General features: G+C 37.0%; 1 protein-coding gene and 2 non-coding genes across 13 annotated transcripts; 1 reads left to right on the top strand and 2 right to left on the bottom strand.

Annotated features, from left to right (window-relative positions):
* Positions 1 to 2,411: 2,411 nt before the first annotated feature.
* LOC141391621 (U6 spliceosomal RNA) lies at positions 2,412 to 2,518 on the top strand. The gene has a single exon (XR_012409701.1). It is a non-coding gene; the product is annotated as a U6 spliceosomal RNA (small nuclear RNA).
* Positions 2,519 to 9,802: 7,284 nt separating this feature from the next.
* Positions 9,803 to 116,348, bottom strand: Esyt2 (extended synaptotagmin-like protein 2). Of its 11 annotated transcripts, none has more exons than XM_073980369.1 (10): positions 116,240 to 116,317; positions 115,876 to 116,102; positions 31,011 to 31,524; positions 30,398 to 30,949; positions 26,709 to 26,879; positions 26,187 to 26,272; positions 12,467 to 12,515; positions 11,784 to 12,395; positions 11,207 to 11,719; positions 9,803 to 10,331 (listed from the first exon to the last, which is right to left on the bottom strand). In XM_073980369.1, exons 3-10 carry the CDS (start codon positions 31,380 to 31,382, stop codon positions 10,245 to 10,247), a joined length of 2,442 nt encoding a protein of 813 aa, XP_073836470.1. In that variant the 5' UTR covers positions 31,383 to 31,524; positions 115,876 to 116,102; positions 116,240 to 116,317; the 3' UTR covers positions 9,803 to 10,244. The 11 variants fall into 11 exon arrangements, with proteins under 11 accessions (XP_073836470.1, XP_073836411.1, XP_073836427.1 ...); XM_073980310.1 differs by lacking the exons at positions 115,876 to 116,102; positions 116,240 to 116,317 and adding exons at positions 68,625 to 68,770; positions 69,859 to 70,069; XM_073980326.1 differs by lacking the exons at positions 26,187 to 26,272; positions 115,876 to 116,102; positions 116,240 to 116,317 and adding exons at positions 16,243 to 16,328; positions 68,625 to 68,770; positions 69,859 to 70,069.
* On the bottom strand, positions 37,055 to 37,127 carry TRNAA-AGC (transfer RNA alanine (anticodon AGC)). Its single transcript has one exon. It is a non-coding gene; the product is annotated as a tRNA-Ala (tRNA).
* Positions 116,349 to 131,491: the final 15,143 nt, after the last annotated feature.

Below are 131,491 nucleotides of genomic sequence, written 5' to 3'. Positions count from 1 at the left end.
CCGGGGATTCTTAGCACCCTCGATTGGCCGGAGACTGAGGGCCGTGTGTTATTTGTTGTATTCATTGCTTTTGTATGATTTTCTAGGGTTTTTACTTTAGTGGTTTCCCGTTGCCTTCTAAAGGGTTTATAGTTTTCCTTCTTCCATTCAGCCGCTCCTATGAAGTACAGACGCTGTTTGTAGCCGCCAATTCTTGGTCAGACGCTGCCTTCTCCATTTTTTGTTTGTTTGGTTCGCCCCGCATATTTTATTTTTGCGGTACCCTCCATATCTGACGAGCGTTCCCCTACCCACCACCTGGGGAGGCGTCCGATGGGAGAAAAAAAAGTGGAAAAAACAAGACCGCAAACAGTAAATTTTGGCTAATGAATGCATAAATTTGCATATATATATTTTTTTAATTCTAATATTATTACCATTTCTCAAACGAGTGCAAAAGACTTTTCTCAATTTTTCTTGTATTTTGTGTTAAAAAAAAAGGCTGAGACTTTTTTACTAATTTTATTTTTCTTTTACAAACCGACAACTATCAACAATTTTCACATTTTATACAAAAATACTTAAGTAGTCTTTCATTTTGTTGGTTTACGATAGGCAATTTAGCTACGAGTAATTTTTCGCAAATTTATGCTCAATAACTCGATAATTTTACTCGATAACGAATGTTGACATCCCAACTTTGAGTACTCGGTTCGAAACAACTCGATATCGAATCTCATAATTTGGCCCCTGGGTTTTGCCCTGTTAAAGCTTGTCAGGACCGTTGATTCGTATCTTTCATCCTCTAATTCTCCCAAAATTACACTTATTATTACTCAAAACAAAAAAAGGTATTTTGCAAATTTAAATTTCAAGTAATCCGAATGAACAATAGAAAATCAGAATACAACAAAAAATACACAATACAAATTTGAAAATCAAAACTACCTCAAAACAAGAACAACAAAAATATTACAATATTAAAAACAACAAATTACAATTAAAAAAACCAAAATACATTAAATAAATACAAAAAATAATGTTCACAATTTATAAAACAATAACAACAAATATTTTGTTTTGTAAATAATTAATTGTGATAATTTTGTTAATTTTATAAAAGAAGAAAAAATTAACAAAACAAAAACTGCAACTTTTAAAATAATTAAAAAAATGAACGAAATAAAATGGAACATGTCATCTGTGGAATAATGTTAAAATATTTATATGTATAAAAATATTTTTTATATGTCTAATAATTACAATACAATGAAAAATAATACTAATAAAAAAAAAAAAAAAACAAAACAATGGAAATTTCAAAGGAACAAGGAACCTTTATAGTTTAAGAAAACCTTACAAAAACAGAAACACTGTGTTGCAAAATTATAAATTTAAATATTTTTAAGAAGAAACAGAAAAATAAACCCCAAATACCTTATATACACACCCATACTTATATAACAAATTACAAATATTTTTATGAAGACTCTATGTAAGCTATGCATATAAATAAATATTCATATTTACATCAATCTAACATACATACAAATATACTACATTCAAAATATTAACACTCAAAATCAGTCCATTGTAATAAAATCCATAATAATTTTTTTTTTCAAAATAAAAAAAAAAGAATATATAACTGAAAATGGTTTACAAACTGGTAAATGTGTGAAGTTTTTTTATATTAATAATTGGAATGGGAGGGATATAAGTAAATAGTTAAGGTAAGTGGATGTATTTCAGTAGAACAATTCGAATGGCTTCTATACTTTCTTCTACTTTCATTCAATAGAACCTTCTTAAAGTTGGGTAGACATATATTTGGCAGATGGATGGCGGCCTTTCGGTCGGCTTTAGCAACATCAATATTTTGGGAATTTAATTTAATTTATTTGACAGATATTCTATGGAATTAACACATTAAATAACGCACACATTTTATAAAACACGTTATGCTAGGTTTACATTTACGAAATCCACACGATTTCAAGTGTCAATTTCATTGCTTAAACGCCAAATGAAATCCAATGGATTTCAGATGAGATTTTGTTTGACGTATGCGCAAAGGAATTGACATTTGAAATCCACTTCGTAAATCCATTTCGTAAATGTAAATGTATTTTAAGATGTAAATTGCGTTTTAACAATTTGCCCTTGTTGAAAATAAAAACCACCCCTTTATTTAACGTGTACTACATTTCACACATTTTATTAAGGTCGAACTGACATCTACCAGCCAAACACAACAACCCAACTTTCAAATAAAGAATACTGGTTGCAGTGTTGTATAATTTCGTACTTAACATTGACACAAACCACATAATTTTCATCTAATAAACACTTATTGATTTTAATGCTTATACTTCGCATTTACATTTTCTTTAAAATGTAAGTACAAATACAAAATAAAAACAGCATCACTCGTTCTTGCTTCGGCAGAACATATACTAAAATTGGAACGATACAGAGAAGATTAGCATGGCCCCTGCGCAAGGATGACACGCAAAATCGTGAAGCGTTCCACATTTTTTTGTGAACATTTTCTTTGATTCTGCAAAAATTGTTTTTTAATGATTAAATTAATTAAATTGAATTTCAATGAAAATGAGAATATTCACAGTCGACAATAAACATGGAGATGTGGAAAGGCGGAATTTTTAAAGATTTTTTTGGAGGACTCGAGGACGACAAAGATGACAATACGTGTGGTATTTGTAGAGATTTTAGTTGGACCCAAAGATGACAATAAATGTGGAATTTTTAAATATTTTTAGTGGAATTTTAATAGATTTCTAGGAGGACCCACAGATGACAAGAAATGTGGAATGTTTAGAGATTTCTAGGAGCACCCAAAGATGACAATAAATGTGGGATTTTTAAAGATTTCTAGGAGGATCCAAAGATAACAATAAATGTGGGATTTTTAGAGATTTCTTTGGGTCCTCAAAGATGACAATAAATGTGGGATTTTTAGAGATTTCTAGGAGGACCCAAAGATGGCAATAAATGTGGGATTTTTAGCGATTTTTAGGAGTACACAAAGGTGACAATAAATATAGGATTTTTAGAGATTTCTAGGAGGACCCACAGATAACAATTAATGTATGATTTTTAGAGATTTCTAGGATGAACCAAAGATGGCAATAAATGTGGGATTTTTAGAGATTTCTAAGAGGCCCCAAAGACGACAATAAATGAGGGATTTTTAGAGATTTCAAAGAGGATCCAAAGACTACAATAAATGTGGGATTTGCAAAAAATTCTGGGAGGACAAAAAGATGGCAATAAATGTTGGATTTTTAGAGACTATTATGGGGATTTTTAGAGATTTCTAGGAGGACCCAAAAACGACAATAAATGTGGGATTTTTAGAGATTTCTAGGAGAATTCAAAGATGACAATAAATGTGGGATTTTTGGAGGTTTCTAGAAGGACCCAAAGACAACAATTATGGTGGGATTTTATAAGATTTGTAGGAGGACCCAAAAACGACAATAAATGTTGGATTTTTCGAGATTTCTAGGAGGACCTAAAGATGCCAATAAATGTGGGTTTTTTAGAGATTTCTAGGAGAACCCAAAGATGACAATAAATGTGGGATTTTTAGAAATTTATAGGAGGACCCACAGATGACAATGAATGTGGAATTTTATGAGATTTGTAGGAGGATCCAAAAACAATAAATGTGGGATTTTTAGAGATTTCTAGGAGGACCCAAAGATGCCAATAAATGTGGGATTTTTAGAGATTTCTAGGAGAACCCAAAGATGACAATAAATGTGGGATTTTTAGAGATTTCTAGGAGGATCCAAAGATGACAATAAATGTGGGATTTTTAGCGATTTTTAGAAGTACCCAAAGGTGACAATAAATATAGGATTTTTAGAGATTTCTAGGATGAACCAAAGATGACAATAAATGTGGGATTTTTAAAGATTTCATGGAGGGATTTTTAGAGATTTCTAGGAGCACCCAAAGATGGCAATAAATGTGGGATTTTTAGACATTTCCAGGAGGACCCAAAAACGATAATAAATGTGGGATTTTTAGAGATTTCTAGGTGGACCCAAAGATGAAAATAAATGTGGGATTTTTAGAGATTTCTAGGAGGACCCCAAGACAACAAGTAACGTGGGATTTTTAGAGATTTCTAGGAGGACCCAAAGATGACAATAAATGTGGGATTTTTAGAGATTTCTAGGAGGACCCAAAGATGACAATAAATGTGGGATTTTTAGAGATTTCTAGGAGGACCCAACGATGACAATAAATGTGGGATTTTTAGAGATTTCTAGGAGGACCCAAAGATGACAATAAATGTGGGATTTTTAGAGATTTCTAGGAGGACCCAAAGATGACAATAAATGTGGGATTTTTAGAGATTTCTAGGAGGACCCAAAGATGACAATAAATGTGGGATTTTTAGAGATTTCTAGGAGGACCCAAAGATGACAATAAATGTGGGATTTTTAGAGATTTCTAGGAGGACCCAAAGATGACAATAAATGTGGGATTTTTAGAGATTTCTAGGAGGACCCAAAGATGACAATAAATGTGGGATTTTTAGAGATTTCTAGGAAGACCCAAAGATGACAATAAATGTGGGATTTTTAGAGATTTCTAGGAAGACCCAAAGATGACAATAAATGTGGCATTTCTAGAGATTTCTAGGAGGACCCAAAAACAACAATAAATGTGGGATTTTTAGAGATTTCTAGGAGGGCCCAAAAACAACAATAAATGTGGGATTTTTAGAGATTTCTAGGAGGACCCAAAGATGACAATAAATGTGGGATCTTAAGAGATTTCTAGGAGGACCCAAAGATGACAATAAATGTGGAATTTTTAGAGATTTCTAGGAGTACCCAAAGATGACAATAAATATGGGATTTTTAGAGATTTCAAAGAGGATCCAAAGACTACAATAAATGTGGGATTTGCAAAAAATTCTAGGAGGACCAAAAGATGGCAATAAATGTGGGATTTTTAGAGACTATTATGGGGATTTTTAGAGATTTCTAGGAGGACCCAAAAACGACAATAAATGTGGGATTTTTAGAGATTTCTTGGAGGACCCAAAGACAACAAGTAATGTGGGATTTTTAGAGATTTCTACGAGGACCCACAGATGACAACAAATGTGAAACTTTATGAGATTTCTAGGAGGACCCAAAGATGACAATAAATGTGGCATTTTTAGAGATTTCTAGGAGAAACTCGAGATGACAAGACGTGTGGTATTTTTAGAGATTTCTAGGAGGACCCAAAGACGACAATAAATGTGGAATTTTTAAAGATTTTTAGGAGGAGCCAAAGATGACAATAAATGTTGGATGTTTAGAGATTTCTAGAAGGACCTAAAGATGACAATAAATGTGGGATTTTTAGAGATTTCTAGGAGGACCTAAAGATGACAATAAATGTGGGATGTTTAGCGATTTCTAGGAGGGCCCAGTAATGACAAAAATTGTGGGATTTTTAGAGAGGGACCAAAGATGACAATAAGTGTGGGATTTTTAGAGATTTCTAGGAGGACCCAAAGATGGCAATAAATGTGGGATTTTTAGAGATTTCTAGGAGGACCCAAAGATGCCAATAAATGTGGGATTTTTAGAGATTTCTAGGATGACCCGAAAACGACAATAAATGTTGGGTTTTTAGAGATTTCTAGAAGGACCCAAAAATGACAATAAATATGGGATTTTCCGAGATTTCTTGGAGGAACCAAAGATGAAAATAAATGTGGAATTTTTAAAGATTTTTATGAGCACCCAAAGATGACAATAAATGTGGGATTTTTAGAGATTTCTAGGAGGACCCAAAGATGACAATAAATGTGGGATTTCTAGGAGGACCCAAAGATGACAATAAATGTGGGATTTTTAGAGATTTCAAGGAGGACCCAAAGATGACAATAAATGTGGGATTTTTAGAGATGTCTAGGAGGACCCCAAGATGACAATAAATGTGGGATTTTTGGAGATTTCTAGGAGGACCCAAAGATGACAATAAATGTGGGATTTTTAGAGATTTCTAGGAGGACCCAAAGATGACAATAAATGTGGGATTTTTAGAGATTTCTATGAGGACCCAAAGATGACAATAAATGTGGGATTTTTAGAGATTTCTAGGAGGACCCAGTGATGACAATAAATGTGGGATTTTTAGAGATTTCTAGGAGGACCCAAAGATGACAATAAATGTGGGATTTTTAGAGATTTCTAGGAGGACCCAAAGATGACAATAAATGTGGGATTTTTAGAGATTTCTAGGAGGACCCAAAGATGACAATAAATGTGGGATTTTTAGAGATTTCTAGGAGGACCCAAAGATGACAATAAATATGGGATTTTTAGAGATTTCTAGGAGGACCCAAAGATGACAATAAATGTGGGATTTTTAGAGATTTCTAGGAGGACCCAAAGATGACAATAAATGTGGGATTTTTAGAGATTTCTAGGAGGACCCAAAGATGACAATAAATGTGGGATTTTTCGAGATTTCTAGGAGGACCCAAAGATGACAATAAATGTGGGATTTTTAGAGATTTCTAGGAGGACCCAAAGATGACAATAAATGTGGGATTTTTAGAGATTTCTAGGAGGACCCAAAGATGACAATAAATGTGGGATTTTTGGAGATTTCTAGGAGGACCCAAAGATGACAATAAATGTGGGATTTTTAGAGATTTCTAGGAGGACCCAAAGATGACAATAAATGTGGGATTTTTAGAGATTTCTAGGAGGACCCAAAGATGACAATAAATGTGGGATTTTTAGAGATTTCTAGGAGGACCCAAAGATGACAATAAATGTGGGATTTTTCGAGATTTCTAGGAGGACCCAAAGATGACAATAAATGTGGGATTTTTAGAGATTTCTAGGAGGATCCAGTGATGACAATAAATGTGGGATTTTTAGAGATTTCTAGGAGGACCCAAAGATGACAATAAATGTGGGATTTTTAGAGATTTCTAGGAGGACCCAAAGATGACAATAAATGTGGGATTTTTAGAGATTTCTAGGAGGACCCAAAGATGACAATAAATGTGGGATTTTTAGAGATTTCTAGGAGGACCCAAAGATGACAATAAATGTGGGATTTTTCGAGATTTCTAGGAGGACCCAAAGATGACAATAAATGTGGATTTTTAGAGATTTCTAGGAGGACCCAAAGATGACAATAAATGTGGGATTTTTAGAGATTTCTAGGAGGACCCAAAGATGACAATAAATGTGGGATTATTAGAGATTTCTAGGAGGACCCAAAGATGACAATAAATGTGGGATTTTTAGAGATTTCTAGGAGGACCCAAAGATGACAATAAATGTGGGATTTTTAGAGATTTCTAGGAGGACCCAAAGATGACAATAAATGTGGAATTTTTAGAGATTTCTAGGAGGACCCAAAGATGACAATAAATGTGGGATTTTTCGAGATTTCTAGGAGGACCCAAAGATGACAATAAATGTGGGATTTTTAGAGATTTCTAGGAGGACCCAGTGATGACAATAAATGTGGGATTTTTAGAGATTTCTAGGAGGACCCAAAGATGACAATAAATGTGGGATTTTTAGAGATTTCTAGGAGGACCCAAAGATGACAATAAATGTGGGATTTTGTAGAGATTTCTAGGAGGACCCAAAGATGACAATAAATGTGGGATTTTTAGAGATTTCTAGGAGGACCCAAAGATGACAATAAATGTGGGATTTTTCGAGATTTCTAGGAGGACCCAAAGATGACAATAAATGTGGGATTTTTAGAGATTTCTAGGAGGACCCAAAGATGACAATAAATGTGGGATTTTTAGAGATTTCTAGGAGGACCCAAAGATGACAATAAATGTGGGATTTTTCGAGATTTCTAGGAGGACCCAAAGATGACAATAAATGTGGGATTTTTAGAGATTTCTAGGAGGATCCAGTGATGACAATAAATGTGGGATTTTTAGAGATTTCTAGGAGGACCCAAAGATGACAATAAATGTGGGATTTTTAGAGATTTCTAGGAGGACCCAAAGATGACAATAAATGTGGGATTTTTAGAGATTTCTAGGAGGACCCAAAGATGACAATAAATGTGGGATTTTTCGAGATTTCTAGGAGGACCCAAAGATGACAATAAATGTGGGATTTTTAGAGATTTCTAGGAGGACCCAAAGATGACAATAAATGTGGGATTTTTAGAGATTTCTAGGAGGACCCAAAGATGACAATAAATGTGGGATTTTTAGAGATTTCTAGGAGGACCCAAAGATGACAATAAATGTGGGATTTTTCGAGATTTCTAGGAGGACCCAAAGATGACAATAAATGTGGGATTTTTAGAGATTTCTAGGAGGATCCAGTGATGACAATAAATGTGGGATTTTTAGAGATTTCTAGGAGGACCCAAAGATGACAATAAATGTGGGATTTTTAGAGATTTCTAGGAGGACCCAAAGATGACAATAAATGTGGGATTTTTAGAGATTTCTAGGAGGACCCAAAGATGACAATAAATGTGGGATTTTTAGAGATTTCTAGGAGGACCCAAAGATGACAATAAATGTGGGATTTTTCGAGATTTCTAGGAGGACCCAAAGATGACAATAAATGTGGGGTTTTTAGAGATTTCTAGGAGGACCCAAAGATGACAATAAATGTGGGATTTTTAGAGATTTCTAGGAGGACCCAAAGATGACAATAAATGTGGGATTATTAGAGATTTCTAGGAGGACCCAAAGATGACAATAAATGTGGGATTTTTAGAGATTTCTAGGAGGACCCAAAGATGACAATAAATGTGGGATTTTTAGAGATTTCTAGGAGGACCCAAAGATGACAATAAATGTGGAATTTTTAGAGATTTCTAGGAGGACCCAAAGATGACAATAAATGTGGGATTTTTCGAGATTTCTAGGAGGACCCAAAGATGACAATAAATGTGGGATTTTTAGAGATTTCTAGGAGGACCCAGTGATGACAACAATTATGTGATTTTTAGAGATTTCTAGAAGGACCCAAAGATGACAATAAATGTGGGATTTTTAGAGATTTCTAGGAGGACCCAGTGATGACAACAATTATGTGATTTTTAGAGATTTCTAGAAGGACCCAAAGATGCCAATAAATATCGGATTTTTAGAGATTTCTAGGAGAACCCTAAGATGACAATAAATGTGGGATTTTTCGAGATTTCTAGGAGGACCCAAAGATGACAATAAATGTGGGATTTTTAGAAATTTCTAGGAGGACCCAAAGATGACAATAAATGTGGGATTTTTCGAGATTTCTAGGAGGACCCAAAGGTGGCGATAAATGTTGGATTTTTCGAGATTTCTAGGAGGACCCAAAGATGACAATATATGTGGGATTTTTAGAGATTTCTAGAAGCACCCAAAGATGAAAATAAATGTGGGATTTTTAGAGATTTCAAAGAGAATCCAAAGATTACAATTAATGTTGGATTTTTAGAGATTTCTAGGAGGACCCAAGGATGATAATAAATCTGGGATTTTTAGAGATTTCCAGAAATCTCTAAAGAGACAACAATCAGTGTGGTCTAAAAGGCTCTAGGAGGACGCAAAGATGACAATAAATGCGGGGTTTTTAGAGATTTCTTGGAGGACCCAAAGCTGACAATTAATATGGGATTTTTAGAGATTTCTAGGAGGACTCAAAGATGACAATAAATGTGGGATTTTTAGAGATTTCCAAAACGACAATAAATGTCGAATTTTTACAGATTTCTAGGAGTATCCCAAAGATGACAATAAATGTGGAATTTTTAGATTTTTGAAATACAAATTACCAAATGAAAATAAAGAATATTTCTTGGAATAAAATATTGATTTTTATTAGCTTGTTTTTTTAACATAATTAATAATTTTTAAAAATAACACATTTTATTATAATATTCAAATGTTTTGCACTTTTATTCATAAACATAGAGTTTTAAATATTTTCAATTATATTTTTATAAGTATATCAAAATCGTCGGTATTTTATGTTTTACAAACATAAAATAAAAAAAATTAAAAAATAGAGAGAATTTAAAGTGTTTACAAATTACAGAACTTAAAATGAAATGACTTTCTACAAAAAATAGAATTTTGTGCTTTTCAAAATAAAAAAAAACTATAGGTATAACTGGAGTATAAAAATTAAGAGATAGAGAGCTTTTTAACTTTTGTTCTTCTGCTTTGTTCGTTGATAAAATACTTTAAGTCAAGTTAAGTTAAAAAAAGAGATTCTGGTCTTCGAAGTGTGGATTTAGTCATGTTTGAATTCTGGCTGCAAATCAAACCAAGTATTGAGACCATTGCCCGAAACTTCAGGATCTGTTAGGGGGATTTTAAGCTGCAAAGAAAAGGTAAAATGATTGTTGATATTAAAGAGTTATTAAAAGATTAATATGGGAAGAACCGTTTTTATACGCTCGACTATGAAAAAATTAAAGGTTTTCTATCTATAGAATATTTTTGTAGAAGGTGTTCTGCATATAAACGACTCTTTGGGGAGGCTTTCAATCTCTAGAGGACTTCTATCTATAGAAGACCCGTTTGAGAAGTTTTCTATCTACGGACGATCCATTTGGAAAGTCCTCCCAAATCTATCTATACAAGACTCCTTTCGAAGGATTTCTATCTATAGACGACACCTTAGGGAGGTATTATATCCACTCCATTGAGAGGTCCTCTCTACAGAACAAACCCTCAGGAAGTCTCCTTTAGGAGGTATTCTATCCATGAATGAATTCTTCAGGAAGTTCTCCTGGGAGTCCCATGAGTCTCCTGTCCATCGATGACTCCTTTAGAAGGTCTTCTATCTATAAAAGACTCCTTCAGGAGGTCCTCTATCCATAGAAGACTTCTTCAGGAAGTCTTATATTCATTGAAGAATCCTTTAGAAGGTCTTCTATCTTAGATAGAAGTTCTTCTATCCATAGATAAAAGTTCCTTCAGGAACTCCTCTATCAATATACGACTCCTTTAGGAAGCCCTCTATCCATAGATGATTCCTTTAGGAGGACTTCTATCCGTAGAAGACTACCTTGGGAGGTCTTCTATCCATAGAGGATAGAAGACTCCTTTAGGATATATTTTGTCTATAGAAGCCTGCTGTAGGGGGTCTTTTATTCTTAGAAGGAAAGTCTTCGGTCTAAAGTACACCTTTAAGAATACTTCTATCTCCAAAAAAAAATCCTTTGTTGAGATTATGTTCCCCTGACTTACCATTCCAATAATGGGACTACCAAAGAATCCCTTCTGGGTGCAGACTGTAACCTCCAATTCACTTTGCAGCAGTTCCGCCGTCGACATCAAATACTCAAAGGTGGCATCATAGACAGGATTGCAGTTGTCCTTAATCACCACCGTTTTACGTTTCGATTCTTTGCTACGTCCCGGCAGTAGATATAGCTTAACATATGGATCGGGTATATTGGAGGGATCACGTATAGGAATATTCATAATTTTGTGAATGGTTACAAAGAGCTTTTGACGTTGAGCCAAATAGTGGATGGTGAGTAGGATGCGACCTAAGCCATGCTCACCCGGTGAGGCCGATAAATCGGGAACACGATGTGTCAACACCGATTCGCCGCCAACCAAGCTGGCTGAGAATGGATTTGGGCTGCGAGGTGGTGTTATTGATTGTAAATTCGTGGGACTAGAGACTTTCAAATTGGGTTCCTCTTCACTCAAAGGAGTTTCGGCGGAAATGCGACTAGTTTGGGATTGTAGGTCCTGGAAGGAAAACACCATTCTTTTCTAAATAATGTTTTTATGTGGACAATGTGTGTTGCCTTACCTTTGGCGTTGTGGGTTCCTGAATACTGGCTGTTTTGCTAATCGTCCTTTGCAATTTATTGTCCACAGGTGCGGGCGCCTCTGCACTGTCCACTTCCACAATTTCCTCAGCCTTTTTCAAAATACGCAATGACAATGACATAATGAGTTTTGATTCGGGGCCAGATTTTTGTATTTGGAAAGGCTGAGAGACAACATCCATATTCTGTTTGCGCAGCAGTGTGGCAATCACATATCCAAATTGTCCAATTTCACTGCCGGTCTTCTGATCGAAAATCTTAATTTGTAGGGTATCATTTTCGGGATTTCCCACCAGGAATGTAAAACCTTGCTCCCAAACGGGAGAGTTGTCACGCATAATCATGCCAGTTTGTTGTTTCTGTTTGCCAACACTGCATACCAAATAGGGATCGGGATTAGAGTTGATGCGAGCCTGTTTGAGATTCTTGGCGGAATCAATGAACACAATTAGAATGGCCGAACTCATGGAGGCCACACGCAGCAATTGAGTTTCAGCCAAAGCGGATTGTAAATCCAATGGGTTGGCGGTCAGTTTGTACCATTGCAAGCGGACATGGAGCATGCCATGTTTGGCGTTTTCCAAAGTGAGCCACTGAAAGGGAACGAAAGGAAAATGAGATTAGGGAGGTAACTGGGGGAAGATTGTTGTAGGGAAATACTTACAGTGTCCACGACGCCACGCTTTACAGCATTAATGATTTCAACGCTTGCCCTGAAAGATGTGCCAAAAGATAATCAGTTAGAATATTGAGGAGGATATGGATTCGGTTGTTAAAAAGTAGAATTGAAAAAAGAAACTATTAACTTTTTTCTAAGTTCTAAGGTTAGTACTAGATTAGAAGGAAATTTTGTTAGAGACATGGAGAACAATCGATTTTCAGGAAGAATTGTTATGAATTTAAAAGCCGACTCTAAAGAGTCTTAAAAGACTACAATAAAGTTATCTTAAAATATGACCCTAAAATCACCATAAATCGTCTTATAAGACGACTCTAAAGTCGTATTAGACGTTTTATAAAACGATTAAATGTAATTTTAAAATACGACCCTAAAGTCGTCTTAAAGGACGACCCCAAAGTCGTCTTAAAATACGACCCTAAAGTCGTCTTAAAAGACGACCCTAAAGTCGTCTTAAAAGACGACCCTAAAGTTGTCTTAAAAGACGACCCTAAAGTCGTCTTAAAAGACAACTCTAAAGTCGTCTTAAAAAAATACCCAAAAGTCGTCTTAAAGACGACCCCAAAGTCGTCATAAAAGACGATCCTAAAGTCGTCTTAAAATACGACCTTAACATCGTCTTAAAAGACGATCCTAAAGTCGTCATAAAAGACGATACTAATGTCGCCTTAAAAGGCGACCCTAAACGACTGAAAGTCGTCTTAAAAGACGACCCTAAAGTCGTCTTCAAGGACGACCCTAAAGTCGTCTTAGAAGACGATAATAAAGTCGTCTTAAAAGACGACCCTAAATTCGTTTTAAAAGATGACCCTAAAGTCGTCTTCAAGGCGATCCTAAAGTTGTCTTAAAACATGACCCTAATATCGTCTTAAAAGGCGATCCTTAAGTCCTCTTAAAAGACGACCTCTTATAAGACGACTCTAATGTCGTATAAGACGTTTTATAAAACGATTTTAAGGTCGTGTATGGAGACGGCGTTAAGGTCGTCTGTGGAGACGACTTTAAGGTTGTCTATGGAGACGACTTTAAGATCGTCTATGGAGTCTCTTTAAGGTTTTTATGTTGTCTATTAAAGCTTCTTTAAGGTCGTCTATGAGTACGACTTTAAGGTCATATATGAAAACCACTCTAATGTCGTCTATGGAGACAACTTTAAGGTCGTCTATGGAGAGTAACAATATGACCCGAAACCCGTCTTAAAAGGCGACCCTAAAGTCGTCTTTAAAGAAGATCCTAAAGTCGTCTTAAAAAGCGACCTTAAACGACTGAAAGTCGTCTTAAAAGACGACCCTAAAGTCGTCTTAAAAGGCGACCCTTAAGGACTGAAAGTCATCTTAAGAGACGACCCCAAAGTCGTCTTAGAAGACGATAATAAAGTCGTCTTAAAAGACCCTAAATTCGTTTTAAAAGACGACCCTAAAGTCGTCTTCAAGGCGATCCTAAAGTTGTCTTAAAACATGACCCTAATATCGTCTAAAAGGCGATCCTAAAGTCGTCTTAAAAGACGACCCTAAAGTCGTCTTTGAAGACGATCCTGAAGTCGTTTTAAAAGGCAACCCTAAAGGCTGAAAGTCGTCTTAAAAGACGACCCTAAAGTCGTCTTCAAAGACGTCTCTAAAGTCGTTTTAAAGACGATCCTAAAGTCTTCTTAAAAGACGACCCTGAATTCGTTTTAAAATACGACTCTAAAGTCGGCATAAACGACTACCTTAAAGTCGCCTTAAAAGACGATACTATAGTCGCATTAAATTCGTCATAACAGACGACCCTGAAGTCGCCTTAAATGACGATCCCAAAGTCGTCTTATAAGACGACTCTAAAGTCATATAAGACGCCATATTAAACGACTTTAAGGTCGTCTATGGTGACGACATTAAGGTCGTCTATTGAGACGACTTTAAGGTCGTCTACGGAGACGACTTTATGGTCGTCTATGGAGACGACTTTAAGGTCGTCTATGGAGACGACTTTAAGGTCGTCTATGGAGACGACTTTAAGGTCGTCTATGGAGACGACTTTAAGGTCGTCTATGGAGACGACTTTAAGGTCGTCTATGGAGACGACTTTAAGGTCGTCTATGGAGATGACTTTATGGTCGTCTATGGAGACGACTTTAAAGTCGTCTATGGAGACGACTTTAAAGTCGTCTATGGAGACGACTTTGAGGTCGTCTATGGAGTCGACTTTAAAGTCGTCTATGGAGTCGACTTTAAGGTCGTCTATGGAGACGACTTTAAGGTCGTCTATGGAGACGACTTTAAGGTCGTGTATGGAGACGGCTTTAAGGTCGTCTATGGAGACGACTTTAAGGTCGTGTATGGAGACGGCTTTAAGGTCGTCTATGGAGACGAATTCAATGTCTTCTATGGAACCGACTTTAAGGACGTCTATGGAGACGACTTTAAAGTCGTCTATGGAGACGACTTTGAGGTAGTCTATGGAGTCGACTTTAAGGTCGTCTATGGTGTCGACTTTAAGGTCGTCTATGGAGACGACTTTAAGGTCGTCTATGGAGACGACTTTAAGGTCGTGTATGGAGACGGCTTTAAGGTCGTCTATGGAGACGAATTCAATGTCTTCTATGGAACCGGCTTTAAGGTCGTCTATGGAGACGACTTTAAGGTCGTCTATGGAGACGACTTTAAGGTCGTCTATGGAGACGTCTTTAAGGTCGTCTATGGAGACGACTTTAAGGTCGTCTATGGAGACGACTTTAAGGTCGTCTATGGAGACGACTTTAAGGTCGTCTATGGAGACGACTTTATGATCGTCTATGAAACCGACTTAAAGGTCGTCTATGGAACCAACTTTAAGGTCGTCTACGAAAACAACTTTAAGGTCGTCTATGAGGATGACTTTAATGTCGTCTATGGAGACGACTTTAAGGTCGTCTACGAAAACAACTTTAAGGTCGTCTATGAGGATGACTTTAATGTCGTCTATGGAGACGACTTAAAGGTCGTCTATGGAGACGACTTTAAGGTCGTCTATGGAGACGACTTTAAGGTCGTCTATGGTGACGACATTAAGGTCGTCTATTGAGACGACTTTAAGGTCGTCTATAGAGACGACTTTAAGGTCGTCTATGGAGACGACTTTAAGGTCGTCTATGGAGACGACTTTAAGGTCGTCTATGGAGACGACTTAAAGGTCGTCTATGGAGACGACTTTAAGGTCGTCTATAGAGACGACTTTAAGGTCGTCTATGGAGACGACTTTAAGGTCGTCTATGGAGACGACTTTGAGGTCGTCTATGAAGACGACTTTAAGGTCGTCTATGGAGACGACTTTAAGGTCGTCTATGGAGACGACTTTAAGGTCGTCTATGGAGACGACTTTAAGGTCGTCTATGGAGACGACTTTAAGGTCTTCTATGGAGACGACTTTAAGGTCGTCTATGGAGACGACTTTGAGGTCGTCTATGGAGACGACTTTAATGTTGCCTTAAAAGGCGACTAATGTATGTATATTCTAAAGGAAGTTGCAGAGTTTTCAAGAAAAATCTTAGAGTTTCCAATGGTGAAGTTTCGAAATTAGGTTTTCAGTAGTCATAAGAAGTTCAAAGAATCAAATCTTTGACAGAGTCTATTTAAGCTACTCATGCAGAAGAAAAGAAAATTCGAAAAAGTAGTTTTTTCTAATCTAATAAAGTTTCTACAAATTAAAAGATTTTATAATTCTCTCAAAATAGTTATATACAGGCTACAGTTTTCTATTAATATAGATAGGTAAAATATTTCTGGTAAAAGTAAATCCTTCACCTTCCCAAGGATTCATCATCACCGGTTCGATCCCAATCGAATAAACGATAACTGATGACACTATGTTGTGTAACTTCCACCGCAGCCTTTATCAATTTTTTCGTGATTTGCATTGTATGAGAGGGAGAGAGAAAGAGAGAAATTTCCAGAATTCAACAGACACAAGGTGGGGAAAGAGAAACACACACACACACAGACACATAATGAAAGACAGTGATTATGAAAGACATTTGGTAATTCTTTTTGATTGCAAATAAACACAGACAGAAATGTGCAGCAATATTCCAGTGAGGACAAAGGACCAATTACACATAGTAATGAACTCAAAATATGAAGAGACAAAATTTGCTAACAATTCCCAATTAATTATTTTAAATTTTTATTTCAATGCAAAGTGCTGATATGTAGAGAGAAGACATGCCAGGCTATTGTGCAGATATTTGACAATAAGAGAGTTATTAGAATTAGGCCATGGTTAGGAGTAGCTAGGTATTGATTTTAACATGCGACAAGCTAATAGTTTTGCTGTATTGACATTAAGTAGAAAAATAGAAAAAAAAGGAATAGGTATAAGTGTTTGTGAGATTGAAGATCACTTGTTTAAGGCCAAAGCACAGGGTTGCATGACAGAATAAAGGCCAAATTCGTATAAGTATCGTATCGTAACGTGGCAAATCCTTGTATTTTAAAACAATCTCTTTTTTATTTAAGTGGACGGTGGAGTTTTGAATAAATAATGTACACATATCATTACTATCCAGAGATAACAGTCTTGACGTGATTAGTGGCTTGGGGTTACAATTTTCTGTTCTGGTGAACTTTGACTCACAATATAGGATTCGTAATATTTCGTGAACGCCTTAACGACAATGGGCTTAGGTGCCTAGTACCTAAGGATGGACATCTTCACCCCAGCTTAATATTTTGCCGACAATGAGCCACACAATTGGTCTTTGTGAAGGCAGGTATTGCTAACATAAGCAAAAAGCAAAACAAAAATATTTTAATACAAACAGCCTCGAAATCCATACGTTGATACCAGAGACCTCCACCAAGGAAACCACGGTATGGCCAGGAGTGTCGGGCTGCTACCGAAGAGAAAAACGCGGCATATAGGACTACTCTTCAATTAGGGATACGTAAAATCGATTTCGGTTACTTGATTAATCGATTATTAGCTGCAAAAATTCTGAAAGTCGTAGTCGACTATTGACTGTCCGAAAACCGGATAATCGATTATTCTTAATCGACTTTCGAAAGACGGAGTCAACTATTATTCGTAGTCGACCATTAGCCGTAGTCTATTATTATTCGTAGTCGACTATTAATCGTGGACGACTATTAGTCGTAGTTGACTATTGGGTGTGCTAAAACCGCAAGTTTTAAGTTTTTCACGAAAACCGTATAATCGAAAAACCGATTATTGCATTCCACTGCATATCCCTATCTTCAATCAGTAGCAACGCGTAGCGCACATCACTCCCGTTAGAAAAGGAGAGTGGAAAACGTCTTTTCCTCAGGAAAAAGAGAGAAATGGAAAAGCAGGAGTGTGAAAAAGTCGAGATGTATAGGAGACAGAATGAAGTCCGAAAGTTATACCAAAGATTGAAACATCAAACTGATTGCTTTGGTACAGGTACATCCTCCTGTAGAGACCAGCAAGGTAATTTGGTAACTGATACAGATAGTGTGCTCAGAATATGGAAATAGCATTTTTCCAAACTGTTGGTGTCCAATAGTAGTGAAGACGTCGAAGATACTACAGATCCAATCGCAGAAGATGTTATTGAATGTATACCGCCCGTCCAAGATTAAGTACAGAGAGCAATAAACCGACTGAAAAATAATAAAGCAGCAGAAGCAGATGCCTTACCAGCCGCGCTGTTCAAAACAGGAGGCTACACGCTCATAAAGTGTATGCATCAGCTAGTTAGCATAATCTGACAGGAAGAACGCTTACCTGAAGATTGGAACCTGAGCGAGCATCCTGTCCATATCAATGCGGCTTTAGACCTGGAAAATCCACAATTGACCAGATATTTACCCTGTGGCAAATCCTGGAGACAGCCCCCTACGTTCAAAGAACAGTTCAGTACCAAAAGAGGGTCGATCAGTAAATGAATTCACTGATACTTTTAACAAGTAAAAAAGTATCAGTCGGCTTTGCCGACAGAGATATACCGCCAGCCTATGTAAATTGAAACTTCATCTAAGGACAGATCAAATGTATTTAGGGTCTTTTCAGAATTTTGTGGCTCTTTTTGGGTATTTCAACTTGCATTTGAACTTAGAAGTTAAACTAAGAAGTTAAACTAAATATTAGGAGATCCCAAGTTTGGACCAAATTGGTTGGCCCGTTCAAGAGATATAGTGCATTCCATTTTAGTGACATTGTTTTAAGTACTGGGGGAAGTTCCGGAAGTTGTGGACCGGTATTGCCCATCTTCTAATTGAAACTACCGGAAGTTGTGGTATTGCCATTTTTCGAACTGAAACAAAATTTGAACAAAATATGACGAAGGCCAAATTTTGGACCAAATCGGTTGATCAGTTTGAGAGTTATCTCCAGCCACTACATATGGCTAGGGGTTTTAATACTTTTCGGGCTGTTTTCTCAAGAAGCATAGATTTGCTCTGAAAAACTTTTACCGTCGTAAAGGATGCAGCGAGTGCAAGTTGGTTCAATAAAAATCAAAGTGATTCGAAAGCAGGTCTTAAAGTGAACTTATCCGAAATTTTGTTCGGGAGGTACCCAAATGAGTGGACAAATATAGTCCTTATTCAAACCTGATCTATGTCTGGTAGATATGGTGGGATGTGTAAAGTATGGACCAAATCGGTCGCTCCCTTCAAGAGTTATCGTGCGCACGAATTTTCCGAACTTTTATGAAGGAGTGGACCGATGTAATCCATCTTCGAACTTAAACTAAGTTTGGACAAAATATTACGATGGCCAAATTTTAGACTGAATCGGCAGATCCGTTCGAGAATCATCTTGCGCTCCAACCACTACACACGGTGTCATAGGGGTTTTTTGCATCTTTTAGGCCATTTTCTCAGGAAGGGAAAAGGGATTCGAATGCAGGTCCTACACTAAACTTCTCCGGAATTTTGTGTGGGAAGTACCGGAAGGAGTGGACCGATTGAGTCCATATTCGAACCTCATCTAAGTCTGGTAGAAATTTCACGATGTGCAAAGCATGGACTAAATCGGTTGCTCCCATCAAGAGTTATGGTGCACACAAATTTTCCGAACATTTTCGAACTTTTGTGTGAGAGGTACCGGAAGGAGTGGACCGATGTAATCCATCTTCGAACTTAAACTAAGTTTGGACAAAATATTACGAAAGCCAAATTTTGGACCGAATCTGTTGATCCGTTCTAGAGTTATCGAGCGCTTCACCCAGACAGACACACAGGCAGACGGACGGACATGGCTAAATCAACTCTAAATTGTCTAAAACGGATTTCGTCCAAACATACTTGGGGTCTAAAACCATTATTTCGATGAGGTACATTTTGTCCGTATGAAAGTGTATATACCCTCGTTAGCATAAATGCTGAGGGTATAAAAATGGCCGAAAGATAATCTGATAATGTGGGTCTGGCGGTAAACGGGGAAAAGACAAAGCGTCCATAGAGCCCGGACCAAATGTGGAAGTTGGTTCCTATAATTTTGAGGTAGCAAAAGACTTCGTCTACCTTGGCACTGCCGTAAACACAACAAACAACATCAGTTGTGAAATAAAAAGAATAATAGTGTTGATCAACATATGCTACTTTGGCTTTGGTTTAAAAACAAAGCCACATCTCGTCAAGCAAAAACTACACTTTGCAAATCACTGATACTACCCTTGCTAATGTATGATTCCGGAGCCTGGGTACTTGCACAAGCAGATAAGAAAGGGCTTGTTGGGTTTTTTGAGAAAAATTTGACGGTGAATATCGATGTCATATGTATCTGTATCTGTTAAACAACGACATCAGTATAGTTAAACGTATTGAGATACAGCGATTGCGTTGGCTAGGCCATGTCATAAGAATGAACGATGATATACCTGTTAAGAAGGCGTATAAATATGGGCCACATGTCGGTTACACGCAGAACTGGCAGCACAGGCCTCGATGAAGCAAACAAGTGGAAGACGTGATCGAAAAACGGAATTATGCGAAGTTGGTGCTAAGCAATTCTTCAGAAACGCATAGAATTGTTGGAAAAGGCGACCTTACTTAAATTCCAACGGACATAACGCCCAAAATCAATTTTGGGCATTATGTCGGCTCTGACCACATCCACTTCTTCAATTTTCTATTTTAATCTAAACCGATTTTCCTGAAATTGTCAGGGAATGTACAAGGATGGCCCCCGAAAACACAGACTTTTTCCTCTTCCCAAAACTGAAGACACCGATAAAAGAAAAGTGTTTTGCTACGTTTGAGGAGATAAGAGAAAAGTTGAAGCAGGAGCTGTTGGCTATACCAAAAAGCGTGTTTCTGAAGAGTTTCGACGATTGTAAATTACGCTGGCATAAGTGTATTATATTTGAGGGGATCAAGGGGACAGAATAACTATTGATGAATAAATACTTTTTGAAAAAAAATAAATATATTAGAATTATTTTTTGATCAGACCTCGTATCTCTAAAAAACAATGAACGGAAACAAACAAAACGATTCCCGTACCAATCACACAAAGCCACAAACTTTTCAGCTTCTCTGTATCGTTTCATTCTCACAACCAAAACAAAAACACAAACTTTTCAATGTAAAAAGATGGAAACTGTACGATTGCTGTAATGTAACTTCGGCTATGCTTTGCCGAGTTGTTTCATTCACCACCGAAACGACAAGTATTTTTGGGAAACGTTTGCCGTGCGTATTGTCAATGGCACACTCAGTCACACACACACATGTGATTGCTTAACAACCCTATTAGTTAGCATCAGCATACCACAGTGAACACAGTGAATTTTATCAACCACCAAACGTTTTTGATTTATTCACATGTGTTTAGTACTATTCCGTTTTCTATCTGCTCTTGTGGAGTTGAGTACTTTTCGCTTTTCGTTTTGTTCGTACTCACAAATGTAAACAAAACAAAACTAAACAGCGAGCTCGGCCAACGTGGGTTATGTTTCGTTTTGTATTGTTCCTATGGAAAATACGAAACGATTGAAAATGTTATTTAAAGTATTTTTACGTACGCTGCTAAAAAACCAACGCATCGTTAATATTTTTTCTATAAAAAAAATACTCTGTATTCGTTTTTGACAGTTGTCGCCCGTCGTTATTGAAGTAAAGCTATACAAAATGCATAAGTTGTACGTTACGATACGTTTTCACTAAACACATTGCCTAAAAGTTTAACTGGGCTCACACAGTGTTCTTGTTAAGCGCCTAAATGTTATGAACAAAGGATTTTTTAATACGACACGGTTATCTGTTAAGGACCAAACTCAATCAGCTCGTCGCTTGCTTTGTTCGCTTTCTAAATGTTAAATTAAAAAGGAATGCCAGAGCCTCTGCAATTCCGTCACCGCAAGCAAAGCAAAGGTTGATTGAATGAGTTTTTGCCTTTAGGCATGCAAAGGATTCTTCAAACAAATGTGAACAAAACGCTTGGAGTTAGTGTTGAAACTTGGTGTTATACACAACCTGCCCAAAGAATCATCGACTTGTGGACCTGGATCACTGTCCCACAAATGGAAAAACACCTCCTGGCCCACGGGTGAATTAACAAAGGCCTAAGAAAAAGTAATTTTGGATAGAATTTTGAATTCGTTTTGAAGCAATAATTTTGAATTTTTTGAGTGTTTGAAAGCATGTTTGGGTTAGTAAGCAAAAAGCCTCTGCAAACATGCAAGTTACTCACTTTGTTTTTTTTGTGGAACTTAAAATTAAACAGATACTTAATATATGGGAGAACAATTTTGTATACATTTTCCTAGATTCTTTGAAATGTTTTGTATTCGGTTTTTGTGACCTAAGACAAAAAAATAATGAACGATTCCTTGCTTATTCTTGTTCAGTCTGATTCTGATATATCATGGCAACTCTCATTCGCCGTTTTAGAAAAGGGGTTTGTGTTTATCTTCAAGAATGAGGAGAAAAGCTTTCATCATATTTCTGCCTTTTAGAGTTGAGGTAAAATGCAGGCGTCAAGCTTCAAATCGGGTAACATGGCGTCCTTAAGTTAACTAGTGAACGTCGAAGTGGGGCAGGTGTAGATCACTTAAATAGGTACTTTTATGAACGAAACACTCTCTCGAAGGCATAATACTTGGCTTTGAATTAGATACCTTGATTAGGGACATAAAACAATCAAAAGTCTTGCTTTTCGAAGCCAAATTATATTGTGAACCGACCGCAGAATTGAGCCAAGACCAAATGTTCACCAATGAACTTTTTTCAATAGAAAAATGTTCACCAATCAACTTTTTCTATAGAAAAATGTTCTCCAATGAAAAATGTTAAACACAGAACTTTTCTATACCAAAATTTTCACCAAAGAACTATTTATGTAGAAAAATTTTCACCAACGAATTTTTCCGTAGCAAAAAGTTCACCAATGAATTTTTCCATAGAAAAATTTTCACCAATGAAATTTTTCTACAAAAAATGTTCACCAATGAACTTTCTCTTTAGACAAATTTTCAGCAATGAACATTTCCTATAGATAAATGTTCACCAATGCACTTTTTCTATAGAAAATTTTTCACCAATTAACTTTTTCTATTGAAAAATTTTCACCAATGAACTTTTTTCATAGACAAATGTTCACCAATGAACTGTTTCTATAGAAAAAGGTTCAACAATGAACTTTTTTCTATAGAAAAATTTTCAAAAAAATTTTCAAAAAAATTTTTCTATAGAAAAATGTTCACCAATGAAAAATGTTTAACAATGAACTTTTTCTATAGAAAAATGTTCACCAATGAACTTTTTCTATAGAAAAATGTTCACCAATGAACTTTTTCTATAGAAAAATGTTCACCAATGAACTTTTTCTATAGAAAAATGTTCACCAATGAACTTTTTCTATAGAAAAATGTTCACCAATGAACTTTTTCTATAGAAAAATGTTCACCAATGAACTTTTTCTATAGAAAAATGTTCACCAATGAACTTTTTCTATAGAAAAATGTTCACCAATGAACTTTTTCTATAGAAAAATGTTCACCAATGAACTTTTTCTATAGAAAAATGTTCACCAATGAACTTTTTCTATAGAAAAATGTTCACCAATGAACTTTTTCTATAGAAAAATGTTCACCAATGAACTTTTTCTATAGAAAAATGTTCACCAATGAATTTTTTTCAATAAAAAAATGTTAAACAACGAACTTTTCTATACCAAAATTTTCACCAACGAACTATTTCTATAGAAAAATGTTCACCAATGAATTTTTCCATAGAAAAATGTTCGCCAATGAATTTTTCCATAGAAAAATTTTTAATAATGAAATTTTTCTGCAAAAAAAAAAAATTTTAGGAATGAACTTTTTCTATAGAAAAATGTTCACCAATGAACTTTTTCTATAGAAAAATGCTCACCAATAAACTTTTTCTATAGAAAAATGTTCACTAATGGACTTTTTCAATAGAAAAATGTTCACCAATGAACTTTTTCTATGAAAAAATGTTCACAAATGAACTTTTTCTATAGAAAAATGTTCACCAATAAACTTTTTCTATAGATAAATGTTCACCAATGAACTTTTTCTATAGAAAAATGTTCACCAATGAACTTGCTCTATAGAAAAATATTCATCAATGAACTTTTCTATAGAAAAATGTTCACCAATGAACTTTTTCTATAGAAAAATGTTCACCAATGAACTTTTTCTATAGAAAAATGTTCACCAATGAACTTTTTCTATAGAAAAATGTTCACCAATGAACTTTTTCTATAGAAAAATGTTCACCAATGAACTTTTTCTATAGAAAAATGTTCACCAATGAACTTTTTCTATAGAAAAATGTTCACCAATGAACTTTTTCTATAGAAAAATGTTCACCAATGAACTTTTTCTATAGAAAAATGTTCACCAATGAACTTTTTCTATAGAAAAATGTTCACCAATGAACTTTTTCTATAGAAAAATGTTCACCAATGAACTTTTTCTATAGAAAAATGTTCACCAATGAACTTTTTCTATAGAAAAATGTTCACCAATGAACTTTTTCTATAGAAAAATGTTCACCAATGAATTTTTTTCAATAAAAAAATGTTAAACAACGAACTTTTCTATACCAAAATTTTCACCAACGAACTATTTCTATAGAAAAATGTTCACCAATGAATTTTTCCATAGAAAAATGTTCGCCAATGAATTTTTCCATAGAAAAATTTTTAATAATGAAATTTTTCTGCAAAAAAAAAAAAATTTAGGAATGAACTTTTTCTATAGAAAAATGTTCAGCAATGAACTTTTTCTATAGAAAAATGCTCACCAATAAACTTTTTCTATAGAAAAATGTTCACTAATGGACTTTTTCAATAGAAAAATGTTCACCAATGAACTTTTTCTATGAAAAAATGTTCACAAATGAACTTTTTCTATAGAAAAATGTTCACCAATAAACTTTTTCTATAGATAAATGTTCACCAATGAACTTTTTCTATAGAAAAATGTTCACCAATGAACTTTTTCTGTAGAAAAATGTTCACCAATGAAATTTTTCTATAGAAAAATGTTCACTAATGGACTTTTTCGATAGAAAAATGTTCACCAATGAACTTTTTCGATAGAAAAATGTTCTCCTCTGAACTTTTTCTATAGAAAAATGTTCACTAATGGACTCTTTCCATAGAAAAATGTTCACCAATGAACTTTTTCTATAGAAAAATGTTCACTAATGGACTCTTTCTATAGAAAAATGTTCACCAATGAACTTTTTCTATAGAAAAATGTTCACCAATGATCTTTTTCTATAGAAAAATGTTCACCAATGAACTTTTTCTATAGAAAAATGTTCACCAATGAACTTTCTCTATAGAAAGATGTTCACCAATGAACTTTTTCTATAGAAAAAGGTTCAACAATGAACTGAAAAGGTTGAATGAACTTTTTCTATAAAAATGAAAAAGTTCTCCAATGAATTTTTCCTATAGAAAAATGTTCACCAATGAACTTTTTCTATAGAAAATTTTTCACCAATGAACTTTTTCTGTAGAAAAACGTTCACCAATGAACTATTTCTGTAGAAAAACGTTCACCAATGAACTTTTTCTGTAGAAAAATGTTCACCAATGAAATTTTTCTATAGAAAAATGTTTACCAAAGAACTATAGAAAAATGTTCACCAATGAACTTCTTCTATAGAAAAATTTTCACCAATGAACTTTTTCGATAGAAAAAAGTTCACCAATGAACTTTTTCTATGGAAAAATGTTCACCAATGAACTTCTTCTATTGAAAAATGTTCACCAATGAATCTTTTCTATAGAAAAATGTTCACCAATGAACTTTTTCTATAGAAAAATGTTCACCAATGAACTTTTTCTATAGATAAATGTTTACCAATGAACTTTTTCTATAGAAAAATTTTCACCATCAATGAACTTTTTCAATAGAAAAATGTTCACCAATAAATTTTTCCATAGAAAAATGTTCGCCAATGAACTTTTTCAATAGAAAAAATTTTCACCAATGAATTCTTTTTATAGAAAAAATTTTACCATTTTTACCAAAAAAAAAAAAAAAAAAAAAAACCACAATGCTTCAAAATGAGCTTTTTCTATAGAAAAAAATTACCAATGAACTTGTTCTATAGAAAAATGTTCACCAATGAGCTTTCATGAATGCCAATATTAATCCCGATATGGGCTCCAAAACGCGCGTCTTTTGAAGCTTTTGGCCTGCATTAAACTTTCCATACTCAGTTGAATCCATTTTTGTTTTAAATTTATAACTGTTTTGGTTTAAAATATTTTAACTTACCTTCCCAAAGCTTCATCTTTGCCCGTTTCATCAGCATCGAATAATTCAAATTCAACAAATTGACCCATTTCGGCAAATATTTTAGCCTTGTTTTTTAGATGTTTGTGTGAGAGGTGAACACAAAATTTTGGTGTGTAATTTTTTTGTTTTTTGGTCATAGAGGAAGCAAAGTTTTTGTTTTGATATATAGCACATTTTCATAGAAACAATATTGGAAATACCAAAAATAAAGAAAAAGAAAAACAAAGAACAAAACAAAATTAACAAAAAAGAGGTAACAAAATTACTAAGAGCATGCAATTTGGACTAAATAATTCAAACTACATAGAAAAAAATTTAAAATTTTGAAAACATTTTGTAAAACAGTGTTAGGTGCTTAACGTATAGTAAACAAAACTTTTTTTAGGTTATATAAAAAATTAATCTGTAACAAAACTTTTGGCCAATTGTATAAAATTTTAAATTTCCATTAAATGCTCTTTTAATGCTCTGCAGGAATTTTGGAAAACATTTCAAACTTACCTCACACCAAAAGTCCCATTTTGGATTGACATTATTATCAATAATTTGAGTTTTGAATTCCTGTGAGCCGACATTGATGATGGCATAGGGATCTGATTTACCCTTACCCAACATGCTGATATCCTTTTTCATAAGATCCTTGGCTTCGACGACATGTATGCGTAAAACTCCCTAGAAATGGAAAAAATATAAATATTACAAAAATTGCAAAACCGAAGAGACTGTCACTAATTAAATCACTTTTAAATCGACTTGCTCTAGCTTCAATAGCATAGCTACGCGTTTCATACTGCATACTAAACGGGATTTTTTCTAGACAACTGTTTGGGAAGAAAGCGAAACACAATATTTTCTATAGAAAAAGTTCATTGCTGAACATTTTTCGATAGCAAAAGTTCATTGGTGAACATTTTTCTATAGAAAAAGTTCATTAGTGGACATTTTTCTATAGAAAAAGTTCATTGGTGGACATTTTTCTATAGAAAAAGTTCATTGGTGAACATTTTTCTATAGAAAAAGTTCATTGGTGAAAATTTTTCTATAGAAAAAGCTCATTGGTGAACATTTTTCTATAGAAAAAGCTCATTGGTGAACATTTTTCTATAGAAAAATTTCATTGGTGTACATTTTTCTATAAAAAAGGTTCATTGGTGAACATTTTTCTATAGAAAAAGTTCATTGGTGAACATTTTTCTATAGAAAAAGTTCATTGGTGAACATTTTTCTATAGAAAAAGTTCATTGGTGAACATTTTTCTATAGAAAAAATTCATTGGTGAACATGTTTCTATAGAAAAAGTTCATTAATGAAAATTTTTCAATAGAAAAAGTTCAGTGGTGAACATTTTTCTACAGAAAAAGTTCAGTGGTGAACATTTTTCTATAGAAAAAGTTCAGTGGTGAATATTTGTCTATAGAAAAAGTTCATTAATGGACATTTTTCTATAGAAAAATTTCATTGGTGAACATTTTTCTATAGAAAAAGTTCATTGGTAAACATTTTTCTATAGAAAAAGTTCATTGGTGAACATTTTTCTATAGAAAAAGTTCATTGGTGAACATTTTTCTATAGAAAAAGTTCATTGGTGAACATTTTTCTATAGAAAAAGTTCATTAGTGAACATTTTTCTATAGAAAAATTTCATTGGTAACATTCTTCTATAGAAAAATTTCAATAGTGAAAATTTTTCTATAGAAAAAGTTCAGTGGTGAACATTTTTCTATAGAAAAAGTTCATTGGTGAACATTTTTCTATAGAAAAAGTTCATTGGTGAACATTTTTCTATAGAAAAAGTTCATTGGTGAACATTTTTCTATAGAAAAAGTTCATTGGTGAACATTTTTCTATAGAAAAAGTTCATTGGTGAACATTTTTCTATAGAAAAAGTTCATTGGTGAAAAGTTCATTGGTGAACATTTTTCTATAGAAAAAGTTCATTGGTGAACATTTTTCTATAGAAAAAGTTCATTGGTGAACATTTTTCCATAGAAAAAGTTCATTGGTGAACATTTTTCTATAGAAAAAGTTCATTGGTGAACATTTTTCTATAGAAAAATTTCATTGGTGAACATTTTTCTATAGAAAAAGTTCATTGGTAAACATTTTTCTATAGAAAAAGTTCATTGGTGAACATTTTTCTATAGAAAAAGTTCATTGGTGAACATTTTTCTATAGAAAAAGTTCATTGGTGAACATTTTTCCATAGAAAAAGTTCATTGGTGAACATTTTTCTATAGAAAAAGTTCATTGGTGAACATTTTTCTATAGAAAAATTTCATTGGTGAACATTTTTCTATAGAAAAAGTTCATTGGTAAACATTTTTCTATAGAAAAAGTTCATTGGTGAACATTTTTCTATAGAAAAAGTTCATTGGTGAACATTTTTCTATAGAAAAAGTTCATTGGTGAACATTTTTCTATAGAAAAAGTTCATTGGTGAACATTTTTCTATAGAAAAATTTCATTGGTAACATTCTTCTATAGAAAAATTTCAATAGTGAAAATTTTTCTATAGAAAAAGTTCAGTGGTGAACATTTTTCTATAGAAAAAGTTCATTGGTGAACATTTTTCTATAGAAAAAGTTCATTGGTGAACATTTTTCTATAGAAAAAGTTCATTGGTGAACATTTTTCTATAGAAAAAGTTCATTGGTGAACATTTTTCTATAGAAAAAGTTCATTGGTGAACATTTTTCTATAGAAAAATTTCATTGGTGAACATTTTTCTATAGAAAAAGTTCATTGGTAAACATTTTTCTATAGAAAAAGTTCATTGGTGAACATTTTTCTATAGAAAAAGTTCATTGGTGAACATTTTTCTATAGAAAAAGTTCATTGGTGAACATTTTTCTATAGAAAAAGTTCATTGGTGAACATTTTTCTATAGAAAAAGTTCATTGGTGAACATTTTTCCATAGAAAAAGTTCATTGGTGAACATTTTTCTATAGAAAAAGTTCATTGGTGAACATTTTTCCATAGAAAAAGTTCATTGGTGAACATTTTTCTATAGAAAAAGTTCATTGGTGAACATTTTTCTATAGAAAAATTCATTGGTGAACATTTTTCTATAGAAAAAGTTCATTGGTGAACATTTTTCTATAGAAAAAGTTCATTGGTGAACATTTTTCTATAGAAAAAGTTTATTGGTGAACATTTTTCTATAGAAAAAGTTCATTGGTGAACATTTTTCTATAGAAAATTTCATTGGTGAACATTTTTCTATAGAAAAAGTTCATTGGTGAACATTTTTCTATAGCAAAAGTTCATTGGTGAACATTTTTCTATAGAAAAAGTTCATTGGTGAACATTTTTCTATAGAAAAAGTTCATTGGTGAACATTTTTCTATAGAAAAAGTTCATTGGTGAACATTTTTCTATAGAAAAAGTTCATTGGTGAACATTTTTCTATAGAAAAAGTTCATTGGTGAACATTTTTCTATAGAAAAAGTTCATTGGTGAACATTTTTCTATAGAAAAAGTTCATTGGTGAACATTTTTCTATAGAAAAAGTTCATTGGTGAACATTTTTCTATAGAATAAGTTCATTGGTGAACATTTTTCTATAGAAAAAGTTCATTGGTGAACATTTTTCTATAGAAAAAATTCATTGGCGAACCTTTTTCTATAGAAAGAGATCATTGTTGAACCTTTTTCTAGAGAAAAAGATCATTGTTGAACCTTTTTTATAGAAAAAGTTCATTGTTGGACCTTTTTCTATAGAAAAAGTTCATTGTTGAACCTTTATCTATAGAAAAAGTTTATTGTTGAACCTCTTTTGAGCCTTTTTCTATAGAAAAAGTTCATTGTTGAAAATGTTTCTATGGAAAAAGTTCATTGGTGAAAATTATTCCATAGAAAAATTTCATTTGTTAAAGTTCATTCATTTATACAGGGAAATCTAGCATTACTTCGGGAGGTAGTATTTTTTGAGAAATTTGTGGACCTACTGCGTTGTTTGGAATTCTGAAAATTTGTGTCCGTATATCCTATGAAAGGTTTGCTAAGAACTTTGGAAAATAAAGCCTTTGAGATTGTAGAACTATATAGTCAAGACTCAATATACTTCATTGATGGTAATGGTAATAGGTGAAAAAGAATCTTATGGAAACTTCTTACCCCTTTATAATGCTTTCTAGTATCCTTCCCCATTGCCTATTTTAGGATCTCCCATCAATAATTTTCAACTTACCTCCGGTTCTGGCATCTTCAACGAAGTTGCTGGCACCTCATTGCTCAATGTTATGGGCAGCTTGTTGGGCAGGACCATAACATTACCAATTTGCTCTACAATAATCCTCCTCAGCAGATCACTCAGTCCAGGCATATCCAACAGATCGATAACACCGACCAAATTAAAATCGATGTTTGGATTATTCAAGAAGAAAATCTGTAGACCACCAATCAATGGCATGCTGCGAATCAGCGGCTTCATTACCACACGAACCCAACCATGAATTTGGAAATCCTTAATGCCACCCTTCATACTGCCCAAGTAGAAGTTAATATCACAGTCACTGGCATAGAAGAGATCGAGATCCATTATGATTTCATTACGACCAATATTTTGGGTGTAGACCTTGACACCACCAATGCGCGGTGGTATAGTACCCAAAATAATGCGATCAAAACGAAAACCATTCATTTTATAATTGGCCAGAGATTCTGCAACGGCGGGTTCAATCGTTTCCTTGACCAAGACGCGGGCATAATGATTGGCATTGGGCCATAATTGTTTGAGAATCTGGAGGGGAAATCAAGGTAATTTAAAGGAAGCTTTTTGGATGATGTTAAGCTGGACATACCTTATTAACCCATTCACAACGTTCTACATCGGGAAAATACACCCATGCTGGCAACTCATCGATTCTGGCCATAATAACCTCCTTTTCGGAAGCCAAAGCCGATGCCTTGGCAATGCTTCTTTTGTGTTCGGTAGTTTTGCGAAAACGATCTCGGGCCACGGACAAGACCACGGGAGCAATAAGCCATGCCACAGACCAACCCATATAGCCGACCAGATATATGGAACCCACTATGGCCACCTTTTTGGCCACGGCATACATAGTGGAGAAAATGCTATCTTCGGTGGATGAAGTTTTTGCCACAGCAGTTTCGGTATTTGTTTCTGTTGCTGCTGCAGCACTGGGAGAAGATGCAGTATTTGTAGCTTCCATTTTAAGTTGTTCCTGTTCCTCTTCTTCGTCGTCGAAAACGGGATCCGATGGTATTTCCTGTAATTCAGCCAATGGTGCTGAAGCCACCAATGTTTCGGGATCGCTGTGTTCCTCTGGTGGCACTTCTTCGTATTGGAAGTCACTGAAAAATACATAAAAAGAGAACGATAAGGAAATTAGAAAATAATAAACACTAAATAAATATAAATTATTGTGCAATAAGTTCTGTATAGACAGCAGGGTATAAGAGAATCCTAAATAAGCGAAATAGCTGGTCCAATGGCCAGGTATAATCTAAAAAGTGGTTGGGGCAACCACAAACCTAAAAATATAGATGGTCCGGATAAGTTCATTCGTAAAAATGTTTCTATATTGGTGAACATTTTTCTCTAAAAAAGTTCATTGGTGAACTATAGAAAAAGTTCAGTGGTGAAAATTTTTCCAGAGAAAAAGTTAATTTCGTGAACATTTTTCTATAGAAAAAGTTCATTGGTGAACATTTTTCTATAGAAAAAGTTCATTGGTGAACATTTTTCTATAAAAAAAGTTCATTGGTGAACATTTTTCTATAGAAAAAGTTCATTGGTGAACATTTTTCTTTAGAAAAAGTTCATTGGTGAACATTTTTCTTTAGAAAAAGTTCATTGGTGAACATTTTTCTTTAGATTAAGTTCATTGGTGAAAAGTTTTCCATAGAGTTCATTGGTGAACATTTTTCTATAAAAAACGTCCATTGGTGAGCTGTTTTCTATAGAAAATTTCATTGGTGAACATTTTTCTATAGAAAAACTTCATTGGTGAACATTTTTCTATTGAAAAACATCATTGGTGAACATTTGGTGAACATCTGTTTTCTATAGAAAATTTCATTGGTGAACATTTTTTATAGAAAAAGTTCATTGGTGAACATTTTTCTATAGAAAAAGTTCATTTGTGGACATTTTTCTATAGAAAAAGTTAATTGGTGAACATTTTTCTATAGAAAAAGTTAATTGGTGAACATTTTTCTATAGAAAAAGTTAATTGGTGAACATTTTTCTATAGAAAAAGTTCATTGGTGAACATTTTTCTATAGAAAAAGTTCATTGGTGAACATTTTTCTATAGAAAAAGTTCATTGGTGAACATTTTTCTATAGAAAAAGTTCATTGGTGAACATTTTTCTATAGAAAAAGTTCATTGGTGAACATTTTTCTATAGAAAAAGTTCATTGGTGAACATTTTTCTATAGAAAAAGTTCATTGGTGAACATTTTTCTATAGAAAAAGTTCATTGGTGAACATTTTTCTATAGAAAAAGTTCATTGGTGAACATTTTTCTATAGAAAAAGTTCATTGGTGAACATTTTTCTATAGAAAAAGTTCATTGGTGAACATTTTTCTATAGAAAAAATTCATTGGTGAACATTTTTCTATAGAAAAAATTCATTGGTGAACATTTTTCTATAGAGAAAGTTTATTGGTGAACATTTTTCTATAGAAACAGTTCATTGGCGAACATTTTTCTCTAGAAAAAAGTTCATTGGCGAAATTTTTTTTATAGAAAAGTTCATTGGTGAACATTTTTTTTAGAAAAAGTTCATTGGTGAACATTTTTCTATAGAAACATTTCATTGCGTGAACATTTTTCTATAGAAAAATTTCATTCATAAACATTTTGCTATAGATAGAGCTCATTGTTGAACATTTTTCTTTAGAAAAATTCATTGGCGACAAATTATTCTATAGAAAAAGTTCATTGGTGAACATTTTTCTTTAGAAAAAGTTTATTGGTGAACATTTTTCTTTAGAAAAAGATCATTGGTGAACATTTTTCTATAGAAAAAGATCATTGGTGAACATTTTTCTATAGAAAAATTTCATTGGCGAACATTTTTCTATAGAAGAAGTTCAGTGGTGAACATTTTTCTATAGAAAAAGTTCATTGGTGAACATTTTTCTATAGAAAGAGTTCATTGGTGAACATTTTTCTATAGAAAAAGTTCATTGGTGAACATTTTTCTATAGAAAGAGTTCATTGGTGAACATTTTTCTATAGAAAAAGTTCATTGGTGAACATTTTTCTATAGAAAAAGTTCATTGGTGAACATTTTTCTATAGAAAAAGTTCATTGGTGAACATTTTTCTATAGAAAAAGTTCATTGGTGAACATTTTTAAAGAAATCCTTTTTCTATAGAAAAAGTTCATCGGTGAACATTTTCTCTAGAGAAAGTGCATTGGAGAACATTTGTCGGTAGAAAAATTCATTGGTGAAAATTTTTCTACAGAAAAAGTTCATAGAATTTTTTTTGTGGAAAAATGTTCACCAATTTACTTTTTCGATAGAAAAATATTCACCAATGAATTTTTTCTAAAAAATGTTCACCAGTGAAGTTTATCCATCCATCTTTTGTAAGAAGATCCATCGATCTTCTTTTAGAATCTCCATCGATCTTCTATAAAAAGTTCGATCTACTTTCTATGAGAAGATCCATTCATCTTCCGTGAAAAGTTCTGTGAGAAGATCCACTGATTTTCTGTTCAAAAATCAATCGATCTTCCGTGAAAAGGTTAAATAGCAGTACATGGATCTTTTGTGAGAAGATCCATCAATCCTCTGTGAAAAGATCCATCGATATTCCATGGTCTTCTATGAGAAGATCCATCGAAAATCTATAAAAAGATCCGCCGATCTTCTGAAAGAAGATTTATAATTCTTCTACAGGAAGACCCATAGATCTTTTGTGGGTTGATCTATGGATCATCCATTGATTTTCCACAGGAAGATTCAGCGGTTTTCTACGAGAAGACTCCTCGATCCTCTTTGAGAACATCTATCGATCCGCTTGTGGAAGTTCAATGTATCTTCTATTAGTTTGTCCATCGATCTTCTTTAGGAAGATAAAAAGATCCATCGATATTTTTGAGAGAATCTATTGATTTTCTTTTTGGCAAGAATCCGTTGATTTTCTTTGGGAATATCCATCGATCATCTATGAGAAAGTCCATCCACCTTCTATTATGAATATTATGAATAGGTTCATAGATCTGCTATTTGATGATCCAGCAATCTTCTTTGAGAAGATACATCGTGTGTGAAGCTACGCCAATTTTCTATGAGAAGATCCATCGGTCTTCTATGAGAAGATTTATCGATCTTCAGTGAAAAGATACATTGATCTTCTCTCCATCGATCTCACAGAAGGTCTTTCCATCTTCAAGTTTCATCCATCTTCTGTGAAAATTGGTGGACCTTTTTCATAGAAGATCTGTGGATCTCTTTTAAGAAGATAGATGGAACTTTGCATAGAAGATTTGTGGCACTTTGCATAAAAGATCGGTGCATTTTCTCACATAAGAACGATCTTCTCATAACAGATCGATGATTTTTTTCGTAAAAGATGGATGAATCTTCATGTATAAGATCAACGGATCTTTTTGTAGAAGATCGGCGGAACTTCTCACAGAATATCGATGGATCTTCTTTTAAAAGAATCTAGGATCTTCTCAAAAAGTTGACAGATCTACACGAAGAAGATAGATGAAACTTCTCACAGAAGTTCAATAGATCTTCTCATCGAATGTAGATGGATCTTCTCGTAAAATATGGATGCAACTTCCGATAGAACATCGATGGCCCTTCTAATAGAAGATCCATTAATCATCCTCTAGAAGATCAATGATCATAGACGATAGATTGCTCTTCTTATAATAGATTTACTCGTTGAGGATCGATAGATCGTCTCACATTTGATTAATGGAGATTCTCATGGAAGAACGGTGGATCATTTCACATAATGGATGGTGGATCTTCTCATAAAATATCGACATATCTTCTCATCAAACGACGTATGTTCTCACAGGAGACCGATTGACCTTCTCAGAGAAGATCGATGGATCTGCTCACAGGAGATTGATGGATATTCTCATAGAATATCCTTGAATCTTTTCCATAGAAAAGTTTTTGGATAGAGTATCGATGGATCTTTTGACAGAAGAACAATGGATCTTCTCACAGAAAATCGGCGGATCTTCTCATAAAAGATCGATTTATATTGCCGCAGAAGTTCGATGGATCTTTTCACAGAAGATCGATGTATATTCTCACAGATGATCGATGGATATTCTAACAGATGATCGATGGATATTCTCACAGAAAATCTTCTCACAGAAGTGGTGGATCTTTTTGTAGAATATCGATAGATCGAGGGATCTTCTCATAGAAGATCGATGGAGGTAGGAAAGATCTAAGGTTCGATTGAACCGTCTATGGTTCTACAACCATTTTCTCATAGAAGATAGATAAATCTTGTCGCAGAAAGGTAAGGCTCATTTTTTGAATCATTTATGTTTTTTATGAAACCCTGAAATAACAATTTCACATCAACTAAGCAAGACTTTTTAAGCTGTTGAAAAAAAGCGGTTGCGGCATAGAATGGCTTAGTCATTCATTTTGACACTAGCTATTGCTTTTACGCATATTTGAAAATGTTTAAGAACGTGGTTTCCATATTAAAATATTAAAGTATTTTTAAATCTTTACAGTCATTCATTGTGAGGGCAGAGTCACCCAAGTCATTTGAAATTCCGAGCAGTTAGTGGTTTTGAGAGAATTTAAAAATAAATCTTATGCAATATGGTCAGCAGCTGTAACCAGCTGGGTATTTTTTTTTCTTATCATAAAAAGCTTAGATTTAAAAAGAATAAAAGTAAAATTAAATTTTAGATTCGTCGGCGAGGTCAGATTGCGGCTTATGTTGAGAATTTCTAATTTAGGGGAAGGTCAAAGAAAAGAAATTCGAAACAGCATGAATGAGACAAGGCAATGTACAATCACTACCACACTTTAATGGCAATCTACGAACTAAGGAACACCTCTGCAGGGTTCTGGAGGCTGATATTTGATGAATTGAAAAACAATTAATGATGAACAATATGATAAATGAAATTATTTTTATAGAATAGTAGAGGTTCTTTCGTTAAGAAAAAATGTCATCAATGAAAAGTGTTTCAGTATTCTATAAAAAATTAAATTCTTTTGTAGAGAAAAACATTAAAAATTAAATAGAATTAATAGAAATAATTGCATTTTGCATAGCACATAAAAATTTGTTTATCAACAACAGTTTGTTTATGCCCATTTTTTATTTACTCAATCAATAAAATAAAATGTTTGCAAACTTTTTAAATTCAAATACAAGAAGAAATTTGAAAACAAAATCATTATCATTAATTTGGGTGTTGTGTATATTTTCAATTTATTAATGGAAGAGTGTTGTGAAACTAAACAAAACTGCACCCCTTCCCCCTTACACCCCACCAGTCGAACAACACTACATTACGAAATGTTATAAAAACCAGAACGCAATCATTAATGACATCATCACTGGATGGGGCAAAAATTCCAATGAGCCGGAAAATATAAATATTTCTACAAATCTTCTTTTTTGTTATTCGGTTAGAAGTGGAAACAAGAGGAAAGAACAAAACAAAATAGGTGCTAAATAATAGAAAAAAAGAAGAAAAAAAAACTATACGTAGAAATAAATACACAAAACAAGTTGATTTTGAAATAATTAGCATTCAGCTAATGTTATTTGGAAAAGAATAGAAATAAATTGAGCGGAGAACTCTTCTACACGTCTATAGATCTCCATTATTTATTACAAAAGAAAAAATAATGAATATCAAATCTGGAGATGCGGGGCATCGATCCCCGTACCTCTCACATGCTAAGCGAGCGCTCTACCATCTGAGCTACATCCCCTGTTGCGAAAACTGGTCACGTTATCGATTACACTATAATTAATAGTTGGGTGCACATTTATGTACGCAGTACGTGTGCCGCTTTAGTCGCTTTAGTGTTAAAGTTGCTGTTGTTTTCAATATGATTTTGTCAACAACAACCACTTGTCATGATCTATGGCCGAGCTGACATCGCACATATTGCCGTGATTTTTTGTCTCTCTATTATAAAAAAAATCCATGAAAAAGAGACCGACATTTGTTTTTGTTGGGTTTGGGTTCGGACAGAATCAAACGATTGTTGTATTAAGTTTAAAAGTTCAATCACTTCAAATGACATACAGATTTAAGAATTTCTTGGACAATGAATTGATTTCTTCATCAACTGAACTTTATCGCAAGAAATTAGAAAAAAAAGAAGGAAAATAGTATCAGTTGACTTTTCTGACAGAGATGTACCCCCAGCCTGTGACATAAAGAAAAGAAGCAACACAAATCTTTCAGTTATAACGTTTATAACATTTTATTGTTCTTTGCATCCTGATAATATAAAGGATGATCTATCTATTCATGGAAAATCGATTGGACTTCTTAAAGAACGATGGGCCTTCTCATAGAAAATCAATGGATCCTCTAATAGAAAAACGATGGGACCTCTTTTAGAAGATCAGTGGATGTTCTCGTAGAAAATCGATGGGACTTCTCATAGAAGAACGATCTATCTGATCATAGAAAATCAATCGATCTTCTCATAAATGATTGATGGGATTTCTCATAGTAGATCGAAGGTCAACAATGGGTCTTCTCATAGAAAATTGATGGGATTTCTCCAAATTATCAACGAAGATCGACCTGGAGAAGATCGATAAACCGTCTCATAGAAGATCTGTGGATCTTATCATAGAAGATAGACGGACCACATCATAGAAGGCCGTAGGGCTTCTGAAAATAAATCGAACTTCTCCTTAGAAGATCGATAGAACTTCTCATAAAAGATCGATGGATCTTCTCATAGAAGATCGATGAGACTTTTTATTGAAGATCGATAGGACTTCTTATAGAGATTCATGAAAATCGATGTGTTTTCTCACAAAAGATCGGTTGATCTTCTCATAGAGCATTGATGGATCTTTCCTTAGAAGATCGATAGAACTTCTCATAAAAGATCGATGGATTTTCTCATAGAAGATCGATGAGACTTCTTATTGAAGAGCGATGGGACTTCTTATAGGAGATCAATGGGACTTCTTATAGGAGATTCATGAAAATCGATGTGATTTCTCACAAAAATCGGTTGATCTTTTCATAGAGCATTGATGGATCTTCTCATAGAAGTTCGATGGGACTTCTCATAGACATTCAATTGATATTATTAATAAAGATCGATTTCATAAAACATCGATAGAACTTCCCATAGAAGATCGATAAGCACAAAATTCCCCCAGATGATCGAATTATCTTCTCATAGAAGATCCACTCTCGTAGAAGATCCATGAACCGTGGCATAGTATACCAATGGGGCATATCGTAGAAGGATCTTTCCGTAGAAGATCGACGGATTGTCTTGGAGAAGAATTGTAACATAGAAGTTCAATAGATCATATCAAGCATAGTGATGTGTGGCTTGTCCGCAATCTCAGTTGCCTGTTAGTGATCTTAAGTCATCAGACCCCGCGGTCAGCTATTCATAGCCAGCTACTGTGGCCAGCTAATTGTAGCCAGCTACCTGCTCGTTGTCAGCTCCCCTGCTCTTGCCAGCTCCATAATAACCGTGGCCAGCTATTTATAGCCAGCTACCTGCTCTTTGCCAGATCCATAATAACAGTGGCCAGCTATTTATAGCCTGCTATCTGCTCTTTGCCAGCTCCCCTGCTCTTAGCCAGCTCCATAACCGTAGCCAGCTATCTATAGCCAGCTACCTGCGCTTTGCCAGCTCCCCTGCTGTTTGCCAGCTATTTATAGCCAGCTACCTGCTCGTTGCCAGCTCCATAATAACCGTGGCCAGCTATTTATAGCCAGCTACCTGCTCTTTGCCAGCTCCCCTGCTCTTAGCCAGCTCCATAACCGTAGCCAGCTACCTGATCTTTGCCAGCTCCCCTGCTCGTTGCCAGTTCCCCTGCTCTTGCCAGCTCCATAATAACCGTGGCCAGCTATTTATAGCCAGCTACCTGCTCTTTGCCAGCTCCATAACCGTAGTCAACTATTTATATCCAGCTACCTGCTCTTTGCCGGCTCACCTGCTCTTAGCCAGCTCCATAATAACCGTGGCCAGCTATTTATAGCCAGCTACCTGCTCTTTGCCAGCCCCCTGCTCTTAGCCAGATCCATAATAACCGTGGCCAGCTATTTATAGCCCGCTACCTGCTCTTTGCCAGCTCCATAACCGTAGCCAGCAATTTATAGCCAGCTACCTGCTCTTTGCCAGCTCCCCTGCTCTTTGCCAGCTCCATAACCGTAGGCAGCTATTTACAGCCAGCTACCTGCTCGTTGCCAGCTCACCCGCTCGTTGCCAGCTCATCCGCTCGTTGCCAGCTTCTGACCGAATACAGTACCCCTCTCACCGCCCCAACGCTTGCAACCAGCTACTCGCTTGTGACCAGTCTGCCGCCGAACGCTTGCTGCCTGCTCACCGCCCGCTGTCGTCCGCATCCAGCCCGCTTGTGACTAGCCTGCCTCCCAGCCTCTGCTGCCAGCCTACCGTCCGCAGCTAGCCGGCCGCTCGCAGTCAGCTTACCGCCCAACGCTCGCAGGCGGCCTGTCGTCCGCAGTCAGCTTGACGTCCGCAACCAGCCCGCTTGTTACCAGTCTGCCGCTAAGCTTCTGCTGCCAGCCTACCGTCCGCAGCTGGCTAGCCGCTCAGCGCCCGGACATAGTTGCACGCTCGTAGTCCGATCCGAATCAGCGACGCCAGTAGCCAGATACCCGCTCAACGCCCGTACTCCGCTACACGCTTGCAACCCGCTCAGCGCCTGGATATAGCTACACGCTCGCAGTCTGCTCCGAATCAGTTGACGTCCGTAGCCAGCTACTTGCTCAGCGCCCGTACGCTGCTACACACTTGCGGCCAGCTACTCGCCCACCAGTCAACGCACGTAGCCCGCTGCTCGCCCAATACACCGCTCACCACCGTCAACGTTTGAGGCCAGCTAGTCGCTCACCAGTCAACGCTCGTAGCCCGCTGCTCGCTCAATTCACCGCTCTTCACCGTCAACATTTGCGGCCATCTACTCGCTCACCAGTCAACGCTCGTAGCCCGCTGCTCGCCCAATTCACCGCTCTTCACCGTCAAACTTGCGGCCAGCTACTCGCCCACCAGCCAACGCTCGTAGCCCGCTGGTCGCCCTTCACCGTCAACGCTTGCGGTCAGCTACTCGCCAAACAGCCAACGCTCGTAGCCCGCTGCTCGCCTTTCACCGTCAACGCTTGCGGCCAGCTACTCGCCCCACCAGTCAAAGCTCGTAGCCTGCTGCTCGCCCAATTCACCGCTCTTCACCGTCGACGCTTGCGGCCAGCTACTCGCTCACCAGTCAACGCTTGTAGCCCGCTTCTCGCCCGTCACCAATTCACCGCTCAGCACCGTCAACGCTTGTATCTAGCTAGCTACTCGCTCTTAGCCATCCCGTTGCCCGCATCCAGCTCATCGCTCAGCAGCGCTCAACGCTCGTGGCCAGCTACTCGCTCGTAGCTATCACCCTGCTCGCATCCAGCTCACCGCTCAGCAACGCTCGTAGCCAGCTACTCGCTCGCCATTCAGCGCTCGTAACCAGTTATCATCTCGTATTAAACCAGAACCAGACTAGTCACCGTGTGACTCGCAAGCGTACCCGTATACCAAAGCAGAGGAACCGAGGGTCCGATCTTCCACCAGACTTGTCTAATCACGTATATATAATTATATAGCTATCTGAATTACCTATAAATGTCCAACCATATCTGAAATTCCACTCACGTACTATTCATTCCATTAACACCCAAGAGTCAAATAAAGAATTGAATTTATAAAACTCGTGTTATCACTTAAGGTTTGTGGGTCCTTGAGTTGACCCTGGAGACGACTGAGCTTACCTCAGCCTTAGACAAAACCACTCGTTAGTCAGCAGTGGATATCTTGTGGAAAAATGAATAATTTCAAAAAGTTTTTGGACATATTAAAGGGTCATATTTGGTCTAGTGGACTCTCGAAATGAATTTCTGTGTACGTTGACTATAAGTAGATTTTATGTACCTCCTCCTAAAGATACCAAAAAGAGCAAAGTAGAAGCCGAAAGACATAAAGAAAGAATTGACTGAAATCGATTGTCTCTTTAAGTAGGTCACCATAGTTAACAAACGTCGCATTAGCGTGGGGGTGGCATTATGGTTCAGCTGGTAATATGGAGTTCATTGCCATAAAACAATATTTACTTTTTTGCTCACTGCATGCAAAGACATAGTGGCGCCCTACTAACCATGACGGCACTTATTTGGGTGCAGTGTAAAATAGAACAGTAAACATGATACATAGGGCAGAGGAAAAAATGAAAAGTATGTTAACTGTGAGCGGCGGTTGGCATTTGTAAACGATTTTGTTTTTGTTTCTTTCATGTTTTGCGTTTTTTTTGCTTTGTGTGTCCGAGGAACATTTAAGAAAACTTTTTACCACTTAGTAACAATGCAATGGCATAACTGCTCCCAAATGTTTTGCAATTAAATTTAATAACCACTACTTCTATGGAGATTTTTAAATTACTGTGGATATAAATATAAACGTACATTTGTAAATTCACGATAAACTAAGAATTAGATTTACGAAATCCAGTGGTTTTCATAATTATTAGCCACGGAATCCAGAAAGTCTAAAGTTCGCTCGGTACGTCATCTAATAGCACCATCTAATAATAAGAGCAGTAGGTCACCTTATAGGAAACCAATAGGATTTCTGATAGAGGATCAGTAGATGTTCTAACAGAATGTTAGTTGGTGTTCAAATATACGAGTTGGTACTCTTATAGAGGGTCAGTAGGCGTTCGATGGGCAAAAATGAATTTAATTTAAAATTGTTGATGCAGATGTGTGGTGACCACTACAACTTTCAAATGTCAAACTACAGTTACTTCGGTTAAAAATTGTAGCTAAAATTGCCAAATTACTGAAAGTTGGGAGGTACCGTTAAATGGGAGCTATATCCGAACATGGACCTATGTTGACAATTTTGGTGGAGAGGTGTGGTGAGCACTAAGAACATTAAATGTCAAATGTTCAAATTACAGCTAATTCGGTTAAAACTTGTAGGTAAAAATTTAAAAATACCGAAAATCGGGAGGTACCTTTATATGGGGCTATACCAAAACGTGGACCTATGTCCACAACTTTTGTTATATAAGTTTACTGACACTTAAGAACCCTAAATGTCAAATTATAACTAATTCGGTCTGAAAATGTAGATAAAAACGTCAAAATACCGTAAATCGGGGGTACCGTTATATGGGGGCTATACCAAAACGTGGACCTATGTCCACAACTTTTTTTATATAAGTTTACTGACACTTAAGAACCCTAAATGTCAAATTATAGCTAAATCAGTCTGAAAATGTAGCTAAAAACGGCAAAATTCCGTAAATCGGGGGGTACCGTTATATGGGGGCTATACCAAAACGTAGACCTATGTGCACAACTTTTGTTATATAAGTTTATTGACACCTAAGAACCCTAAATGTCAAATTATAGCTAAATCGGTCTGAAAATGTAGCTAAAAACGTCAAAATACCGTAAATCGGGGGATACCGTTATATGGGGGCTTTACCAAAACGTGAACCGATATAGCCCATCATCAAACTTGACCTGCCTGCAAACAAAAGACGCGTTTTCCCAAAATTTCAGCGTCCTATCTCTATTTTTGTGGATGCTAGAGTGATTACCACAGACGGACGGACGGACGTGCACAGATCGACTCAGAATTTTACCCTGATCAAGAATATATATACTTTATGGGGTCGCAAATGAGTACTTTAAATGCGTTACAAACGGAAAAACAAACTTAATATACCCTCCATACTATGGTGGAGGGCATAAAAACCGAAGTGACCCAAAGAAACCAAAGGTATTTTCGTCTTCTGTGGACTCCCACAAAACCGAATTTATGCATTAGAACCCCTGCAAATTTTCACTGTAGCACAGTGTTATTTAAATTGAAAAAAAATACCTCCCGAAATTTTTATGTATTTGCATGTTTTACAAAAACTCTGTATTTTCTTAAGTAGTAAAAATATTTTTGTAAAACATGTCGCGATTTTTTCAAAAATATTCTCGCATGCGGCGTTTTTGGGTTTTATAAACTTATTTACAAATTTTTTAGAAAAGCTTTGTATTTTCTAAAATGTTTTTGTAAAAATTAGCGCGATTTTGTCAAAAATATTTTTGCCTACGGGGCTTTTCGGTTTTATAGAAGTATTTGCAATTTTTTAGAAAAACTTTTCTAAAATTATGAAAATATTTTTTAGAAGTTGTTTCCATATGTTGAAATGCCTGTTCCCGAATCTGCAAAAAGCTACTATTTTTACTACTATAACAAATTTTCCTTTGTATAATTGTTCCACAAACATCGCAGGCGGGACAAGGGAGACTTCTCTCATATCAATGAGTGCACCCCGAATCATATTAACTCAATGATATGGGACCTACAGTTTATCGCCGTGTCCGAACGGCGTGTCCTACGACACCACTTGTAGAGAAGTTTTAAGTTTTAGGATATCAAAAAAAAAAAAAAGTAAAAATAGTTAAAATTAGTATATTTTTGCAGTACTGGTACATACCCTAAATTATAAAAAAATATAGCCATCAATTAGTTACTTATTAAAAACTATTGTATGAACATCTTTAAAAATCCTTTTCGCAAATACATCCCAAATTTGTTGCTTCATTTACACCCCAAATTTAAGTGAATAAATATTTTGGGGCGTAAATGGATAGTTTGGGCCCTAATTGTATTTTCGGTGTTTGGGGTGATATTGCATTTGCCAAATGCAGCAAAAAATGCATTTTGGCCCCAATGAAATTTTGGGGCATAAATGTAATATTTTTTGGGGCCAAATTTCCTAGTTTGGGGCCTTTTTGTATTGGGGTCATTTTTCAAATTAAAAAAAAAACACCCCAAAAATTGGGGTCTATGATTCATGATTCAGAATGATTTGTCTTCTTTTGTTCGTTTTTCGAATTTCTCAGTAGACTTCAGGCAAACAAATTATAGTGTACCACTTAGAATTAACCGTCCTATATTTCTCAAGTCGTATAGTCGCCACAAGGTCAGTTTTTCTGAAGAAACAGGCTTCGAAGTGATTCTTACATGAACAACTTTCGTTTGATTTGGCTCGCTTTCGAAGACCCAAATGGCTGATACCTGCTTTGTTTCAGGCTCCTTATCATAGATCCTAGATTCGTCGTCTGTTACGATCTTATAAACGTCGTTTGAAGCACCGCGATCGATTTTATGCTGAATTTCTTTGAACCAATTCACAGGAGATTTTTTTGAGTGATTGTCCAATTTTGCTGGATCTAACGAGAAAAATCCATTTTTACGGCCAGATGTTAGTTGGTGGAAGAGATGCCCAACGATGCCTCTATCTCACGGTATTTAACATGGAAATCTCGCATTATCCGTTCATGCACGGCATATTTTTTTCTGGCACAACGAACGATTTTGGGCGACCCTCACGACCTTCGTTTTTTGGCGAGTGCCGACCACGGTTGAATTCATTATACAAGTTTTTCATAGTCCTATAGGACGGTGCTTTATCGACATACAAAGATTTAATTTGATCGGTACACTCTTGCGGTGATTATCCACGTCGAAAATATAAAAAAATCTTGAACGAAAATGTTCACAAGTAAATTCCATTTTTTTTTTGCAAAGTGATTTTTTCAAGTCACTGTAAACAACACATAACATGGTCGTACGACAAACTGTCCTGAGTAAGTCTAGGCTGAAAACTGTCATACTTTCCAAAAAAAAAATGTTCAAATGGCGCCTGGCAATACGCGGTGTTGTCTAGGCCAGGTAGTTTTCGTGCATCCTGTATGTATGTTGTATGTTGGCTGTAAAATAACGGTCTGTAAAGGAACATAGAGAACGGGGGTATTGAACTCTGAAACAATGAAATTGAAAATTTGTCTATATCGAAGAAGGATCACTTGATAAATGAAATGTCAGCAAGGTTTCAATAAGAACGAGAATGACGAAATTGAATCGAATGAGAGACGTTGTTAAACCGAAACAATCAAGTGTTGTTTGATGGAAGAAGATTAAAGTAAACTATAAGATACCCAAGGGCAGCAAAAACAAATTGCCCCGAACGAAGATGTCATGGTTCAGATTGTTCAGGTAAGGAGATGAAGCCGGTTAACATATGCTGAGACAGATTCCTAATTAACTATTAAAAATATCAACTGACTACTAAACAAAGACACTGTCTGTGTGTTAGTGAAGAGACAACTTAGGTTCTAGTTAGCATTAAATCATGGATAGGCAATGTGCGCTTACTGAGAGCAAGTGAGCATACATTTTAATGCATTTTACATTGAAGTTTTCGCTCACTTGCTCTCAGTAAGCGCACATTGCCTATCCTTGCATTAAATTCTAAATTCTCTGCATCTACCTACATTTACACCCACTTATCTCAGAATGCAATTTATTAATATTTATTTAATTAATAATTGCACTACAATGATTAAACTTTATTTGTTTATGTCTTTTAGATAAAATGTGTGATTTTAGTCACTTTATTAGAGCGAAAACTAAGTCAACATTTCCCGCCATGAATCATTTGATTTGTAGGTCAGAGATGACAAATTGCGTTCTTCTTTTATTTCATGTATATTTGCACAATGGTGATAAAAAGTAATATCTAGATAAACAAATAGATTGGACCCATCCCAAATTGCATACACAAATGTGTGATAAAAATTTGTATTTTGTATTTAACATGCCTAATTGTCAGGGTGAAGTTATGTTTATTCTAGATAAAGTTCACATATAGAGGTTGTCACAAAAATTTGAAAATTGCACGAAATTTCGGCAGTGATGAAAGTAAAAATTGTTGTCTTTAAATAAATATACAGTATTTATTACCGACAATAGTAATTTGCTAATTTAATTGTATGTCTGTTTTTAGATGTAGCAGATTTCTATATACACAAATTCGTAGAAGGGGGTATATTTTTTCATTTTTTTATTTTGATTATCAAGACTTTGTCCTTTAAGGTCTTTTTAGGAGTGGTAATGGAAAAATACGATAATTTTATTTAATTTTTTATCCGATGCTTTGTTGGTTTCTCCGAACATCTTCAGGGATAATTTATAAAATATATCATTTTTCGTCTAGTTTTTACATTTAAATTCATCAATTTGATAGTATGTACAAAATTAACTACAACAACAATTAAACTAAACCAACTCTTTATAAATAAAAATCAAATGTCATTCGTTAGTGATGACATCAGTTGAGAACGGCTGGACCGATTTGGATAATTCTTTTTTTGTGAAGTGTTCGCCATAACGTAGGGGATGGAAGATACCATTCAACGGTCCTGACCGGTTTTAACATGGCAAAGCCCAGGATTGATCTTGGTCCCTCTTTCATCTCAAGTGGACACTGACCTCCCCGTGGTGTCACCTGGGGAACTGCCTTTAACACCCGTTAAAGGTAGTGAGCTAACATGTGCCGCGCGTTCTCCCATAAGAACGTTAAAAACTTGGGTTTGGGCGTCTGGTTAGTAACCCTCCCCTAGAAAAAACAGCATACTATGAAAAAACGAAAGAAAAGAAAAACAACCCCCTCTAAAGTTGACGAACCCCGCAAACGTTTTAAGGACCATGATCTGCGAATCTGCACCTGGAATGTTCGCACTCTTTATAGAGAAGGTGCAGTCTTCGCATTGGCAGACGTACTTGAAAAGTACAAGGCCGATATTACTGCCATACAGGAAATACGATGGATTGGGAAAGGCGTCACAACAACACCTAAAGGTGACGCACTGTATTATAGCTGCCATGGCGTAAAGCATGAGTTTGGTTGCGGATTTGTAGTTAGTCGGAGACTAAAACATCTGGTATCCAGCTTCACTCCAGTGAATGAAAGACTTGCAGCAATTCGAATAAAAGCTAAATTTTCAACATCAGCTTTATTTGCGCTCATGCTCCCACTGAAGAAAAGGACGAACAGACCAAAGATATATTTTAAAAGCGCTTAGAAGAAACATATGACCGTTGCCCTGCCCATGACATTAAAATCATTCTAGGCGATTTTAATGCCAAAATTGGAAAGGAGAATATCTTTGGCCCAACAGTCGGGAAAATCAGTCTCCACAGTGAAACATCTGGCAATGGTATGAGGCTGATAGACTTTGCAGCTGCAAAAAACATGGTAGTTAGCAGTACCAGATTTAATCATCTCGATATTCATAAGGGCACCTGGCTGTCTCCAGATCAGAAAACAAGAAATCAAATTGATCATGTTGTGATAGATGGAAGACATTCATCGAGCGTGTTGGATGTACGATCGTTCCGAGGCGCAAACATTGATTCGGACCACTACCTTGTTGCAGCAAAGGTACGCACCCGCTTAAACGTAGCAAACAAAGTACGGACAGACACAACACGAAAGTTAGACATCGGTAAGCTGCAATCACAACAGATAGCCACAGCATATTCCACTCAACTAGCCCAATTGCTTAATTAAAGCACTCCTCATCCCGATAACATATCAGCGCAATGGCAAAGCATTGCCCACTCCATGCAAACAGCCGCAAAATCCATACTTGGATACCAGAGGCCTCCACCAAGGAATCCATGGTATGATCAGGAGTGTCGTGCTGCCACCGAAGAGAAAAATGCGGCATATAGGGCTACTTTACAATCCGTAGCAACGCGTAGCGCACGAGAGAGATACAGGGAGAAAAGGAGAGAGGAGAAACGTCCTTTCCGCAGTAAAAAGAGAGAGATGGAAAAGCGGGAGGCTGAAAAAATCGAGATGTACAGGAGCCAGAATGAAGTCCGAAAATTCTACCAAAGAGTCAAGCATCAAACTGATGGCTTTGGTACAGGCACATCCTCCTGTAGAGACCAGCAAGGTAATTTGGTAACTGATACAGATAGTGTACTTAGGATATGGAAAGAACATTTTTCAAAACTGTTGGTATCCAATAGCAGCGAAGACGACGAAGATACCACAGTCTCAATCCCAGAAGATGGTATTGAATGTATACCGCCCAGCCAAGATGAGTTAAAGACAGCAATAAATCGGCTGAAGAATAATAAGGCAGCAGGAGCCGATGGCTTAGCAGCCGAGCTGTTCAAAACCGGAGGCGACACGCTGATAAGGTGTATTCATCAGCTAGTTAGCACCATCTGGCAGAAAGAACGAGTACCCGACGATTGGAACCTGAGTATTCTGTGCCCCGTCCACAAGAAGGGAGATAAGACTGTATGTTCTAACTATAGGGGCATAAGTCTACTCCCTATTGCCTACAAGATCGTGTCAGGGATATGGTGCGAACGACTAAAGCCTATGGTCAACGAGATAATTGGACCATACCAATGCGGCTTTAGACCTGGCAAGTCCACCATTGACCAGATATTTACCCTGCGGCAAATCCTGGAGAAGACCCAAGAGATGCAGATCGACACCTACCACCTTTTTGTCGATTATAAAGCTGCCTTCGACAGCCCGCTGCGTTCAAAGGTATTCCAAGCCATGTCTGAATTTGGTATCCCCGCAAAGCTCATCCGTCTTTGCAAAATGACTTTAACTGACACGAGGTCCTCAGTTAAAATAGGAAAGAACCTCTCCGAAGAGTTTGGTACCAAAAGAGGTTTCAGATAAGGAGACAGCCTTTCGTGTGATCTTTTTAACATCCTGCTGGAAAAGGTTAGACGAGAGGCAAACGTCAAAAGAAGTGGCACAAACTACACCAATTGTCACATGTTACTTGCTTATGCTGATGATATAGACATCATAGGCCGATCAGTAAAAGAAGTAACTGATACCTTTATGAAGGTCGAAGGAGAATCTGCTAAAGTGGGTCTGGCGGTAAACGGTGAGAAGACCAAGTTGATGGTGTCGACGCGCAATGCGTCCATTGAGCTCGGACCGACTGTGGAAGTTGGTTCCTATAATATTGAGGTAGTAAAAGACTTCGTCTACCTCGGCACCTCCGTAAACACAACAAACGACATCAGTTGTGAAATAAAAAGAAGAATTATATTGGCCAACAGATGCTACTTTGGTTTAAGTAAGCAGTTCAAAAACAAAGCCACATCTCGTCAAACAAAAATAACGCTCTACAAAACACTGATACTACCCATGCTGATGTATGGCTCCGAAGCCTGGGTACTTACGCAAGCAGACATGGCAGTGCTTGGTGTGTTTGAGAGAAAAATTCTTCGAAAGATCTACGGACCAATCTGCGTTGACGGTGAATATCGACGTCGCATGAACCACGAGCTGTATCTGCTGTACAACGACATCAATATTGTTAAACGTATCGAGATGCAGTGATTGCGTTGGCTAGGCCATAGCGTAAGAATGAGCGATGATGACCCCGCTAAAAAGGTGTATAAACACGGACCGCTTGGCGGTGCACGCAGAATTGGCAGGCCAAGGAATAGATGGCGCAAACAAGTGAACGATGAGATGAAAAGGCGCGGTATTCCAGAAAGCGAAGCAACAAATAGAGAGAATTGGAGATCTTTTCTTAGTTCGGCCTATAGAACAAATGTTCTGTAATGGGCCAGATAAGTAAGTAAGTAAGTAAGTAAGTAAGTTCGCCATAACCCGACAAAGAAACCACGCCCACTTTTTTCAATTTTTATATTTACAAAAACTACAAAAACTACTAAACCGATTGTTCTGAAATTGTCAGGGAATGTACAGGGATGGCCCACGATGAAAATGGGCTACAAATTTTGTTGAATTTCGGAGGGGGCGGGGGACTTCCCCCATACCCGACTTTTTAAAAATGCTATATTTACAATAATTACGAATATATCGGTTTCGAAATTATTTTGCCAGACAATTGTGGTTGAGTCTCCGACCTTACGTACTTGTTTGGGACCCAAAGACTTGACCATGCTCATGTTCTAAAATATGTTACATCTACAAAACTACTGATCCGATTTTCCTGAAATTTTCAGGGCATATACAGGGATGGCCCCCGTTGGATGCATATTTTCTTGATTTTTAAAGGTTGGCGGGGAACTTCCCTTTGCCATATTTAAAAAAAATCTATATCTTTATGAATACAAATCAAATGCCGTCATAAGCCAACTTATGTTTTTTATGGAAAGAAAATTTTACCACCCTCACTTTTTTCAATTTTCAATTTAATTTTTTTCTACAAAAACTACTGAACCGACTTTCCCGAAATTGTCAAGGAATGTACAGGGATGACCCATTATATTTTTAGAAAACTATGTATTTGCAAAAATTAGGAATGTATCGGTTTAAAAAATGTACGAATTAAGCTAAAATTTAGGTACTTCATTGGGGACTAAAGACCCGACCACGACTGCTTTTTTAAATATGTTATATCTTCAATACTACTGAACGGATTTCCATGAAATTTGCAGCAAAAACTCAAGGTTTGCTGGTGTTATAAACATTTTATGAATTCCGGAGGAGGTGGGGTACCACGCATTTCTGTTAAACGCTATATGTATAAGCCAAACTTAAGAATATATCGGTTTCAGCATAAATTTGGGGGTGTGTGTTCCCTAGGCACATATTTGGAGCCAAAATGATGACCACCCACTCTTTCCAATACATTATTTTTCCAAAACTACTGAACCTAATTTCATGCAATTTCAGAAAATGTTCAGGAATGTCCCATGGTCCAAAATGGTACATATTTGTAGACGTATTTCGGAGGCTTTGTGATCGCTATATTTGATAAACTTATGAGTGCATCGGCTTGCCAACTTATTTTTGAGACAATGGCGGTTTGGCCCCGATCAAGAAAAACGAGATATTCCATCAGCCATGAAAAACTAAAATCATATAAGTCTCAATAAGCAGGAGAATTCAACTTAACGATTTTTTAACTTTTATAATTAGATCGGTTTAGGATAAAAATAGGGGACACGGACGATATCCTAAACAGCATCAATGGGCAAATAAATCCGATAAAGTCACTAAGAGAAAAGAAAAGTGACAGACAAAATCTGCTGATAAATTTAAAATCCTCCTCGGTTTGACAAAGTACCGAAGCAGTGAGGTAGAAAATACCCATTTTTGAATTCTCTGGCATAAAGTCCATAAAAAGTTTTCATTAAAACTCATTACGATGGGCGAGTAAAAACGGTGGTAAAACACGTCTGTAAAAGGCAAATTATATGTGTTTGCTCCGATCATATTCCTTCTCTACACGCAGGAAAGAAATAATTTGCAAGAAACATATATTTGTTTGCAATCTGTCCCAAACATAACATAGGTTTGGGGCCTGCAAACAAATTATTTGTTTAGGTGCAAACAAATTATATGTTTGGGTGCAAACAAATATTTGTTTGGGTGCAAACAAATATTTGTTTGAGTTCAAACAAATACATACCCAAAAGCAAAAAAAAAAAAAAAAAACAAGTAAGCAAAGGCTATAGTCGGACGGGCCGACCATGTGATACCCTACACCACAACCTCTAGGAATTAGCTATGTGCAACCACTTTGCACGTTGAATATCCGAGTATGATTCCCAGGCCTGGCCACATCAAATTTTTAACGGTGGCCTAATACCCCTTTGTAATGCTGCCGATATTTCCTGAGTATTTCAGCCATGAACAACTTCTCTATAAGTGGCAACTTAGGACACGCCATTCGGATTTGGCGATAAAAACATTGTTCCACAACATCCCATATGGGACAAGGGAGACTTCTCTCATATCAATGAGTGCACCCCGATTCATATTTAGCTCAATGATATGGGACCTACTGTTTATCGCCGAGTCCGAACGGCGTGTCTTAAGACACCACTTATGGAGAAGTTTTTCAAGGCTGAAATACTCAGGAAATGTCGCCAACATTACTGAGGGGTATTTTGCCACCGTTGAAAATTGTTTGATGTTGCCTGGCCGGGGAATCGAACCCCCGACCTTCTGCGTGTAAGGCGGGCGTGCATACCATTGCACCACGGTGGCACCCATATTATACCGATAGAAATAACTAATAATGAATAAAAACTCAAATAATTTGGATGCACACACATTTATAAATCCCAAATTATTCATATTCAATTACACACCAAGTAAGATAGTAAAAGTCATATACCCTTAGCATCTGACCAAAAAAGAAACAAACGCAATATTTTGTAGGTATCGTAATGTAAGGCTATACCAAATCAATTGTAGTAAGCTAACTTCTGATTTTGGAAAAAGTTTGAGAATTATTTTTTTGGAAATTTTGGACCACTATCTCAGGAGGTATGGAGTTACTCCGGAAAAATTTTACCATTGCAATAGGTACCGTTCTCAAACTGCACTTTTCCCAAATTTTGTATAGGAGGTACTCGAAGGACGGGACCGATATAGTCCACATTCTAACCTGATTCATTACTGGATGAAATATTAGGATGTGCAAAGTTTGGACCAATCAGGAAATTGCCTTGAGAGTTATCTTGCGGATTAATTAGGTTTCTTGCTTGTTTTTCAGGGTTTCTTGGACCTTTTCGGCCATAATCTCTGGAGGTATTGACTTGCCATTGCAATTATACCATCGTAAAAGGGGCCGCAAGGACAATCTGCTGAAAAAATCAAAACGATTCGATAGGACTCTTAAATTTCACTTTTCCAAAATTTTTTTGGGAGGTACTCGAAGGTGTGGAACGATATAGTCTTACCCGATCTATATCTGGAAGGAATAATAATAATAATATATGGAAAGCTTGTACCAAATGAATTTCCCACTTCGACAGTTATCGTTCACACAATTTTTCAGAAAAAAATTTGAACTTTTGTGGGGGATGTGCCCGAAGAAGTGAACCGATATAGCCCATATTCGAAATTAAACTAAGTTTGGGCAAAAAATTACGAAGTACAAAATTTGGTTCGAATAGATCCGTTGGGGAGTTATCGTGCGCACCAGCCAGCTAGACAGTAAGAGAGACAGATGAACGGACAGGGCTAAATTGACTCCAAATTGTTTGAAACGAATTTAGTCCAAACATACTTGGGGTCTAAAACCATTTTTTTCGGTCGGCACATCTTTGGTCGTGTTTTGTATATTTTGTATTAACCTAAAGTCTGAGGGTTATAAAATAGGTGGCGAAGCAACCCCATGCTGCAATATTTGTATAAAAATTCAATTGGACAACTGAACTGAAAATTCCTCTGTCATGATTGAGACAATTTTTAGTATGAGAGGAAATTATGGTTCTCTACACAAAACCCATTATATGTTAGGCAGTAGACCCGTTATCTACCAAACTCATTATTGCAATTTGCATCAGGGGAAATATCAGTATTTAATTTTCCATATGAAGGCTACTTTGCCGGTATATGCCACCCAGGAATAAAAATATGGACCAAAAATAATATTTCTATCTTTTTCATACAAAAGTAATGGTCCATTTCGCCTGCTAAATAATATCGGATCATCTTCCAAAATTGTAGGCATCTTCTTCGACCTAAACCCTTACCTCGTGCAAAATTTCGTGACTGTTGAGCTATAATTGCGGCCTCTATTGTGCTTATGATTACACTACGAGAAAAAAACTGGATATATTAGGCTGTAACTCTGTTATCTGACCGCGTAAATCAACATAATTGGCATCAATGGAAAGGTCAAGGGATCATCTTCCAAGTTTAGCTTACTTGCCCGGAATGTCTCTTCCAGGAATAAAGATATAAGCTGTATATTAAAAATTTTTACAAATTTCACACAAAAGTTTTGGTCCATTTAACCCTCTAAATATTATCTGATCGCCGTCTCAAATTGCAAGCTCCTTCTTTATCATATTCTCTTACCTTATTTAAAATTTCGAGGCGATCGGACTATTATTGCGACCTACAGAGCAGCTACAAAATCGGATAAAAAATTATGTTTCGGGTCCATTTCACCCGCTAAATATTTCACGATCATCACCAATTAAAATAGCGATCTATTCTGATGTGAAACCGACCTCCATACCAAATTTCGTGACGATCGGTCCATAATTGCGGCCTGGAGTTTGATTACAATTTATAATGGACAGACGGACACACGGACGGACGGACGGATGGACGGACGGACACACATCTCAAAATCGCTTTATCTCGCCGAGATATGAAGATTGGTATACCACATTGGGGGTCTCCGACGAATATTTCGCGGTGTTACATGAATTTTTTCCAAAACAAACTTATAATACCCTTTCCACATGGTGGTGTAGGGTATAAAAACAAACAAACACATGCACCAGTGTAAATTTCAATGTGAAACACATTGAAATGTATGTTCACTTGCTCTCAATAAGCGCTCACTGTATATCTCAAGCATATACACACATTTATAAATGGTGGTGGTTTATTGAAAGGCATAAAAAGCAAAGGCAACAAACAGACACATGGGTACATAAAAAATTTCAAAGAAACAAATAAAATACTTTAATTAAAGAAAAACTGAATGAAATAATTTATAAAAAGTCGCACTTTTAAAAATTAAAAATTATATGGAAACGTCGTTGAACGCTTCTCCTTAGTTGTGAAATAAAACACATTTTTCTCAAAGTTGAAATCATCAGCGAGAAATCGGCATCTGGAATCAAATGATTATATAATGTAATAAATAGGTACATTTTTTGCTTGTACGTGAATATTGTTCAGCAAGTCAAATATTTAGCTTCCAACAATTTCAATTATAAACGACAATTCATACTACATTTCCATTTATTTGAAATACCGTAGCAAAACTGATAAAAAAAGTTAATCTTTCGATGCACAATTTCTCAACTAAACTCCATCTAAGGAAATAAAAAACACTTTGTCTGCAAATAACATTTATTGCCCCCAAAATGGTGTTTTGTTCAACACCTGATTTGGATGTTATTTGCCTCAAAAGTAAAAAGCCGCCGAACACTTAACACAGCTTATCTCTCTATTCATGACTATGCATAGGGGGAATTTTTTTCGTTTGTACACAAAAGAATACATATGCATCATCCTCTTTACCCACCCACCCACACATGTGTAGTGTATGAGTGGAAACTTTAAAACCCGTATAAAAGCCAACACACACTTGTTGCACACATTGCATCCATATGTGGGCTATTTTAAATGTAGGTTAATGCCAATGGCTTACAAGGTCATTCAGTAAAATATGCAGGGAGATTGTGAGAGAAGAATAGCGCTCAAAGATAAGAGAATTAAAAAAAGTTTTTCTTTTTCAGTATAGATTTTAAACATCTAACTAACCTCCAGTTGTAGTACCCAATAAAATCAATTTTCCATGAATCATTTCCAAGAAATTACAAAAATTTTTATTGGATTTTTTTCATCTGAAATAGCACATCTTAAGATACTTTCGGAATTTTTTTTTTTTGTAAAATATTACATCGTTTTTTGACAAATGACCTAAATCTAAATATCCGAACTTTGGTACTACAAGGCTCCATCAAGGAGTCCCTTGTTTGTCCAGAAATAGCGTGATGTTATCGAAGAAACGAATCTCACTCATCGATCTGTAGTCTCCTGAAAGGATGAACAAGGAAATCTTAAAACACATAAAGTATGTGCGATAGACTAAATGTGGCTAAATGTTGAACGGCCCTTATTATGTTTTCTTTTACTATTGGATGGATTTGAAAACGCAAAATAAAGCAATCTAGACGCAATAAAAATATAATTTTTTACATTGAAAGTTAATTCCAAGAAATTTAATGATCACTTTCAACTTTGAGTTAACCGGAATGCTATAAATCTATTCGGAAAATCCAAACTATAACAAAAGAATTTAGGAAAACTCTCAAGAAGGTCTTCTATGGGCACAACTATAAGTTTTCTATAGGAAGGCTTAAGAGTCTCGTATAGGAAGACATTTGATGTTTCATAGGAGAACTGAAAGGTATTCTACTGGAAAACTTCAGTTTTCAGGGTCCTCAAGGGATAGACGTTGGGGTCTTAGAAAAATGAGCCTAGGATCCAGTTTCTAAGTGTATACTTAAGGATATTCTATGCGAAGACCATCGAATCATTTGTGAGAGAACTTTCGACCCTTCCTTATGAAGACTTAATGGTCTGTATCCAAGATCTTTATGTATTCTATGAAAAAAAAATTGGAAAGGAGTTGTAAAAAGGGCCTTATATAAGAATACTTTAAGATCAATTTCAAGAATACCTTAGGGTCTTGTATAAAAAACCCAGGATCTGCTATTAGAAGAACTGGAGATTTCTACAAGGAGGCCTAGGGTAATCTACAATAATACCCAACAAAATGTTCGATGCCAAAGATGCCATTTAATCATGGGTCCAAGTGATCTGGCATGTCATCTTTTAAGCATCTTCATCGATGAATTTTATATGAGCGTGGACCCCAAAAGATGCTATTCATTTTTGGATCCAAAGCATGTAATTTACACCAATGCTTTGACATGTCATTTCTACCAATGATATTATCATTAAGACGAGAGTTTTAACAACGTTGGTTGTGATTTCGAGTATCCGACAACATCAAACCTATTGACAATAATACTGTGCTACAAAAGTGGACAAACCTTTTTTGCAGGGGTTCTGATGCATAACTTCGGCATTGTGGGAGTCCATGGAAGACGAAAATACCTTTGGTTTCTTTGGGTCACTTCGTTTTTATACCCTCCACCATAGTATGGAGGGTATATTAAGTTTGTCATTCCGTTTGTAACACATCGAACTAATCATTTGCGACCCTATAAAGTATATATATTCTTGATCAGGATAAAATTCTAAGACGATCTAGCCATGTCCGTCTGTCCGTCTGTTGTAATCACTCTAGCGTCCATATAACGGTACCTCCGGATTTGAGGTATTTTGACGTTATTCGCCACATTTGCAGACCGAACTAGCTATAATTTGGCACTTACGGTTCCTAGTGATCAACAAACTTATATCCCAAAGGATATGGGCATAGGTCCACGTTTTGGTATAGTCCCCATATAACGGTACCTCCCGATTTTCGGTATTTTGAGAATTTTAACACAATTTTTAACCGAACTATCTGCAATTTGACATTTGAGGTTCTCAGTGGTCATGAAATATCTCCACCAAACATCGTCAACATAGGTCCATGTTTTGGTATATCCCTCATATATCGGTACCTCCCGATTTTCGGTATTTTGAGAATTTTAGCTACAATTTTTAACCGAGCTAGCTGTAATTTGCCATTTGAAGTTCTCAGTGGTCATGAAATATCCCCACCACACATCGTCAACATAGGTCCATGTTTTGGTATAGCCCCCATATAACGGTACCTCCCGATTTTCGGTATTTTGAGAATTATAGCCACGATTTGTAACCGAACTATCTGCAAGTTGACATTTGAGGTTCTCAGTGGCCATGAAACATCTCTACCAAACATCGTCAACATAGGCCCATGTTTTGGTATGGCCCCCTTATAACCGTACCTCCCGATTTTCGGTATTTTGAGCATTTTAGTTACAATTTTTAACCGAACTAGCTGTAATGTGACATTTGAAGTTCTGAGTGGTCATGAAACATCTCCACGAAACATCGTCAACATAGGTCCATGTTTTGGTATAGCCCCCATATAGCGGTACCTCCCGATTTTCGCTATTTTGAGAATTTTAGCTACAGTTTTTAACCGAAATAGCTGTAATTTGACATTTGAAGTTCTCAGTGGTCATAAAACATCTCCACCAAACATCGTCAACATAAGTCCATGTTTTGGTATAGCCCCCATGTATCGGTACCTCCCGATTTTCGGTATTTTGAGAATTTTAGCTACAGTTTTTAACCGAAATAGCTGTAATTTGACATTTGAGGTTCTCGGTGGTCATGAAATATCTCCACCAAACATCGTCAACATAGGTCCATGTTTTGGTATTGGCCCCTTATAACCGTACCTCCCGATTTTCGGTATTTTCAGCATTTTAGTTACAATTTTTAACAGAGCCCCCATATAACGGTACCTCCCGATTTTCGGTATTTTGAGAATTTTAGCTGAAATTTTTAACCGAACTATCTGCAATGATCGGTATTTTGAGAATTTTAGCTACAATTTTGTCTATTCAAAAATAATCGTCAATATACATAGGTCCATGTTTTGGTATACACCCCATATAACTGTACCTGCCGATTTTCGGGAATTTTCAGTGGTCACGAAATTTCTTCACTAAAATTCGTCAACATGGGTCCAGTTTTGAGGGTTTACATTGTTTTGATGAAACTACCCTCAATTTGACTCTTGAAGTTCCCTGTTGCTATAAAACTTTTCCCGCAAAAAATTTAAAGATCGGTTGTCTCTTTGATATAGCCCCTTTCACCTAGCTGAACCCATTTTTTAGATTAGATTCGATAACACTGTGCAACAAAATTAAGGTGAAAGTCTGAGGTACGGAAAATTCCTCTTGGGGAAGAAAGGCCTTGGTGAGTATATTATAAACCCCGAAGGACAGATGCACCGTGAGTCGAACTTCCGCGTTATGGCGTGATGAAATTTTTGTTAGAGACCCTGTGGGCCATCAGGAATTAGCGTTATATATTTTTTCACTGTTGCTTAAGTGCTCTACAAAAACAACAAACAAAGATATAATGCTAATTCATGATGGCTTACAGGGTCTCTTGCAAAAACTTCATCACGCCTTAACGCGGAAGTTCGACTCACGGCGCATCTGTCCTTCGGGGTTTTTATCTCTGCCCCAACATTTGTGTTCACAGTGTAATTTAATCAATATTGGGAGGCAGTAGGAATCTATCCATTGTCGAAAAGTTGTTCCACCTAAAATTGTGAAAGGACCCTATTTATTCCATTTTAATTAAGACTATTTTATGGTGGAGGGTATAAAAAGTTCGGCCTGTCCGAACTTAACGACTTTTTACTTGTTTGCTTTTATAACGGAAAATGTAGTGAAAAACAGGGTTTCTTGGATTTTAAACTTAAAACGGACATAACTTCTTTTTTCCACAATGAAAATTTACAGCTTATTTTTTATTTATGCATCAGAACTCCTGCAAATTTTCACTGTAGCACAGTGTAATTAATCTTATATATTCAAAAAAATGTGTATAAATAAAAACACAAAACTCATCTCTATTGGATCGATGGAATGGGTTCAAATGCTGATGAAAAGATCGGATCTTTCACGACTTCTTTTGCATTGGTTCAAATGCTAATGAAAAGATCGGATCTTTCACGAGTTCGTTTGAACCAATGCAAAAGATGCCATGAAATCACGTCATCGCATGGAACTCCTTCCTTCAAATTTTACTGGGTAATACCGTAAGGTCTACTAAAAGGGAACTGTAGGGTCTTCTATTTAAAGACTTAAGAGTTTTCTTTTAGAAGACAATCTGTAATAACACCCTATGGTTTTCTGTTAAAATACTTTATTGTATTCTATAAAAAACACATAGAATCTTCAATAAGAAGGTTTTAGGGTCTTCTATAAGAAGAACTCAGGGCTCTTCTACAAGAAGATCTTAAGGTCTTCTACAAGAAGATTTTGGGATCTTTTATTAGAAGACTTTGGGATCTTCTGCAGGAAGATTTATGAATCTTCTACAACAAGGCCGTATGATCTTCTAAAAGAAGACTTTATGGTCTTCTGTCCGAAGGCCTTCTATAAGAAAACCCTAAGGTTTTCCATAAGAGTGCTTTAGGATATTCTATAAGAAGACCATTGGGGTTATGTTCTAGGCCTTAGTGTATTCTTTAAGAAGACCTCAGGACTTAGGGCTTTCTCTAAGGAGAACTTAGGGCTCTTCTATAAGAAGATTTTAAGACCTTCTTTTATTAGAAGATTTTTGGATCATATACAAGGGTATTCTATAAAGGTCTTCTATAAGAAGGTCTTAGGTCTTAACTATAAAGAATTCAAGATCTTCTATACGAAGATTTTCGGATCTTCCAAAAATAGACCCTAAATAAAAGGGCCTTAAGGAATATCATTAGCAGACTTGATGGACTTCAATGGGAAGACCTTAGGGCATTCTGGTAGAAGACCTTCTATAGGGAAACACTAATGTTTTCTAGAAGTCCTTATCTAAAATTACCTTAGGGCCTTCTACAAGAAGACTTTAGGGCCTTCAATAAAAAAATTTTAGAACCTTCTCTAAGACGAACTCAGGGCCTTCTTCTATAGGAACAACTAAAGGGTTTCTATAAGAAGATTTTGCAATCTACATGAATACCTTAGAGACCTCTATAAGAAGATCTTATGGTATCAGATTTTTGGGACTTCAAGGGCCCTATGGACTTTTCAAAGAACACGTTATAACGTACATTATAAATATCTAAGAGTTTTCTATGGGAAGACCTAAGTGTCTTTGGTAAGAAGACCATTGGGTTTTCTATAAAAATATCTCAGAGTCTTTTATAAGAACACCTCAGAGTGTTCTATAAGAATGTCTTAGCGCCTTATCTAGGAATAACTCAGGGCTTTTCTATAAGAAGATCTTAAGGTCTTCTCTAACAAAAACTCAGGGTCTCTTTCTGTAAGAACAACTACAACTAAAGGCCATCTATATGAAGGTTTTGTAATCTTTTTCATGAACACCTTAGGATCTTCTACATGAAGAAATAGAGTCCTTAGGGTGTTATACAAGAAGACCATCGGGACTTTTATAAGAAGATCTTAGTGTGGGTTCTATGAAAAATCTTTAGAAACCTTAGATACATCTATAAGACACGATTTCTATAAAAAGACGTTAGGGTAACAACGGGCATCGACAGACATTCCCTATGCTCATGAAAATAGGGAAAACGAACAGAATCCCACATTGCACTAACGTGTGCTGTTCGGTTCGGTTCGGTTGATGAATTTGTTGAGGTTTAACACAATACAAACACAATGTTTAGTCTTTACTTGTGATGAAGCCCGATACTGTATCCTAAAATACGAATTCAGGGTTTTCTTTATAATGATTTTGTTTACTTTTTATACCCTCAGCATTTATTCTAATGAGGGTATATACACTTTCATACGGGCCAAATATGCCTCATCAAAAAACTGGTTTTAGATCCCAATTATGTATAGACGAAATCCGCATCAGACGATTTGGAGTTGTTTTAGCCATGTCCGTCTGGCTGGAGCGCATGATAACTCTCGAAGGGATCAAGCGATTCGGTCCAAAATTTGGCTTTAGTAATATTTTATCCATACTTAGTTTAAGTTCGAAATGGGTTATTTTGGTCCACTCTTTCAGGTACCTCCCCCACAAAAGTTCCAAAACATTAGGAAAAATTGTGCGCACGATAAATCTTGCAGGGAGTGACGGATTTGGTACATACTTTACACATCCTAATATATCTACCACATATAGATCAGGGTGTAATATCAACTATATTTGTCCACTTCTTCGGATACCTACCACACAAAATTTCAGATAAGTTTACTTTAATACCTGCTCTCGAATCTCTTTAATTTTTGTTGAAGCATCTTGCATTCACTGCAAGCATCTTGCATTCACTTCTTGAGAAAAAAGCCCGAAAGGTGAATAAAACCCTATGGAACCAGATATAGTGGCTGAAGTGCACGATAACTATTGAACTGATCAACCGATTTGGTTCAAAATTGGCCTTCGTCATATTTTGTCCAAAGTTAGTTTCAGTTCGAAGATGTACAATACCTGTCCATAACTTCCGATACTTCCCATAATATTTAAAAAATGCCATCCATATGCACACCATATGCATGATACCTCTTGAACGGGACAACCAATTTCGTCTAAACTTTGGATCTATAATATTTTGTATAAATCTAGTTTAACTTCTAAAATCGCCCATATCGGTCCTCTCCTAAGGGTACATCCCCCACAAAATTTCAACATTTGTGTCTAAGTGCAGTTTAACGTCTGTCCGAAGATCCTTTGCAAATGTATACCGTATAGAGATATTATGTTTTCCGTGGACATGTCCATGCTTCCTGGCATACTGATCCAAAAGTTATACGATAACCCACTGAAATGACTATTGGGCGCGATATCTATCGAAAAGATATGACTCTCAAAATAAGATCCACTTCCATAATGGACAATGTCGGTCTATTCCTTCAAGTACCAAAACACTTTTGAACTTTAATCATAATCCCTTATACTATAAGTTTGTTTTGCTAAATATTCATGTAACACCGCTATATATTCGTCGTAGACCCCATTGTTATATATGTTATACACTACTTTTCAAATCTCGACGAGATAAAGCGATATAGCGATGTGTGTCCGTCCGTCCGTGTGTTTGTCTGTCCATTATAAATTTTAATCAAACTCCAGGCCGCAATTATGGACCGATCGTCACGAAATTTGGTATGGAGATCCGTTTCACATCAGAATAGATCGCTATTGTTATTGGTAATGATCGTGAAATATTAAGGGGGTGAAAATGGACCAAAAACAAAATTTTTATCTGATCTGTAGCTGCTCTGTAGGTCGTAATAATAGTCCAATCGACGGGAAATTTAAATTATGACAATGTACAAACTGCTATGTGTGTATATATGTCCGGATCATGAAAAAAAAATCCGCGGAGATATAGTGTGCAGATATAGTGATATAGGGTATCAGTCCCGTCCGTCTAAAGTCGTTTCTTGTTAAAGAAATATAGTTTTCTTTCATCCGACAAATTGTCATTATATGATAGCAGAGAAAATCATAGATTTTCATTTATCTACAGCGTCTTAAATTTTTATGCTACTTTTGGTTTTATTCAATAGTAAATATTGGTCCCACCTGGTCGGTCTTGTATACAAATGATGTCAATAATGTGATCGATATGGTATAGGGTCAAAATTTTCCTATATTGATTGTCATAATATATTGATCACATTTCATCTGAAATTTAATTTAAAGTACACACAATTATTTATATGTTGTCTGTATCGTAACCTGAATGAGGATCTACTGTTTTTCCAATATAATTTCACGTCTCCTGAAAAAGTATCCTTGTCTAAAAAAATATTCTTATCCGAAAAAGATCGTGCAAAAGTAGTGGAGTAGGGTATTAGATAGTCGGCCCCGTCCGACTATAGTCTTTTCTTACATGTTTATACCCTCAGCCTTTAGGCTAGAAAGTGTATATACACTTTCATACGGGCAAAATGTGCCTCATCGAAATAATGGTTTTAGACCCAAAGTATGTTTGGACGAAATGTGTTTAAGACAATTTGGATTTGATTTAGCAATGTCCGTCCGTCTGTCTGTCTAGCTGGCTTGCTGGTGCGCAAGATAACTCTCGAACGGATGAACCGATTCGGTTCAAATTTTGGCTTTCGTAATATTTTGTCCAAACTTACTTTAAGTTCGAAGATGAGCTATATCGGCCCACTCCTTCCGGTACCTCCCCCACAAAAGTTCCAAAATGTTCGGAAAATTTGCGGGCATGATAACTCTTGAAGGGATTAACCGATTTGGTCCATACTTTGCACATCGTTAAATTTCAACCAGACTTAGATAAGTTTGCAAAATGGACTCAATCGGCCCACTCCTCCGGGTACCTCCCACACAAAATTTCGGATAAGTTCAGTTTAGGACCTGCTCTCGAATCGCTTTGATTGAGTTGCAACAACTTGTATTCACTTCCCCCCACACGACAGTACAAGTCATCAGGGGCAAGTCCATACTTCCTGAGAAAACGGCCGGAAAGTTGCAAAAAGCCCCTATGACACCTTGTGTAGTGGTTGGAGCGCAAGATAACTCTTCAACGGATCTGTCGATTCGGTCCAAAAATTTGGCCTTCGTAATATTTTATCAAAACATAGTTTAAATTCGAAGATGGGCTATATCGGTCCACTCCTTCAGGTACCTCCCCCCCAAAACTTCAAAAATGTTCCGAAAAATTTTGCGCACTATAACTCTTGAAGGGAGTGACCGATGTAATCTATACTTTGCACATCCTAATATATCTACCAGATATAGATCAGGTTCGAATATGGACTATATTTGTCTACTCCTTCTGGTACCTCTCACACAAAATTTCGGATAAGTTCACTTTAAGACCTGCTCTGGGATCACTTTGATTTTTGTTGAAGCGATTTGCATGCGATACCTCCATTACGACGTTAACAGTTTTCTTGGGAAACAGCCCGAAAGGTGTTCAAAACCCCTATGGCACCATATGTGGCGGTCGAACTGTTCAACCGATTTGGTCCAACATTTGGTCTTCGTCATATTATATCCAGTTAGTTTCATGGGCAATACCGGTCGACAACTTTCGGTACTTCTCCCCAATATTTAAAAAAATTCACTAAAATGCTAGGATGATATCATTTGAATGAGGCAACCAATTTGGTCCAAACTTTGGATATTTGGAATATTTTTTAAAATTTAGTTTAACTTTTAAAATGGCTCTATCGGTCCTCCCTAAGGGTACCTGCCCTAGAAAAGTTCAACATTTGTGTCTTAGTGCAGTTAATTCCTAATCCACATTTTTGCGGCAAGTTTAAATGTCCTAAAAGGGCCACAAAATTCTGAAGAGGCCTTAAATACATTCGATCGGACAAGTTTCGCTTCACATTGGCTGAGGGTATATATCTGTGGGCAAAGCCCACTTTTTTACTTGTTTTTGATAACTTTTAGACTTTTGCGATGTAATAATTCACAAAATTGGTCCTAATTTTGAAAAGAATATTACTTATTATTACTTTTCAGCCTGGGATACAAGCAGGCAGGCAGAAAAAATGATTTGGTCGCAACCTATGTTGGACCCCACATTATTCGATGAGGCCGAATTGACCGAATCAAAGTACTATATATTCTCCAATTAGCCATAAGGCTGAGGACATAAAAATCACGTTCTACGTAAAACAGTCTGTATGTACATATTCGTATTTTCCGTGTCACATTCATATCAGCCGGTATGCGATTTAGGGAGCAATGGCGCTCATTGTTAGCGATACATTCAATCTTAAGACGTGTTAGCGTGTAATTAAGGATTTTTTGTTTGTTTCTTTTTTTGAACTTGAATTTGAAAAATGTTCACGGTCAATGGTGGCGGAATACTTTATATTACTTACTTACTTAGTTGGCCCATTACAGAACATTTGTTCCATAGACCGAACTAAGAAAAGATCTCCATTCCTCTCTGTTTTTCGCTTGACTTTTTGGAATACCGCGCCTTTTCATTTCTTCATCCACTTGTATGCTCCATCGAAGCTTAGGCCTGCCGATTCTGCGTGCACCGCCATGTGGCATGTATTCATACGCCTTTTCAGCGGGTTCATCATCGCTCGTTCTCATGATATGGCCTAGCCAACGCAATCGTTGCATCTCGATACGTTTAACTATATTCATGTCTTTGTATAGCTTATATAGCTCGTGGTTCATACGACGTCGATATTCACCGTCAACGCAAATCGGCCCGTAGATCTTTCGAAGAGTTTTCCTCTCAAACACACCAAGCACTGCCTTATCTGCTTGCGCAAGTACCCATGCTTCAGAGCCATACATTAGCACGGGTAGTATCAGCGTTTTGTATAGTATTATGTTATTTGACGAGATGTGGCTTTGTTTTTAAATTGCTTACTTAGACCATAGTAGCATCTGTTGGCCAATACAATTCTTCTTCTTATTTCACAACCGATGTTGTTTGTTGGGTTTATGGCAGTGCCGAGGTAGACGAAGTCTTTAACTACCTCAAAATTGTAGGTACCAACTTCCACAGTTGGTCCGAGCTCTATGGCCACTTTCGCAGATTCTGCTTCGACCTTCCTAAAGGTATCAGTTACTTCCTTTACTGATCGTCCCATGACGTCTATGTCATCAGCATAGGCAAGTAACATGTGGCTATTGGTGTAAATTGTGCCATTTCTTTTGACATTTGCATCTCGTATTACCTTTTCCAGCAAAATGTTGAATAGGTCAGACGAAAGGCTGTCTCCTTGTCTGAAACCTCTTTTGGTACAAAATTCTTCGGAGAGGTTCTTTCCAATTTTAACTGAGGACCTAGTATCAGTTAAAGTCATCTTACAAAGCCGGATGAGCTTTGCGGGGATACCAAATTCAGACATTGCGTGGAATACCTTTGATCGGAGGGGACTGTCGAATGCTGATTTATAATCGACAAAAAGGTGAAATGTGTCGATCTGCATCTCTTGGGTCTTCTCTAGGATTTGCCGCAGGGTAAATATCTGGTCAATGGTGGACTTGCCAGGTCTAAAGCCACATTGGTATGGTCCAATTATTTCGTTGACCATTGGCTTTAGTCGTTAGCACAATATCCCTAACACTATCTTATAGGCAATAGGGAGAAGACTTATGCCCCTATAGTTGGAGCATACAGTCTTATCTCCTTTCTTGTGGACGGGACATAGGATGCTCAGGTTCCAATCATCGGGTACGCGTTCTTCCTGCCAGATGGTGCTAACTAGCTGATGCACACACCTTATCAGCGCGTCGCCTCCGGTTTTAAACAGCTCGGCTGGTAAGCCATCGGCTCCTGCTGCTTTATTATTCTTCAGCCGGTTGATTGCTGTTTTTATCTCATCTTGGCCGGGCGGTATACATTCTATACCATCTTCTGGGATTGGATCTGTGGTATCATCGTCTTCGCTACTATTGGATACCAGCAGATTGGAGAAATGTTCCTTCCATAACCTGAGCACGCTATCTGTATCTGTTACCAGATTACCTTGCTGGTCTCTACAGGAGGATGTGCCTGTACCAAAGCCATCTGTTTGATGTTTAACTCTTTGGTAGAATTTTCGGACTTCATTCTGGCTCCTGTACATCTCGATTTTTTCACACTCCCGCTTTGCCATTTCTCTCTTTTTCTGGCGGAAAAGACGTTTCTCTTCTCTCCTTTTCTCCCGATATCTCTCTCGTGCGCTACGCGTTGCTACTGATTGTAAAGTAGCTCTATATGCCGCATTTTTCTCTTCGGTAGCAACACGACACTCCTGGTCATACCATGAATTCCTTTGTGGAGGTCTCTGGAATCCAAGTATGGATTTTGCGGCTGTTTGCATGGAGTGGGCAATATTTTGCCATTGTGTTGTTATGTTATCGGGACAAGGAGTGCTCGCGTTAAGCAATTGGGCTAGTTGAGTGGAATATGCTGTGGCTATCTGTTGTGTTTGCAGTCTATCGATGTCCAACTTCCGCGTTGTGTCTGTTCGTGCTTTATTTGCAACGTTTAGACGGGTACGTACCTTTGCTGCAACAAGGTAGTGGTCCGAATCAACGTTTGCGCCTCGGAACGATCGTACATCCAACACGCTGGATGAATGTCTTCCATCTATTACAACATGATCAATTTGATTACTTGTTCTTTGATCTGGAGACAGCCAGGTGCCCTTATGAATATCGAGATGATTAGATCTGGTACTGCTAACTACCATGTTTTTTGCAGCTGCAAAGTCTATCAGCCTCATACCATTGTCAGATGTTTCACTGTGGAGACTGAATTTCCCGACTGTTGGGCCAAAGATATTCTCCGTTCCAATTTTGGCATTAAAATCGCCTAGAATGATTTTAATGTCAAGGGCAGGGCAACGGTCATATGTTTCTTCTAAGCGCTCGTAAAATATATCTTTGGCCTGTTCGTCCTTTTCTTCAGTAGGAGCATGAGCGCAAATAAAGCTGATGTTGAAGAATTTAGCTTTTATTCGAATTGCAGCAAGTCTTTCATTCACTGGGGTGAAGCTGGATACCAGATGTTTTAGTCTCCGACTAACTACGAATCCACAACCAAACTCATGCTTTACGTCATGGCAGCTATAATACAGTGCGTCACCTTTAGGTGTTGTTGTGACGCCTTTCCCAATCCATCGTATTTCCTGTATGGCAGTAATATCGGCCTTGTACTTTTCAAGTACGTCTGCCAATGCGAAGACTGCACCTTCTCTATAAAGAGTGCGAACATTCCAGGTGCAGATTCGCAGATCATGGTCCTTAAAACGTTTGCGGGGTTCGTCAACTTTAAAGGGGTTTGTTTTTCTTTTCTTTCGTTTTTTCATAGTAGGATGTTTTTTCTAGGGGAGGGTTACTAACCCGAAGCCCAAACCCAAGTTTTTAACGTTCTTATGGGTGAACGCGCGGCACATGTTAGCTCACTACCTTTAACGGGTGTTAAAGGCAGTTCCCCAGGTGACACCACGGGGAGGTCAGTGTCCACTTGAGATGAAAGAGGGACCAAGATAAATCCTGGGCTTTGCCATGTTAAAGCCGGTCAAGACCGTTGCTTGGTATCATTCATCCCATCCCCTACGTCACCCAATTATTTTATATTAGGCAAATAAAAATGGGATTTATCTATATACGAATGTGAGCGTGTGTGTATGTACAATAATGATTATGAGTTGTAATTTGTGTTTGCTTAAATGCAAAAAGAACCAATAAAATAAAAATTAATAAAAAAGTTTATATGTAAATGTATGTCTCACCTCATGATGTGTAGATTTCTTGTTTACACTTTTGTCTGCAGAAATACTGGCGATGGTGTGGGGGTGCAGGTATGTAGCTTTTCAGATTTATTTCAATTTATTTTAATTTTTGTTTGGTTTTCGAAACGCATGCAATATTTGTATGGCTAAAAGAAAATCGAGTATTGAAAATAGAAGAAATTATTTTTGACTGTTACGCGTTTGGAAATGAGTTTGATGACCAAATTTTTTGAAGGACGAATTGTGAAAATGCACGTTTATTTTTGTCAGCCAAGAGGAAAGGGGGTTGATTGGGCATAAATTGCAAAATTCTGAAAACACACAATTTAAAATTTTATGACAATGAGGTTTTTTATAGAAACGCCGGTGTTTGCAAACAACTTTTAATTTTACAATTTTCCAACTTATTGAAAACACTTTCATTCATATGCTTATACTGCTGGACTTATAACGATTTATCGCTTATAAAAATAATTCGTTAAGACCTGCGTTTTAGGCATATATTTCGATGCCAAAGCGAGCTTTGAATTTTGAGATTTTGAGTTAGTGTATTTATATTTTCCAAGATATAAATAACCCGCTTTTTAAGTCAAACTATCGAATACAATTAAACCGCATTTATAGGAACGTCCATATAAGGAAAAATGCTTCAAGGACGTTTTGTAAAAGCATTAAGTCGGCAGTTTACTTTGCAAAGGAACAAAAATTCAGTATTTTTTGTGCTATCTATTATCAACCGACTACATATAAAACAAATTTCTGTTCCATGTTCTCATTTTCAAAAATACTTTACGCCTGCACACAATTACGTTTTCCACACTATGAGCTCGCTTACGTCGTCAAAAACTTGACACACTTTTTCTTTATTGGAAAAGAAAAAAAATTAAATTTCTTCTTAATTCAATTTTTTAGAATTTATTTCATTTCATTTTGATATTTTTAACATATTGTAAACCACAAAATTTTTTCTATTTAGTAACAATTTTTTCCAGTCTGACTCATCATCACTACTACCCCTCCCATCTTGGCTTGAGCGAGCAACACTAAACGACCGACCACATGCCCGTTTTGTAGGAAGAAAACGAAACGAAAACCGGATTGTTTTTGGATTCTTTAATCCAATAAAACTGAAAACAACACCAACGAAATTTACCTTAACAAACACGTACAACAACAAAAGAAAAATTTAATTCTTTTAAAAAATTTGGATTTTTTCGAAACCCAAAATACCAACCGACTCGGAATACGCTCCCGCAGCAACTAAACAAAACAACATTCAAGAAATTCTGTTTGTTTGGCGAAACTTGAGGCAAGAGATGTCGATGGGCGATGATGTATCTCAAAGATTGAGCGCCGAACAGCTGTTTTGTTATTGTTCAAGAAAAACAACAACACTATTTTTATTTATGTGCTTACAATGCAGACCCATAGACCGACCGCTTAAAAACAAAAGAAGCTTTTTTTGTTTTGAAAAAGAAAATAAATCTCTTGGATACTCTGTGTGTGGAAATAATTTACTGTTAAGTTTTGAAGCTTTCAGTTAACAGTCTGCAAAGATGTTCTTAACATAATTATGTTAAGTATGAGGAATGTTAATTTGGAAACTTTACATCATGGCTGAGTTATGTAGCACAAAAAATTGCCACATCAAAATGGGCACCTGTGGAGTACGTGTGCCAGTGTTCTGTGGATGGTGGATGTGTTGAGTCCCAGCTAACAATTTTTGCCAAGGGGTTTTGATATCAGATTTTTCTCGAGGTTTTGTGACGTTTGATTAGAAAATTTACTGATTTTTCTACAAAACTTTCCAATTTCGTTGGACACGTCGATACAATTTTGTACCGAATTCAAAAATAATTTGGTAACATGTGCAGAGATTCGGGCCGAATTGGGAAAGAACTCTGAAAAATATGTTAGCTGGGATGTTATGTGTGTGGAAGTGAGTGTTAGGATGAAATGATTTGTTGGGATTGTTTTGATTGGGATTAAGTTGGGAGCTATATAAAATTTGCCACTTCAACCGGCCGTAACCATAGATCTATGGGTGGAGTTCTGTGGGTTGAGATGAGCATATTAATAAATGGTTTGTGTAGTTTGGTCCTTGTCTGCATTGAGAGCAGATGTATTCAACGACTGCAATTATTATAGCCTGGTAGGTGTTGAGAAGCGTTGACCCCTTTCGAATGTGTAAAGGGAATGGATTCTGAATCACAATATGGTTGAGATGCGTGCGCAGATGACATGCCAGCAGGAACTGTGGAGTGAAAAACATATTATGTTACCGTACTGGCAATATCCTTACCTCCTGGTGCGGAGGGCATTATTTTGTGTTGTTTTCAACCCTCTCCATTGGGTAATGTTTATGAAGGAAGCCTATACGAGCGCAGCGTAATTAATGACTGATCGGCTAACAGCTTTATAAGCAGACAGCGGAATTTTATGCAACCCCTATTTTTGGTCCGATTCATGTAAAATTTTGGGACAGGGCATATTTTTGCCTTCTGATTAAATTGCAATCGAAACTATGACATATGCAAAATTATGCAAAGTGCATAAATTTTTGCATATGCAAAATTTATGCATTTAACATACTTTCTTATGCAACAAATATTTCAATAATTGATGCAAAAATGTTTGTATTTACAATTTTTCTGTTTCAAATTCTTTTCAGACAAGTTAATAAAATTGAGAAATGTATAACCACAGCCTCAACCTTCAAAATACCGAAAATCGGGAGGTATCGTTCAATGGGGGCTACATGAAAGCCTGAACCTAAACCGACAAATTTCAGGTGAAAAGTTGTATACCCCCAAGTAAGACTTAATACCAACTTTCACCCATTTCGGAGGGATATAGAGGCCACAACCTTCAAAATACCGGAAATCGGGAGGTACCGTACTATGGGGGTTATATGAAGACGTGGACATACCGCAAAATTTCAGGTGGAAAGTTTTATACCCCCCAAGGAAGACTTAATACCAAATTTCAGGCATTTTGGCTTGATATTGAAGCCACAACCTTCAAAATACCGGAAATCGGGAGGTACCGTACTATGGGGGCTATATGAAGACGTGGACCTATACCGACAAATTTCAGGTGAAAAGTTGTATACCACCAAGGAAGACTTAATACCAAATTTCACCCATTTCGGAGGGATATTGAGACCAAAACATTCAAAATACCAGAAATCCGGAGGTACCGTTCTATGGGGGATATATGAAGACGTCAACCTTTACCGACAAATTTCAAGTGAGAAGTTTAATACCTCCATGGAAGTCTTAATACCAAATTTCAGCCATTTCGGAGGGATATTGAGGCCACAACCTTCAAAATACCAGAAATCTGGATGTACCGTTCTATGGGGGCTATATGAAGACGTGGACCTATACCGACAAATTTCAGGTGGAAAGTTATACTCCCAACGAAGACTTTATACAAAATGTCAGCCATTTAAGTGTGAGGTTGAGGCCACAACCTTCAAAATACCTGAAATCCGGAGGTACCGTTCTATGGGGGCTATATGAAGACGTGGACCTATATCGAGAAATTTCAGGAAGACTTAATACCAAATTTCAGCCATTTCGGAGGAATATTGAGGCCACAACCTTCAAAATACCAGAAATCTGGAGGTACCGTTCTATGGGGGCTATATGAAGACGTGGACCTATACCGACAAATTTCAGGTGGAAAGTTATACTCCCAACGAAGACTTTATACAAAATGTCAGCCATTTAAGTGTGATGTTGAGGCCACAACCTTCAAAATACCAGAAATCTGGAGGTGCCGTTCTATGGGAGCTATATGAAGACGTGAACTTATACCGAGAAATTTCAGGTGGAAAGTTTTGTACTCCCAACTAAGACTAAATACCAAATTTCGGTCATTTTGGTGGGATATTGAGGCTACAAATTTCAAAATACCGAAAATCGGGAGGTACGTTCTATGGGAGCTATACGAAGAGGTAGACCCTAATTCGTTTTATTTTGTGATAAAACGAGTTTCTGTCTAATCAGATTTTCTCTACGACCATCCTAACCATATATGCATTTACATAGGATTCCGCTGTCTATTTATAAGTAGTCAAAATAATCCCACGCAGTAACTGAGATGGCTTCAAGCTCCTTGTTCCGCTTTTGGACTTTAGAATACAGAATACAGACTCAAAAATTCTGCAACCTGTAGGCCTATTCTGTAACTTTTTAACAACTTTACTCATTGTTTATTTTACAACAATTTCATTTTTTTGTTTTGTAGTTGTTACAAAAACAAAAGAAATTTTAACAACTTTTCAATCATTAAAAGTTACAGAATAGGCCTACAGAACAGGTTTCGTCCCTAAAGAGTCAGGAGACAGGTTAGTGGGGTTAGCTGGGTAGCTAAACAAATGCAGCGTGTTTTGTGATTATCGTGTAATCAATTTGGGCCCAGTATGAATTGAGGCGGCTGTATCGTTCAGATCTTAACTGGGCTAAACTCACTGGTGTTTGCCTTGGTAGCAGGCTTATCACTTATGAAGAAAACCTATAATAGAGTAATTAATGACTGATCGGGTGAATGCTATATAGGTAGCCAAAATAATCTACTAGTCGTAATCCCACGTAGTAACCGAGATGGCTTCAATCACCTTGTTCCGTTTTTTGGAGAATGTCAGTAGGCTATCGAAGGTTATTCTAAATATTCTTGGATTTTGGACAGTTACAACTGTCCCATCTCCGATCTTAAGTTGCTGCCTCACCCCCTTAGTCCATGAAGTGAATTTGTTGTTGTTTTTGAAACAACACAAATGTGTTCGATCGAGTATTATTTTAGTTATTCGGTTCTGGTTTTTCTGTACCTACACTCAAACATTTTGTAATCTGGACTGGCTGGGTCCATATATAGTCAGTAAGCAGGTTAGTGGAGTTAGCTGGGCGGCTAAACAAATGCAGCGTGTCTTGTGGTGGGCCCAATATGAATTGAGGCGGATGTATCGTCCGGATCTTAATTGGGCTAAAATCACTCGTGTTTGCCTTGATAGCTGCCGTTCTTCTGCTGCGATGTATGGGGCCGGGTGTGTGCTGCTGGCCAGCGATTTAAGGATCTTGTTCCTACTTCTGAAAATAGCTGTGGCTTGCGCTGACGACTTAAACATGCTACTGAACGTTATACCCAATATTTTGGGGTAGATTGTGGTCAGAATCAGGACGGCATCGACTAATGTCTTCAGTGGGAGCCTTATTTCAGCCGTCCAAGTGGTGAACAGCAGCGGATATTATCATATTCCTCAGTTGAAGGAACCGCACTAGGCCAGGCCACTTAACCTACCACATATGTCACCGACGATAGAACCCGACGTCAATAACGTAAAATCATCCTCATACATTACTATCTCTATGCCGTCTGGGGGTTGTGAAATATCAGAAAGGTGGCGTGTAACCAGTTAGGGTATATCTCCCCACCTTGCAGATATATCACCTCGTTATTTCTGAATTCCACAACCGACAGGCGTCCTCACATGTAGTTGATTATCCAACGTTTCAAATAGGGCTGGATGGAAGTATTTTCTGTATTCTAGAACAACTTGGGATGTTTGACGGTATCAAGGGTCTTCAATAGGTCATGAACCACCATGAAAATTCGGTTGTACGGCCTGTTCTGCTTAGTCTCTAGGATATTCGCTACTAGCGACAGGAGGGAAATCGACCTTTACGATTCTTCTCTGCTAGCATCCTTGCATGGCTTCTGTAGCGGGACCACGCTGCCAACTTTGTAAGCTTCTAGTACAACATTGGTGGCTAATGACAAATTGAGGGCACTTGTAAATACTCATTTGCGGGTTCACCCAGTTGCTTAAGCATTACAATTGAGATTCCGGGTAGGCTCAACGCTTACTTACTTAGCTGGCCTTTTACAGAACATTTGTTCCATAAGCCGAACTAAGAAAAAAATCTCCAATCCTCTCTGTTTGCTGCCGTATTTTCCCAATCTGGGATATGTAGCTTTCTGATATCTCGTTTGACTTGTTCAATCCAACGAAGCTTTGGCCTTCCAGATCTGCGAGAACCTCCATGCGGCCCGTATCTATACGCCTTTTTAGCGGGTTCATCATCACTCATTCTTATAACATGGCCTAGCCATCGCAATCGTTGTATCTCAATTCGTTCAACTACATTGATGTCATTGTATAGTTGATACAGCTCGTTGTTCATACGACGCCGATATTCGCAGTCAACACAGATTGGCCCGTAGATTTTTCGAAGAATTTTTCTCTCGAACACACCAAGCACTGCCTTATCTGCTTGAGCAAGTACCCATGCTTCGGAACCATACATTAGCACGGGTAGTATCAGTGTTTTGTAAAGTGTTACTTTTGTTTGACGAGAGGTGGCTTTATTCCTAAACTGCTTACTCAGCCCAAAGTAGCATCTGTTAGCCAACACTATTCTTCTTCGTATTTCACAACTGATGTTATTTGTTGTGTTTATGGCTGTGCCGAGGTAGAAGAAGTCCTTTACTACCTCAAAATTGTAGGTACCAACACTCACAGATGGTGCGGGGTTAGTGGACATATTACGCGTCGATACCATCAACTTGGTTTTTTCGCCGTTTACTGCCAGACCAACTTTAGCAGATTCTCTTTCGACTTTTGCAAAGGTGTCAGTTACTTCCTTTACCGATTGACCCATGATGTCAATGTCGTCGGCATAAGCCAGTAACATATGGCTGTTCGTGTATATCGTTCCATTTCTTTTGACCTTCGCGTCTCGTATGACTTTTTCCATCAGGATGTTGAATAGATCACACGACAGGCCGTCTCCTTGTCTGAAACCTCTTTTGGTAATAAACTCTTCGGAAAAGTTCTTTCCTATTTTAACTGAGGATCTCGTCTCAGTTAACGTCATTCTACAAAGCCGAATGAGCTTTGCAGGAATACCAAAATCAGACATGGCTTGGAACACCTTTGAACGTATAGGGCTGTCGAATGCTGCTCTATAATTGACGAAAAGATGGAAGGTGCCGATCTGCATTTCTTGGGTCTTTTCCAGGATTTGTCTCAAGGTAAATATCTGGTCAATGGTGGATTTGCCAGGTCTAAAGCCGCACTGATAGGGTCCAATAATTTCATTGACCATAGGCTTTAGTCTCTCACACAGTATGTCCCTGTAATTGGAGCACACAGTCTTATCACCCTTCTTGTGGACTGGAAATAGGATGCTCACGTTCCAATCGTCGGGTACGCGTTCTTCCTGCCAGATGGTGCTAACTAGCTGATGCATACACCTTATCAGCGTGTTGCTTCCGGTTTTGAACAGCTCGGCTGGTAGGCCATCTGCTCCTGCCGCCTTATTATTCTTCAGCCGGTTTATTGCTGTCCTTACCTCATCCTGGCTGGGCGGTATACATATAATACCATCTTCTGGGATTGGATCTGTGATATCTTCGCCATCTTCACTGCTATCGGATACCAACAGTTTGGAAAAATGTTCTTTCCATATCCTGAGCACACTATCTGTATCAGTTACCAAATTACCTTGTTGGTCTCTACAGGAGGATATGCCTGTACCAAAGCCTTCAGTTTGATGCTTCACTCTTTGGTAGAATTTTCGGACTTCGTTCTGTCTCCTGTAGAGATATTTGTTCACACTCCCTCTTTTCCATCTCTCTCTCTCTTTTTCCTGTGGAAAAGACGTTTCTCCTCTCTCCTTTTCTCCCGATACCTCTCTCGTGCGCTACGCGTTGCTACTGATTGTAAAGTTGCTCTATATGCCGCATTTTTTTTTTTCGGTAGCAGCACGGCACTCCTGGACATACCATGGATTCTTTGGTGGAGGTCTCTGGTATCCAAGTACTGATTTTGCGACTGTTTGCATGGAGTGGGCAATATTTTGCCATTGTGCTGATATGTTATCGGGACGAGAAGCGCTTTCATTAAGCAATTGGGTCAGTTGAGTGGAATATGCTGTGGCTATCTGTTGTGTTTGCAGCTTAGCGATGCACAGTGTGTCCAAAATGGGTTTTTTGTGTCAAAAATCTATATTTTCTAAACGGATAAAGATAGAGCTATGAAATTTGGAGGAGATGTTTATCAAACATGGATCTTTTATCCCGTGTGGTTACAAGCCATTCGGTCAACGTCTTCTATAGAATTTTATGAATAAAAAAAGGTTTTCCGAAATTTTAGAGTTTGTGTAATATAGATACATTTAAATACGAATTGATAATTTCTTAGAGTTATTTAAAACACGTTTTGATGTTATGGAAACATAAAACGCTATATTCTCAAATACAGACTTGTGTTTTAACAACATAAAATAAATCAATTAATATGCATACTATAACAAAAATTTAACTAATTAAATTCATGGAGGAATATTTACTTAGCGTAAAAATGGTAATATTTCGGTGTTTAAATTATGTTTTTTTTTTTGTTATGGGTGCTATTCAAAAGTGTGGGACTATGTTAACGACAGCTGATTCACATACCGCAGCTGATCGTCAGTATCACCAACTAAGGGCCATTATCAATGAATGGCAACGTCATTGTTGCCATAAATAAAAGAATGACAGGCTGTGACAGTGAAACTATTTTCGTTATTTCATTTTGTTAAATATTAGCAAATTATATTTGCAAATATTAAACAATATATAATTTGGTCGGACAATGTATCTTTGAACTCCAAAATACCAAAAATCAGGGGTACCGTTATATGAGAGTTCTATCATAAAGTGGACCTATGCCCACAATATTGTGTGTGCAAGTTTATTGACCACTAGGGACCATAAATGCAAAATTGTAGCAACTTCGTTCCGAAAATGTATTTAAAACCCCTAAAATACCTGAAATCTGGAGGTACCCTTATATGGGGGCTACTCCAAAACGTGGACCTTTATATACAATTTTTAGTAAGGAGATAGTTTACTCGTAGAAAACGTTATATTTAAATTTTTTAGCTAGATCGGTTGATTATTTTAGGTAAAATCCGCAAAACACGTAAGATCGGGTGGTAACGTTAAAAAGGTCCTATTTTCCGGCATCGCACTTGGTCGCTATTTCTCTATTGAAAAATTGATAGTTCGAGAGCTCCTCTAAATTTGGGTACCATTACAACAGTGGAACCCCGTGGAACTTTTTAGTTATATCCCATTAAAAAAGAACTTATTAAAAATATACACGTAAAAATGCTCAAAACAAATAAGGTTATTATACAGAACAGGAACGCACATACATTTACTTCTAAGCACAGTAAAATACGACAGGTTTCGTATTATCAGATAGCAAAAAGAACCATTAAAAAATTCCAATAACTCGTGACAATATGCTCCTCACAAAATCGACGAATTTCCTTGCGATTTTTGGTATTTGTTTTAACGAAAATAAGATCATGTTATAGGTACCGTTACTTCCATTATAACGGTACAACCAACGAAATTTTTGTTTTTCTCTCTTATCTAGCAGGTTTTCTATCCCTTCATATACCATTTTTGGGAATTTTCGACAATTTGTTTTTTGCATTTTTGGCACAAAATATTGAATTTGGACACACTGTGCGATGTCCAACTTTCGTGTTGTGTGTGTCCGTGCTTTATTTGCAACGTTTAGACGGGTACGTACCTTTGCTGCAACAAGGTAATGGTCCGAATCTATGTTTGCTCCTCGGAACGATCGTACATCCAACACGCTCGATGAATGTCTTCCATCTATCACAACGTGATCAATTTGATTTATTGTTGGTCTGGAGACAGCCAAGTGCCCTTATGAATATCGAGATGCTTAAATCTGGTACTGCTAACTACCATGTTTTTTGCCGCTGCGAAGTCTATCAGCCTCATTACATTGTCTGATGTTTCACTATGTAGACTGAATTTTCCGACTGTTTGTCCAAAGATATTCTCCTTTCCAATTTTGGCATTAAAATCGCCTAGAACAATTTTAATGTCATGGGCAGGACAACGGTCATATGTTTCTTCTAAGCGCTCGTAGAATATATCTTTGGTCTGTTCGCTAGCTAATCGTAAATTGCATTAGTACCTCCTCGGCTGAGAGGGCTCTTGTACGGCATGGCACACTCCTCTTTGCCGCATCACTTTCGGGGTGCTATATAAATTGCAGGTTTTCGGATCTGTCACTGTTACGTCATTGAAAGTGTGTAATAGCCGTTCTATCAACCTCCTTTCCCCGATTCGGGAGTGATTTAACTGTTGCTCACAATTTTCTTAATTATCTTCCAATGTTGCATACGCTCACCTACTAGCCTGTTGACTTCAAGTTTCCTAACTAAAACATATATTATAAAATAATATTTTTTCCATAGAAATAAGTATTTTTTCAAGCTCGAGGTCAATATATAAATTATGTTTATAGTTTCGACATTCTTTGAATTGCATCTTTAGGAAGATAAAATCGCAAAAAATAGGCTTTAAATATTTACTTAAAACTAAGGTAGCATCACTACCATCGTCAGCTGTTGTAAATATTGCAATATTTACAAATATGAAATGAAAAAAAAAATCTCAAAAATTATTTCCTGTTGCACGAATGAATTAACTTATGGCCTGTTTCTACTAATAACTAAACTAAAGCCAGGGTCACACTAGGCAAATATTTGCTCCAGCAACAGGGAGTGTGTGTTCACTGAGACCAAGTGAGCATAAAATAATTACGCTCATTTGCTCTCGGTAGGAGCACACTGCCGGTCGCTAGAGCAAATATTTGCCTAATGTGACCCTAGCTTAACGTTTATTCCATTCAAATATTTAAAAAAAAACATGCACAAACCATTTAAACATTTTTGAATGTTTTTTGTTAAAATTTTTTATATGTTTGAAAAAAAGCATTAATGACATTTTTATGATTCTCAGAATTAAAGAAAATTAGTGAGAAACAAATGTTATGCCAGTTTGGTTATCTCATGTGGCTTTAAAGTTTATTTTCAATTATGTATCTGCCTACAGAGACTTCAAAAATTGCCCATAATTCTGATAAATTCAAATTTTAAAATCATGTTGTGCGTGAGGTTTTTTCACCTAATCACCTTGTAATTAAGATTTTATGTAATCGAAAGTAGAAACGTATCACGCTATGATACAGGGATGTGAGGTTGTCAAATATCATAACCCTAATGGACAGCTCTCGGAAAGGGTGATTGGTAAATTGTCTGAATTTTTGCCAATCAGCTTTCCCATGGTTTAAAAAAGTGTGGTGTTCAAAGATTATGAAGTGTGGTGGTCTCTTAACGTAGACGATGATAGGATAGGAGTTGATCTGAGCCAACGTAAATTATGTGTTGCGTCATTTATCTGTCCGGGTGTCACAATGTTTATGTCTGGCGAGATGTGGCAATCTGCTATTACCATCAATTTGCTCGGCTAGCGCTTCGCCCCTCTGGCCACCCCCCAGAATGGAATGCCAATGCTCATAATGAGTGCCCTAGGAACTCTACCTCAGCAGTCCTACACATTACTGCTACACCCGTATATCATGGATCACTAGAGTCAAACTCAAGCGAGATAGGTCTATTCTGGACAGACTTTTGTATAAGGAAGGCAAGAAAAAGTTGTAACCATCGTAACGTTGTAAGCTACAGCTAACCGTGATCTTTGTTTCCTGGATCACGGCGAGCATGATGTTTCTTCACTACATAAAGTCTAAAATTTCGCTGAATTTGTTGCGGAGACTGTTGCAGTTAGATTGCAGGAACGATCCATTTTCGGGGCTCTGAACAACAATATGTGGTGTAGGATGCTGCGTTTGTTGTTGTCTTACGCTTTGAGGTCAGAATTCGACCACAAAAGTACAAATTCAAATTATCGAATTTCATCTCTACAAATCTGTATTCAATCATCTTTCAAGTTTTATGAACATTCAAAAGTTTAAAATTTTCATTTGGCGTTTTTACTGGGAAAGCTGTTACAATTTTAGTTTCGAACCTCTCATCAGTTTCCAAGTGTTTTGTTTGCGGATATGGTCAGCAGAAGTTATTATTCAATAACTTCTTCAACAAAAATGTATTTATACCCAAACATTAATCGTCCGCTCGAAATATGAAAGTGTCAAAGATCCTTCTCAAAAAAGGATGCTTCTACAGACCCTTCGACAGAAAGGTTGATTCTCAAAACTCCTCCCTATAGAAGAAAAGGGTGCATAGAGAAAGGGGTGCTTTTTAAGACCCTTTCCTCTAGGAAATGTGCAACTGTAGACCCTTTTCCTAAAGAAAGGGTACTCCTTAAGAATCCTTTCTAAAGAAAGGGTGTTTAATAAGACCCTTCCCTATAGAAAGGTTACTTTATAAGACCATTTCCTATAGAAAGGTTGGTTCATAAGACACCTTTCTAATGAAATGGTGCTTCATAAGGCCTTTTCCTATAGAAGGGATATTTTCTAAGACCTTTTTCTATAAAAATGGTGTATTATGAGACCATTTCCTGTAGAAAGAGTGATTCATAAGACCATTTGCTATAGAAAGGATGGCTGATAAGAGATTTTCTTATAGAAAGGGTGCTTTATATGACCTTTTCCTATAGTAAGGGTGATTTACAAGTCATTTCCCTATCGAAAGGAAGCTTTATAATTTATTTTCCGATAGAAAGGGTGTTTTTTAAGGCCTTTGCCTATAAGAAGAGTGCCTTATAAGACCTTTTCCTATAGAAAAGCTGCTTTATAAAACATTTTCCTATGGAAAAAGTGCATTATGAGACCCGTTCCTATAGAAAGTGTGCTTTATAATACCTTTGCATGTAGAAAGGATGCTTTATAAGACCTTTTTCTATAGAAAGGTTGCTTCATAAGTGCATTATAAAGCCCTTTTCTCTTGAAACGGTATTTTTTATGATCTTTTTCTATAAAATTTGTGCATTATGAGACCATTTCCTATAGAAAGAGTGAGACCCTTTCTTATAGAAAGGCTGCTATATAGGACCCTTTCGTATAGAAAGGGTGAGTTATAAGAACATTTGCTATAGAAAGGGTGCTTCATAATACCATTTCTTATAAAATGGGAGCTTTATAAGACAATTTTCTATAGAAAGAATGCTTCATAAAACCCTTTTTTATAGAAAGGGTGTTATGTAAGACCCTTGCCTATAGAAAGCGTGCTTTATAAGATAATTTTCTGTAGAAAGGGTGCTTTATAAGACCATTTGCCGTAGAGAGGGTTCTTTATAAGACCATGTGATATAGAAAGGGTGCTTCATAATAGTATTTCCTATATAAAGGGTGCTTCATAATACCATTTCCTATATAACTGGTGCTTCATAATACAATTTCCTAAATAAAGGGTACTTCATAATACAATTTCCTAAATAAAGGGTGCTCTATAAGACAATGTCCTACAGAAAGGGTGCTTCATAAGACCATTTGTTTATAGAAAGCGTGCTTTATAAGACAATTTCCTATAGAAAGCGTGCTTTTTAAGATAATTTCCAGTAGAAAGACTGCTTTTTAAGACAATTTTTATACCCTCCACCATAGTATGGAGGGTATATTAAGTTTGTCATTCCGTTTGTAACACATCGAACTAATCATTTGCGACCCTATAAAGTATATATATTCTTGATCAGGATAAAATTCTAAGACGATCTAGCCATGTCCGTCCGTCCGTCTGTCCGTCCGTCTGTCCGTCTGTTGTAATCACTCTAGCGTCCGCAATAATTGAGATAGAGTGCTGAAATTTTGCACCCGAGGGTCTTTTTTCCATAGGCAGGTCAAGTTCGAAGATGGGCTATATCGGTTCACTCTTTGGTATAGCCCCCATGTAACGGTACCTCCGGATTTGAGGTATTTTGACCTTATTCGCCACATTTGCAGACCGAATTAGCTATAATTTGACACCTAGGGTTCCTAGTGATCAACAAACTTATATTCCAAAGGATATGGGCATAGGTCCATGTTTTGGTATAGCCCCCATATATCGGTACCTCCCGGTTTTCGGTATTTTGAGTATTTTAGCTACAATTTTTAACCGAGCTAGCTGCAAGTTGACATTTGAGGTTCTCAGTGGTCATGAAATATCTCCACCAAACATCGTCAACATAGGTTCATGTTTTGGTATAGCCCCCATTATAACGGTACCTCCCGATTTTCTGTATTTTGAGCATTTTAGTTACAATTTTTAACCGAACTAGCTGTAATTTGACATTTGAGGTTTTCAGTCCTCATGAAACATCTCCACGAAACATCGTCAACATAGGTCCATGTTTTGGTATAGCCCCCATATAGCGGTACCTCCCGATTTTCGGTATTTTGAGAATTTTAGCTACAGTTTTTAACCGAAATAGCTGTAATTTGACATTTGAAATCTCAGTGGTCATAAAACATCTCCAACGAAACATCGTCAATATAGGTCCATGTTTTGGTATAGCCCCCATATAACGGAATCTCCCGATTTTCGATATTTTGAGAATTTTCGCTGCAATTTTTAACAGAACTAGCTGTAATGATCGGTATTTTGAGAATTTTAGCTACAATTTTGTCTATTCAAAAATAATCGTCAATATACATAGGTCCATGTTTTGGTATATCCCCCCATATAACTGTACCTCCCGATTTTCGGGAATTTTCAGTGGTCACGAAATTTCTTCACTAAAATTCGTCAACATAGGTCCATTTTTGAGGGTCTACATTGTTTTGATGAAACTACCCTAAATTTGACTCTTGAAGTTCCCTGCAGCTAGAAAACTTTTCCGCCAAAAAAATTAAAGATCGGTTGACTCTTTGATATAGCCCCGTAGGTGGTACCTTTCACCTAGCTGAACCCATTTTTTTTAGATTAGATTAGATAACACTGTGCAACAAAATGGAAGTGAAAATATGGGGCACGGAAAAATCCTCTTGGGGAAGAAAGGCCTTGGTGAGTATATTATGAACCCCGGAGGACAGATGCGCCGTGTGTCGAACTTCCGCGTTATGGCGTGATGAAATTTTTTTAGAGACCCTGTGGGCCATCAAGAATTAGCGTTATATTTTTTTTCACTGTTGCTTAAGTGCTCTACAAAAAAAAAACAAATAAAGATATAATGCTAATTCATGATGGCTTACAGGGTCTCTTGCTAAAACTTCATCACGCCATAACGCGGAAGTTCGACTCACGGCGCATCTGTCCTTTGGGGTTTTTATCTCTGCCCCAACATTTGTGTTCACAGTGTAATTTAAGCAATATTGGGAGGCAATAGGAGTCTATCCATTGTCGAAAAGTTGTTTCACCTAAAATTGTGAAAGGACCCTAATTATTTCATTTTAATTAAGACTATTTTATGGTGGAGGGAGAATTTAACGACTTTTTACTTGTTTATAATAAGGGTGCTTTATAAAACCATTTGCCATACACGCAAAAAAAAAAACGGACTCTCTAACATATGTCCCAAACATATTTTGCAGCAAACATATATATGTTTGCAACAGTCCCAAACATAATATATGTTTGGGTGGAAACAAATTTATGTTTGGGTGCAACATATATATGTTTGGGTGCAAAGATATTTATGTTTGGGTGCAAATATATATATGTTTGGGTGCAAACAAAGATATGTTTGGGTGGAAACAATTTTATGTTTGGGTGCAAACATTTTATATGTTTGGGTGCAAAAAAATACAAACCCAAAAGGCACAAAAAAAACAAACACATGCACCAGTGGGCGCTTACTGAGAGCAAGGGAGCGTAAAATTCAATGTAAAACACTTTAAAATGTGTGCTCACTTGCTCTCAGTAAGAACTCACTGGCTATCTTTATAGTATACACCAGTGTTCACCAGCAACAACAAATTCAACCGCTGCGTTTTGTTGGGAACACACACGAGATTATCTATCCCTCTCTAGATAAACATGGTGTGCGTTAATTCATTGCTAAAACAAAGAAGATGGTCGGTGGTGAGAGTAACGTTCAAACTCACCACAATTGAGATTGTGTGTGTTCACACAGACACGGCTCGCGAGCCCAGTGGTGATTAACACTGGTATACACACAAATGTTGTGGTTTTTTATTCAAAGGCAAAAGAACAACAAACACATAGGTACATACAAAATTCCAAAGAAATACATAACACACCATAATAAATGAAAAACTGATTGAAATAATTTGTAAATAGTCACACTTTTAAAAAGGAAAAATATATAGAAACGTAGTTGAACGCTTCTCGTTAGTTGTGAAATAAAACAAATTGTCCTCATAGTTGAAATCATCAGCGGGGAATCGGCATCTAGAATCAAATGATTATGTAATGTAATAAATAAATATGGGTATGCCATATTTCAAATATACATAAGTACGTATGTAATTACCAATATTAAATGCGATTTCTTCCTTGTCCAATAAAATATTTCCATTCACCTTATTGATTCAATTATAAAATGTATTGGGCATTTAATTTACTAAAAAGCACAATTTCTTTAAGAAACCACAAAACACTGATTTATTCAATCACTTTACCGTCTTGACTCTACAAAGGCAACTAAAACACTGAAGAAAGAAAAAAAATATAATTCATATTATTTCTTCTTTTCTTCTTCGCCACCTAAGTTGGTTAACAACAACAAAACAAGAAACACACGAGTTTGACGCATACATGCCTCCAAAGCGCCCTTCTTCGCTTCTACGTCTTCTATTATACAATACACACAACTCTTTATTATAAAACAGCATTCCACAGCCGCGAGAGCACTGTTATTACTCTCGTTGACAAACATCCTCTCTCCAACCATGAAAAAAATGTTCTAACATAAAAAATATGTTTTACCCAAACATATCAATTTGAGATATGTTACAAAATGTTGCAAACATATATTTGTTTGGACCCAAACATATTTCTAACATAAATTTTTCTGCGTGTAGAAAGGGTGCTTTATAAGAACATTTGCTATAGAAAGGGTGCTTCATAATACCATTTCGTATAAAAAGGGTGCTTCATAATACCATTTCCTATAAAAAGGGAGCTTTATATGACCATTAATATAGGAAATGGCGGTCTTTATAAGATAATTTCCTGTAGAAAGGGTGCTTTGTAAGACAATTTCCTATAGGAAAGGTCCTTCTTAAGAAACCACACGTAACAGCGGAGAAGTCTGTCTTGTTTGCAGACACGGTTGTTCGAGTTATGTGGGGTGCTAAAGAAAGTATCTAAATGAGATTGTTTATTTGGTCATCATTATATTCATAGCGAAGAGTTTATTGAATGATAACTTCGGCGGAGAATATCCCCAAACAAACAAATAAGAAATACATTAAAACAAATAATAATACATTAAAACAACATCAATGGAAGCTAGACTATTTTGAATAAAAAAGAAAAAAATATGCCATTACATTACTTTAAATAAGTTTTCTAAATAAGTTTTTTCTAAATTGCTTACACGGCGTGTTCACACACAGATACATATACATACATAATTCTTTGTATACAAAGATTATCAACATTTCGTATTAAAAATACAAGAGTGGGGGAAACATTTATTTCAGGAAATGTTGAAGAAATTGTCCAATATTTAACATTTCAATTCAATTAGAAATCAATTGTTTGTCCTCATTTGCCTCAAAGAAAAAATAAGAAGCACCCTTCTTACGACCCTTTTATATTGAAAGGATGCTCCTTAATAAGTCTTCCTATGGAGGTGCTTCTTAAGAAAGGGTGCTTCTTAAGAACCTTTTATATAGAAACACTGTTTTTTAAGACCCTTTCCTATGGCAAAAAGGCATCGTAAGACCGTTTTCTATACAAAGACAACTTCTTAAGACCCTTTCCTTTAGAAATGCTACTTCTTAAGACCCTTTCCCACAAAAAGGGCGCTTCTTAAGACCCTTTCCTACATAAGGGTGCTTTCTTAGACCCTTTCCCACAAAAAGGGCGCTTCTGATGACCCTTTCCCACATAAAGGGTGCTTTCTAAGACCCCTTCCCACATGAAGGGTGCTTCTTAAAACCCTTTCCCACATAAAGGGTGCTTCTTAAGACCCTTGCCCACATAAAGGGTGCTTCTTAAGATCCTTTCCCACTTAAAGGATGATTCTTAAGACCCCTTCCCACATAAAGGGTGCTTTTTAAGATCCTTTCCCACTTAAAGGATGATTCCTAAAACCCTTTCCCACATAAAGGGTGCTTCTTAAGACCCTTTCCCACATAAGGGGTGCTTTTAAAGATCCTTTCCCACATAAAGATTGTTTCTTAAGACCCTTTCCCTTATAATGGGTGTTTCTTAAGACCCTTTCCCACAGAAAAGGTGCTTCTTACAACCCTTTCCCACTTAAAGGGAAAGGGTCTTAGGAAACACTCTTTATGTGGGAAAGGGTTTTAAGAAGTACCCTTTCCCACATAAAGTGTGCTTCTTAAGACCCTTTCTCACGTAAAGGGTGCTTCTTAAGTCCCTTTCCCACATAGAGGGTGCTTCTTAAGACCCTTTCCCACATAAAGGGTGCTTCTTAAGACCCTTTCCTATAGAAAGTGTGCTTCTTAGGACCATTTCCTATGAAAAGGGTGCTTCTTAGGATCCTTTCCTATATTAAGGATGCTTCTTAGGATCCTTTCCTATAGAAAGGATCCTTCTTAGGACCATTTCCTATAGAAAGGATCCTTCTTATGACCCTTTCCTATATAAAGGGTTCTTCTAAGGATCCTTTCCTATATAAAGGGTTCTTCTAAGGATCCCTTCCTATATAAAGGGTTCTTCTAAGGATCCTTTCCTATATAAAGGGTTCTTCTAAGGATCCCTTCCTATAGAATGGGTGCTTCTTAATACCCTTTTTGCTTTCTTGAGAAAAGGTGGTTTTAATGTTTTGGTGGTATTTGTTTGGCCAAACAAAGGGAAAGGAGATTTTGAAAATTTCTACTTTAAAAAAGTTTTTTTTTATTATAAATAATAATCTTTCCTAAAAATATCTTCAAGTCTTCTAATTATATACTATTACCACAACCACACCCTAAAAGACGTGACCTATTCTAAAGTATGCCAACTTAAGACCCTTTGTACCAATCCAAGTGCTCTTACTACCTTAACATTATCCCTCACGTATAACAACTCAAAGTTACCTCCCAAATACTAAAAACAAAGATAAAGTTATACAAAAAACGCCCATAAAATGTATAAAAACTTAAAACAAACAATTTTCGGCTATTATTTCTCCCTCTTTAAATATTTAAAACACACCGACAGATATAACAACTCATATCCATCATACATATGTACATATATTTACATACATTTATCTGTACCTTAAAGTTCATTTACATCCGTTTCCGGTATGCTTATATATTCAGATTAACATACGTACGGACATATATTATATACATATGTATGTATGTATGTGGTAGAACGTGGTAGGCAAGATTAACATTCACATGTTGCTCACCTGGTAATCTGGGCACATAGGAATATAAGTTGTAATGTGTCATTCTCTTTCCCTCCTCATCACTTTCAAAGTTTTTTTATGATCCATAGTTTTTAATAAAAAAGAAATTCAACAAAATTCCTCTCATTGCCCGAAGTCACTGGCCTTGGAGAAGCAGTGAAGTGTTTCAGAAGACAACGGTCTTGTGTAAATTACAGTCAAGGTAGGATTTATGTAACCAGTGCTTTGTTCTAAACTGGTGTTTTTTGGACAGTTTCTTAATGAAATGGTGATTCTAAATACCAATTCGTATAAGAGAAGGTCCTTAAAAGCCATCTTTAAATACCTTCTCCTATAGAAAGGGTGACTCTAAGGTCCCCTTCTTACAGAATGGATGCTTCTAAGGAGGACCCATTCTTATATATGTTTTTAAATATAATTTTTAAAAGAAAGGGTGCTTCGAAGATCCTTTTCTGTGAGGAATTGTGTTTCCTAAGACCTATTTTTAGGAAAATGGTGCTACCTAAGACCAATTATAAGCCCAACCCAATTATTAGAGAAAATGTGCTTCCCAATATATTTTCACAGAGAAAATGTGATTCCCAAGACCACTTTCTTAGAGAAAAGATGCATCCTTAGACCTTTTCTTAGAGAAATGGTAGTTCTTAAAACCCCCCTTTTAGAGCAAGGTTGCTTCCTTAGACCCTTTCTTAGAAAAAATGATGCTTCCAAAGACCCTTTCATAGACAAAGGGCGCTTCCTAAGACTATTTCTTAGAGAATGTGTGCTTCCTAAGACCATTTTTTAATGAAAGGATGATTCCTAAGATTCTTTCTTACAGAAAGGGTGTTCCCTAAAACAATTTCTTACCTAAAGGGTGCTCCGTAAGACCATTTTTTAGAGAAAGAATGCTTTCTAAGACCTTTCGTTAAAGGGTGCTTCCTAAAACGGTTTTTCAGAGAAAGGGTGCTTCCTAAGACACTTTCTCAGAGAAAAGGTGCTTCCTAAGACACTTTCTCAGAGAAAGGGTTCTTCCTAAGACCCTTTCTCAGAGAAACGGGGCTTCTTAAGACCCTTTCTCAGAGAAACGGGGCTTCTTAAGACCCTTTCTCAGAGAAACGGGGCTTCTTAAGACCCTTTGTTAGAGAAAGGGTGCTTCCTAAGACCCTTTCTCAGAAAAAAGGGACTTCTTAAGACCTTTGTTATAGAAAGAGTGCTTCCTAAGACCCTTTGTTATAGAAAGGGCGCTTCCTAAGACCATTTGTTAGGAAAGGAGTGCTTCCTAAGATCCTTTCTTAGAGAAAGGGTGCTTCCTAAGACATTTTCTTAGAGAAAGAGTGCTTCCTAAGACCTTATCTTTGAGAATGAGTGCTTCCAAAGACCCTTTCTTTGAGAATGGGTGCTTCCTAAGACCCTTTCTTTGAGAATGGGTGCTTCCTTAACCCTTTCTTTGAGAATGACTACTTCCTAAGACCCTTTCTTTGAGAATGGGTGCTTCCTTAACCCTTTCTTTGAGAATGGCTGCTTCCTAAGACCCTTTCTTTGAGAATGGGTGCTTCCTTAACCCTTTCTTTGAGAATGGGTGCTTCCTAAGACCCTTTCTTTGAGAATGGGTGCTTCCTAAGACCCTTTCTTTGAGAATGGGTGCTTCCTAAGACCCTTTCTTTGAGAATGGGTGCTTCCTAAGACCCTTTCTTTGAGAATGGGTGCTTCCTAAGACCCTTTCTTTGAGAATGGGTGCTTCCTAAGACCCTTTCTTATACAAAGAATGCTTCCTAAGACCCTTTCTTATACAAAGGGTGCTTCCTAAGACCTTTCCTTATACAAAAGGGTGCTTCCTAAGACCCTTTCTTACACAAAGGGTGCTTCCTAAGACCCTTTCTTATACAAAGGGTGCTACCTAAGACCCTTTCTTAGACAAAGGGTGCTTCCTAAGACCCTTTCTTATACAAATGGTGCTTCCTAAGACCCTTTCTTTTACAAAGGGTGTTTCTAAGACCCTTTCTTATACAAAGGGTGCTTCCTAAGACCCTTTCTTATACAAAGGGTGCTTCCTAAGACCCTTTCTTATACAAAGGGTGATTCCTAAGACCCTTTCTTATACAAAGGGTGCTTCCTAAGACCCTTTCTTATACAAAGGGTGCTTCCTAAGACCCTTTCTTATACAAAGGGTGCTTCCTAAGACCCTTTCTTTTACAAAGGGTGCTTCCTAAGACCCTTTCTTTTACAAAGGGTGCTTCCTAAGTCCCTTTCTTATACAAAGGGTGCTTCCTAAGACCCTTTCTTATACAAAGGGTGCTTCCTAAGACCCTTTCTTATACAAAGGGTGCTTCCTAAGACCCTTTCTTATACAAAGGGTGCTTCCTAAGACCCTTTCTTATACAAAGGGTGCTTCCTAAGACCCTTTCTTATACAAAGGGTGCTTCCTAAGACCCTTTCTTATACAAAGGGTGCTTCCTAAGACCCTTTCTTATACAAAGGGTTCCTATGAACCTTTCTTATACAAAGGGTGCTTCCTAGGACCCTTTCTTATACAAAGGGTGCTTCCTAAGACCCTTTCTTATACAAAGGGTTCCTAAGACCCTTTCTTATACAAAGGGTGCTTCCTAAGACCCTTTCTTATACAAAGGGTGCTTCCTAAGACACTTTCTTTTACAAAGGGTGCTTCCTAAGACCCTTTCTTATACAAAGTGTGCTTCCTCAGACCCTTTCTTATACAAAGGGTGCTTCCTAAGACACTTTCTTATACAAAGGGTGCTTCCTAAGACCCTTTCTTATATAAAGGGTGCTTCCTAAGACCCTTTCTTATACAAAGGGTGCTTCCTAAGACCCTTTCTTATACAAAGGGTGCTTCCTAAGACCCTTTCTTATACAAAGGGTGCTTCCTAAGACACTTTCTTTTACAAAGGGTGCTTCCTAAGACCCTTTCTTATACAAAGGGTGCTTCCTAAGACCCTTTCTTATACAAAGGGTGCTTCCTAAGACCCTTTCTTATACAAAGGGTGCTTCCTAAGACACTTTCTTTTACAAAGGGTGCTTCCTAAGACCCTTTCTTATACAAAGGGTGCTTCCTAAGACCCTTTCTTATACAAAGGGTGCTTCCTAAGACCCTTTCTTATACAAAGGGTGCTTCCTAAGACACTTTCTTTTACAAAGGGTGCTTCCTAAGACCCTTTCTTATACAAAGGGTGCTTCCTAAGACCCTTTCTTATACAAAGGGTGCTTCCTAAGATCCTTTCTTATACAAAGGGTGCTTCCTAAGACACTTTCTTTTACAAAGGGTGCTTCCTAAGACCCTTTCTTATACAAAGGGTGCTTCCTAAGACCCTTTCTTATACAAAGGGTGCTTCCTAAGACCCTTTCTTATACAAAGGGTGCTTCCTAAGACCCTTTCTTATACAAAGGGTGCTTCCTAAGACACTTTCTTTTACAAAGGGTGCTTCCTAAGACCCTTTCTTATACAAAGGGTGCTTCCTAAGACCCTTTCTTATACAAAGGGTGCTTCCTAAGACCCTTTCTTATACAAAGGGTGCTTCCTAAGACACTTTCTTTTACAAAGGGTGCTTCCTAAGACCCTTTCTTATACAAAGGGTGCTTCCTAAGACCCTTTCTTATACAAAGTGTGCTTCCTAAGACCCTTTCTTATACAAAGGGTGCTTCCTAAGACACTTTCTTTTACAAAGGGTGCTTCCTAAGACCCTTTCTTATACAAAGTGTGCTTCCTCAGACCCTTTCTTATACAAAGGGTGCTTCCTAAGACCCTTTCTTATACAAAGGGTGCTTCCTAAGGCCCTTTTTTATACAAAGGGTGCTTCCTAAGGCCCTTTCTTATACAAAGGGTGCTTCCTAAGACCCTTTCTTATACAAAGGGTGCTTGCTGAGACCCTTTCTTATACAAAGGGTGCTTGCTGAGACCCTTTCTTATACAAAGGGTGCTTGCTGAGACCCTTTCTTATACAAAGGGTGCTTGCTGAGACCATTTCTTATACAAAGGGTGCTTGCTGAGACCCTTTCTTATACAAAGGGTGCTTCCTAAGACCCTTTCTTATACAAAGGGTGCTTCCTAAGACCCTTTCTTATACAAAGGGTGCTTCCTAAGACCCTTTCTTATACAAAGGGTGCTTCCTAAGACCCTTTCTTATACAAAGGGTGCTTCCTAAGACCCTTTCTTATACAAAGGGTGCTTCTAATGACCTTTTTATACCAAGGGTACTTCTAGGCACCTTTTCTTATACAAAGAGTGCTTCTAAGGACCTTTTCTTCCTAACACGCTTTCTTTGAGTGCTACCTAAGACCCTTTCCCAAAGAAAGGACCTTTTCTGATACAAAGGGTGCTTCTAAGGGCCGTTTCTTATACAAAGGGAGCTTCGGAGGACCTTTTCTTATACAAATGGTGCTTCTAATGACCGTTTCTTATACAAATGGTACTTCTAAGGACCGTTTCTTATACAAGGGGTGTTTCGAAGGACCTTTTTATACAAAGGGTGCTTCTAAGGACCTTTTCTGATACAAAGGGTGCTTCCTAAGACCCTTTCTTATACAAAGGGTACTTCCTAAGACCCTTTCTTATACAAAGGGTGCTTCCTAAGACCCTTTCTTATACAAAGGGTGCTTCCTAAGACCCTTTCTTATACAAAGGGTGCTTCCTAAGACCCTTTCTTATACAAAGGGTGCTTCCTAAGACCCTTTCTTATACAAAGGGTGCTTCCTAAGACCCTTTCTTATACAAAGGGTGCTTCCTAAGACCCTTTCTTATACAAAGGGTGCTTCCTAAGACCCTTTCTTATACAAAGGGTGCTTCCTAAGACCCTTTCTTATACAAAGGGTGCTTCCTAAGACCCTTTCTTATACAAAGGGTGCTTCCTAAGACCCTTTCTTATACAAAGGGTGCTTCCTAAGACCCTTTCTTTTACAAAGGGTGCTTCCTAAGACCCTTTCTTATACAAAGGGTGCTTCCTAAGAGCCTGTCTTATACAAAGGGTGCTTCCTAAGACCCTTTCTTATACAAAGGGTGCTTCCAAAGACCATTTCTTATACAAAGGGTGCTTCCTAAGACCCTTTCTTATACAAAGGGTGCTTCCTAAGACCCTTTCTTATACAAAGGGTGCTTCCTAAGACACTTCCTTATACAAAGGGTGCTTCCTAAGACCCTTTCTTATACAAAGGGTGCTTCCTAAGACACTTTCTTATACAAAGGGTGCTTCCTAAGACCCTTTCTTATACAAAGGGTGCTTCCTAAGACCCTTTCTTATACTAAGGGTGCTTCCTAAGACCCTTTCTTATACAAAGGGTGCTTCCTAAGACCCTTTCTTATACAAAGGGTACTTCCTAAGACCCTTTCTTATACAAAGGGTGCTTCCTAAGACCCTTTCTTTTACAAAGGGTGCTTCCTAAGACCCTTTCTTATACAAAGGGTGCTTCCTAAGACCCTTTCTTTTACAAAGGGTGCTTCCTAAGACCCTTTCTTATACAAAGGGTGCTTCCTAAGACACTTTCTTATACAAAGGGTGCTTCCTAAGACCCTTTCTTATACAAAGGGTGCTTCCTAAGGCCCTTTCTTATACAAAGGGTGCTTCCTAAGACCCTTTCTTATACAAAGGGTGCTTCTAATGACCTTTTTATACCAAGGGTACTTCTAGACACCTTTTCTTATACAAAGAGTGCTTCTAAGGACCTTTTCTTCCTAACACGCTGTCTTTGAGAATGGGTGCTACCTAAGACCCTTTCCCAAAGAAAGGACCTTTTCTGATACAAAGGGTGCTTCTAAGGGCCGTTTCTTATACAAAGGGTGCTTCGGAGGACCTTTTCTTATACAAATGGTGCTTCTAATGACCGTTTCTTATACAAATGGTACTTTTAAGGACCGTTTCTTATACAAAGGGTGTTTCGAAGGACCTTTGTATACAAAGGGTGCTTCTAAGGACCTTTTCTGATACAAAGGGTGCTTCTAAGGTCCGTTTCTTATACAAATTGTACTTCTAAGGACTGTTTCTTATACAAAGGGTGCTTCGAAGAACCTTTTTTACAAATGGTGATTATAAGGACCTTTTCTTATACAAAGGATGCTTCTAAGGATCTTTTATTATACAAAGGGTGCTTCTAGAGGGAATTTTTATACAAAGGGCGCATCTTAGGAACATTTCTTATAGAGTTGGTGCTACCATGGGTAGGGTACGTCCAAGCACCCTTTTTTTATAGAAATGGTATTTCTTATAGAAAGGGAACTGATATGGACCCTTTCTCATAAAAACCGTTATTTTAAGAAACGTTTCTTTTAGAAAACCCCCTTTTTTATCAAAAATGTACTCTTAGGTACTCTTTTTTATAGGAAGGGTATTCCTAAGTACCCCTTCTAATAGAAAGGGTGCTCCTAAGTATCCCTTCTAATAGAAAGGGGGCTCCTAAAAATCCCTTTTTCGAGAAGGGGTACTGCTAAGGAACCTTTGTATAGAAAGTGAACTTTTATTAGAGAGTGTAACGCTATGGTCCCTTTTTTATAGAAAGGGGGTTCACAGAATCCTTTCTCATAGAATCGGAGCCTACAAGAACCCTTTCTTATTAAAAATACCCTGTTAAGTACATTTTGTTATAGGTTATATTATAGGCCTCTTATGCTCCTGACGATCCTTTCATATAGAAAGTGGGTTTTTAAGGATTCTTCCAAGTAGAAAGGAAGCTACTTCTAAAGACCCTTTTTAGAAAAAAGCGATTCTTAGAACTTTTTCTTATTGTTTTCCTACAAATAATTCGTACATCAAATCACCTTGCAATAATCAATATTATACTGTACTTATTTATATCCTTGCATTTTACATACATTTATACGCCTGTGTAGTATATATTTTATCCACAGTTGTACATTAAATATGCATTCATTCATTAACCGGGCCCCACCAAAATCCACTTTGCCAGTGGCCAGATGACAATCGACGACAATGATCATTATCGCAAATGACAAGATAATAATGATGATGGCGATGTGGCCAAGGCAAGTGAAAGTGGTTACTCTCATTATCCCTTGACAACGTTGATTTTTTGCACTTGGCTTTGTTTGGATGTGTCTTCACACACGTCAACGTGTTGTAATGGATACGCATACAAAAGTTTTAATGTGTTGTGTGAAAAAAGTTTGCGTTGAAACGTTATTCAAGGTTATTACTGCTGATAACTACCATGGAACTCATGATGAGGTGGGAAGCAAAGGCAAAGATTGGTTTTTTCAGATAGGAGGATAACTGCTTAATATGGGGAAATGAATGGCTCTATATGAGAAGAAGTTTCAAAAGATGACAAAATAAAAACAACTAACTAATGAGAACCCCATTCCAAAGATTTATTGAAATTTTCATTCCATAGAAAGTGTGTGCTACGCTAGTGTAAACGGCATGGGCATCGAAAATGTTGATGTTTATTTTTCCCATCCTCATAACACCTTCCTCGTTCAGGTATTACACCATATTAACTGGGTGCTTGAAAATTAATTTATATTATTTGTACATGTATGGGTATTCCTATTTGTTTTACTTATATGCTTTCATTCACACAGCATCCCTGGAATGTCATTCATTTTATGAGACTTTTTGTCTCTTAATTAAAAATATAAAAGTTTAACTTTTTACCGAACAAGAATCGAATAAAGCATATTGTCCTTAATGGGTTGTTCATTGAGTTGATAAGGATGCTGATACTTGACCTCAAGGGTAGTAGGTAGAGAAGTTTTAAGGTAATTTTAGGGAGTATATTGTTATTTAAATATTATTTGACCTACCGTAAGGAACAGGCAAAGGAGGAAAGATTGTGGCATATACATAAATTGGTCCTTGAAATTGCATCGATATTTCGAAAATAATATCATGGCCAATTTGCTAAAATTTATAGGAATGATGTGACAACATAGAAGATACATTTTCTACATCATAGAAGAGACTTATTCTAGAATATAGAACTTCTAGGACTTCTCTTCTATAGCAGAGAATAGAACTCTTCTATAGCATAAAAGAGGTCTATGCTATAGGATAGGTCTTCCATTTGCAAAAAGGGGCGCTTCTATAGAACGTTTCTTAAAAAATGTTGCTTATATAAACCTTTCTGAGAGAAAGAGTGCTACTATAGAAGTGTGGTTTTATAGACCCTTTCTGAAAGAAATGATGCTTCTACAGAACCCTTCTCAATGAAAGGGAGCTTCTATTGACCCCTTCTTAAAGAAAGGGTGTTTCTATAGACCCTTTCTAAAAGAAAGGGTGTTTCTATAGACCCTTTTTTTAAAGAAAGGATGCTTTTGTATACCCCTTCCCAAAGGAAGGGCTCTTCTATATAACCTCTCTGAAAGAAAGGGTGTTTCTATAGACCCTTTCCAAAAGAAAGGGTGTTTCTATAGACCCTTCCTGAAAAAAGGGTGCTTCCATTGACACTTTATGAACGAAAGGGTGCTTCTATAGACCCTTTCTCAAAGAAAGGATGCTTTTGTATACCCCTTCTCAAAGGAAGAACGCTTCTATAGACCCTTGCTTATAGAAAGGGCGCTTCTGTTAACCCTCTCTGAAAGAAAGGGTGTTTCTATAGACCCTTTCTAAAAGAAAGGGTGCTTCTATGAACCCTTTCTCAAAGAAAGGATGCTTTTGTAGACCCCCTTCTAAAAGAAAGGATGCTTCGGTAGACCCTTTCTGAATGAAAGGATTCTTCTATAGAACCGTTCTGAAAAAAGGGTGCTTCTATAGACCCTTTGTCAAAGAAAGGATGCTTTTGTAGACCCCTTCTCAAAGAAAAAACGCTTCTACAGACCCTTCCTGATAGAAAAGGCGCTTCTATAGACCCTTTCTGATAGAAAGTGTGGTTTCATAGACCCTTTCTAAAAGAAAGGATGCTTTTTCAGACCCCTTCTCAAAGAAAGCGCGCTTCTTTAGACCCCTTCTTAAAAAAAGTGGGCTTCTATAGACCCCTGCTGATAGAAAGGGCGCTTCTATAGACCCTTTCTGATAGAAAGTGTGGTTTCATAGACCCCTTCTCAAAGAAAGGGTGCTTTTGTAGATCCCTTCTCAAAGAAAGGGCGCTTCTTTAGACCCTTTCTGAAAGAAAGGGTGCTTCTTTAGACCCTATCTCAAAGAAAGGGTGCTTCTTTAGACCCTTTCTCAAAGAAAGGGCGCTTCTTTAGACCCTTTCTCAAAGAAAGGGTGCTTCTTTAGACCCTTTCTCAAAGAAAGGGTGCTTCTTTAGACCCTTTCTCAAAGAAAGGGCGCTTCTTTAGACCCTTTCTCAAAGAAAGGGCGCTTCTTTAGACCCTTTCTCAAAGAAAGGGTGCTTCTTTAGACCCTTTCTCAAAGAAAGGGTGCTTCTTTAGACCCTTTCTCAAAGAAAGGGTGCTTCTTTAGACCCTTTCTCAAAGAAAGGGTGCTTCTTTAGACCCTTTCTCAAAGAAAGGGTGCTTCTTTAGACCCTTTCTCAAAGAAAGGGTGCTTCTTTAGACCCTTTCTCAAAGAAAGGGTGCTTCTTTAGACCCTTTCTCAAAGAAAGGGTGCTTCTTTAGACCCTTTCTCAAAGAAAGGGTGCTTCTTTAGACCCTTTCTCAAAGAAAGGTTGCTTCTTTAGACCCTTTCTCAAAGAAAGGGTGCTTCTTTAGACCCTTTCTCAAAGAAAGGGTGCTTCTTTAGACCCTTTCTCAAAGAAAGGGTGCTTCTTTAGACCCTTTCTCAAAGAAAGGGTGCTTCTTTAGACCCTTTCTCAAAGAAAGGGTGCTTCTTTAGACCCTTTCTCAAAGAAAGGGTGCTTCTTTAGACCCTTTCTCAAAGAAAGGGTGCTTCTTTAGACCCTTTCTCAAAGAAAGGGTGCTTCTTTAGACCCTTTCTCAAAGAAAGGGTGCTTCTTTAGACCCTTTCTCAAAGAAAGGGTGCTTCTTTAGACCCTTTCTCAAAGAAAGGGTGCTTCTTTAGACCCTTTCTCAAAGAAAGGGTGCTTCTTTAGACCCTTTCTCAAAGAAAGGGTGCTTCTTTAGACCCTTTCTCAAAGAAAGGGTGCTTCTTTAGACCCTTTCTCAAAGAAAGGGTGCTTCTTTAGACCCTTTCTCAAAGAAAGGGTGCTTCTTTAGACCCTTTCTCAAAGAAAGGGTGCTTCTTTAGACCCTTTCTCAAAGAAAGGGTGCTTCTTTAGACCCTTTCTCAAAGAAAGGGTGCTTCTTTAGACCCTTTCTCAAAGAAAGGGTGCTTCTTTAGACCCTTTCTCAAAGAAAGGGTGCTTCTTTAGACCCTTTCTCAAAGAAAGGGTGCTTCTTTAGACCCTTTCTCAAAGAAAGGGTGCTTCTTTAGACCCTTTCTCAAAGAAAGGGTGCTTCTTTAGACCCTTTCTCAAAGAAAGGGTGCTTCTTTAGACCCTTTCTCAAAGAAAGGGTGCTTCTTTAGACCCTTTCTCAAAGAAAGGGTGCTTCTTTAGACCCTTTCTCAAAGAAAGGGTGCTTCTTTAGACCCTTTCTCAAAGAAAGGGTGCTTCTTTAGACCCTTTCTCAAAGAAAGGGTGCTTCTTTAGACCCTTTCTCAAAGAAAGGGTGCTTCTTTAGACCCTTTCTCAAAGAAAGGGTGCTTCTTTAGACCCTTTCTCAAAGAAAGGGTGCTTCTTTAGACCCTTTCTCAAAGAAAGGGTGCTTCTTTAGACCCTTTCTCAAAGAAAGGGTGCTTCTTTAGACCCTTTCTCAAAGAAAGGGTGCTTCTTTAGACCCTTTCTCAAAGAAAGGGTGCTTCTTTAGACCCTTTCTCAAAGAAAGGGTGCTTCTTTAGACCCTTTCTCAAAGAAAGGGTGCTTCTTTAGACCCTTTCTCAAAGAAAGGGTGCTTCTTTAGACCCTTTCTCAAAGAAAGGGTGCTTCTTTAGACCCTTTCTCAAAGAAAGGGTGCTTCTTTAGACCCTTTCTCAAAGAAAGGGTGCTTCTTTAGACCCTTTCTCAAAGAAAGGGTGCTTCTTTAGACCCTTTCTCAAAGAAAGGGTGCTTCTTTAGACCCTTTCTCAAAGAAAGGGTGCTTCTTTAGACCCTTTCTCAAAGAAAGGGTGCTTCTTTAGACCCTTTCTCAAAGAAAGGGTGCTTCTTTAGACCCTTTCTCAAAGAAAGGGTGCTTCTTTAGACCCTTTCTCAAAGAAAGGGTGCTTCTTTAGACCCTTTCTCAAAGAAAGGGTGCTTCTTTAGACCCTTTCTCAAAGAAAGGGTGCTTCTTTAGACCCTTTCTCAAAGCAAGGGTGCTTCTTTAGACCCTTTCTCAAAGAAAGGGTGCTTCTTTAGACCCTTTCTCAAAGCAAGGGTGCTTCTTTAGACCCTTTCTCAAAGAAAGGGTGCTTCTTTAGACCCTTTCTCAAAGAAAGGGTGCTTCTTTAGACCCTTTCTCAAAGAAAGGGTGCTTCTTTAGAACCTTTCTCAAAGAAAGGGTGCTTCTTTAGACCCTTTCTCAAAGAAAGGGTGCTTCTTTAGACCCTTTCTCAAAGAAAGGGTGCTTCTTTAGACCCTTTCTCAAAGAAAGGGTGCTTCTTTAGACCCTTTCTCAAAGAAAGGGTGCTTCTTTAGACCCTTTCTCAAAGAAAGGGTGCTTCTTTAGACCCTTTCTCAAAGAAAGGGTGCTTCTTTAGACCCTTTCTCAAAGAAAGGGTGCTTCTTTAGACCCTTTCTCAAAGAAAGGGTGCTTCTTTAGACCCTTTCTCAAAGAAAGGGTGCTTCTTTAGACCCTTTCTCAAAGAAAGGGTGCTTCTTTAGACCCTTTCTCAAAGAAAGGGTGCTTCTTTAGACCCTTTCTCAAAGAAAGGGTGCTTCTTTAGACCCTTTCTCAAAGAAAGGGTGCTTCTTTAGACCCTTTCTCAAAGAAAGGGTGCTTCTTTAGACCCTTTCTCAAAGAAAGGGTGCTTCTTTAGACCCTTTCTCAAAGAAAGGGTGCTTCTTTAGACCCTTTCTCAAAGAAAGGGTGCTTCTTTAGACCCTTTCTCAAAGAAAGGGTGCTTCTTTAGACCCTTTCTCAAAGAAAGGGTGCTTCTTTAGACCCTTTCTCAAAGAAAGGGTGCTTCTTTAGACCCTTTCTCAAAGAAAGGGTGCTTCTTTAGACCCTTTCTCAAAGAAAGGGTGCTTCTTTAGACCCTTTCTCAAAGAAAGGGTGCTTCTTTAGACCCTTTCTCAAAGAAAGGGTGCTTCTTTAGACCCTTTCTCAAAGAAAGGGTGCTTCTTTAGACCCTTTCTCAAAGAAAGGGTGCTTCTTTAGACCCTTTCTCAAAGAAAGGGTGCTTCTTTAGACCCTTTCTCAAAGAAAGGGTGCTTCTTTAGACCCTTTCTCAAAGAAAGGGTGCTTCTTTAGACCCTTTCTCAAAGAAAGGGTGCTTCTTTAGACCCTTTCTCAAAGAAAGGGTGCTTCTTAAGACCCTTTCTCAAAGAAAGGGTGCTTCTTTAGACCCTTTCTCAAAGAAAGGGTGCTTCTTTAGACCCTTTCTCAAAGAAAGGGTGCTTCTTTAGACCCTTTCTCAAAGAAAGGGTGTGCTTCTTTAGACCCTTTCTCAAAGAAAGGGTGTGCTTCTTTAGACCCTTTCTCAAAGAAAGGGTGTGCTTCTTTAGACCCTTTCTCAAAGAAAGGGTGCTTCTGTAGACCCTTTCTCAAAGAAAGGGTGCTTCTGTAGACCCTTTCTCAAAGAAAGGGTGCTTCTGTAGACCCTTTCTCAAAGAAAGGGTGCTTCTGTAGACCCTTTCTCAAAGAAAGGGTGTGCTTCTTTAGACCCTTTCTCAAAGAAAGGGTGCTTCTTTAGACCATTTCTGAAAGAAAGGGTGCTTCTTTTGACCATTTCTCAAAGAAAGGGTGCTTCTTTAGACCCTTTCTCAAAGAAAGGGTGCTTCTTTAGACCCTTTCTCAAAGAAAGGGTGCTTCTTTAGACCCTTTCTCAAAGAAAGGGTGCTTCTTTAGACCCTTTCTCAAAGAAAGGGTGCTTCTTTAGACCCTTTCTCAAAGAAAGGGTGCTTCTTTAGACCCTTTCTCAAAGAAAGGGTGCTTCTTTAGACCCTTTCTCAAAGAAAGGGTGCTTCTTTAGACCCTTTCTCAAAGAAAGGGTGTGCTTCTTTAGACCCTTTCTCAAAGAAAGGGTGCTTCTTTAGACCCTTTCTCAAAGAAAGGGTGCTTCTTTAGACCCTTTCTCAAAGAAAGGGTGCTTTTTTAGACCCTTTCTCAAAGAAAGGGTGCTTCTTTAGACCCTTTCTCAAAGAAAGGGTGCTTCTTTAGACCCTTTCTCAAAGAAAGGGTGCTTTTTTAGACCCTTTCTCAAAGAAAGGGTGCTTCTTTAGACCATTTCTCAAAGAAAGGGTGCTTCTTTAGACCCTTTCTCAAAGAAAGGGTGCTTCTTTAGACCCTTTCTCAAAGAAAGGGTGCTTCTTTAGACCATTTCTCAAAGAAAGGGTGCTTCTTTAGACCATTTCTCAAAGAAAGGGTGCTTCTTTAGACTATTTCTCAAAGAAAGGGTGCTTCTTTAGACCATTTCTGAAAGAAAGGGTGCTTCTTTAGACCATTTCTGAAAGAAAGGGTGCTTCTTTAGACCATTTCTGAAAGAAAGGGTGCTTCTTTAGACCATTTCTGAAAGAAAGGGTGCTTCTTTAGACCATTTCTGAAAGAAAGGGTGCTTCTTTAGACCATTTCTGAAAAAAAGGGTGCTTCTTTAGACCATTTCTGAAAAAAAGGGTGCTTCTTTAGACCATTTCTGAAAGAAAGGGTGCTTCTTTAGACCATTTCTGAAAGAAAGGGTGCTTCTTTAGACCATTTCTGAAAGAAAGGGTGCTTCTTTAGACCATTTCTGAAAGAAAGGGTGCTTCTTTAGACCATTTCTGAAAGAAACGGTGCTTCTTTAGACCATTTCTGAAAGAAAGGGTGCTTCTTTAGACCATTTCTGAAAGAAAGGGTGCTTCTTTAGACCATTTCTGAAAGAAAGGGTGCTTCTTTAGACCATTTCTGAAAGAAAGGGTGCTTCTTTAGACCATTTCTGAAAGAAAGGGTGCTTCTTTAGACCATTTCTGAAAGAAAGGGTGCTTCTTTAGACCATTTCTGAAAGAAAGGGTGCTTCTTTAGACCATTTCTGAAAGAAAGGGTGCTTCTTTAGACCATTTCTGAAAGAAAGGGTGCTTCTTTAGACCATTTCTGAAAGAAAGGGTGCTTCTTTAGACCATTTCTGAAAGAAAGGGTGCTTCTTTAGACCATTTCTGAAAGAAAGGGTGCTTCTTTAGACCATTTCTGAAAGAAAGGGTGCTTCTTTAGACCATTTCTGAAAGAAAGGGTGCTTCTTTAGACCATTTCTGAAAGAAAGGGTGCTTCTTTAGACCATTTCTGAAAGAAAGGGTGCTTCTTTAGACCATTTCTGAAAGAAAGGGTGCTTCTTTAGACCCTTTCTGAAAGAAAGGGTGCTTCTATAGACCCTTTCTTAAAAAAAGAATGCTTCTATAGATCCTTTCTGAAATAAAGGGTGCTTCTTTAGACCCTTTCTGAAAGAAAGGGTGCTTCTATAGACCCTTTCTTAAAAAAAGAATGCTTCTATAGATCTTTTCTTAAAAAAGAATGCTTCTATAGATCCCTTTTTAAAAAAAGGATGCTTCTATAGACATTTTCTGAATAAAGGATTTTTCTATAGATCCTCTCTGAAAATAAAGTGCTTCTATAAACCCGTTCTGAAAGAAAGAGTGCTGCTATATATCCTTACTGAAAGAAAGGGTGCTTCTATAGACCCTTTCTTAAAAAAATGCTTCTATAGACACTTTCTGAAAGAAAGGATTTTTCTATAGACCCGTTCTGAAAGAAAGGGTGCTTCTATAGACCCTCTCTGAAGGAAAGGGAGCTTCTATAGACCCGTTCTGAAAGAAAGGGTGCTTCTATAGACGCGTTCTGAAAGAAAGGATTCTTCTATAGGCCCGTTCTGAAAGAAAGGATTTTTCTATATACCCATTCTGAAAGAAAGGGTGCTTCTATAGACTCTTTCTGAAAAAAGGATTCTTCTGTAGACCTCATCTCAAAGAAAGGGTGCTTCTATAGACCCTTTCTGAAAGAAAGTGTGGTTTTAGACCCCTTTCTGAAAGAAAGGATGATTCTATAGACCCCTTCTCAAAGAAAGGGGGCTTCTTTAGATCCCTTCTTAAAGAAAGGGTGCTTCTATAGACTCTTTCTCAAAGAAAGGATGCTTTTGTAAACCCTTTCTCAAAGAAAGGATGCTTTTGTAGACCCCTTCTCAAAGAAAGGGCGCTTCTTTAGACCCTTTCTGAAAGAAAGTGTGGTTTTATAGACCCCTTCTTAAAGAAAGGGGTCTTCTATAGACACCTTCTTAAAGAAAGGGTGCTTCTATAGACTCCTTCTGAAAAAAGGATTCTTCTGTAGACCTCATCTCAAAGAAAGGGTGCTTCTATAGACCCTTTCTGAAAGAAAGTGTGGTTTTAGGGACCCTTTATGAAAGAAAGTGTGGTTTTGTAGACCCTTTGTGAAAGAAAGGATGCTTCTACAGACCCATTCTCAAAGTAAGGGGGCTTCTATAGACCCCTTCTTAAAGAAAGGTTGCTTCTATAGACTTTTTCTCAAAAAAGGATGCTTTTGTAAACCTTTTCTCAAAGAAAGGATGCTTTTGTAGACCCCTTCTGAAACAAAAGGGCGCTTCTATAGACGCTTGCTGAAAGAAAGGGTGCTTTTTATATACCCCTTCTTATAGAAAGGGTGCTATACTGTTCCCTTTTGCCTTTCATGCTATGAAACCATTTGGTAACTTATGACTTGATTGATATACAAAACATCAGAACCAACAAGTTCCGCCTGTAAAGTCAATTATTGGCATGACAACCGTCTAACATTTCACTTGTTTATATTGTTATATCTTCTCCTCCCTTCGTTTCTCATTCGCCAAACAAACAAAAGCAATTCAATTACAAGTGGAAATGTCAATGAACTTCTCTACCCTTGTTGTAATCACAGGATTAAACAAATGCTGCCTCCTACCACTAATTGATTAATTGTGGCCTTAGCATTTATTTAATAATAAAAAAAAACAGAATAAACCGTTCATTATATAATTCCCAATCGTTATCGAATCAACATTTGTTTTATTAAATATTTATTTAACAAAATGTTCAGTTGCGACATGAAAACACATTTTTTTGTTTGTTTGTTATCTTCCTGCAATTACCATTCAACACGACAAACATGTTTGACATTTATTGGTGAAGGTGAAATGACCAGATTCGCATTGGCCAACAAGTTTAACCAATTGTTGGGTTAGTTTTAGTTTTCATGTGGGTATCCTAATTTTATAGTCAGTTTAATCCCATTTCTGCTATTAGAAACGTGTCCAATGAAAAAAGGCTTACGTGTGTTTAGCAAATGGACATCGAATGGTGTCAAACTATGACCGTGTTGGTGATAAAATCACTGGAAATGCCTTGTGTGATGAGAGTGATTTATTTTGTTAGCAGCCAATGGAAACACCCCATAGTATAATTCAATCCCAAAGTAGAGGAACATAAATAACACAAAAAGGAAATATGCAAGCGTAGCTTATTTCATACGCTACAATAGAGGTATAACAACGATAGGAAAAGGTGTAGTCGAATCGGATCGTCCAAGCATTTAGAAAAGTTCAGGCTTTCATATTTAGGGATGTATGAGGACTGAGCGATAACTATCTAAAGTAGTCTCCAGCATGATTTATACACGTTTTCATGCGCTAAAATCAATTGTTGAATCCATTTTTTCATTCCGATTTAGACACCTCCAAAACATAGTTTTTGAACTCTTTTACAGCATATTCTGGCTAGGAAAATCGTTGACCATGCATTTTTTCTTGATATGCTGGAATCAAATAAGGTCATTGGATCCCCAGTCAGGGCTGTACGGCGGATGACCCATCAATTCCACGTTTTGTCCAGTCAAACAGGCGCTGGTTTGAACCGATGTGTGAGAGCTCGCATTGTCATGATGCAGAATGATTCGTCTTCTCTTATCCATTTTTTCGAATTTCTCAGGAGACTTCGTGAAAACAAATTGTAGTGTAATACTCAGAATTAACCGTTCTACATTTCTGAAGCCGTATAGTCGCCACACAGTCAGTTTTGCCGAAGAAACAGGAGACCATTTGGCTCGCTTTCGAAGACCTTAACGGTCGATTTCTGTTTTGTTTCGGGATCCAAAGCATTTATCCACGATTCGTCCTCTGTGACGATCTTATAAACGTCGTTTGAAGGACAACAATAGTTTTTATTCACAATTTCTATGCACCAATCCACAAGAGCCTCTTTTTTAGCGATTGTCCAATTTTGCTGGATCTAACGAGAAAAATCCATTTTGGCGGCCAGGTGTTCATGCAATATCAAATGTTAGTTGGTGGAAGAAATGCCCAAGCATACCTCTATCTCACGGTGTATTACATGGCGATCTTGCATTATCCGTTCACGCACGGCTCAATTTTTTTGGGCGACTCTAACGACCTTCGTTTTTTGGCTAGTGTCGGCCACGATTGATTTCATTGAACCAGTATTTAATAGTGCTATAGGATGACCCTTTATCAACATACAAATATTTAATATGATCGATGCACTCTTGCCGTGATTATCCACGTCGAAATTTGTGAAAAATTATCGGACGAAACTGTTCACAAGTAAATTCCATTTTTTTGCAAAGTGATTTTTTCAATTCACTGAAAACAACACAACTCATGGTCGTAAGACAAACTGTCCTGAGTAAATATAGCCTAAAAACTGTCAAACTGTCCAATACAATTTTTAAATGGCATCTGGCAACACGCGGTGTTGCCTAGGCCAGATAGTTTTCGTGCAGCCCTCGTTTTATAAAGAATGCCTACAACTTTTGGTGTTGTCCCAAAAAGTAAAAACGTTCCTCCAAATATTTAACATTTTTACAGGAAATAATATAATTTTTTTGAAGTCTTTATGTGGCCTATGTTAAAAGGTATAAACCTTCATATAGGCAAAAAAAACAATATTTGAGTCCCAATTACCGATGTAAGAACCTACACGCAGAAAAATTTATGTTAGAAATATGTTTGGATCCAAACAAATATATGTTTGGGACCGGTTGCAAATAAATATATGTTTGGATCCAAACATAATATGTTTGGGTCCAAACAAATATATGTTTGCAACATTTTGTAACATATCTCAATTTGATATGTTTGGGTAAAACATATTCTTTATGTTAGAACATTTTTTCATGGGTGGAGAGAGGATGTTTGTCAACGAGAGTAATAACAGTGCTCTCGCGGCTGTGGAATGCTGTTTTATAATAAAGAGTTGTGTGTATTGTATAATAGAAGACGTGGAAGCGAGAAGGGGGCTTTGGTGGCATGTATGCGTCAAACTCGTGTGTTTCTTGTTTTGTTGTTGTTAACCATCTTAGCAGGCGAATAAGTTTGGGACTGTTGCTAACATATATATGTTTGCTGAAAATATGTTTGGGACATATGTTAGAGAGGCCGTTTTTTTGCGTGTAGCGTTTTTAGGGACTTTCGCGTCATTTTCAAGAGAAATAATGCGAATAAAATTATATTCTAAAGGATACCACAGGAATATCACAATATCAGGATATCACAAAATACATATAAAGTTTTTTCTTAAAAATATACACATTGCTGACAGTTTGTAGGTCATAAGGTAGTGTGTTCCAGAGACGTACGGTTCCGATAAAAAAATGCCAATCCGATACTTTGCTTCGGCGTTTGAGAGTATTTATCCTCTTTCCACGTTTAGATCTTGAAAATTGTAGTCTATTAAACAGATATGGTGGTTTCCGCTTGTAAATAATATTATGCAAATACAAAATAGCTTTAGTATGTAGAAAAGAGTTAAAACTAATTCCATAAAGAAGGCGCGAGTATTCGGAAATGTGCTGGGTTCTGCTCCGTCCAAAAACATAACGAGTAATACTATTAAAGCATATATTGAGTTTTTGCCTACTATCGGTATCACAATTGCTATAAAGTTCACAGCCATATATAAGACCAGGTACTAGAAATGTTTTAGCCAATAAACGTCGCATGTTAAAGGGGGTGAAAGAGTGCGTTAGCCATAAAGAGCGTAATTTTGAATAGGTTTGGCCAACAACCTGATTAATATGGTTTGACCAATTAAGTGTGGAATTAAAAGTTACCCCAAGATTTTTTGCATGCGATACTATTTCAATTTTTTGCTTGTTCACAAATATATTTATGTTTTCGGATTGAAGTGTTATTTTCTTCTGTATAATGAGACATTTGGATTTAGTAGGGTTCAAAAGAAGACCGTTTGCACTAGCCCACTTACAAACTCTGTCGAGATCAACGTTTAATTTATGAATGGATCTATCTAAATCGTTTAAGGTGGTGCTTAAGAAGATTTGCACGTCATCGGCGTACAAATGCACATTACTGTGAATCAGCTGTTTGGGTAGATCATTTGCATAAATACTAAAAAGTAGAGGTCCAATAATTGATCCTTGTGGGACACCCCTACATACAGGCAAAGGTTTGGATATGGAGTTTTGGGCGTACACTGATTGTGAGCGGTTGGACAAGTAAGACTTAATAAGATTTGTCGATGTGTTGGAGAAATTGAAAAATCGCCGGAGCTTTAGATAAAGCTGATCGTGATCGACTGTATCAAACGCTTTTGAATGGTCTAAAAGGACGAGAAAGCATGCCTTTTTCTCGTCAATATCAGTCCTCAGTGATTCAGATACTTCCAATAACGCGCTTATGCAGCTATGATCTGCTCGGAATCCCGACTGCACTGCAGATAACATCGAGTTCCGGTGAAGGTATTCTGACATTTGAATGTGAATTAGTTTCTCGAAGATTTTCGATAAATAGGGTAGAATTGCAATGGGACGGTACTCAGAGTTTGATTTTGGAACAGGAAGGATTTTTGCGTGTTTCCAATGTGTTGGAAAAGTGCTCGAGGTCAAAATGCTGTTGAAGAGAAATGTGAGGTAGGGTAAAAGTCGCGGCAGTAGAATGCGAATGAATTTTGGATCAATACCGTCAGAACCGATGGCATTAGACTAAACCTTTATAAAACTTCTAACGACTTCATCATGGGTGACGCATCGAAACTCAAAATCCCCTTCGTTAGATTCGTCTCCGCTAGTTACAGCATTGTCGTAAAATGAAGGACTTGCCGGAATGAATGGTGTATTAATGAATATGTTGTTAAGCTCATCCGCATTGTCCTGTTTAGATACGGCAGCTCTAGGCTTACCAACGCCAATTTCATTAATGACTCTCCACCTGCTTTTAGTGTCTACTGCTTGATTGAATTTAGTTGTGTAATATTCAGTTTTAGCGAGATTTATAAGCTTGTTAACTCTACTTCTGGCTGAACGAAATTCGTCATGGAGTTCGAGTGTTTTGTAACGTTTCCACCGGTTATACGCTCTATCTCTATCGGCAATATACGTTTTGATATCTGAGTTAAACCAAGGCTTATTAGTACCATCGACACGTTTTGTTTTTATAGGGACAGTCTCATTATAAAGAAAAAGAATATTTTGCTGGATGAAATCTGACTGTTGGTCAACCGAGTTTAAATTGTAAATTTCATTCCAGTTAATGTACAGCCATTTCTCTTCCAAGGCACTGTAGTCCAATCTATTATAATTGCGAAATGAATAGGTTTGTTCAGGCTGTGGTACATTGAAGTTATAAGTAAGGAAAATAAGGTCATGTTTGGAAAAACAAGACGCAGAGATCTGGCCGTATAAAAGAATATTGTTCTGATTGTTTACAAAGAATAGGTCCAAGAGTGTGTTTGTGGTTGGGGAGAAGTGAGTGGGTAAGGTATTATTCACAGTATGTAGTCCTAACGACAGCATATTGTCAGACAGAGTGGAATCTACGAGTATGTTAGAATTGAAGTCACCGGTTATTACTACTTCGTGATAGCCCAACGTTACTACTTCAAGAATGTCATGAAGTTTAGCAAGATCGATATTATTGTTTGGTCTATATATACAACCGATTAACATTTTACTATTGTTCGATTTAACTTCAATGAATACATGCTCAATTTCATCGCCTACTATGGATCTGGTGTGGAATCTAGCATTAATGTTGTTTTTGGTTAAAATTGCAACACCCCCGCCACGTTGCTCTCTATCCGATCGAAATATAGAATATCCCTTTAGATTCACTAAGGAGTCAGGAATAGAAGAACTGAGCCAGGTTTCCGATACGCACACTATATCAATTCCCGAGTTTTCGAAGAGATATTTGAATTCGTCAATCTTATTCATAACACTCTGCGAATTAATATGGCAGATTTTTAACCCTTTTCTTTGCTTAGCAAGGATTCTAACTAAGTTATTAGTGACGTCTGTGGAATTATTGTGTAATCTACCCGATTGCATCATAATTACATTTTCTTGAGATAAAGCAGTCAGTATTGTGTATAATTAAGAATATGAATAAACAAATTGTTCTCCTTGTGTTGGAAACTAAAGAGATATGATTGATTTTAGGGTAAGTTGGAATTGAGATATGCAAAAGTGAGCAATAAAAGTTAACTAAAAAATTAAAATAGATAAAAAATAAGGACAATATTAAATGAAATAAGAGTATAATGTAGATAATGTTATGGAAACAACATGATAGTGGTGAGGTTTTACTTTTGATTCTGCGGTAAAAATCCTGTATTTAACAGATTTGTGCAGAAGGTATGTGAAGGAGTTTGGGCACGAAGGACAAGACCAATATCTAGGAATATGATATATATTTGGAAGAAATATTACCTTATTCTTTCGAGAGTGACAGACATGCCTAAATCTGAAGAGAACTTTGTTTGCCAATCCACGTCGATATCTTTTAAATTAGTGCGAGAGAATATTTTTTGTCAGTATTGAGGCCTAAAATGTGGTTCTCAGTTAGATGACATGTGTTCTACTAAAGAAAGAGATGTGGTCTTCTTAGGAAGAATTGAGGTTTCTATGATAAGTCCTCTGTTTTTCCATATGAAGATCTAAAATAAGTTTTATGGTTTTCTATGAAATGACTTGTGTTCATTTATAAGAAGACCAGTGGGCTTCTTGAATGACATTTGTAATATTTTAGGAGTAGAACTGTGGTCTTCTATGAAAAACCCTGTGCTTTTCTGTGATATCCCTAGTGGTCATCCCTCTCTAAGATAAAGTTTATGACTTGTAAGGCCTGTGGATTTTATTGGTTTTCTATAAGATATGTGCTCTTCTATGACTAGATTTGTGATCTTCTATGAGAATATCTGTATTTTTTCTATGAAAATAACTGTGGACTTCTATAAGAGCATCTGTGGTCTTCTACAAAAAGAATAAAAAACAAGTAAAAAGTCGTTAAGTTCGGCCGGACCGAACTTTTTATACCCTCCACCATAAAATAGTCTTAAATAAAATATAATAATTAGGGTCCTTTCACAATTTTAGGTGGAACAACTTTTCGACAATGGATAGACTCCTACTGCCTCCCACTATTGCTTAAATTACACTGTGACACAAATGTTGGGGCAGAGATATTTCCTTTTGGAGATGAAAGCCCTTGGTGTGTGTATATTAAAAACCCCGAAGGACAGATGCGCCGTGAGTCGAACTTCCGCGTTATGGCGTGATGAAGTTTTTACAAGAGACCCAGTAAGTCATCATGAATTAGCATTATATCTTTGTTTGTTGTTTTTGTAGAGCATTTAAGCAACAGTGAACAAAGATATAACGCTAATTCCTGATGGCCCACAGGGTCTCTAACAAAAATGTCATCACGCCATAACGCGGAAGTTCGACTCACGGCGGATCTGTCCTTCGGGGTTCATAATATATTCACCAAGGCCTTTCTTCTCCAAGAGGAATTTTCCGTGCCCCAGACTTTCACCTCCATTTTGTTGCACAGTGTTATCTAATCTAATCTAAAAAAAATGTGTTCAGCTAGGTGAAAGGTACCACTAACGGAGCTATATCAAAAAGTCAACCTATCTTTAAATTTTATAATAATTGTTCCACAAACATCCCAGATGGGACAAGGGAGACTTCTCTCATATCAATGAGTGCACCCCGATTCATATTATCTCAATGAAATGGGACCTACAGTTTATCGCCGAGTCCGAACGGTGTGTCTTAAGACACCACTTGTAGAGAAGTTTTACATGGCTGAAATACTCAGGAAATGTCGCCAACATTACTGAGGGGTATTTTCTTATCTTATCTTTAAATTTTGTTGGCGGAAAAGTTTTAAAGCTGCAGGGAACTTCAAGAGTCAAATTGAGGGTAGTTTCATCAAAACAATGTAGATCCTCAAAAATGGACCAATGTTGACGAATTTTAGTGAAGAAATTTCATGACCACTGAAAATTCCCGAAAATCGGGAGGTACAGTTATATGGGGGAATATACCAAAACATGGACCTATATTGACGATTATTTTTGAATAGACAACATTGTAGCTAAAATTCTCAAAATACCGATCATTACAGTTAGTTCGGTTAAAAATTGCAGCTAAAATTCTCAAAATACGGAAAATCGGGAGATACCGTTATATGAGGGCTATACCAAAACGTGGACCTATGTAGACGATGTTTCGTTGGAGATGTTTTATGACCACTGAGAACTTCAAATGTCAAATTGCAGATAGTTCGGTTAAAAACTGTGGCTAAAATTCTCAAAATACCGAAAATCGGGAGGTACCGTTATATGGGGGCTATACCAAAACATGGACCTATGTTGACGATGTTTAGTGAAGATGTTTCATGACCACTGAGAACCTCAAATGGCAAATTACACCTAGTTCGGTTAAAAATTTTAGCTAAAATTCTCAAAATACCGAAAATCGGGAGGTACCGATATATGGGGTCTATACCAAAACATGGACCTATGTTGACGATGTTTCGTGGAGATGTTTCATGACCACTGAGAACCTCAAATGTCAAATTGCAGATAGTTCGGTTAAAAATTGTGGCTAAAATTCTCAAAATACCGAAAATCGGTACCGTTATATGGGGACTATACAAAAACATGGACCTATGCCCATATCCTTTGGGATGTAAGTTTGTTGATCACTAGGAACCCTAAGTGCCAAATTATAGCTAATTCGGTCTGCAAATGTGGCGAAGAACGTCAAAATACCTCAAATCCGGAGGTACCGTTATATGGGGGCTATACCAAAGAGTGGACCGATATAGCCCATCTTCGAACTTGACCTGCCTATGGAAAAAAGACCCACGGGTGCAAAATTTCAGCACTCTATCTCAATTATTGCGGACGCTAGAGTGATTACAACAGACGGACATGGCTAGATCGCCTTAGAATTTTATCCTGATCAAGAATATATATACTTTATTGGGTCGCAAATGATTAGTTCGATGTGTTACAAACGGAATGACAAACTTAATATACAATCCATACTATGGTGGAGGGTATAAAAACTGTGGTCCTCTACATCAAGGCCTGGGGTTTTCTATAAAAATACCTGTGGCCTTCTATAAGTTGAACTGAACTTCTATAAGTGAACTGTGGAAGACGTGTGGCCATCTATAAGAAGACCTGTTGTACTAAATGATAAGACATGTGGTCTTGTACATGTAGTCCTGTGGCCATCCTATTCTACGAGAAGATCTATGTTTTTCTTTAATAAAAGCTGTGGGCTTTTTTAAGTCAAAGTTGCGGTTTTCTATGGGAACACCTGAAAGTATCAGTCGGCTTGGCCGACAGAGATATACCCTCAGCCTATATGAATTGAATCTTTCATCTACGGACAGATCGAATGTATTTTGTGCCCAAAAAGGGCCACGGGCATTTAAACTTGCAGACAAAAAATGTAGATTAGGATTAGAGTTCAAAAGTGTTGCGGAGGAGGTTCTTGAAGGAATGGACCGCATAGTCCATTATGGATGTGGATTTTATTTTGGGAGTCATATTATTTCGATAGATATCGCGCTCACTAGTCATTTTATCATCGTATAACTTTTGGACTAGTATGCCAGGAAGCATGGAATTGTCCAAACAGCGCTGGAAACAGCACCACAACGAACAGCATCGGTATATATTTCCAAAGGATCTTCGAAAAGACACTAAGTTTGGACAAAATATAACGAAGGCGAAAATTTGGATCAAATCGGTTGTTAAGTTCGAGAGTTATCGTGCTCTCCAGCCACTACAGATGGTGCCATAGGGGGTTTTATAGTTTTTGGGATATTTTCTCAGGGGATGTCCATAATCGTTCACCGTCGTAATTGAGACAGCGAATGAAAGTTGCTTCAACAAAAATCAAAGTGATTCGAGAGCAGTAGTGCGATTCTCGAACACATTTTTTGGAATTACCGACAAAAATCGGTAAAATTAAAATGCTTATAATTTCGGTAATTAACGATATTATTCGGTAAGTTAACGACCAATAAAAAGTAGTCGTAAAGTTCTACCGATAGCAACTGTGTTGTCAACTTTTATTTGAACGTTTCATTCAAAATTTTGCGTTTTAAAGTTACCGATTTTCGTCGGTAACTCAAAGAATGAGTTAGAGAATTCCACTACAGGTCTTAAAGTGAACTTATCCGAAATTTTGTGTGGGAGGTACCCGAAGGAGTGGCCAAATATAGTCCATGTTCTGGTAGATATATTAGGAGGTGTAAAGTATGCACCAAATCGGTCACGCCCTTCAAGAGTTATTGTGCGCACAATTTTCCGAACATTTTTGAACATTTATGGGGGAGGTACTTGATGGAGTGGACCGATATGGCTTATCTTCGAAATTAAGCTAAGTTTGGATAAAACATTAGGAAAGCCAAATTTTTGGATCGAATCGACAGATTCGTTTGAGAGTTATCTTGCGCTCTAACCACTACACACGGTGTCATAGGGGGTCTTTGCACCTTTCAGGCTATTTTCTCAGGAAGTATGAACTTGCCCCTGATGAAACTTGTACCATCGTATAGGGGACAGTAAATACAAGGTGTTACAACAAAAAGCGATTCGAAAGCAGGTCCTAAACTGAACTTTTCCAAAATTTTGTGTGGGAGGTACCCGAAGGAGTAAACCGATATGGCCTCATAGAAGTATAATAGAAATTTCACGATGTGCACAGTATGGACCAAATCGCTTACTCGCTTCAAGAGATATGGTGGGCACAAATTTTCCGAACATTTTCGAACTTTTGTGGGGGAGGTACCTGAAGGAGTGAACCTATATAACCCATCTGCGAACTTAAACTAAGCTTCCACAACATATTGCGAAAGCCAAATTTTATCCTTTCGAGAGCTATCGTGCCCACCAGCCAGCCAGGCAGACAGACGGACGGCATGGCTAAATCAACTTCAAATTGTCTGAAACGGATTTCGTCCAAACATACTTGGGGTCTAAAACCATTATTTCGATGAGGCTTATTTTGCCCGTATGAAAGTGTATATACCCTCGTTAGCATAAATGCTGAGGGTATACAAAACATCTGTGGTCCGTTATAAGAAGTGCTGTGGTCTTCTATAAAGATACGGTATATAAAAAGAACGGTGATCCTCCATATTTGCAGTCTATGCAAAGAACTGAGGCCTTCTATGAAAATCCATGTGGCTTCTATAAGAAGACCTGTCGTCCATTATAGGAAAGCATAGGATCGTTGTTTAGGTTTGATACATTCCAACTCAACTTCCCGAGCTCAGTCGATCACGGATGCTGATTGACATCATCGTGCATCACCTCAGCAAGTTCCCTATGCGGAGACTGTAGTGTGTTGATGCTAACGAGCGATGGTTGTTGAGTTTTCTCTCATTGGAATATGTAAATGTAGTAGTATAAATCGACTCAGATCCTCTGCGATCGCTCCAATCCTCTGCGATTGCAAGAACCTCTGCGTTCACTAGTCGATCAACCGTTGAATAGTTAACTTCGCGTATTAACCAACCGTCTCGCGTTAATACTAACCGGCCTCTGTCGCCACCCCAGATTACAAGGTAATCTTTGTTGTTGAATAGAAAAGAAATACACCAATAAACCAGCATATTATTTAATATTTAAACTGATACTGCTTGTGTTTTATTTTCTTGTTCTTTTCACCCCCACTGCTCATCATTCCTTTACCGAGTTATCGAAGCCTATGGATTTCCCCTCCCTCACCTAAACAATCGTCTTATAGGAAACAACAAGTCTTCATAGAAGGCCCCAATTTTTTGCAAAGACAACAAAAGGTCTTCTTTTACAATAACACAAGACGATAGTTATATTTATAGCATAAGGGAGAGGGTTCCGATTGGAATATTTCAGAAATCTCAACCTTTAATTGCGTGGCGACTTTGCAAGGATTTGCTTCCAAAAACACATTTGTGGTGCTTCAGAAGTTGGCTAGGGAAACGCCCATTCCTGTCCTTGCAGCGCAAATTGATTTTTTTACATTGGCAATTCACATCCCTTTCGGAAGGCGGCTTACGAATAGCCCCTTCGATTTTTCCGTATATTTGTAGCGCTCAGAGGCTTCCCATAATCAGAAGGCTCTTCTGTATAATCGTGCTGCTTTATTACCGAAACATTTTTTTATCTTGTTTACCACTACAATAGGGGCCTTTTGAATTTTCCACTTCTATTGCTTAAAAGATAAGACTACCAGTCCCTAGTTTCATGGGAATGCAACTTTAACCCTTTAATGGTGTGTTCTATGCTATATGAGGAGTTTTTTTAGAATTATAGAAAATATTTTTACAAATTAAACCAGCTACCTTTTCTTTTTATAGATGCATCATCTGTATATAGGAGCTCCCTTTGATCCCTCTTTCACCTCTTCTATATTTATCACCACTTTAATTGCCCAGAGCAATGAGTTACAAAACCAACAACAACGACACAGCAGCATCAACATTTAAAATGAAGCATATTGCTGTCAATGTCAACTGCCTATATTCATGCAACAACACACACACACTCTCATAAATTGATGAAAACTAAAGGATAAAAAAAAAAAAAAACAAAAAACAATAAAGATATGAAAATCTAATCTGCCAAGACATAGGCAACTTACCTTAGAAATTTTACACAGTTTTAAGAAATCCGGCATCCGCAGTTTAATCTTCTTAAATATTTGAGATCTATTTTTATGGTTTCAGACTCCCTTGGGGCTTATACGAGTATGGTGGAGGACAAAGAAATTCGCTGCTGGTGCTTAGCACTTTAGAGGATATTTTTATATTTTATATGAGATATACTCAATGCGTATATCCTTGCACTATTTTCCCTCAAACTATTTCACTTTAAATTTAAAAAAAACCTTTTCCAGGTGATTTCAAAATTTAAATAATTTTGGGAACATTCACTCTTGATTCAAAAATTAATTTTTATGTGTTTTCTTTGCAATTGAAAAATCACAAAAGAATAATAAAACGCACCACGCATCCGACACTGACAGACAACTTAGCTAAGTACCGTTAATTTGTTGCGTTTCGTTCGACTTACCACAGACAACTGTTTGCCACTCGAGATTGTTGATGAAATGATGACCCATATCCTTTTCAACAGCAACAACAATAACCCCCCAACGTTTCCATGCCATTAGTTTTTCTCCAACCCTTAAAAGTTTTCCATCCATTTCTGGTCCTTGAGTAAGTAGTCTGCAAGAGAGTGTGAGAAATGGGGAGAGAGAGAGCTTTTATTAATATTTTTGGCGCATTTTATTTTTTATAGAAAAGCTTTTTGCGGTAATTTACGTTTTGTTTATGTTTTGAAAGTTTTTTTGTTTTGCTTTGTGTTTCGGAAAAGAAGCATCTGTCAGTCGTACGTTTTTTTGTTTACACAAATGCAACAGCGTAGTTTCAGTGGAGATTTATAATGGAGAGAGGTATCATGTAAATGTCGGAATCAGATATTCAATTTATTGATGAACCAACTAAAATGCAACAAGTGAAAAAGGTGTTAATTTCGACCAGGCCGAACTTTTTATACCCTCTACCACAGGAACAATGTTGTCATGACTACAAAATTTTGTAGCACGGAAGGTAATTGTAGTTTTTATATCCTCAGCCTTTGTGTTAAAGAGGGTATATACACTTTGATACAACCAAAAATATGCCTCGTCGAAAAAATGCGTATAGAGCCCAAGTATGTTTGCACGAAATCGGTTTCAGACAATTTGGAGCAGATTGGGCAATGTCCGTCAGTCTGTCTGGCTGGTGTGTACGATAACTCTCTTCTCGGATCGTTTTGAAATTTTGTTCAGCAGGTTGTTCTTGCGGCCCCCTTTTAATGGCCTAAAAGTTACAACAAATTTAGGAAAAGTGCAGTTTCACAGCTAATCTCGGTTCGTTTTGAATTTTTTTCCAAAAACGTCTCCTTGCGGACCCTGTTAGAATAGCGCAATTTTTTCGGGGGCAAGTCCATACTTCCTGAGATAATGACCCAAATCTCCAAAAAAGGCTACCGGCGCCAACTGTAACTGAGTCGTACCTAAGATAACCCTCGAAGGGAGAAACCGATTTGGTCCAAACGTTGTATATCGTATTATTTCTTACAGCCTCGAATTATGTCCGAATATTGACTACATTGAACCACTCTTTCGTGTGCCTCCCACACAAAGTTTGGAAAGAGTGCAGTTTAAGGACTCGTGTGGGATTGCTTTTAAATTTTTAGCAACATGTTTTGTATGCGACCCTAGTTTAGATGGTATTGTTTTCGGGGACGAATCCATGATTCCTGAGAAATTGGACCAGAAACTGAAAAAAGGCCTATAAACGGTAGAAGTATTGTGTGTGTTTCTTTACTTTAGGTCAACTGTCGGCACAGTTGACTGATGCTTTCTTACTTGTTTACAAACAAACCAAAACGATTATCTAACCGCTACATTGCACAATGGTTCCAAATCCTAATTTTCTGGCCAAAACTGTTTCTATGTAATTTTTGTATTGACATTGTAACAAAATTTTGATTCATAATTATTTTCAGCCATAATTTCAAAATATGACTGATTTTGATGAAATTTGGAATGTGTAATTCAATTCCGACCAGAAATTATTATTATTATTATTTATTGCTTTCGCACCGGTTAGGAGGCGAATAGTGCCGCTGTCACCCCCTCGAGGGACTGTCACCTCGACGCGATGAGGGGGCCTAGTAAGTGCAATGAACGTAAAAGCGATGCCGGCGGTAGCGTAGCTACTGGCAGGGCCTCCCATGTCGGTAAGGTTGAAGGTGAGCACTGAAGCTAAGAACAGTCCACAACGTAGCGTCGGTATTCCAGTGGAGCGGCTACAACTGGTGTCGGTTTTTCCCATTAAAGGGGCGGCCAACACACAACTCTGGTGTGCCTGTACACCACAGATAGCAGCCCTATCACCTAAGGCTTTGGACCTTAGGTTAACGACCTACTGTGCCGAGATTAAATTGTTACTGAAACCGACCAGAAATAAAGGTGCCAAATTATATCGAAATCGGTTCAGATTTGGATATAGCTCCCATATATTTTTACGTATTTACAGCACCAAACACCCTATGTCTGTCCAATTTTAATGAAATTTAGAATGTGTGACGGAATTTGGTCTAGTAGTAAGTGTACCATATTATATAGAAATCAATTTAGATTAATATATCCCCCATTATATATATCTCCCATATATTCACAGTCGTGTCTGGTATCATATAGTCGTCCCCGCCCGACTTTGATGCTTCCTTACTGGTTTATCATGGATATAATTTGCATCAATGGATAGGTCAGGAGTTGGTTTTGAGGTTTTGTGTTCGTAATTTGTCTGAATATGTCCCCAGAATTTAAAATTTGGATCAAAAATTAAATTTGGATATTTTTCCCACAATGGTCAATCGTCAATTTCATCCGATAATTTTTCAAAACTATTGACATTTTCATTTATTTGAACATTTTGCCTTTTTAGTCGAAGATCATTTTTATACCCTCCACCATAGGATGGGGGTATATTAAGTTTGTCACTACGTTTGTAACTACTCGAAATAATCATTGTAGACCCCACAGACTATATACAGGGTGTGTTTTTAAGCCCGATAGAACTTGAAATTGTAAAAAATGACACAAAAAATTAAATTGTAATCAAAATTTTTTTTTTATTCGAAAGATCAATACGTGACATTAACATTTGAAAATGATTTCGGGCATATGGGCACAGCGGCTGTTCTTGACGAAGTGCATTCTGGACGTCCAATTTTTGGCCACTTTTTCGAGCACTGCTGGCCGTATTTCACGAATAACACGAACAATGCTGGCCTCCAAGGCATCAATTGTTGCTGGTTTATCAGCATAAACCACTGACTTCACGTAGCCCCACAGGAAATAATCGAGAGGTGTCAAATCGCACGACCTTGGAGGCCAATTGACAGGTCCACTTCTCGAAATCAACTTATCGCCAAATTTTGATTTCAATAAGCCATCCTGTTGAAACCACATCTCCTCCGGATCAATGTCATCCATATTTTCAAACAAAAAATCATTGATCATGGTGCGGTAACGATCTCCATTGACCGTAACGCGAGCTCCGGCCTCATTTTTGATGAAATAAGGTCCGATGATGCCACCAGTCTGGAGTCTGTAGGGTCTCTTGTGGATTGGTCTCACTCCATATGCGGCAATTTTGCTTATTAACAAACCCGTTAAGCCAAAAATGCGCTTGTTCAGATGGACGATTATGTACGCCATACAAATGACGAAGTCGTCTATAAGTTGCGCGAATCGACGACTGATTTTCAAAGTAAATTTGGATAATTTCGTAGCGTTGTTCAAGCGTGAGTCTATTCATGATGATTTGTCAGAGTATACGGAAACAAATAAAAGAAAAGTTTCATCAAAATATAATTTTTTGTGTTACATTTTACAATTTAAAGTTCTATCAGCCTAAAAAACACCCTTTATATTCTTGATCAGCGTGCAATTCTACATCGATATAGCCATGTCCGTCCGTCTGTCCGTCTGTGGAAATCACTCTAGCGTCCGAACGGATTGACGTAGGTGGATGAAATTTTGGGAAAATGTATTATTTGTACATAGGACTTTTGGTATTGAAAGCGGGCTATGTAGGTCCACGCTTTCGGGTAGCCCCCATACAAAATGACGCGTGAAGCGTCGTCGTTTTAAGGAATTTTTAAGATATTTTTCCCATTTGACCACCGAATTGGCTGTAAATTGGTATTTTGTGTCTCGAGAGGCCAAAAAACATTCCTACCAAAGTTGGTTTATATAGGTCCACGTTTTGGTATAGCCCCCATATAACGCCCCATATAAAGTACGCGTCATTTTAATATATTTTGAATGTATTAGCCCCATTTGACAACAGAATCGGTTGTAAGTTAGTATTTTGTGTTTCCAGAGGCTTAGAAATATTTTTCCATAAAATGTTTATATAGGTCCACGTTTTAATAGGACGATATCTCCCGATTTTCTGTATTTTGAAGGTTTTGGCCTCATTATCACACCGAGATAGCTGAAATTTGGTATTTTGTCTTCGTTGGGGGTATAGAACTTTCCCCCAGAAATTTGTAGGTATAGGTCCACGCCATCATATAGCCCCCATAGAACGGTACCTTCCGATTTTCGGTATTTTGAAGGTTGTGGCCACATTAATCCACCGAAATGGCTGAAATTTGTGGTGGAGAGTATAAAAAGTTCGGCCCGACCGAACTTAACTCTTTTCCTACTTGTTATGCAGTTCAAATATGCAATAAAAATGCAAGTAATTGCAAAATATTCCAGAATAAAAAAAGAATTTATTATTTGTGTAAAAAAATACAAACTTTATTACATTAACAAAAATTATGAAATTTCTTCATTAAATGCAATCGCAACTGTTGTTGTGTGAACTGTGTTTGAAATACGTGTTGTAAAAGATATGATGCAAAATACCGCTGAAAACACATGAAGTAATCATTTTAGAGTTTCAGAATGTTCTAAAGATTTTTTCAAAAGATGAGTTCTACAAGGCCAAATTCCTATTCGTTTCTGAGATAAAGGCGTGATAAATGCAAAGTGTATATCTAGCCCGGTTTAGATGAGGCCATAAAATCCGAACTGGATCTGACAGGACAAAACCTTACTAGGATTTTTGTAGTCTAAATATGAATTTTCAAAAAATGCATACTAGAAGTTGTTTGCATTTTCAGTGTTGCATAGTGTTATCTTTCTTTTCCATATTTGAGTTTCATTCTCTTTAATTACACTGTGCAACGTTTTTAAGGTAATCTTGTGCGAACAATTTGAGCTGAGGATTTTTTGAAAGTACAGACCCAAACGACACAATCCCTAGTTGTTGTGTTAGATCAAGCTTGGATTTTATGGCCCCATCTAAACATGGTTAAATATTTACTTTTTAAAGCAATTCTGAGCTATATCTCTGAAACCTATATGCATTTTCATCTGACCTCTGAAGCAAATTTGTAGGTAAGGACAAGAATAAAATATTTAAAGAGAAATAATGAACTAGAAAAAGTACATTTATTGCCTCAAATTTTATAAAATATCGAAAATTTCCATATATTGTATACATTTACGTTGTTTTCAGTATATTTTTCAACGACGTTTTAATAAATATGTCAATAATGTGGTGAAATCCGAAATGCGAGAATAACTGTTGGTGTGATCTGTGTTTGAAATACGTGTTGTAAAAGATATGATGGAAAATACTGAAACAACATGAACCAAGCATTTTAGAGTTTCAGAATGTTCTGAAGAATTGCTGAGAACTTTATTTGGAATATTTTTGCAAAAGGTTACTTGGTTCAACTCCCAATAGTTTAGCTGATACTGACCAAAATTTCAGCAATTATGTGAAATTGTCTATATTTTATCGATTTGGATGCCCTAGATGGAGTTTTTATTATGTGATCTGTTTAAAAGATAAAAGATTTAGGGCTACAATATTGCCAAAGACAGCAAAGCTAAATTCCTAATCGTTTCAAAAACTGGGGTTTTAGCCCGGTTTAGATGAGACCATAAGATCCGAACTGAATCTGATGGAACAAGACCCTACTAGGGTTTTGTAGTCTCAATGTCGCTCTTTTACTCAAAGAGTGATACATTTCAAAAAATCAAGCTTCGAGAAAAACGTTTTTTAAATTGGCGATTGAATTTTGACTTCCCAATTTAAAAAGATTATTACAGAAAAACTAAAACAACTACTTAGACCATATTTTGTAAACAGCTAGCCAGATATAAGTGCTAAATTTCTGTGCAAGATCAAGCATGATTTGAAGTGTTTTAGTGCTTCATAAACTCAAAAAACTTTTGTGTTGAATTATGCGAAACTCGTAGTAAATGAGCTGTTACTCGTCGAATTCGTCGATATCAGCATGAAAATTTGACACAAGATAAAATAGAAATCGTAGAAAAAATAGAAGTTGCTAACTCAGAAAACGCATTTTTTGAGTTATGCCACTTTTTGAGTAAATGAACGATATGTAATGCCCATACAACTATTTTAAAAACACAGCAAATAAAAATAATTTTTACCACTTCTCGTTAAACGCTTAATGCAAATTTAGTACAAACAAACTTTGTTTTTGTTGTTTTGGAGCATATCAAAAAATTGACTTTTGGCCAGTGAAGTCGCATTTCGAACCAAAGTGAATTTATGCAATTTACATCAAGGAGAGGTCGATATTTAGTTTTAAGTTTCGTTCTGAATTTGACGGAATATTATGTCCAGAATTTAAAAAAAGAATGGAATAAAAATTAAATTTCGATATTTTTCCCACACAAGTTATGGTAAAATTCACCCGCTAAATAATATCCGATTATTGTCCGAAATTATTGGCATTTTCCTTGACTAAAGCTTTTACCTCATGTAAAAATTTGTCTGTATTGAACTATAAGTGCGAAATCTAGCTTTGGGATCTCTGTATATATTAAGCAGTAACTCTGTTATCTGAACACGTATATCAGCATAATTGGCATCAATAGAAAGATCAATGTTTCCTCTACTAAATATTATTTAAGTGGGTGGACCATATCTTACGAAAATAAAAATATTGTCAGTATACTATAAATTTACCAATTTTCACACAAAAATTGCGGTCCCTTTAACCCGCTAAATATTATCTGGTCATCATGTTAAATTGAAAGCTTTTTCTACGTCGTAAACTCAAACCTCACTGGAAATTTCATTGCGCCGTACAGATGAGCTACAAAATGGGAAAAATTGTATTTTTGGTCAATTTCAACCCCCTAAATATTTACGACCATCGCCAAAAACTTCGTGACCATTGGTCTATAATTGTGGCCTGTAGTTTGATTATAATTATTAATGGACGGACACACCTATCAAAATGTTCCATGAATTTTCGGTAAAACAAACGAAACAAAAACAAAGTTTCCACATTGTGGTATGGGGTATAATAAGCAATGAGTAAAGTTGTTTAAGAATTACTGAATTCCTATACTGAAATATTAAAACCATAGACTAATGAATCGTATAGACAGAGAAAATTGTAGTGTGCTTGTTTTTGTAGAGGGTCGCTCTTACAACAATTGTATTTTGTTTTTGGGTAAATTGCAAGATTTTTTTGATTTTTTTATTTGAGGATGTAGATCCGGCCAATATTACCCACATATTGTCGTTTACCATCATAAATAGTTTAAAAATGCATAGTTATTGCCATTTTAAAAATTGAGTATCTCGTAAACTGACTCAATTCTCATTGAGTGGGAGAATTTAGGTGAGAGGATTTCTTCGTCTACACATTTATTAGTCTATGATTAAAACATATTTTATCACCTAAGAAAAATGCTAGATTCAAATTAGGGTTAACCCCGATAAAAAGTACTTATGTAAACATGCACATTAACATAATATCTGAGTTTTATCAAAAAACTTCTAAACAAAACATCTCAGTGTGAACTTTTACAATGTTAGCGCTTTTTAACTGCGAACAGAAAGCTTAAGAAAAAGCTTAGACGAGGGAATGTTGTTAACATAGGGTCTGTGTGGTCACCCAAAAGTTTGTAACAATTTGTACAAATTGTAACAGAAAGTTGTCTGTTAAAACACTTTTTTGCAGCTTTTCACTGAGAACTTGCAAGTTGTTGCTGGAGAGATTTCTTCTAGCAAGAACTTGCAAGTAATCACACACAACTATAGTAGCTTACAGTTTGCAAATCACCAGTGGGTAAACATATTTTTCCGTTACAATATTTTCTTTCAATTTAGTAGAATGTAAAATTGAAATGAACATTGAAAAAATCTATATCATATTCAGTTGTTTGCAGAATTTTGTGAGAATAACTTTTGGTCATCTATAAGACTACTTGTCTTCTGTAGGGTTATAATAATTAAAAAAATTTAAAATGTTCTCTAAGATTTAGTTTGGCTTGAGGTCAGTAAATTAAGAACATGCTGTTCTGTTTTTAACATTATTTTTATTTTCCGATATTTCGATCGTCTCCGACGATCATCATCAGGGATATATCTATCTATCTATCTATCTATCTATCTATCTATCTATCTATCTATCTATCTATCTATCTATCTATCTATCTATCTATCTATCTATCTATCTATCTATCTATCTATCTATCTATCTATCTATCTATCTATCTATCTATCTATCTATCTATCTATCTATCTATCTATCTATCTATCTATCTATCTATCTATCTATCTATCTATCTATCTATCTATCTATCTATCTATCTATCTATCTATCTATCTATCTATCTATCTATCTATCTATCTATCTATCTATCTATCTATCTATCTATCTATCTATCTATCTATCTATCTATCTATCTATCTATCTATCTATCTATCTATCTATCTATCTATCTATCTATCTATCTATCTATCTATCTATCTATCTATCTATCTATCTATCTATCTATCTATCTATCTATCTATCTATCTATCTATCTATCTATCTATCTATCTATCTATCTATCTATCTATCTATCTATCTATCTATCTATCTATCTATCTATCTATCTATCTATCTATCTATCTATCTATCTATCTATCTATCTATCTATCTATCTATCTATCTATCTATCTATCTATCTATCTATCTATCTATTTATCTATCTATCTATCTATGACGTAGAAGGAGCGAACAACCCTTTCCATCCCAGCGGAATGACAAAACGTACCCCGCCAAAGGTTGTAAACGCCACAGCGAGTTTCTGAGAGTAAACAGGGAAGCAATTGCACTGAGCCAAGTTGTGGGAGCAGCGCACGAAAGCGAAAGAGTGCAAGTGGAAAATAAGCATGTACAAACAGAGTACGTGATAACGCCAAAAAGCAATTAAACAAGTAAAAAAGTATCAGTCGGCTTTGCCGACAGAGATATACCCTCAGCCTGTGCAAATTGAAACACTTTTTTCACAATAAACTTATGTATTTAGGGGGTTTCAAAATTTTGGTCTCGTATGAACCGACAAAAGTGTTGATTAGGATTAAAGTTCAAAAATTTTGCTGAAAAGGTACTTAAAGGAATGGACCGACATAGACCATGGGGGTGTCATAGGGGGTTTATACACCCTTCGGGCTGTTTTCTCAAGAAGTATGGACTTGCCCCTGAAACAACTTTTACCATCGTAATTGAGGCAGCGAATGTAAGTTGTTTCAACAAAAATCAAAGTGATTCAATAGCAGGTCTTAAAGTGAACTTATCCAAAATTTTGTGTGGGAGGTACGGGATGGAGTGGACAAATATAGTCCATATTCGAACCTGATCTATATCTGGTAGATATTATGAGAATGTGTAAAGTATGGACCAAATCGGTCACTCCCATCAAGAGTTATCGTGCCCACAATTCTTCCGAATATTTTTGAACTTTTATGGCGTAGGTACCTGAAGGAGTGGACCGATATGGCTTATCTACGAACTTAAACTAAGTTTGGAAACAATATTACGAAGGCCAAATTTTGGCCAGAACCGGCATTTCCGTTCGAGAATTATCTTGCGCTTCCACCCATAAACATGGTGTCATAGGGTTTGTTTTTCAACTTTCAGGCTATTTTTCAGGAAGTATGGACTTGCCCCTGAGGAAACTTGTACCTTCGTATAGGGGAGTGAATACAAGATGGTACAACAAAAACCAAGGCGATTCGAGAGCAGGTCCTAAACTGAACTTTTCCGAAATTTTGTGTGGGAGGTACTCGAAGGAGTTTACCGATTGAGTCCATATTGGAACCTCATCTAAGTCTGGTAGAAATTTCATAATGTGCAAAGTATGGACCAAATCGGTTACTCCCTTCAAGAGTTATCGTACGCACAAATTTTCCGAACATTTTCGAACTTCTGTGGGGGAGGTACCGGAAGGAGTGGACCGATATAATCCATCTTTGAACTTGAACTAAGTTTGGACAAAATATTACGAAAACCAAATTTTGGACCGAATCGGCAGATCCGTTCGAGAGTTATCTTGTGCTACAACCACTGCACACGGTGGCATAGGGTTTTTTGTGACTTTCAGGCTATTTTCTCAGGAAGTATGGACTTGCCCCTAATGAAACTTACAGCGTCGTATAGAGGACAGCGAATACAACTTGCGTAAACAAAAATCAAAGCGGTTCGAGACCAGGTCCTAAACTGAACTTTTCCGAAATTTTGTGTGGGAGGTACCCGAAGGAGTTAACCGATTGAGTCCATATTGGAACCTAATCTAAGTTTGGTAGAAATTACACGATGTGCAAAGTATGGACCAAATCGGTTATTCCCTACAAGAGTTATCCTGTGCACAAGTTTTGCGACAATTTTTGAACATTTGTGGGGGAGGTACTTGAAGGAGTGGACCTATATGGCCCATCTTCGAACTTAAATCGAATCTGGACAAAATATTTCGATACCCAAAATTTGAACCGAATCGATTGATCCGTTCGAGAGTTATCGTGCGCACCAGCCAGCCAGACCGACAGACAGACAGACAGACAGACAGACGGACGGACATTGCTAGATCTACTCAAAATTGTCTGAAACGGATATCGTACAAACATACTTGGGGTCTAAAACCATTATTTCGATGAGGCACATTTTTGGTCGTATCAAAGTGTAAATACCCTCTTTAGCCTAAAGGCTGAGGGTATAAAAAGAACGGCATCAATTTCACCGGAGAAGGCAAGAGTGAACAAAAAGGTTCGCACTTCTGAGCCTGAAACGGATAAAGCGCCTGTGGAAAAAAATACGCAATGGACCAAAGTAAAAGAAAGAAAAAAGAGAAACACAACTCCGAAAAAGGCGCACAAGAACCCGGTTAAAACCAAGGGCGAATCAGTTACGATACAAGCCAACGATTCGTCCTACGCCGATATCTTGAAGAAAATGAAAACCTCTATCAAACCTGTGGAAATTGGAGTGGGAATAAAGAGAATCCACAAAACTAAGGACGGCAATGTACGCATTGAGCTAGGAAAGGGAGATGGGCAAGCCCAAAAATTGGAAAGTGCAATCAAATCTTCATTTGGTGAAAATGTCATAGTACAAACGCAAAAGGAGAAATTTTTAGTGGATATCAGAGATATCGAAGCAACTACGGATGAGGATGAGATCGTAAACAGCATCCTAGAAGCTTCCAAGGAAACTGATGCTTCTGAAATCAAAGTGCGTAATATCCGAAATTTCTACAGAAGTACAAAACAAGCCTTAGTATCGTCAAGCTCAAGACTTGATGATAAAGCAAGCCGAAGAAAAAAATGTAGATATAGTATTAATAAGCGAACAGTACAGAGCTCGTGAATCTAATAAACTGTACCAAGATAAGAAGGGTAATGCTGCTACGTATGTAAGGAATCCTCGCCTGAATATACGCAAAGTAGAGGAGAATCATGAAAACTTCGTCGTAGCGCACATAAACGGCATACGAGTTTACAGTTGCTATTTTTCTCCTAACATTGAGATGTCGGAATTCTTATCAGGCATAAATAAACTTATATTCCACATAAAAAGCCATGACACACCCGTGCTCATTGGAGGCGACTTCAACAGCAAATCACACGAATGGTTCGCCAGAACAACGGATAAAAGAGGATTAGTAGTCAGCGAAATGATAGCATCTCTTGGGCTAATTATTCTCAATAGGGGAAATACACCTACATTTGTGCGCGGTGAAGCAAACTCGATCATTGATATCACATTTGCCTAACTATCGCTTGCAACCAAAACACGTATTATGTCGTTGGGCATTAGTTTGTAACATGTAAAAAGAAACGAGATAGACCCATAGTTCCTTTTAGGGATATATATAGAATCACTTTCTGAGTCGATTTACGCATGTCCGTCTGTCCATGTATTTTTGTAAACAAAGTACAGTTCGCATTTATTGTCCGATTCGCATAAAAATTGGGGAATATAGTTTTTTGTCCAAAGGACGAACGCTATTTATTTTGGTAAAAATCGGTTCAGATTTGGATATAGCCTCCATATATATTTTCGCCCGATTTAAGGCATTTGGTGCACGAAACACGCTATAAATGTTCGATTTCAATTAAATTTGGAACGTGCGACGGTATTTAGTCTAGAAATAAGTGTGCCAAATTATATAGAAATCGGTTCAAATTTGGATATAGCTCCCATATATATTCTCGGCCGATTTTAGGTATTTGATGCACGAAACGCGCTATATATGTACGATTTCAATAAAATTTGGAATATTTACCGGGATTTTGCCTAGAAATAAGTGTGCTAAATTATATAGAAATCGGTTCGGATTTTTATATAACTCCCATATATATTCCCGGCCGATTTTAGGTATTTGATGCACGAAACGCGCTATATATGTCAGATTTCAATAAAATTTGGAATGCTTGCCGGGATTTGGCCTAGAAGTAAGTGTGCCAAATTATATCGAAATCGGTTCAGATTTGGATATAGCTCTCATATATATTTTAGGCAGATTTGAGGTATTTGATGGTCTACAAATAAATGTAATAAATTATATCGAAATCTGTTCTGATTTGGATTTAGCTCCCATATATATATATTTTACATAGTGTAGGGTATTATATAGTCGGCCCCGCCCGACTTTGATACTTTCCTTACTGGTTTTCTATTACATTTCTATATATTTGTGCACAGTGGTCTGTGTCTGTCTTGTAATTCATACGTTTTTTGGCCTTCTGGTCCGACTTGTGAGCACTAAGCCAAGTTTTAAGTTTTGATTTTCTTGTACCAACATATAACTTTTGGCATATGTTGGACCCGTCACCATTGCACTTAACTTTATATACGACGTTAGACTTATCTTCATGGGGAATTTTTGACAATTTTTTGTTATTTGTGTTTGTACATTTTAGTGAACTTTTTAGGAAAGGTCGTCGTGGTAGTTGGCAATGAGAACTTACGTCAGTGTTCGAAATATTGACGAACCACTCTTTGTTGTGTTGGATGTTGAGTTGACAAAGGTGTTGTTGTTTTAATGAACTTAATTTGCTGATGGGTGCCACCGTGGTGGAATGGTATGCACGCCCGCCTTGCACGCAGAAGGTCGGGGGTTCGATTCCCCGACCAGGCAACATCAAACATTTTTCAACGGTGGCAAAATACCTCTCAGTAATGTTGGCGACATTTCCTGAGTATTTCAGCCTTGAAAAACTTCTCCACAAGTGGTGTCTTAAGACACGCCGTTCGGACTCGGCGATAAACAGTAGGTCCCATATCATTGAGCTAAATATGAATCGGGGTGCACTCATTGATAAGAGAGAAGTCTCCCTTGTCCCGTATGGGATGTTGTGGAACAATCTTTTGTGTTAATTTGCTGATGTGAGTTGTTTTTGTTTTGTGATTTGTGTGTTAAGAATTAAGTTGTCTTTGTGCATGAAAGATTCGAAATACTTTTTATATCGTGACAAGATATACGAACAGCTAAAAAGTTTGCCAATGGGTTCACCAATTTCCCCTATTCAACAAAATCTAAACTAGGCTAAGTGCTCACAAGTCGGAGCAGAAGGCCAAATCCAAGCCTTTGGAACAAAAAAAAAAAAAAAAAAACAAACAGCACTTGCAGCCCATTGTGTTTTAACTGGACATACACCCGACTTTAATGTGGACAATTTTGGATAATGAGCGGATAGTGAAATTCAATTATTGGTCTATATTTTATTTCTAGGAGACATATTTCGGCAATCTACGAACTACATTTACATTCCATGTTACAAAATGTCGCAATCATGATAGAAAAGTTTTCAAATCAATATTGGTCTTTTTCATTGATCAATTCGATAAAAATCTCCGAAAACTATTTCTAAAATTCTTTTAATATTTGTTTATACCCTCAACATTTAGGCCAACGAGATTATCGAAATAATGATTTTAGACCCCAAGTATGTTTGGGCGAAAACCATTTCAGATAATTTGGAGTCGATTTACCCATGTCCGTCCGTCTATCTGTCTGGCTGGTGCGCACGATAACTCTCGAAGAATCAACCTATTTGGTTCAAATTGCAGGTCCCGTAAATTTTGTCCAAACTTAGTTTAAATGGAAGATGGCCCATATCGGTCTACACCTTCCGTTAAATATACTTACTAGGGATGTTTAAATATTACTTCCATGCATATATCAGGTTCGAATATGGGCTATATCGGCCCACTCCTTTGGGAAAAGTATAGTTTAACAGCTCTTCTCGAACCTTTTTGCATTTTTTGAAACATGTTTGCCCTACTGCCTCTTTTACGACGGTGCATTTTTTTTTTGGGGGCAAGTCCATACTTCCTGAGACGTCGCCAACAAAACTGACTAGTGTCTAAGATAACCCTCGAAGGAGAAACCGGGTTGGTCTTAATTTTGTACATCGTATTATTTCTTAGAGATTTGCATTACGTCCGAATATGGACTATATCGGAACACTCCTTCCTTTTTTGGGGGTCAAAGTACATTATTCTAGGGAAATTGTCCCAAAATTAAAAAAAACATAGAGACGTTATGAGTATTGAGTTTACTTATTTTCTTTGTGTCCGAGGCTGAGGGTATATCTCCGTCGGCACAGCTGACTGATACTTTCTAACTTGTTTTAATAATATGTAGCGAAAAAAACCTCGACAGGTAATTATAAAATACGGAAAATAATACCTTACGTTTACAGTAATGACGGCGTATATATGAGCTCTGTTCCTTTAAGTTTTACTACTTTTTACTCGAAAAGCGTTCCTTTACTTCAGACACAACACAATTCACATGGGAGCAGTTTACAACTTTTACTACTTTTGCCGGTTTTACCAATGTTCTATATATCTGGTATGTTAAGATATATATCAACTTATGTATGTATGAACGGACGGCTAAAATATGTCGCAATCATATAAAAGAAATTCCTTGGAGAATAGTGCCCAGGTGTAGAGAATAGGGTATCACATGGTCGGCCCTGTCCAACTATAACGATCTCTTACTTGTTATGTGATAATTATGTGATAACATGATACTGTTTGTGAGACTATATTGAGCACATCCTTCTTTTTTCTATTTTTTCTTACATCCTAATACCACTTTGAGATATGCCAATGCAAATTAAACTAAAATGAACATTTGCGAAACATTTTACCAATCGAATGCCCTAAATCATTGCAAACATATTTTCGATAAATATTTAATAATTTAAAGCAATTTAAATTATTTTCATTAATTGATTTCATGCATAATGATTATTTCTATTTCTACATTTGAGATGTGTTACATTTTCGAAGAAATAAATATTTCATATTTTTGTAGT

The sequence above is a fragment of the Musca autumnalis genome, unplaced genomic scaffold (assembly GCF_047663935.1).
Source record: "Musca autumnalis isolate F117 unplaced genomic scaffold, ASM4766393v1 scaffold_1, whole genome shotgun sequence".
Taxonomy (NCBI): Eukaryota; Metazoa; Arthropoda; class Insecta; order Diptera; family Muscidae; genus Musca; species Musca autumnalis.
The sequence above is the reverse complement of the archived record's forward strand: the minus strand, read 5'-3'. Positions and strand labels throughout refer to the sequence as shown.

Coding starts and splice junctions, on each gene's coding strand:
- Esyt2 (XM_073980292.1), bottom strand. Junction 30,950..31,010: donor GTTGTGAATGGGTTAATAAG/GTATGTCCAGCT, acceptor TTTCCCCTCCAG/ATTCTCAAACAATTATGGCC. Junction 11,720..11,783: donor AGGAACCCACAACGCCAAAG/GTAAGGCAACAC, acceptor TTTTCCTTCCAG/GACCTACAATCCCAAACTAG.